Source organism: Barbus barbus (genome assembly GCF_936440315.1).
Source record: "Barbus barbus genome assembly, chromosome: 26".
In the NCBI taxonomy this organism is placed as follows: Eukaryota; Metazoa; Chordata; class Actinopteri; order Cypriniformes; family Cyprinidae; genus Barbus; species Barbus barbus.
This window is the reverse complement of record NC_136754.1, coordinates 1-107,500: the sequence shown is the minus strand read 5'-3', so window position 1 is coordinate 107,500 and position 107,500 is coordinate 1. Positions and strand designations below refer to the sequence as shown.

At 35.8% G+C, this 107,500-nt stretch overlaps 9 protein-coding genes across 11 annotated transcripts in view; 1 reads left to right on the top strand and 8 right to left on the bottom strand.

The window, feature by feature from the left end:
- LOC306846638 (uncharacterized protein) overlaps positions 1 to 4,927 on the bottom strand; it is a 20,732-nt gene extending 15,805 nt beyond the window's left edge. The window contains exons 1-4 of the mRNA XM_079380141.1: positions 4,802 to 4,927; positions 2,160 to 2,478; positions 1,130 to 1,232; positions 303 to 447 (exon numbers count right to left, since the gene is read on the bottom strand). Coding sequence (XP_079236267.1) covers positions 303 to 447; positions 1,130 to 1,232; positions 2,160 to 2,247 — 336 coding nt within the window. The 5' untranslated portion in view covers positions 2,248 to 2,478; positions 4,802 to 4,927. The remainder of the gene's footprint in view (positions 1 to 302; positions 448 to 1,129; positions 1,233 to 2,159; positions 2,479 to 4,801) is intronic.
- Positions 4,928 to 6,174: 1,247 nt separating this feature from the next.
- LOC306845848 (uncharacterized protein) lies at positions 6,175 to 13,126 on the top strand. The gene is made up of 4 exons (XM_079378833.1): positions 6,175 to 6,535; positions 7,312 to 7,415; positions 10,169 to 10,247; positions 11,402 to 13,126. The coding sequence occupies exons 1-4, from the start codon at positions 6,337 to 6,339 to the stop codon at positions 12,136 to 12,138; spliced, it is 1,119 nt and encodes a 372-aa protein (XP_079234959.1). The 5' UTR covers positions 6,175 to 6,336; the 3' UTR covers positions 12,139 to 13,126.
- Positions 13,127 to 17,513: 4,387 nt separating this feature from the next.
- LOC306845847 (nectin-4-like) lies at positions 17,514 to 48,728 on the bottom strand. Its single transcript, XM_079378832.1, has 11 exons — positions 48,417 to 48,728; positions 39,441 to 39,635; positions 33,794 to 33,961; positions 31,424 to 31,702; positions 30,388 to 30,502; positions 26,671 to 26,822; positions 24,004 to 24,184; positions 23,850 to 23,925; positions 22,718 to 22,780; positions 22,444 to 22,629; positions 17,514 to 19,426 (listed from the first exon to the last, which is right to left on the bottom strand). Exons 1-11 carry the CDS (start codon positions 48,463 to 48,465, stop codon positions 19,127 to 19,129), a joined length of 1,764 nt encoding a protein of 587 aa, XP_079234958.1. The 5' UTR covers positions 48,466 to 48,728; the 3' UTR covers positions 17,514 to 19,126.
- Positions 48,729 to 49,995: 1,267 nt separating this feature from the next.
- Positions 49,996 to 53,574, bottom strand: LOC306845702 (high affinity immunoglobulin epsilon receptor subunit gamma-like). Of its 2 annotated transcripts, none has more exons than XM_079378648.1 (5): positions 53,281 to 53,574; positions 52,495 to 52,583; positions 51,789 to 51,821; positions 50,352 to 50,375; positions 49,996 to 50,274 (listed from the first exon to the last, which is right to left on the bottom strand). In XM_079378648.1, exons 1-5 carry the CDS (start codon positions 53,330 to 53,332, stop codon positions 50,206 to 50,208), a joined length of 267 nt encoding a protein of 88 aa, XP_079234774.1. In that variant the 5' UTR covers positions 53,333 to 53,574; the 3' UTR covers positions 49,996 to 50,205. The 2 variants fall into 2 exon arrangements, with proteins under 2 accessions (XP_079234774.1, XP_079234775.1); XM_079378649.1 differs by having other exon boundaries at positions 50,352 to 50,372; positions 53,281 to 53,446.
- Positions 53,575 to 58,214: 4,640 nt separating this feature from the next.
- LOC306846560 (nicastrin-like) lies at positions 58,215 to 73,903 on the bottom strand. The gene is made up of 17 exons (XM_079380019.1): positions 73,786 to 73,903; positions 70,611 to 70,712; positions 70,410 to 70,533; positions 69,969 to 70,087; positions 68,718 to 68,863; positions 68,486 to 68,636; positions 67,197 to 67,309; positions 66,936 to 67,088; positions 66,478 to 66,582; positions 64,959 to 65,036; positions 64,487 to 64,656; positions 62,437 to 62,539; positions 62,246 to 62,344; positions 61,639 to 61,741; positions 61,280 to 61,449; positions 59,920 to 60,129; positions 58,215 to 58,974 (listed from the first exon to the last, which is right to left on the bottom strand). Exons 1-17 carry the CDS (start codon positions 73,844 to 73,846, stop codon positions 58,852 to 58,854), a joined length of 2,130 nt encoding a protein of 709 aa, XP_079236145.1. The 5' UTR covers positions 73,847 to 73,903; the 3' UTR covers positions 58,215 to 58,851.
- A 961-nt stretch (positions 73,904 to 74,864) lies between these two features.
- LOC306845590 (GTPase IMAP family member 4-like) lies at positions 74,865 to 77,205 on the bottom strand. The gene is made up of 2 exons (XM_079378470.1): positions 77,130 to 77,205; positions 74,865 to 76,694 (listed from the first exon to the last, which is right to left on the bottom strand). The coding sequence occupies exons 1-2, from the start codon at positions 77,140 to 77,142 to the stop codon at positions 75,346 to 75,348; spliced, it is 1,362 nt and encodes a 453-aa protein (XP_079234596.1). The 5' UTR covers positions 77,143 to 77,205; the 3' UTR covers positions 74,865 to 75,345.
- Positions 77,206 to 79,410: 2,205 nt separating this feature from the next.
- On the bottom strand, positions 79,411 to 85,622 carry LOC306845547 (GTPase IMAP family member 4-like). Its single transcript, XM_079378418.1, has 2 exons — positions 85,536 to 85,622; positions 79,411 to 82,387 (listed from the first exon to the last, which is right to left on the bottom strand). The coding sequence occupies exons 1-2, from the start codon at positions 85,546 to 85,548 to the stop codon at positions 80,994 to 80,996; spliced, it is 1,407 nt and encodes a 468-aa protein (XP_079234544.1). The 5' UTR covers positions 85,549 to 85,622; the 3' UTR covers positions 79,411 to 80,993.
- Positions 85,623 to 87,798: 2,176 nt separating this feature from the next.
- LOC306845753 (GTPase IMAP family member 7-like) lies at positions 87,799 to 90,131 on the bottom strand (the record flags this gene model as incomplete). Its single annotated transcript, XM_079378732.1, has 2 exons — positions 90,095 to 90,131; positions 87,799 to 89,006 (listed from the first exon to the last, which is right to left on the bottom strand). The coding sequence occupies exons 1-2, from the start codon at positions 90,105 to 90,107 to the stop codon at positions 87,799 to 87,801; spliced, it is 1,221 nt and encodes a 406-aa protein (XP_079234858.1). The 5' UTR covers positions 90,108 to 90,131.
- Positions 90,132 to 95,255: 5,124 nt separating this feature from the next.
- On the bottom strand, positions 95,256 to 104,422 carry LOC306846555 (purine nucleoside phosphorylase-like). Of its 2 annotated transcripts, none has more exons than XM_079380012.1 (6): positions 104,222 to 104,353; positions 102,067 to 102,236; positions 101,896 to 101,999; positions 100,415 to 100,590; positions 98,816 to 99,006; positions 95,256 to 95,616 (listed from the first exon to the last, which is right to left on the bottom strand). In XM_079380012.1, exons 1-6 carry the CDS (start codon positions 104,242 to 104,244, stop codon positions 95,390 to 95,392), a joined length of 891 nt encoding a protein of 296 aa, XP_079236138.1. In that variant the 5' UTR covers positions 104,245 to 104,353; the 3' UTR covers positions 95,256 to 95,389. The 2 variants fall into 2 exon arrangements, with proteins under 2 accessions (XP_079236138.1, XP_079236139.1); XM_079380013.1 differs by lacking the exon at positions 95,256 to 95,616 and adding an exon at positions 97,408 to 98,444 and having other exon boundaries at positions 104,222 to 104,422.
- Between the last annotated feature and the right edge of the window lie 3,078 nt (positions 104,423 to 107,500).

The window sequence follows — 107,500 nt, the reverse complement described above, 5'->3', positions numbered from 1 at the left end:
CATTTGCATTTATGATTATATGTGATGCTTTTTAAGTCACTTTGGATGAAAGCGTTCACCAAATGAATAAATGCAAATGTAAATTTGGTCAAAATATTGTGCAATGCCTCACATGCCATCAGATATATATTGCATATCTGATATATCAATACAGGCATTACATATTTTGTGTGCATCTCATTTGATATCATTAAGTATTGCCATTATATTTGAAAAAAAAGCATGTTGTTGATCAACATCTACTTTATTGATTTGCAGACATTTGATGCACTGATGAGCAGAGAGAGAGAGAGGCGACTCACGGCGAAGCGGTCGTACAGCTCGTATGTGAGCAGAGGGTTGGGCAGCTCTCTGAAATAAGCCTTACACACAGAGCTGACGCAGTGAATGTCCTGCAGATACAAGTCCTTATACAGGTCCGGAGAGCCTTCAGAGTCGAACTCGCTCCTGCACACACACAGTCAGTTCTCCTCAAGTGACATCCTCTATTTATCACATACGTATTACATGTGATGTAAACAAACCAATAATAAATTATGAGCATGCACACACACAATAATACAGAAAATATGAATATATATATATATAATATATAAAAACACGATATATATACAGTATATAGCATGTACAGTGTGCACATTATTATTTTTCCTCTTTCCCCAGTGCAATATTTGAAATAGCATACTATAATAATATTTTTAGTTTTATTCATATTTTTAATTACTTATTTTTCCATTTTCTGTTTTAATTTTAAAGTTTTAGTAATTTTGTTGTGTGCTTTAGTGATTATTAGTTTTTAATGTCTATGTATCGTTTTTATACATTTTTATTTCAGTTTCACTTTTAGTCATTTTAGTACTTCAAGTTAAATTAAATGAAAATGAGAAATGCTGCCTTGAAGTAAAATAAGGACAAAAAAATAAAATAATAAGCAAATATCTGCTTATAAGCTTTCCTGTCGCTCAAATAGTAGAGCATGGCGCTAGCAACGCCAAGGTCATGGGTTCGATTCCCAGGGAAAGCAAGAGCTGATCAAATGTAGAAACTGTAACTTGAATTGTAAGTCGCTTTGGATAAAAGCGTCTGCTAAATGTAAATATTATGGTTTTAGTCCTAATCAATAACACACCGTAGCTTCTGTGTGTTGGAGGACACTCCAGACAGTCTGTAGATGCCGTCGACGATCCCATGCGTCTCGATGAACTCACTACAGCTGCGTAACACTTGAGGAACTGAGAGAGAGAGAAAGAGTTCGATACGGACCAGATCGAATGCAGAAGACACATTCAACACATTCAGACAGCACTGCAAAACAATGATGTTCCTAGTAGTTTTGTCTTAAACATTCTTGAATCAAGATGCATTTACTTGACACGGAAAATTTTAAGTCTTTTTAAAAAAAAAAAAAAAAAAAAAAGGATCAAAACTAAGAAAATTTTGATCCTTTTTTTTTTTTTTTATGTTTATCATTTAATTTATTTCCAGTAACACATTTTTTATGGTTATAGACTGTAAAAAAAATAAGTTGAGCAAACTTAAAAGTTTAAGGCAACCAGCTTCAGCAGATTTTTGAGTTTTCTCAACTTATTTTTTAGCAGATTTTTGAGTTTTCTCAACTTGTTGTTTTAAGTTTAGGTTTAGGTTCTTAACAAAAAGTTGAGAAAACTCAAAAATCTGCTGAAGCTGGTTGCCTTAAACTTTTAAGTTTGCTCAACTTTCTTTTTTTCTTTCTTTTTTACAGTGTAGTTTTAGTTTTAATTAATTACATCAAAAATATTTTAATTATTATAGATTTTATGTATGCGTCTCCATAATAATAAAAAATAATTAAAATAGTAATAAACAATAATTTAAAAATATATATATATTTTAAGAAAACTCTTATAAAACTATTTTCTTACCCCACTGGCAGATATTTTTTCTTGGTTTAATCCTTTTTTTTTTTTTTTTTAGATTTATCATTTATTTTATTTCAGTTTTTATGGCTATAAAACAAATTTGATCCTTTTTTTTTTTTTTTAGACAACAAGACTTAAAATCTTAATCCATTTTACCTGTCAAGTAAATGCATCTTGGTTCAAGAATGATTAGATATTTGTACTAGAAAACAAGACACAAATACTAAGAAGATCATGTTTGCAGCGTGAGAATAAACTCACTCTCCTGTCCGGTGGAGCTGAGGTGCTCCAGCAGATCACATCCAAACACTTTGTCCCGACTGCCTCCTTTTCTCCGGCCTCTCCTCATCTTGCTTTGCCTTCACCTTCTCTCTAACATCCAGGTGTGTGTGTGTGTGTGTGTGTGTGAGAGCTGATCTAATGAGTGTCTGTGTGAATCACTGAAGCTACACCTCACATGACGGCTGCTCTTGATTATATGAGTTTAATCCTGATTCTCATCCAGGAGCGTCTCATCAACTACATCGTGCATCGCTGCCGGATGGAACGGATGCTTCATATACAGAGATATGAAATATATCTGTATAAAAACAGAAAGAGAGAATACATAAGTCACAATATTGAGAATAACAACAATTCTGTGCTCATTCTTGAAAATAAAAAAGGTGGTCGAACAGTTTTTGAGTTGCTTTATGGTTCTTTGTAGATTAATACATTTCTATAATGTCTAATTAGAGATTCTTGTTGGTGTTTTTAATCAAATTCTCACAAGATTATACAGTATGTTTATTCAAGAGTTCATTTTAAAGCTCTATACTGTCTATACAACGACTGATTTACTGAAAAAATTAAACTTCCTCAGTATTTTTGTCTTTATTTTTCAGTACAACTATCTGAACATTAATAAATCAAGACACATTTATTTGAGAAGCAAAATTACATTTATGCTTAAAACAAGAACAATTTTCAGCCAATGCAGTGAGAATAAACGCCTTAATTCAAAAGATACTTGTTTGTTTCAAGCATAAAGTCTCTTACAGTCATTTTTATAACATTTTCAGAAAGTATCTTATATACATTTATAGACTGAAAGAAATTGGTGAAACAGTTTTCACTCAGAAATTGCAAGTAAATTTCACAAATAATTACAAAGAAATTGCAATACACTGAATTAAACATGAAATAATGTAGTAGAAAGACTGACATTGTATTTTCTTGCAAAACATACTCAAAAATCATTGTTTTATTTATAACTTTGAGAAATCTTTTTTACAGTGTCAAATATATATACTGTAAAAACATTTTATTAATAATAATTTGTATTATAATATATATATATATATACATATATATAATATATATGTAATACATCTTATATGAACATACCAACTTATTAAAAATATAAAAAGGGGAATAAATTCACTTTAAGATGTAAATTAAAATAGTAAATATTCTGACACAGAGGAGTAAGTTTTCCACCTTTCTGCTTTTCTCAGTATTTCAGACTTTCTCACTGAATTGCATCGAGAAGAAAGACATAAAATAAAGTAGAAATAAATAAAGCAAACATTTCTTCCATTTACATGTGTGCATATAATATTTACCCACCATATTCACAAGCTCAGAAAACCAAGGCTTCAAAATATTCCTAAAAAGCATTTTAACTCTTAAAACTAAGGAATGATTTGACTAATATTCACAACATCCACAGAAAATATAGCGGTAGAACATAACTTCTTGTCATTTTGTGCCACATGTAAATGGACTCGATTTAAAATCAACACTGCAAAAAAAATGATCTTCTTACTTAGTATTTGTGTCTTGTTTTCTAGAACAAACATCTAAGCATTCTTGAATCAAGATGCATTTACTTGAGTACTTTTAAGTCTTGTTTTCTAAAAAAAAAAAAAGATCAAAATTGTGTTAGTTTTTGCTTAAAACAAGCAAAAATATCTGCTTATGGGGTAAGAAAAATAATCTAGTTTATCCTTTAAATTAAGATTAATTTTCTTACCCAATTATCAGACGTTTTTGCTCGTTTTAAGCAAAAACTAACACAATTTTGATCTTTTTTTTTTTTTAAGAAAACAAGACTTAAAGTACTCATCAAGTAAATGCATCTTGATTCAAGAATGATTTTTATACTAGAAATCAAGACATAAATACTAAACAAGAAAATCATTTTTTGCAGTGAATATGTATATGTAATTACTTAACCGAGACATTAAACTCCATTAAGTCGCCCGAATTATGAAACTGCATAAAGCTCTGGGTTCACAACCACAGGAAACACAAAAAAGCACAGCAGAAATGCAAGAAGGAAACGCAAAAACAGGACAACATCTAAACAGAGCGCAAATAAGACAAACCGTGTGGACCCGAGTAATGCATGTAAGGCTTGGTTTGCTGAAGCGTGCCATACGGTCTGTTAAAGCACAGCAGAGCTTCACATCTCCATCACAGCTCAGTGCCAGCGCTGGGTTGGGTCGCGTGCCAATCTCACAGCGTTTCCTCTTCTTACTTTCTGAGTTTTGCACCAGTTGAAGGCCACACCCTCACGCTTTCTACACGCTCTTCATATCTTTCCAGAAGAAACCAAGAAGATCATTTCAAATCCTGCTACGGTTTTAATGCCTCCAACACATTTTGAAGGTTTTGCATCATGTTCGTCTGTGTTTCTCCGCGAGCTTGTTCCTCTCTGGTGCTCTTGCGGAAATGACTGATCAGATCTGAAGGCCACGAGTGCTTTACGCTCACATCATCAAATAAACCCAGGTCTTTTTCCCCTTATGAGCCGATAACATCCTATGAGGGTACGGTCTGGCATCTTTAAAAACCGAACCTGAATGAAGAATTGAGACGAGAGACACAGAAAAGAATAGAGAAGAGCCTCCAGTCCTTACCTTTCTCTCTGCACCGGCACAAGCTTCAGTGTAAAGTGTCTGTGACGCAAGAAACCACTAAACTTCCCTCAGTGACTTCCTGAGTCTTTTAGTTTCTGTCTTGATTCTCCATTTCTAATATACGCCTTTATCTCTACCTCTGCCTGGTGTTTGCCTTCATCCATCTGCTTTATATAGGAAACATCAGGCCAGTATGCCATGCTATTCTTATGGCCTAAATATGGGAAAGATAGATGGACATTAGGACAAAAAAACATAGAAATTAAGAGAATCACATGCAATTAGTCATAAAGGCTAATCATCTTCTTAATGCATAAGCTACAGCAGAACACTTACCTTGGTATTTTATGATACTTAAAAAGAACAGCATTGTCCTAACATGGTAAATGTCCAAGAAAACATGGTATTTCCATTGCTTCATGTTGTAAAATCAAAACAAAAATGGGTATTTCTATGGTACCATGTCAAAAAAACAATAGTACTTTCATATATACACCTATACTATGGTATTGCATGATTACCATATTCACTTACCATGGTATTTTCATGGTATTCCAGGGTACTTCAAAGAACAGCATTATTATAACATGGTAAATGTTCAAGCAAACAGTGCACCATGTTGAAAAACAAAACAAAAATGAGTATTTATATGATACAATGTCCAAAAAACAACAACAACAGTACTTTCAAATATGCATATGATTACCATATCCATAAACCATGGTATTTATCTGATACAAAGAATATCAAAGAATTCAAAGGTAGTGCAATGGTGAATACATCCAAATGTTGAAATAAAAACATGGTATTTCACAAAAACGTGATAGCACCAGGTTAGTCTGAAAACGTACTTTTGTGTGTTTTTGCAAATATGCATTCCACTGTGCAAAATAATTTCAATGTCAAGGTTTTGTAAGATCATCTCTCATGTGCTGCTGACAGAATACTGTTCTTATACAGCTTAGATATAGCCTACAACATACCTCACATGAGAACTTTTATGTTCAATAAAAAAGTGTGTAGCAAGCCACTGATAGACACATTATTTTTGGTTATTAATCTAGTAGTATATTTACGGTATCTCCTCTTTTCTGGTGTGTACCACCAGGAGGCGCTGTGTGGATCCTCCATTGAGACACATTCAGATCTGAGGACGGTTTTACACAAGATATTTGTACACTAGAACGTATAAATACATGTTATATGTTAAAGTCAAAGACTGGAATAAAATAATAATAATAATAATAAATATATATATAATGACAACACTGATAGTTTACAAACTAATATACATTGAAATAAAAATGTGCAATTGAAAAAATAAAAAGCGTAAGAATCCAGAAATGTATGCAGCTAAGCCCCGCCCACTCTGCCATCGTCATGTCATTGCCGCTGTCATTCTATCAGCTTATCCGGTTTCTTTGATGTAATTTGGGCATTTTAAACCGCTGGACGTGGCGATCTAGTTCATTAGGGTGTATTTTCGAAATCGGACATTGTTTACTTGATAGAGCCAGTGATTTTGATCAGAGATCATGTACCGCTCGTTCCAGGCGCAGCTCGTGTCCGTCATGGACATCGTGGCCGAAGCGGCGGAAGCGGAAATCAAGCGGCGCGTGGAGGAGAGCTGCGCGGTCATCAGACTGGAGCTGAGCCGCAGCCGGAAGGACATCGATGCTCTCAAGAGGAAATGCTTGCTGATGGACAGCGAGCTGAGGAGGGTCAGGAGGAGAGGTCAGAGGTCATAGACACAGAAATACTATAGGACTACAGTATTCATGTACCATGGTATTTACAAAAGTACTGCAAAGAATAGCATCCTACTATTATCAAGGTACCATAGGAACATAACTAGGACATATTATACATGACCCTGGAGCACAAAACCAGTCATAAGACTCAGTTTTTTAATTATGCATCATCTGAAAGCTGAATAAATAATCTCTCCATTGATGTATGGTTTGTTATGATAGGACAATATTTGTCTGAGATACAACTATTAGAAAATCTGGAATCTGAGGGAGCAAAAAAATCATAATATTGAGAAAATCTCCTTTAAAGTTGTTCAAATGAAGTTCTTAGCAATGCATATTACTAATCAAAAATGAAGTTTTGATATATTTACGGTAGGAAATGTACTAAATATCTTCATGGAACATGATCTTAATATCCTAATGATTTTTGTCATAAAAGAGAAATGTATAATTTTGATCCATACAATGTATTGTTGGCTATTGCTACAAATATACCTGTGTTACTCATGACTGCTTTTGTGCTCCAGGGACACATATATAGTAAAAAAAAATAAAATAATAATATTACATTAATAATACAAAATAAATATCACAGCAACAGGATTTCATGTTTATCAGATTTGGACATTTTATCATAATTTGTAACCACTATTGAAGAATTCTAATGCAGATATATTTACAGATTTACATTTTTTAAAAGAAACCGGTCCCAGTAGGATTATGAATTGAATAAAGAGGACAGCAGATGTGTTTCAGTGTTTCAGTGTGGAGCATCAGAACGCTTTCCTACACCGCTCCAGAGACAGAGAGAGATCAGAGATCAAGACCAGGATCCAGATCAGACCCCCAGCATCCAGCAGGTGATGAACACAGACTCATATTACACCATCATCACAACATGATATTACACCATCATCACAACATGATATTACACCATCATCACATGATATTACACCATCATCATCACAACATGATATTACACCATCATCACAACATGATATTACACCGTCATCACATGATATTACACCATCATCACATGATATTACACCATCACCACAACATGATATTACACCATCATCACATGATATTACACCATCATCACAACATGATATTACACCATCATCACAACATGATATTACACCATCATCATCATCACAACATGATATTACACCATCATCACATGATATTACACCATCACCACAACATGATATTACACCATCATCACAACATGATATTACACCGTTACCACAACATGATATTACACCGTCATCACAACATGATATTACACCATCATCACATGATATTACACCATCATCACAACATGATATTACACCATCATCACAACATGATATTACACCATCATCACAACATGATATTACACCATCATCACAACATGATATTACACCATCATCACAACATGATATTACACCATCATCACAACATGATATTACACCGTTACCACAACATGATATTACACCGTCATCACAACATGATATTACACCATCATCACATGATATTACACCATCACCACAACATGATATTACACCATCACCACAACATGATATTACACCATCATCACATGATATTACACCGTCACCACAACATGATATTACACCGTCATCACATGATATTACACCATCACCACAACATGATATTAAACCATCACAACATGATATTACACCGTCATCACAACATGATGTTACACCGTCATCACAACATGATGTTACACCGTCATCACAACATGATATTACACCGTCATCACAACATGATGTTACACCGTCATCACAACATGATGTTACACCGTCATCACAACATGATGTTACACCGTCATCACAACATGATGTTACACCGTCATCACAACATGATATTACACCGTCATCACAACATGATATTACACCATCATCACGGCATGATATTACACCGTCATCACAACATATTACACCATCATCACAACATGATATTACACCATCATCACATGATATTACACCGTCATCACAACATGATATTACACCGTCATCACAACATGATATTACACCGTCATCACAACATGATATTACACCATCATCACATGATATTACACCGTCATCACAACATGATATTACACCGTCATCACATGATATTACACCGTCATCACAACATGATATTACACCGTCATCACAACATGATATTACACCGTCATCACAACATGATATTACACCGTCACCACAACATGATATTACACCGTCATCACAACATGATATTACACCATCATCACATGATATTACACCATCATCACATGATATTACACCATCACCACAACATGATATTACACCGTCATCACGGCATGATATTACACCGTCACCACAACATGATATTACACCGTCATCACAACATGATATTACACCTTCATCACAACATGATATTACACCGTCATCACAACATGATATTACACCGTCATCACAACATGATATTACACCATCATCACATGATATTACACCGTCATCACAACATGATATTACACCGTCATCACAACATGATATTACACCATCATCACATGATATTACACCGTCATCACAACATGATATTACACCGTCATCACAACATGATATTACACCATCACCACAACATGATATTACACCGTCATCACAACATGATATTACACCATCATCACATGATATTACACCGTCATCACATGATATTACACCATCATCACAACATGATATTACACCATCATCACAACATGATATTACACCATCATCACAACATGATATTACACCATCATCACAACATGATATTACACCGTTACCACAACATGATATTACACCATCATCACAACATGATATTACACCATCATCACAACATGATATTACACCGTTACCACAACATGATATTACACCATCACCACAACATGATATTACACCATCATCACAACATGATATTACACCGTCATCATCACAACATGGATTTTTTATTCTAAAATAATCATTTCCAGGCTTGAATTATCTATTGATCCACATTTAAATCCAGTACACCTGAGAAGTTAAGAAAACCTTTTAAGTTTTTTTAAATAAGGTTTTTAAAAATATTATTCTAGTTATTTATTATTAAATATTATTTATTGTAGACAGTTAAAAATCTATTAAAAATAATATTTATTAGTTTAATGATTTTGTGTATAAAGAATAAATAATTATAAAAGGAGTTTTAAAAATCCTCGTTATTATAAATGATTGAGAATTTTGTGGAAATTCAATATGTGTATTAATGAGATACTAATGAGATCAATATTTAGAATTAGTTTTTATGCATATATTTAAATTTTACTTTTAGTAATTTTGTTTATTTTTTTAAATGCGCCTATGGTTTTATTTTAATACGTAAAATAGAAAATGAGAAATTTTCCTTTGCAAGTACCTGAAGTAAAAAAAAAAAAAAAAAAGTTAAAGTAATATTTATATTTTATTTCAGTTAACGTTTAAGTTACAAGTTTTTTTTATAGTTTTAGTTAACCATAATAACCCTGGTGTGGGAGCTGTGTATTCTGTCATTGATAAACCTCAACAGACATTACTTTTCAGATGGTTTAATTAATCTGAACGGATTGAAGCACTGATGTCTGTTGGTGTGTTTGTAGTCTGTCTGTTCGCTGGAGGAGAGAATCGGTGCTCCGGTGATCAAACAAGAGTGTCAGGAATCCAGCAGTGCTGCAGGAGGTACAATCAAAACATAAACTACACTTCAGATGACTATGAATATGATGGAACCCACACAGAGATACACTCAAACAGATACACTTAAGTGTATTCAAAGAAAGACACTTTCATGACTATGTTCCTTAACATATTTAAGTAGACTTTTAAAAAGTTTACATTGTCATTTAGCAGACGCTTTTATTCAAAGTGCCTTACAAATGATGACAATAGAAGCAATTAAAACCAACAAAAGAGCAATAATATGCAAGTGCTATAACAAGTCTCAGCTAGCTTAATGCAGTACACGTAGCAAGGTTATTTTTTTTTTGTTAATTATAATTATAATTTATTTTTGTTAATTAAACTAAATAAAAGAAAACAGATAGGAAAAGAATAGAGAAAGCTAGTGTCAGTACATTCAGCAGTATATTTTAACCATATTTCAAAGACAATACAATTATGAAATTACACATGAACTTATGTCTTACTTAAGTGGGTCAGTCAAAAGACCTAAGTTTAAACTGTAATTTTATTTTCAGTTGCAATTAAAATGCAGTTAAGTGACAATAGAATTAATTATGAAATTACATATAAAAATTAATGTAAGTGCCATTTAAGTGGGTAAATTAAAAACACTCTTAAGTTCAACTCATTGCATTTAATGTACATTTAAATTATAATGCATTTTATTTAATTGTAATTAACATGCAATTATGTATTAGGTGGAAAGTATATTATTTCCATAATAAGTACTCTTTAAAATTATGGTAAAGTGACATTAAAGTATATATTAGTTTGTCATAAGTGCTTGTCAGTACATTCAGCTGTATATTTTAACCATATTTCAAAGACAATAGAATTGTGAAATGACATATAAAGATGAACTTAAGTGGGTCAGTCATAAGACCTAAGTTTAAACTGTAATTTTATTTTTTATTAAAATGCAGTTAAGTGTACGAGTTAAGTGACAATAGAATTAATTATGAAATTACATATAAAGATGAACTGAAGTCCCACTTAAGTGGGTAAATAAAAAAACACTTAAGTTCAACTAATTGCATTTAATGTACATTCAAACCATAATGCATTTTTAATTTTTTATTTAACATGCAGTTAAGTATATTATTTTTTATTAGTGCTCTTTTTAAAGTCCGTCTTTCTGCTTTAACACACAGGGAATCGTCCCTTCGATCCCGAGCAGCAGAATATCCAGCAGATCCAAGCTCAGAAGAACACGGAGAACCAAAAACCACCGTTAGGACCTTTAGAGATCCAAAACTCACATTTCACTCATTCACAGACGCCTGCGGAGCGAGAGAAACACGATGAAGAGCGTCCGAGCGATTTGGGACTCCAGGTTAAAGCTGAGAAGGACGATGAGGAGCCGAGAGTTCACCTGAGGTTTGCTCAGCTGTGGACGACGTTCCCTGAAACCACCGCTGAAAACACAGACCGGACGATTCCAACGTCACAAAACACGGCCGTCTTCAGCTCAGAAGCGTCCAGAAATAATCTGCATCCTGTAGAGACACAAATGGAGCTTTATGAGCCGGAGCAGATCAATGCAAACGATCAAATGATGAGTGCTGTAGGTGCCGGATACAGCCAGGATGAAGTGGACAGAGTTGCAGCGTTTGGTCAGAAGCGCTTCTGCTGCTCGTTCTGCGAGAAGAGCTTCAGTCGGTTCGGTCAGCTCAAGGAGCATCTGCGCAGTCACACGGGCGAGAAGCCCTTCGCCTGCGCTCAGTGCGGCCGCAGCTTCACCAAACAGTGCAATCTGATCCGGCACGCCGTGGTGCACAGCGGAGAGAAGCCACACCAGTGCGGTCAGTGCGGGAAACGCTTCACACAGCGCTCCAGTCTCAAATCACACCAGAGGACGCACTCGAGTGCATGGGATCATCACAGCTGACGGTTGCAAACACCTCTGCTGATTCACTCCAAAACACAGAGGATGAAATTAACCCCTTAAGTGTCACCCACCACCCCATTTTTGAGCATAGACGTGAAAGTGCACTATCCAAATTTAAATTATAATTCATGAACGCTTTGGAATACAGACCTAAGGATGGGCTCAATTCTTAATTCTTTCCCCGCCAGTGTTTTTGAAAAAAGTTGCCAGCCACTGCCAGCATTTTTGCTGATTTTCACTAAAATTTCATGGCCTTCAGAATATTTTGTTGTATGAATATCTGAACATGCATCAAAATAAAGAACAAACCCTTTACTTAAAAAAAAAAATTAAAATCTGTTTTATTCTAGCTTCAAGCGTTCTTTTTTTTATCAACACTTGAATGGAGGTAGGTTATATAAAAAAAAATAAACTGAGCAAAAAGCTGAGAAAATCGCATTTTTATCAAATACTACATCTGGATCATATTCAATATGAAGATCAAAGCAAAGATGCAGTCTTCCATCAGTATCCCACAGTTTGCACAGGCCTACACTTTCTGGATCAACATTTCACTCTGTAACATTAGGCAGTTTTCATTTATATGCTGTTTATTGTTGGTGATCGCATTATTTTTCATATGCATATGCTTACATATGAGATCGCTCATTTCTGCATCTTCCTCGCCTGTGTTTTTGATCGGCACGCCAAATTCCTTCAAAATTCTGTGTTGGCGGGGAAAGAGTATTAAAATATTAAAGTATCAAAAAAAAATTACATTTACTGTAAAGAAAATGCACTGTACCAATTTTTTTTTGTCAAATAAATATTTTTACAAAATATTTTTTAATCCAAAATTGCTATAAAATTAAAGCCTGGTCTCTAAATAAGTTATGTTCCAAATTTGAAGTTGATATAAAAACAATTGAGGTTCCTGTGAGATTTTATTTAAGGCGTTATACCACAAACAGCCATCAAAACTCCATTGAATTCTTTTAATGCATTTTTCTGTCACAAATGTCTAAATTTCTCTGTCAATATTACTTCTATCAACCACCCCCCCCCCCAAAATATGGAATCTTGAGACGATATGTATTTTGTCACGATTATAAAAAATTGATTCTAAAAGACCATAATACATTTTGTAATATGACACTTGACTCCACCCACTAAGCAGAGGAGGTTGCCATGGTAAGGCAATGTCCAATTAAAAAATTATATAATTAGATATATAATTTATGATGATTACTAAAATATGTGATAGAGAAAAAAGACACACACACACACAAAAAGAACGCCGTTGGGTGACACTTAAGGGGTTAAAAACTTGTAATATCATAAATGACTGTTGCAATACTTAAATGTACTTTTTACACTTTCAAATTGTATTTTCATATTTTATTTTAAGATCGTATCGGATGACGTGTTTTTGTGCAATTTGTAAATCTATGATTTGTCTGCATGATTGAATAAAACAAATGCTAAGAAATGATTAAACCGTAAAGGCCCGTTCACACCAAGAACGATAACTATAACGATAACGATATTAGTGTCCATACCAGCAATTCTCCAGCTCGTTATAGCAGGATGGATTCTGATTGGCTGTCAATGTTTGTATCGTTCATCAGCTGGAAAAAATCATTCTGAAAGTGATTCCAACGATATTGTTTCTCTGTGCCTTTATCGTTATAATTGTGGTGTGCTATTCTTTAATATTCAGAATGATTTTTAGAACTATATCTTCATCGTTATCGTCCTTGGTGTGAACGGGCCTTTACGGTTTGGTAATTATCTAGTAATTTTTCAAATAGATTTAACATTTTTCCACTTTTATTTTTGAATTAATATTGTTTCTGGGAACATACTGCCATGCATTCAACCTTCAACATTATTTAAATAAAATAATTGATTGTGATTGAAAGTTATTATACATTTATTCATCTATTGTAAATGATAATGTATTATACATTTGTAAATATTATAATTTATAAATAATTAGATTTGCTGATTCACTCTAAAACAGAGAGGATTGTTCACACTTTGCAATTTTTAGATGTGCTTTTTACACTTTCAAATTGTATTTTCATATTTTATTTTAAGATTGTATCAGATGACATGGTTTTTGTGTAATTAGTTAATTTATGAGTTGTTTGCATGATTGAATAAAGCAAATGATGAGAAATGGCTGAACTGTTACGGTTTGTTCTTCTCTATGCTATTTTAATTTTAAAAATAATTTAACGTTTTAACATTTAACATGAAAATAACTGACAATTTTAAATAGCTTTTTAAGATAAAAACTTTTTTCTTTTTTTCAAAACTTTGTTTTGCCAAACAACAAATAAATAACCTATAAAGTCATATCAGAATTGTTGAGAAACACAGCGTTGTTTAGTTTCTGACCGAATCGAGTGAATCAATGATTCAAAGATCCATTCATAAAGAGCCGTTTACTGAATTCCTGAATGAATCAGCCGTTTGAACGAATCGAGTGAATCAGTACCTTACAGTATAGAACTCAACACTGATCACTGTCATTTTCTAAATCTTCATCACTTGAATTAAGATTATAATCATTTAATTTTAAAGCACACAGCCATCACAAAATCAGTCTTTGTGATTCTGAGGTTAAATGCAGATTTAAATTCACAGCAAGATACAGTTTAACATATGATACTGTTTTTGAAATCAAATCAAATAGGAAATAAATCAGTTTTTGAATAAGCATGTGTCCTAAACTCCTGAAACATTGGTGTTTCATATTTTAGAGCAGTCACAGCCATTTATGAAAGAAATCAATTAAATCTGTATGTGTGTGTGTGTGTATGTGTGAAAAAATTCAGATGTAATCCCCTTTGTAATCATTAACATTTGAATTTAATTACACATTTTTTCTCAGGAACTGATTACAGTTTTTTTATTATTTTAAAATAATGTTTTAGTGGCATTCCGACTTAATTCAGCATTTCAAATATATTTAAAATATATATTTATAATTAAAGATTTCATTATAATAAAATCAAATATTAAAATAAAAAATAATCAAAATACTGCAAGGCACTTGAAACTGTAAATTTTTACAAATAATTTAAAAATAATTAACATTTTAAAATAGTTTTTTACAAAAATATATATAAATACCTTTTTCCCCATTTTTAAGCCTATAGTGGCACTTCTAGAGTATAATAATAATTTGAAAATATTTTAAAATAAAATAAAAGTAATCTAAACACTTTCAAATACTTCAAAGAATATCATGGTGTTACATTTTCAAAAAAATCACAGTAAATTCTGAGGTTCTTTGCAGTTAATGCTGTAAGGAGATTTCAGTGTTTTCTGGTTTATCTGCAGGGCGTCTCGTTCAGAAACCTGCTTCTCAGCTTCATCACGATAGGAATCTAGACTGCAACCAGACCAACACTGAACCAGAGCATCCTTCCTGTGGAGAAACACACACACAGATCATCTGCACAGACAGAGAGGACACGCAGCTCGCCGAAGACCTCGACGCACCTCACAGCGAGGAAGACTTCGGTGGACTGCTGGAGGTGGAGATGAAGCAGAGCTTTCCGTCTGAAATGAAAACGATCGATATCGGCTGAGTAATGTGCTATCGGTGCATCTCCAGTGAAAACATACCGCCACGCCACTGAAAAGAGACCGCTGTGCCTTTCATTGACTGTTTCTGTATTTTCATTCACATGAGCTTTTATTAAATCTCTTCACAGATCAATCATCTTTCTTTCTTTGAGTAAACACTTACAGAAAACACATCTAGTTCAGATCTGGATGTTAACACTAGTTAGTTGAGTAAAAAACACCTACTAGTCACCAATAGCACATTTACACAAACTCTGAGTAGTAACATTTACAAATAGTGCAATACTGTATAAAAAAAAAAGAAATTAAAAAAGTGGTAAATAAGTCAATATAAATCGGTCCAAAATGTCACTGGAAAAAGTTCAGTAGTTTTCTAGGTGGATTGTGGAGAAGTAACCTGTTAATCTGTGTATCAGCCACACTGGAGATCCATATTAATGTGTCTTTAATGCACAATAACTGCAGTGACTGGTTAAAAATAACAATAAATGCTTTTGTAAAAGGAAAAATGTTATATAGCCAAAACTGATGTCAAACAGAAATATTTTATATTGTATTTTTATATAAATACAGTATATAAACATTTTTATACCAGATACTCTATTTGTCAAAAGTGTGGAATAAGTGTGATGTTTTTAACATTTTTAACGATCTTCTGCTCACCAAGGCAGTTTTAATACAGTTAAAAATAGTGAAATATTATTACAATTAAAAATAGCTGTTTTCCCTGTGAATATATTGTAAAACGTCATTTATTTCTGTGATCAAAACTGAACATTAATAATAATCAGAAATGTTTCTTGAGCAGCAAATCAGCATATTAGAATGATTTCTGAAGGATGATGCTGAAAATTTAGCTTTGATCACAGAAATTAATAAAAAAAATTAACAGATATATAACAGCGATTGTAATAATATTTCACATTTTGACTGTTTTTGATCAAATAAATGCAGAGACTTTCAAAAATATTCAAATTTCTTATTCTAAACTGTTCACTGATAATATAAACATCTCTTGGAGGAGAATATTTCGTATTATGACAGATTAATATGGAATCAACCGGTTTATGGACTTTAAATGGAAATGAAAAATGAAAGTGTGATACTTGTTTGTAGCCGTCACATTGATTATACAATATAATACAAGAAAGTATCATAGAAGTATCATTAGGTTTTTGTTGAGTTGGCACTGTGAGTTCTGCAGAGGTAGACCAAGTCTAAACCAGGAACAAATCAGACCAGCAAGACTTGGTTCAGTAGAAACACGTGTATAAACGTCTGGAGTCTATCATACTGTACGGCTCCTCGACTGTCTGTCTGTCTGAATCTCCCTGAAGCGTCTCGTGAGATCCAGTGATGGAGAATCACTCCTGAGCGATTCCTCGTTCCATCATCACATCCGCTTATAGACCAGAGTTTGTGCTGATTGTCTGCTTTAATAAGGAACAGTTCAAACTAAAAAAATACTCAAATTAACTAATTTACTCAACCTTCATGTCATTCCAAACCCGTATGAGTTTCATTCAGCCATTAAAAACACAAAAGGAGAAAATCTGAGGAAGGTTTATATAGTATTGTCTATATAATACTTCTCATTCGTTAACATTAGTAACTAACAGTGAACAACACTTATTGATCTTAATGTTAATTTAAACATTTACTAATGCTTTTTTAAAATCACACGTTCTATTGGTTAACATTAGTTAGAGCACTATAAACTAACCTGCATCACTGAGATACTATCATATGTGTGTTATTTTGAATTAGATTTGATTTTAATATTTCGTTTTCATTTTAGTTAAAGTTTTAGTAATTTGTCATTTCATTAGTAACTTTTCATTTTTTAAATATATTTATATAGGTTTTTGTTTCAGTTTCAGTTCTTTTAGTACTTCAATTTAAACTAAATAAAAGTAAACTAAAGTTTAATTTCATTAATTTAATTTGTGCTCCAGGGTCACATATAGTGTTTATAAATTCTATTTAATTTTTAGAATTATTTTAGTACTTAAACTAAATGAAAATGAGAAATGCTGAATTTGCAACTATTTGAAATAAAAACAAAAATATATATATTTCATTTATCATTACTTGAAATAAGTTTAAGTAATACTTTTTATGGTTTTAATTAACAATAACACTGAGCAATATTTTATTGAACATTAATAAAGGTTCCTAAATGCTTTAAAAATATGCATATTATTCATTGTTAGTTCATGTTAACTAATGCATTAACTAACGTTAACAAAGGAAATTGCATTGCACAGTATCCTCAAATCTTCTCCACGCGTCGAGATGCAGTGATTGTGATGCATGTGCAAAGATTTGAGCGAAAGATAATCAGTGAACAACAACTTAAATGGATTTAGTCTTGTCTATTATTAGGGTTGGGTATCGAAAATCAATTCCAGAATCAGATACTTGTAAAATTAAAACTTCAATTCCACCTATCAATCCCTGTGTGCTGTTTTTTTTTAGCTGGCAAAAAGGGGCTGTTAAAAATGTATTTGTCTTTGAATCATTCATTCAAGAGATTCATTCAAACACCGATTCATTCAGTAATGAAACGAGTCAATCTTGAGTGAGTCATTGAATCATTCCACTCAGAAATTCCATCAGATTTTGTTTAGTTGTTTAATCTTTTTGGTTACACTTTAATTTGATAGTTCACTTTAGATATTCTACTAACAGCAAGTAACTTTGCAACTCCATGTCTACTAACTCTCAGAGTAGACCGTTAGAGTAGGTTTAGGGTTCGTAGAATAAGTTGACACATACTTGCAAAGTTTCTCATACTCGTTATGTTGTGGACTCATCAAAATAAAGTGTTAGCAGATATTAAGCAGACAGTCTACTAATACTCTAATGACTGCTAGTTGACATGCAGTTGCAAAGTTACTTGCTGTTAGTAGGATGTCTAAAGTGGACTATCAAATTAAAGTGTTAATATTAACCTATTTTTTTTCTTCAGAATTGTGAAAGAACTACAACCTCCATAAAAATAAATTGTGAAAGAATCATGCAGCTCTATTTTGCACACAAACAGCTCTTAATAGTCCAGTTTTTATGCAGCCGGCTGATTCTTATTCATGCTATTCAGCAGCAATTAAATGTTTTGAGGCACAGAATAAACATATCTAAATGTAGACCCTGAAATCAAAAAGAATTGGAATCAATAATCGGAATTGATCAAATTCAAAACCCTATCTATTATTCACACAGAAGATTTGTGATATAATCCACGAGTGATATGCATGACTGTTTTGAGCATGGATGTTTTACAAAACACAATCACGCAGGTTTGACATGAGAGTTTGAGTAAATAATCGTTTTTGTGTGAACTGTCCCTTTAAGAGTTTACAGATGATGAACTATGCCGCATGCATTGATGATCATGACGGTGTGTTGATCATATGACCTGATCTCGTGAGTGAATAATGATGGCGTTGGGGTTTGCTTTCGGCGTCAGTCCGCCGTTGCTGCACTGGAAGTAGTTGGAAGTGGCCTCGGCCAGGTGATAGGAGTTCACCGCACAGCTTTCTTCCTCTCCTTCGGGAACTCGCTCTCGCTGTAGGTCTTTCTCACGCTCCGCTCGGTGAATCTCTCGGCGAGAGCCGTGCTTCCATCCGTCACCGATCACATCTGCAGTCGGACCCGAGCTCACGGACGGAGGAGGAGGAGAACTCTGATCCCGGTGAAGCCCTGAATCCTGCAAGAGAAACAACAACATCCCAGATTTACTTGCAGGAAAAAAGATCACCTCGGGCTCGGGCTGTATGATAACAATTAAATAGTTGCAGTTTATTCACTGCTGAGGTCAAAACAATCAAGAATATGGCTTCTCTAAAAAAGTAACTAATTACATCTTCAACAGTATACCGTACAAATTATTTTCTCCAAAGAGTATTTAATTACTTGTTACTTTCTAAATCCTATATCAACCTCGACAAATGAATGATGCGAGGATAGACATGAAACGCTGCTTTTAATTCTTTCAAGTAACTGCATCAATTATTCTGCTCACACTTTAGATTAGGGTCCAATTCTCACTATTAACTATGACTTTTGCCTCAATATACTCCTAATTACTGCTTCTTAATACTTAGTAAAGTAGTTGTTAAGTTTGAGAATAGGGTAGGATTAAGGATTTAGAATAAGGTCTTGCAGAATAAGACATTATTATGTGCTTTTTAAGTAATAATAAACAGCCTAGCCAAGTTAATAGTGAGTATTGAACGCTAAAGCATTACCAATATATTTATTAACTCACCAAAGTATTAAAAAAGTGAGAAGGGCTCATAAAAAGCATGTATTTTAAGGTTAGACTTAGACTAGAATTTTGATGTTATTATTATATTGTATATAAATGTTCTGCAGTCTATACACAGTATTAAGTTCAATTACATTAGTAACTAATTAAATTACAGAAAAAAAGAGTAATCCCTTACTTTACTTTTTCAAGGGAAAAGTAATTAAATTACAAATTATTTAATTAGTAATTAGTTACACCCAACACTGACCGTAATGATGAACTATATTATAATATACTTTTCTTGATCAGTAAATCAGTATATTATTATGATTTCTGAGGATCATGTGACACTGAAGACTGGAGTAATGCTGAAAATACAGCTTTGATCTGTTGAAGAAAATTCATTTTATGTTGATTTTCATATTCTTATGGGAACGTGTGGTGCAAAAACCTTTTTTGCTATGGCTGTGTGGGAAGAAATGGGTCTGGGGCCTTTAGCCTAAGATGTATGGATGACAGGGGGGTCCATAAGGGAATATTGGGCGGGAGATCCAGACCATTGGAGCCGGGGGAGATGAATGTTCGTGACCTGAAAGGTTATTTGGGCCCTAAATCTAAAGGGAATAGGTTTTTACTGCATGATATTGTGGAATGTTATTGGTTTTCTCACCAAGTATGGAAAAGTACAGCTGCGAGCTTGTAACCTTAATAGAGTGTGGATATAAGGTGGAGATGCACACCCTCCCATTTTAATCACACTCTGCAGCGACCTGTGGGTGTCTGTATGACTGTTGACCTTCTTTGCAAAGAATAAAACCTTTAAAAGACTAAGAGTGAGTTTTTCTTGAACAAGTGTGTACACCAGATCTTTTTGACGTACCACTTGAAAACTGCGAAAATGTCCTCTTTGTGGATGGCTCAGCTTTCAAAGATCCACACACAGGCCAGAATAACGTTGGTTATGCAGTAACAACTGAATATGAAGTCGTGGCGTCTGGCTCATTGCCAGCAAGTTACTCCGCACAAGCAGCAGAGCTTGTGGCGTTAACAGAAGCGTGTAAACTAACGGCAGGAAAATGCGTCACTATTTATACCGATTCATGTTATTCATTCGGTGTTACGCATGATTTTGGAGCATTGTGGAAACACAGAAAATTTTTAAAGTCAGATGGGCGCCCAATAATGAATGCTCCTCTGGTGGCAGCTTTGCTAAAGGCCATTCTGCTGCCAGACAAAATAGCCATTTGTAAATGTGCTGCATTGTGTGAGCATGACATGCACTCACATGAGAATGGCCGTAAAAGAGCCTGAACGAACAAACAGTGTACAGTTTGAATGGTTGGCAAATATGTGGGGAGGATGGGGATACTGGTTGTTTAACACTGTATTACCAATTGTGGCGACAGGATTGTTGCTGTTGTTATGTTAACCATGCATTTTTCAGTTCATATTCAGCTCAATACAGAGACTGGTGAAGACTAGCGTGTCACATCAGATGATTAAAATGATAGTTTATTCTGATATGCTTGAAATTAGGGTCTATCCCCACACAAAAAGCCTTAGCATGTTCTCTAACTTCTTTCAAGGATTTAAGAGAATTATCATTTATACGAAAATCAGAGATGAAGAGTATAAATGTGACGTAATAGCTGAAATTTGCTTTATTGTTATTTTGAGTGCATTACATATAAACAGAGTAGTTTTGGGAGTTCATTTTTAGTCCATCTCCTATCCTGAAAAGTGGGTCTTGCAGAGACACTCACGGTTCATTCACTGCTGATGTCAATACAAGACACTTCAAGAATATCATAATGATGCAGCTTTAAACCTAGTAAGCTGCTGTATCCTATTTGACACGCAAAAGGCCTCTAAAAGATCTTTTTGCTGTTAAACCGGTTTCACATACAATCTACTCCATGCCTTCTGTCATCTGATTGATTGAGTGTTTTAGCAAGTAAAAAGGCCTTTCAGTATCATCAGAATATTAGAATTTCGTCACCTTTTGGTCATAAATATCAGCATCTGCACTAAATTGGACATCTTTGCTCAGTTTGGATCTTTGAATAAAATTGAGCAGTATTTTCCTCCATATTCTTACTATATATTTTTGTATTGTCACATTATTTTCATGACAATTAAGAACATTTTCCCTCCAAAACTTGTAATCCTCCTATACCGTGATAACAAATATTTTTTACAAATAAAATCAGCATATATATGGTAATGATAATATATTATGTCAGGCTTTACAGGGTTAATTTGTCCATTAGGTTTCCTAAAGATCATCATTAGACTAGTTTTATGATCCTTCCTTGTCATGTGAATCTTAAGTATGAAAGTGTTGGCTTGAAATTCAGTGAATCAATTCAAACCTGATTCCATTGATTCAAATCAGTTCAAACTGTGATTTGACTGAATGCTGCATGCATTAATGTGATGAATGGATTCATGTTGATGTTCACGCACACACTCACCAGTGACATATTGCTGGATTTGATGTAGGACTCGACTCTCCATCTACGCTCATTTTTCTCCTCGATTAGTCTCATCTTTTTACAGGTTCGCTCCGGCCGGTACGCCGTGTAGATGGCGGGACGTCCCAGACTGTCGTACTCTCCATCTCCATGTCTGCCTTTCACGTCGCTCAGCATTGAACGATCCTACAGAGAGATGAAGATGTGTTTATTCTGGTGACGGTATCTCTCTCACACACACACACACACACTCGCAAGTGTGAATTAAACTCACCTCCATGGATAAAACACTGCCCTTCATCACACCGTCCACCTGAGACAGTGAATTCTCCTCCGGCTGTAAACCACACACACGAGACACAGTATGATGCATCACATTACCTCAAAAAGTATAAGCAGGAATTCAGCTCTATTCCAAGTAAATTACAACTCAATTTAGATTCATTCTTCAGTTTGTAACAACAAAAATCATGTTTACAGAACCACATTTACAATGAAACCAGAACACAGGTGGACAGCATTTAAAATTGAACCATCACACATTTTATAGTTTAATGAAAAATCTTGTGAAAACAAACCTGGGTCACATTTCACCGTAAAAAAAAAAATATATATATTTGTTTTTTTGCATCACCACATTATTTTCATGACAATTATGAACATTTTTCCTCCACAGTTTCATTACCTTACTTTAAGTGTTTTATTATTATTCTCAAAGATGATTCATCAAAATCAAAATACTGTAGTACAAATATTTTTACATATAAAATCAGCATAAACTAAAGGCAGGATAATAAACACTATTATTTGCATTATGGTAATAAGAACATACAGACATTTCTTAATTATGACAACAATGTCAAAGTAAAAAAGTAACCCATATTTCTCTTTATGCACACAACAGTACGCCTATTTTTATTTGCATTGTGACTGACATTATTTATTACAATTAAGAACAACCTTACTTTTGATTTTTGTTGTTATTTGTTATTATTCCCAAAGACGATTCTCATCAAAAATAAAATGTAATACAAATATTTTTTTATTAAATGAGCATATATTAAAAAGGCAAGAGAATAAACACGAATATAGAGTAAGTTTTCTTAATTATCACGAAAACTGTGCACAAAAATATAAATGCTTTTTATGCAGAATATAATTTCTTATTCCTTCCTTTTGATTTTGTGGTGACATTTTACATCTCAAACAACATCATAATTCGTGCACTTGGTCAAAAATTCCTGATTTGTCGCATTAAAGACTCCAGCACATCTGCCCTAAAGACAAACATGATTTTTGTTGTTTTTTCACAAACTGACAGTCAAGTCTAAACTATAGTCTGAGCCACAGATGTTGTTACAGTCTATAATAGTATTTTATCATGAATATTCATTGCAATGTCGTACCGCTGTCCTGGGATCACCGTTGATGGAGTTGAGTCTCCTCATGGACACCTGTCGTGACAGACTGATCATCTCCTCCCTGAGACACAAACACATTCAGCTTCAATTGAGATATTTTCTCTAAATATATTTCCAAGGTCAAAGGTCACAGACTCACATTCTGGTGCTGAGCGCTCGTTTAAGCTTCCTGTTCTTGCGTCTAAGGTGACAGTTAACGAAAATGATGGCAATGACAATGACGACGACCAAAACCCCGACGACAGACGCTCCTATTATGATGAGGAGAGTCTCTGATAGGCTTCCCAGAGCATGAGCGAATCCAGGAGTATGTTCTAAAACTAAACAACAACAAAAAAATAAAACTAGAATTATGAATGTTCAGATTTCAGTTCAGGAAATGTATGCAAATTAGTGCATAATCAATTAGATTGCCCACCGCATTCAAGCAGGCTCAGGTAACCCCACTGCTCAAAAAAACCTACATTAAACACTTCACTTACACATAGTTACAGACCTGTCTCTCTCCATCCATTCATAGCGAAAACACTCGAACGAGTTGTTTTTAACCAGCTATCCTCATTTCTTTTACTGAACAACAAACTGGATGCTAAACAGTCAGGTTTCAGGAGTGGCCATTCAACTGAGTCTGCGCTACTCTCAGTCACTGAAGCCCTGCGAATTGCAAAAGCTGATTCCAAATCATCAGTCCTCATTCTGCTGGATCTCTCTGCTGCTTTTGACACTGTCAATCATCAGATTCTCCTGTCTACCCTCTCATCACTGGGCATCACTGGGATTCCACTTCGCTGGTTTGAATCCTATCTCACCGGTAGGTCTTTCAGGGTGGCCTGGGGAGGGGAGGTATCCAAACCACATCAACTGGTCACTGGAGTTCCTCAGGGATCGGTTCTTGGACCCTTCCTCTTCTCCACATACACTACATCACTGGGTCCCATCATACATGCACATGGCTTCTCCTACCATTACTATGCTGATGACACACAGCTCTATCTCTCTTTTCAAACAGATGACCCAACAGTAGCTGCACGCATCTCAGGCTGCCTGGCGGACATCTCGGCATGGATGAAAGAACATCACCCACAGCTCAATCTGGCAAAGACGGAGCTTCTCGTCTTCCCTGCTACTCCAGCTCTACAGCATGATTTCACCATCCAGCTAGGTTCATCCCCATCAAGTTTGGTCAGAAATCTTGGTGTAATCTTTGATGACTAGCTGACTTTTAAAGACCACATTGCAAAAACTGCTCGATCTTGCAGGTTTGCACTGCACAACACCAGAAAGACCAGGCCCTGCGTAATGGAGCCTGCTGCACAACTTCTTGTCCAGGCCCTTGTCATTTCTAGGCTGGACTACTGCAATGCTTTTCTAGCTAGACTTCCATCATGCACAATCAAACCTTTACAAATGATTAAGAACGCAGCAGCACAACTGGTCTTCAACGAACCCAAAAGGGCCCGTCACACCTCTGCTAAATGAATAAATGTTAAATGTACCTTTAATTTAATTTAATTTATTAAAATTATTAAAAATGAAAATTAAATAAAAAATTTAAAATGTAAATAAATTAAACTTAAGTGACAAATATATAGAAAATAGAAATAAAATAGAAATTCTATTATAAAATAGAAATAAGCCTATTTTTTGGATTAAATTGTTTTTTTTTTGCATGTGAAATTATTTTCATGGCAATTAAGAATATTTTCCCTCCATTTAAAAAAAATATATAATTCTCATTATTGTCAAAGATGATTACCATTAGATTCTCATCAAAATAAAAAATATTGTAAGATAATTAATTTAATATTAAATCAGCATAAATTAAATAGCAAATAAACAGTAACTAATATACAAACACTTTACATTAACAATAATATATAAACATTATTTTTTTTGCATTATGATATTAATAATGCAAGGAGGTTTTCTGCATTATTATGAAAATAACGCCACAGTGCAACAATGCTTTTTATGTGGAATATAATTAAAATAAAATAAAAATACAATTAAAAATTAAATAAACTATATTGAATCACCACATGGAGGCAGTAGAATCACAAAAGTAGACAAACATTGACTAAATAATGGAAAGTTTTTCCATTGAAAGGCGGTGGTGTTTCAATTAGTTTCTGAGTCACTGTCGGCTGTGATTAAGATCTAAATTTACACAATTGTGCAAATCATTATGAGGAAGTCAGAGAAACATGGGTCGTATGGTAACAACCAACAGAAAAACATCCAGAGCAGACAACGAGACGGGCCACAAACACAAGAACAGAAATGTTTCCAGAATCAAACTTCCTCGGCTATTTAAAGCACATTTTCTGCTGACGCCAACAAAGCTGATGTTGGGACTGCTATTTTTACTTACATTTCCAATGTTCGCTTTAAGATTAAAATCGTGTACTATAGAAACATAAGAGTATTCAGTGATGCTAATAATAATCTGTATAATTTACCAATATTCAACCCTGGCACAGTCAGCAAAAAATAATATTTTTTGTAATTATTTAAAAATATATACATTTTAATTACTACATTTCTTTATAAAAATAATATTTAATTGTCTTTTTTCCCTGTATAAAATAAAAAACAAAACTCTCAAACAGGGTTTTACCAGAATGAGTCAGAACAGTATAGAAATAAATGAGAGAATTCATTCTGTAATGATCATTAACATGATGACGCTCCCATAGAAGGACATCTTTAAGAGAAGTTTGTGGGAAAACCCATACGGTTGAGTTCATCGGTCAGTGTGATGACCGGGTCTTGTGTCATTCATTTCTTCAGTAGATTAAACACCTACTTCTGATCTCCACTTTAAACTCGGCTTTAGCGATTCCCACGCTGTTTGCTGTCTGGCAGATGTACACGCCTTCATCCGTCACGTTCAGAGGCCTAACAAACACCAGTCTGTCCTCCTTAACCAACACTCCCGCCGGCAGACGGCCGTCCTTCCTGAACACACACAGACAAACGCCAGTGGATATAATTATCTGTACTGTTCATTAATAGAGTTCAGCTCAGGGTTGGGCATCCTTTCAATTTTATCAATTCAAATTCCGATTCAGCTTATTGAATCCAATTCCCAGTTTTGATTCCAGTGTGGTTTAAAAAAGAAGAAGAAATGAAGTCAAACATTTAGATATCAAAAATGTTTATTCTAATTGCTGCTGAATACCATGAACAAAAATCAGCTTTCTGCATAAAAAAAGGACTCGATTAAGAGCTGTTTGTGCACAAAAGAGAGCTGCATGATTCTGGATCAATTGAGACTTTATTATTATTTTTTTTTTTTTTATCTAGGTGGTAGTTCTCTTACAATTCTGAAGAGAAAATATTAGACATCTAAACAAAATCTCATGCAATTTATGAGTGGAATGATTTCATTACTGGATGAATCAGTGTTTTGGAATGAATCTCTTGAATGAATGATTCAAAGACAAATACATTTTTAACAGCCCCTTTTCGCCACCTAAAAAAAAAAAGTGAATAGGTGGAACTGAAATTTTAATTTTACAACAAGTATCCGATTCTGGAATTGGAGTTGATTTCCGATTCCCAACCCTAGTTCAGCAGATGATTTTTAAAGCTAAAAAAGGCAGCAAGACACGTTCTTTGGAGTGGAAACTATTAGATATGTTAGAAACCCTTTACAGGTTGATTTCTTAAATGAATCTAGCAATTAAAAATTAATATATAATATAAAAACAACTGTTTTCTGTGTGAATATGTTATAATGTAATTTATTGCTGTGATCAAAGCTGTATTTTCAGCATCATTACTCGTCTTTTTTGCAGTGCAGTGGTTTCCACAAAACTATATTGTGCAGCACAACTGTGTTCAACATTGATAATAATCAGAAATGTTTGTTGATCAGTAAATCAGTATATTATTATGATTTCTGAAGATCATGTGACACTGAAGACTGGAGTAATGATGCTGAAAATACAGCTGCAGATCACAGAAATAAATTACAGTTTAACACATATTCACATAGAAAACAGCTGTTTTAAATAGTAAAAATATTTCACATTTTACTGTATTTTTGATCAAATAAACGCAGCCTTGGTGAGTAGAAGGGACTTCTTTTAACAAAGAAAATCACTGAAAATTCAGCATTGCATTTAAGAAATAAATTACATTTTTATTATATTTATTATATTTTATATTATATTTACATAGAAAAAAAGTTATTTAAAAAAAACAAAACAAAAAAAAAAGTTATTTTTATCAAATAAAAGCAGCTTTAGTGAGCAGAAGAGACATTAACCATTAAAATTTTGAAACACCTTTCAGAAAACAAGATGCATATTATGCATATTATTTTGGATCTACATCTATGATTTAAAAATGTTCATATATTTGAACTGGGAAACCAAACAAACACACAGCAAGAAAATCACTTTTTGAAAAACTGCATTTGCAATCCACATGCTTCAGATTAAATGTGCACGATGGCTGTTTTCCCCTCTTCCTCCTTCAGTATCTGTGTTTAATCTGCTGCAGGTGACTGTAACCCCCAGACAGGTGTGAATCAGGACACACCCCGATACCGACTGACCCACACACACACACACACACACACACACACAGCGCATTCCTTGAGCCGATACCCCACATCATCACACGGCTGCAGCGACGCCAAACACCACATTAAACGCATCTCAGGTTTCGGACCTTTGCTGTAATTATCATCCGAGTATCATGTGACTCCTGCAGCCTGTTACCAGTTCATTCTCCAGCACTACCGGAATGAAAGCATCTTTTCAGCAACCGTATGCATGCAAATATGACCGACACACCATGCAACCTTAATAAAGCACCAACACGCATGATCTGAGGACTCGTTCATGTCTGGAGAAGCATGCATGACGACGCACACTGGATGCATTAAACGCTGTTAATTGCAGTTGATGCGCTGCATCTTTAATCCAGTGCAAAGCCTGTGTTTCTGTGCCGGTTAAAACAATCATTACAGGACAGGAGGGTTATTTAGGGCTTAGCGTGTGTCTCGATACACCCCACCCTCATCATTTAGCATCCTGCTCTTTTTTTTCTCTCTTCACTATCCCGTGCATGAAAAGCACCCTTTTTGGCTCTTTGCTCTCAGGTTGCAACGCGACACTGAAGCTTTTATTTTATCCTGAAAGGAGCATGTGAATATGCATCGCTGCAATTCAGAGGCCTTTGTAATCGTGTGTTAAAAAGAACGAAAGGAAGAGGAAAATAAAGAGAAAAAGGAAGAGGGAGTGGAAAACTAGTGTTTTTGTAGGGATTTTGCGATGTTGATAAATCAGTTCGACGCTCATGCAAATAAAGCGTGCTGAGTTTAAATAACTGTGGTGGGTGAACTGACAGACAGCAGCGTAATCGACTAATAAACAGGCCTGTGGTTTACAGTCACGCCAACAGACTAATGAATACGACAAACATGAGAGTATTTGCCAAAATCACAATCTCTGATCTGACTGGCTGTGTTCATCTCCAGGAGTCAGTTAGGGCTGAGTAATACGGAGCTAAATATATTATGCTAAACACTAAAAAAATAAATACTAAATTACACAAAAAATTGTATAAAATAAAAAATAAAATAATAAAATAATAAATAGAAAATACTAAAATAAACACTAATACTAAAATAGTCAAACAAATACATATTAAAACAATCACTAAGTACTAATATTAAAAACAGTAAATATTAATACTAAAATAGTAAAATCATAAAACAGTAAAAATAAATACTGAATACTAAAATAAATAATAGTAAAAATAAATATTAAAATAAATACTAAATACTAAGAGTAAAAATAGTTAAATGGTAAAAGAAATACAACATACAAAAATAAATATGAATACTAAAATAGTAACAAATATAAAATACTAATGCTAAAAATAGCAAACTAGTAGAAGTCAATACTAAACACTAAAATAAATAGTAATACTGAAATAGGAAAGAAAAACTAAATAATAAACTTTCTCTACATGGACACAAAGATTAACTTGATTTAATTATTTTCATTTATATGCACTAAATTAACAATGCATAATATAATCAGCAATATTTATGGAAATTAATGGCCAAATAAAAGGCACATTATAATCATTGTAATTGTATTCACAAAGCTGCTTAATTTTATACTGCCAGCAAAATCACAAGAATATTGTGAATGCCCAATATAATCACCAGCTCACCTGCATTGAACTAGACTGATGCAATGAGTGCTGATGAAGAACTAGATAGTTTGTTGCACTAAATGGTATTCAGACATTTAGTAAAAAGATTTTTGACTGTGATCAGAATTTCTGTCCATCCAAAAAAAAAAAGTTCTACGTGCCAATCTATTGTGGTTTAGTCTATCTCATATGCTTCACTTCCCCTAAAACAACAGGCAAAAACAAAGCTAACTGAGGTTAGTCACTTCACACATCAGTCAGACTGACTCTTCCTGTGGAAGGGGGCGGTGTTTGGTCAGAATAAACTGCAGATCCTCCCCAGTCTGGCTCTGTGAAACTGTGTTACCTGCTCCATGTGACGTTTTGCGGCAGCGGGTTTCCTTTAACCACACATCTGAGCTCGGATCCGGAGTGTCCGATACTCCAGGAGCCAGAATCAACAATCACTGCATCAGGAGGAACTGAAGCACAAACACAGGGTCACATCAGGGACATTATTATAAATAACGAAAACTATACAAATGAACATTAACTCAAATATAAAAATATTACCTTAAAAAAAAAAATATTTTCATTCAGCTAGTTCCCAAGGAAACATTTATCATTTAGTTTATCTAATAATTTACTTGATCTAATAAAATAAACAAAAACAAACAAAAAAGACTACAGACAAAAAATATATTAAAAAATAAACTAATAATTTTTTTTAAACAATTAAAACCTTTAAATAAAAAAATTTAAAAATAGAAACTAATTCAAATTATTAATTAAAACTATTTAATAGTATTTTGTTGATACTGAAATAACACTTTATCATTATTACTTTGAAATAAAATAATGAACATTAATTGACAAAATAAAATATTTTTAAAAAATGTAACATTATTTTAATTCAGCTAGATCCCAAGAAAACATTTCTCGCTTTCATTTAGTTTAACTTGATGTACTAAAATAACTAAAACTGAAATAAAAAATAAAAGCTATATAGACATATGAAAAAACTAATAAAACAAACAAAAAAAATACTAAAATTAACAAAAATTACAATTAAAACAATAATGCAAACTATTAATAAAATCTATAACAGTATTTCAATGAAACAAAAATAACAGTATCAGGGTTATTATCATTAACTAAAACCATTAAAAAATGCATTACTTAAAATAAATTGAACATTAAAGTAAAATTAATTAATTTAAAAAAATGGAATACAAATGAGAAAAATTAACTTTAACCCTAAATATTAACCAACTACAATATCTCTAAGAAAAAAGCAGCATGAACATTCTGCAAAATGTTTCTTTTTGTGTTCTGCTGTATTCTTTTTGTGTTAAGTCACACGGCTTCTTTATTTTTGGGTGATGTATTTAAGGATAACTCACAGTGCACCACGAGCTCGTTGCTGATTCTGTGCGGGCCGTCCAGAGCCGGATGCCACACCAGACAGTCTAGCTGCCGTGTGTTCATGCTGCGCAGCGGATGCAGAGAAAACCGCGAGGTTACAACTCCATCCTCTCCAGTCCGGTTCTGCGACTGCCCGGGAAGGTCCGTGTCCCAGGACAAACGCGGCGGAGGGTGTCCAACCGCACGACAGAGAGCAGCGGCGCGGAACGACTGGCCTTCCTCCAGAATCACCGGCTCCAGAGAGGAGATCGGCAAAACTAATGAAGGAGAAACACAGAGCAAGCTCTATATTAAAGCACATTAACACTCCAAACTGTGGCATTTTAGAACACAGAACAGTACTACAGTACTTTAAGGTGGAATATATACACAATAACAGGCCAAATAACGTACTATTTTAGTATCTTTGAGATACTAAAAAATATTTGTTCTTTTTAGTATCTTTTAGATACTATTATAGCTTATAGAGACAGATGAAGTACTGTATTAAAGCATATTAACACTGCAAACTGTGGCATTTTAGAACACTGAATAGAACTACAGTACTTTAAAGTGAAATATATAACACAATAACATAAGAACAGGCCAAATAAAGTGTTATTTTAATATCTTATATATACTATTATAGTTTTTGTTAATTTTTAATTTTAGTTAAAGTTTGTTTTATATACTTTTATATACATATATAAAAATAAATATACAAATATAATATATATATATATATATATATATATATATATATAAGCAAAATACATAGCTCCTATATTTTACAACATATAACTTTATATTTTAAGGCAAGACACTACAGTCAAATAGGGTAAAAGTTATAACTAATAGATATCAGAATACTCCCCCAGTTGATTAATGACAGTACATTATGACAAATGTTTTTATTACAAGTTTCCTGAAATATTATGTTTAAATATGCAAATGGAGAATGTCTAATTTAATATGCACTAATTTTCATACATTTTCCTGAATACTGGATAAAGCCAGGATCAAAATCTTTGTTTGATTTTGTTGACAGAGATGAAGGTTTTTACAGAGGGGATTTTGGATTTCTCCATTTATTAACCCATAAATCAGAAAATACTGTCAATAGACAGAAATTTTTTTTTTTACACTATGTTTATAAGAATAAAATGTTATAAAAATCAGTGTGAATGATATACAAACAAACCCCTCAGTAAAAACCTTCGGAATATAGATGGGAATAAAACTGTAAGTTTTGGTGTTTGTAAGTGCTGCTGAAGTGGAGAAAAAACTCACAACCTTTAAAAATATGCGTTTTCTCTATGTTTTTAGGTATAATGTGTTATAAAAATCAGTGTGAATGATATACAAACAAACCCCTCAGTAAAAACCTTCAGAACATAGAGAGGAATAAAACTGTAAGTTTTGTTGTATATAAGTGCTTCTGAAGTGGAGAAAAAACTTTTAAATATATAGATTGTAATGAATATTAAAAGATGCACATAGATGAAGTGCAATGAAATAAACACTTAAATTGGTATTTAAAATAATTTCCTTAATAATAATAAGTTATGGAAACAAAATAGACAAAAAACTCTAAATTTGGCAGTGCATGAAAATAATAATGATTTAGCCAGTGTAAAACATGGCCAGTACTCATACAGTACATATATACAATATATTGCCAAAAGTATTGGGTCACCCCCTTCTAATGAACAGGTTTGACTACTTTAGTAATTTCCATGAAAACAAATCTTAATGTTTAAGCATATAATGATATTCTAGGGAATTGTGTGTTTTTAATTTTATAGCAACAGTTTGGACAGGAGCCTTTTCTAGTCTAACATGACAGTGTCTCTGTGTATAAGGCAAGGTTCAAAAAGAAATGATTGATTGAGTCAGTGTGGAAGAACTTGACTGGTCTTGATCCCAGCTGAACACCTCTGGTGTGACTTTAAATGCAGACCTTGAGCCAAAAACTCATCACCAAACACCAATGACTTGTATTTGGGTACAGTCATTTTAGACACTTTCAAAACTGTTGCAACAGAGATGGAAATAGAGTTTAAAATATAAAATTCACAGCATGATGGTAATGGTATCTGTAACTTAAAAATTACCCAATGGTAAGGTATATTATAGTTAATCTGTTAGTAGTTTTTACTGTAAAAATATTTTTACTTCCTGAAATTCTACAACACAGAGCTATTACAAAAGCAAAGTTATTTTTAAACTGGTAAGTTTAGCAGAAATCCAAAAACGTGTTGATTTTGTATGGTACAGCAGATTAACAGTTTAACAGATCTTCCTTTTGCAAACAGAAGTGAAATGAAGCTTGAGAAAATCAATTGACATGTGAAAAGAGGGAATCTTACTCCAGACAGTCAGACTGATGTCTCTCTCGAAGTTTCCGGAGGGAAAGATGGAGATGTGGCAGGTGTATGTGGCCTGATCGGTCTTCTTTGTGTTCAGAATTAACAGCGTGGAGTCAACGGTCGGGTCGGAGCTCTCGAACTGAACACGATTCAGAAAATCAGGAGACACTGAAATAAAACAACGGAAGAAGAACATTACTTTCAATCAGAGGCAAAGTCTCAGGAGACTAAAAAAAAAACACCACAAAATAGACAAATAGTTGTTTAAATAGTTTATAGTCAACTCCTGGTCCTTCTTTGAATCCTATCTTCTTTGACATCCTATCTGGAAATCAAAGGCAAACAGCAGTATTTGTGACTGGGTAAATGTCAATGTAATGTGACTCCACTGAAACCAAATCGATTGTCTTGAGATCTTATCTTTTCATCATAATTCTTGTATTTTATCATACAGACTGAGAATCACCAGAAGATGCCGAAAGAGCTTTTGCTGCTTAATCAAAAACTGCAGGTTTAATCCAAATTATAGGTGATTTTTTTTGTGTTTACATTAGTGCTGTCAAATGATTAATCGCATCCAAAATAACAGTTTGTGTTTAGATAATATGCATTTATACTGTGTATATTTATTATTTATATATAAGTACACACACATACAGTAAATATTTTGAACATATTTACATGTATATATATTCTAATATTGGAGAGGGTGGAGAGGGGAAGGGGTGTAGAGAGGAGGAGGGGTGTAGAGAGGAGAATGGGGTGGAGAGAGGAACGAGTGTAGAGAGGGGTAGGGGTGTAGAGAGGGGAAGGGGTGTAGAGAGGGGTAGGGGTGTAGAGAGGGGAAGGAGTGTAGAGAGGGGAAGGAGTGTAGAGAGGGGAAGGAGTGTAGAGAAGGGTAGGGGTGTAGAGAGGGGAAGGAGTGTAGAGAAGGGTAGGGGTGTAGAGAGGGGAAGGAGTGTAGAGAGGGGTAGGGGTGTAGAGAGGGGAAGGAGTGTAGAGAAGGGTAGGGGTGTAGAGAGGAGAATGGGGTGGAGAGAGGAACGAGTGTAAAGAGGGGTAGGGGTGTAGAGAGGGGAAGGAGTGTAGAGAGGGGTAGGGGTGTAGAGAGGGGAAGGAGTGTAGAGAGGGGAAGGAGTGTAGAGAAGGGTAGGAGTGTAGAGAGGGGAAGGAGTGTAGAGAGGGGTAGGGGTGTAGAGAGGGGAAGGAGTGTAGAGAAGGGTAGGCGTGTAGAGAGGAGAATGGGGTGGAGAGAGGAGAATGGGGTGGAGAGAGGAACGAGTGTAGAGAGGGGTAGGGGTGTAGAGAGGGGTAGGGGTGTAGAGAGGGGAAGGAGTGTAGAGAGGGGTAGGGGTGTAGAGAGGGGAAGGAGTGTAGAGAAGGGTAGGGGTGTAGAGAGGAGAATGGGGTGGAGAGAGGAACGAGTGTAGAGAGGGGTAGGGGTGTAGAGAGGGGAACGAGTGTAGAGAGGGGTAGGGGTGTAGAGAGGGGAAGGAGTGTAGAGAGGGGTGGGGTGTAGAGAGGGGAACGAGTGTAGAGAGGGGTAGGGGTGTAGAGAAGGGTAGGGGTGTAGAGAGGGGAAGGAGTGTAGAGAGGGGTAGGGGTGTAGAGAGGGGAAGGAGTGTAGAGAAGGGTAGGGGTGTAGAGAGGGGAAGGAGTGTAGAGAAGGGTAGGGGTGTAGAGAGGAGAATGGGGTGGAGAGAGGAACGAGTGTAGAGAGGGGTAGGGGTGTAGAGAGGAGAACGAGTGTAGAGAGGGGTAGGGGTGTAGAGAGGGGAAGGAGTGTAGAGAAGGGTAGGGGTGTAGAGAGGGGAAGGAGTGTAGAGAAGGGTAGGGGTGTAGAGAGGAGAATGGGGTGGAGAGAGGGGTAGGGGTGTAGAGAGGGGAAGGAGTGTAGAGAAGGGTAGGGGTGTAGAGAGGGGAAGGAGTGTAGAGAAGGGTAGGGGTGTAGAGAGGAGAATGGGGTGGAGAGAGGAACGAGTGTAGAGAGGGGTAGGGGTGTAGAGAGGGGAACGAGTGTAGAGAGGGGTAGGGGTGTAGAGAGGGGAAGGAGTGTAGAGAAGGGTAGGGGTGTAGAGAGGGGAAGGAGTGTAGAGAAGGGTAGGGGTGTAGAGAGGAGAATGGGGTGGAGAGAGGAACGAGTGTAGAGAGGGGTAGGGGTGTAGAGAGGGGAACGAGTGTAGAGAGGGGTAGGGGTGTAGAGAGGAGAATGGGGTGGAGAGAGGAACGAGTGTAGAGAGGGGTAGGGGTGTAGAGAGGGGAACGAGTGTAGAGAGGGGTAGGGGTGTAGAGAGGGGAAGGAGTGTAGAGAAGGGTAGGGGTGTAGAGAGGGGAAGGAGTGTAGAGAGGGGTAGGGGTGTAGAGAGGGGAAGGAGTGTAGAGAAGGGTAGGGGTGTAGAGAGGGGAAGGAGTGTAGAGAAGGGTAGGGGTGTAGAGAGGGGAAGGAGTGTAGAGAGGGGTAGGGGTGTAGAGAGGGGAAGGAGTGTAGAGAAGGGTAGGGGTGTAGAGAGGGGAAGGAGTGTAGAGAAGGGTAGGGGTGTAGAGAGGAGAATGGGGTGGAGAGAGGAACGAGTGTAGAGAGGGGTAGGTGTGTAGAGAGGGGAACGAGTGTAGAGAGGGGTAGGGGTGTAGAGAAGGGTAGGGGTGTAGAGAGGGGAAGGGGTGTAGAGAGGGGAAGGGGTGTAGAGAGGGGAACGAGTGTAGAGAGGGGTAGGGGTGTAGAGAGGGGAAGGGGTGTAGAGAGGGGAAAGGGCGGTAGTTCAATGCAGAGTGCAAATTCTGAGTATGGGTCACAATATTTGGCCACACGTCACTTCACCACCCATTGACTTCGGTGCGAAGTCTGGTCTCAAGTTGAGCCACCTTTGAAGACAAGAAGTTTGTTTGCCATTAACAATGAGTGGCAAACGCATGAATCTATAATTAAACTGGGGAGTTTGTCACCCCTTGTGTACTTAAATCACAATCACACAGTCACATTGGTTCACAGTAAAAAGGGTTCACAGTCACATGGCTTCAGTTTCACAGGTTCACAGTTGCAAAGGTTCACAGTTGCGTACGCTTCATGTTCGTTTTGCCCAATTGGTAGAGTGGTTTGTTAGCAATGCAATGGTCATGGGTTTGATTCCAGAAAACAAACTTGGATATGCTCTAAACTGATTTGAGTACAAACATCTGCCAAATGCAGAAATGTTAAAGGATTATTTGTAAATTGGTTTATTGTTATCACTATGGGTCAAGCAACAAAAGCTGCAGTAGTGACATTGTTGTATTTAAGCTACTTATAGGAGTCACAGAAGCCTTAGACAGGCTTGGCCCCGCATCACTGCTTGCAGTTATATTTTGAATTGTTTTTAGCTTTATTTTTTTTAGTTTTTCATTTAAATGTTAAGTTTTTAAATTTTGTTGTATGCATTTGTCATTTTAATTTAATTTCTTTGTTTTAAAAATGTGTATAGGTAGTATTTATAAAGTTTTAGTTTTGGATCTGTTTTTAGTGGTTTTAATACTACAATTGATTGCTTCTGTTGTCCTCATTTGTAAGTCACTTTGGATAAAAGCGTCTGCTAAACGACTAAATAAAAAAAGAATTAAATTAATATTTTATATTAAATATAAATATAATGAACATATAAACATATTTTTCTTAAATATACACATGCATGTGTTTGTATTTATATATACACATAATAAATATACACATTTTACACACATAACATAAACAATTTATTTTGGATGCGATTAAATCATGATTAATCGTTTGACCGCACTAGTTTACATTTTATTTCAGTCAGTTTTTTTCCTAATTTTCATTTAGTTTAACTACATGTATTAAATTAACTGAAACTAAATTGAATTAAAAAAATATATAGACATTTAAAAAGAAAACAAAAACTAATAAATTACAAAAAAACAACTAAATTATTACAACTGAAACGAAAAACAATATATATATAAAAAATAAAAATTCATAAACAAATCTTTAAAAACATTTTATTTCAGCTTATTTTGTTTTTCATTTACATTGTTTAACTTGATAACTAAAATAAAGTTGTTAAACTATATAAACTTTTTTTTAAAAACTAATAAAAATGACAAACAAAACACTACAAAATTACTAAAACTAATTAAAATGAAAAAGAAAAGAATATAAAAAGCATTAGTCTCTATGGTCTACTATGATAGTATCTCAAATAATACTAAAATAACACCATTTCAAACCAAGTATGAACTGATCATTTCTTTTGCTCATTTCCATTCCATGGCAGCCACAGCTCAAGCTTTACAGTGAAAACATTTTCAATTTGGGTCTGTTCTTCACACGAAAGATCACATGACTTCAGAAGACATGGAATATAAGTTATATCAGCTACTGTTATGATATTTTATGCTGCTTTTTGTTGCAACCCCAGTCCTTATTCACTGCCATTGTATGCAAAACAGCAGCATGAGCTCTTTTGTGTTTCACAGTAGAAAGAAAGAAAGTCATACAGGTTTGAGCTGATATGAGAGTGAGTAAATAATGACAGAATATTTAAAATCAATATTTTGTCGTGAATTAAAGCAATGCACTTCAACACAGGTGGCAGATATGAGTTGGTTCAGATAAAAGAGCCAATGAACACAATGCACCATTGAAAATATCTGTCATGACAAACGTCTCTAGGTGACAGACGCCCGTCAGAACACAATGCATGCAAGACTGTTTCCATTTAACAAATCTGCTGGGGGGAAAATAATGCTTGTGTCTGTTTGTGCTTCTCTGAGAGGAAGGAGATTTAATGACAAGAGGCGGATGAATCATCAAAACACATCAGTGTTATTGAGATACTATTATAGTTATTAAAATTCAACTATTTAACTTTATTTTGTAATAGTTCTTTAAAATGATTTTTTATTTAATAATTTTTTATTTTTTATTTTTTATTTAATTTAATTTTTTTGATTTTTTAATTTCATATTTGATAAGTTAAATAACTAACGTTTATTTAACTTCAATTGCTATTCTATAGTATCACTGATGTACTATTATAGATTTTATTTTGAATTCGAGAAATGTTGTAGCTAAAATAATATAAGTTTGTTATTGTCTATTTAAATTTTTTTCTAAAGTGTATTTATTATATTTTATTTATAAATTTAATTGATTTAATTTCAAGTAACAAATATGATCTGCTTTATTTTATTTTATATTCAAGAAAATATTATAGTGTTTTTATATTTTGATATGATCGATTTTAGTTAAAGTTTTAGTCATTTTGTTGTGTGTTTCTGTCATTTTCATTAGTTTTTTAATAAGTTTATGAAGTTTGTATTTTTTTAATTGAAATGTTACTTTTAGTACCAATTTAACAGTTTTTATACATTTTATTTTATTTCAGTTAACATTTATTTTATTCCAAGCAACAAAAATGGTTTTAGTTTTTGTTTAGTGAGCTATAATAACTCTGGAACACATGTCCAGGTCTCACACACAACATATTTCAGCCCAAAATCATGAGAACAGAAAATGAAGCCTGTTTTGTGGATCATTAAGATTTTTTGCATTGTGAAATCTGAGCCAGACATGTTTCTAACAGGTTTTGTGAGATTCACTCAACTAGTTTGTGTTTATAAATGGTGCAAACACACACACACACACACACACCTGTAGGTCCTTCAGTAAAGTGTCCAATGATAATCTGTTCTCGTTCTCCTCCTGGTTTCTGTCTGGACCAGGTCACTTGCACCACTTTTTCATCGGCCTCCACCTTAAAGCGGCAGGGCAGCCGGGTCTGCGTGCCGGAGAACGAGCGCAGGGCCAGGGACGGAGACGGCTCGATGAACTCACTGTGAACACAGACTGAGACATAAAGAGACAGTGTGAACATCTGCAAATAGCACTGAATGGATTTACTATTAAAGACGAGGTGAGGGCCGAGGACAGTTAATAATAAACCCATCATGATCCATCGCTCCTGCCCTACAAACATGTCACAGACACACAAGGACAATCCCATGCAGCACAACGAGAGGGTTACAGATTTGTGACCAGCCCAAAAATAAAATCAATGCTACATGCAAATAATAAAATACATCCTATATCGTTTGTTGCTGACATGCAAGGATGTATATATACACTAATACAAGCTTGCAACTGCTCTTGGTCATTATGCATTCACAAAATCATAAATCTGCAGTCTATATGCCAGGCAATCATTGTGCATGTGGTTGGGTTTGATTTTAAAGTAATAAGCAATAAACCGGAAAAAAAAAACTGGTCAAAACTGGTGTGTGTAATGCTGCAGTGTAATTGCAATTAACAGATTAATTGGGGGAAAAGAATTGTGTAAAAATATTTTTAAATGCAGTTGAAATTATTTGTAAAAGTAATGACTTGTAAATCTTCTCACTGTGCATTGCTATTCTTGTTGTGGTGAAGTTTTGCAGTATTGCAACCAGTGTTGGGTGTTACGCGTTACTGTAATTAAATTACTTATCCACTGAAAAACTAAAGTAAGGGATTACTGTTCATTTTTAGGTAATTTAATTACAGTAACTTGTAAAGTACTTGCGTTACATACAGTAAAACATTTAAACGGGGAAGTCGTGGCCTAATGGTTAGAGAGTCGGACTCGTAATCCAAAGGTTGCGGGTTTGAGTCTCGGGCCGGCAGGGATTGTAGGTGGAGGGAGTGAATGTACAGCATGTACACATGCATGCGTGTGTGTGTGCGTGTGTACACGTTAAAAGGATGGGTTAAATGCAGAGCACAAATTCCGAGTATAGGTCACCATACTTGGCCGTATGTCACTTCACTAAACAGTTCTAAAATAAGTATTGAATTTGAAATCTAAATTTACCTCTACAGATAAAATTGAATGCATTGAATTAACCCTCTGTGCACAGACTAAAATCAATCAAATCTAAAAAGGGTCTACTTTTATTTGTGTACACTGACAATAACAAAACACTGTGCTTTTCTAAAATAAACAAAACAAAGGGTGCGATTTCTGCCGTCTAGGTCTTCAACTTTCTACACATCAGAAACTCAGAGAATACTTGACACAAAGACATGAGAAATGTGTCTATAGAAAGCTTGAATTGTCTACTTTTAAATTAACGAATTCAAATCGAAGATTAATATTATCTGAATAATATTATTATTAATCTGTATGAAACTAAAGCGAGGTACAGTCTTTCCCGTATCTGAGCTCATTATATGCAGTCACCTGCGCGCAAATACCCTCACCTAGATACAGAAAAAGACACAAAAAAAAAAGATTCATCTAGTTTTCATCGTTTTTGAAAGAAGGCCTGCTATGAGGAATTTACCTCAGAAGAACAGTGCGATCTGACACCGCTTTATTCAACAGAGAAGTTTCTGTAATTTATTCTTACCTACATTAGTTAACATGTTATTTTTTACATAAACCTTTACAGATGTTACTAGTTGGGCTTTTCCTGAACATCTTGTCAAACTGAAATGTATTGTTTAACCTTTAAGATTTTTGTTATTCAGATATTTTGCTGTGTATTTCTATTTGTTAACCAAAGGAGGTTACATTTTTTATAAAAATGTTTAAGAATTACAGTTGTTGATGATGTTTAGTATCTTTATTGCTTTTAACGCTACATAACAAAAAGGAACAAAAACACAAATTTTCAACATAGATGCTCTTATACATTCATATGCAACAGTCAACAGATTACAAAAAAAACTACCTATACCTACATATACACAAGTACCCATATAAACACAAATACATATACACAAAAATAAAAATAATAACTATACAATAAAATCAAATAAAGGCCTCCTATTACAAAACATTTCCAACATATCTTCTATTATCTCTTCAGGTTTATCCCCATTGTTTTCTTTTCTAAAAACGCCATAAAAGGATTCCAGGCATCTTCAAAAATCTTACATCTGCCTTTAATAATATATGTTATTTTCTCCAGTGACATATTCATCGCCATTTCCTTAAGCCACATCTCTATACTTGGTGCCTCCAACTTTTTCCAATGAAGAAAATAAGTCGTTTAGCTTGTAAAATGCACATATCGATAAATATATATACTCTTCTTCTCAATTTTGGATTACTAGAATAGAGATGTAATATTAAAATTTTTGGTTCAAGAGGGATAATGACATTGATTATTTTATCTATAATACTCCATATTCTAAAATTTCAGGATCTCTTCAAACTCCTATACACAATGAAAGAAAGTATTTAGTAATAATGGAGTTATATAAACTCGCATTAGCCAGTTATATTGTAGTAATTTCAATCTTGTGTTAACAGTTTGTGTCTGAGCATTTCTACAGACCTCTCTCCAATCATTCAATGACATTTCCTCATTGAGGTCTTTCCTCCATATTTCTAATTGAGTTTGTAGACTCCTGAGATCCTTCTACAAACATGTTATATAGAAGGGAAAACCAGCCCTTTATTATAACAGTTTTTGGTGACTTCCTTTTCCAAACTGGTTAAAGGCGGTAAAGTTGTATACTTCTGGAATGACATAATAAAACTCCTTATTTGCAAATACCTATAAAAATGGTTTCTAGGCATGTCGAATTTAGTAATCAATTCTTGACATACGCGTGCATAGCAGCCATTGTGCTTGGCTCTCCAGTTGTTTTAGTGTTTTTGTTAGTTTTTCCTGTTCTTTGTTTGTCTAACACGATCAGTTTCTCGTGAGCACAGCTTTACAGAATCTCGCGGATCTGATCACAGACACAGAACAACAACACCCGGTCTCTGTTTTAATCATTCTCGGGGACTTTAATAAAGCAAATCTCTCCCGCGAACTGCCAAAATACAGACAGCATGTTACATGTCCCACCAGAGACAGTAATATACTGGATCACTGTTACACCACAATAAAGGACTCATATCACTCTGTCCCACGAGCAGCTTTAGGACTCTCTGATCACTGTTTGGTTCATCTTATTCCAACCTACAGGCAGAAACGTGTTAACTTGTGTAAATCTGTTAAACCTGTATTAAGGACTGTAAAGAGATGGACTGAGCCAGACAGAGCGGATTTTACAAGCCTGTCTCGACCTTAGTTTTTGAAGCTGCTGATGAACTCACAGAGACTGTAACATCTTATATCAGTTTCTGTGAGGATATGTGCATTCCTACCAGGACTCATCTAACTTATAACAACAATAAACCATGGTTCACTGCAAAACTCAGACAGCTCTGTCAGGCCAAAGAAGATGCTTACAGGAATGGGGACAGAGTCTTGTATAAACAGGCCAAATACACACTGGAAAAGGAGATCAGAGTGGCAAAGAGAAATTATTCTGATAAGTTAAGGATCCAATTCTCTTCCAGTGACACGGCTTCAGTGTGGAAAGGTCTGAAAGACATCACCAATTACAAGTCACCATCCCCCAGCACTGTGGAGAATCAACAACTGGTAGACGATCTTAATGAGTTCTATTGCAGGTTTGAAAAAACACCATTCACACCTCCAGCAACCCCCCTCTCTTCCACACCTGAACTGCAGATAAGAGAATATGACGTGCGCCAGGTCTTCAGAAATAACAAGAGAAGGAAGGCACCAGGCCCAGACAGCGTGACACCAGCTTGTCTGAAATCCTGTGCTGACCAGCTGGCCACCATCTTCACACAGATCTTCAACAGATCACTGGAGCTGTGTGAAGTCCCCTCATGCTTCAAACGTTCCACCATCATCCCCGTCCCAAAGAAACCCAAAATAACTGGACTTAATGACTACAGACCTGTGGCGCTAACATCTGTGGCCATGAAGTCACTTGAAAAACTGGTTTTGGCTCATCTGAAAGACATCACTGGACCCCCTGCAGTTTGCCTACAGAGCAAACAGGTCTGTGGATGATGCAGTCAACATGGGATTACACACTGCAACACCTGGACAGACCAGGGACTTATGTGAGGATCCTGTTTGTGGACTTCAGCTCGGCCTTTAACACTATCATTCCAGACCTCCTCCTGCCCAAACTAACTCTGCTCTCCGTCCCCACCTCCATGTCTCAGTGGATCACCAGCTTCCTGACAGACAGACAGCAGCTAGTAAGGCTGGGAAAATTCTCATCCAGCACTCGTACCATCAGCACTGGAGCTCCTCAGGGCTGCGTTCTCTCCCCACTGCTCTTCTCCCTCTACACCAACGACTGCACATCTAAAGACCCCTCTGTCAAGCTCCTGAAGTTTGCAGACGACACCACACTGATCGGCCTCATCCAGGACGGTGACGAGTCTGCTTACAGACAGGAGGTTAAGGAGCTGGCTGTCTGGTGCAGTCTTAACAACCTGGAGCTTAACACACTCAAAACTGTGGAGATGATTGTGGACTTCAGGAGAAACCCCCCTGCTCTCCCCCCACTCACCATCATGAACAGCACTGTGACTGCAGTGGAGTCATTCAGATTCCTGGACACCACCATCTCTCAGGACCTGAAGTGAGACATTCACATTGACTCTATTGTGAAAAAGGCCCAGCAGAGATTGTACTTTCTTCGCCAGCTGAGGAAGTTCAACCTGCCACAGGAGCTGCTGAAACAGTTCTACTCCGCCATCATTGAATCCGTCCTCTGCACTTCAATAACTGTCTGGTTCAGCTCAGCTACCAAATCTGACCTCAGAAGACTACGGAGGGTAGTCCGGACTGCTGAGCGAATCATTGGTACAACCCTCCCCACTCTCCAAGAACTGTACTTATCCAGAGTGAGCAAAAGGACTGGTAAAATCACTCTGGACCCCTCACATCCAGCACACTCCCTCTTTGAACTGTTACCGTCTGGTCGATGTTACAGAGCTCTGAGCACCAGAACGACCAGACACAGGAACAGTTTCTTCCCTCAGGCAATCCATCTCATGAACACTTGAACTCTTAACAATAAACATGAAACACACAACACTATCATACTTTTTATTTATTTTTTACACACATACTTATTACATTTCAAATTTGCACCTAACATACCTGTACATACTGAATTGTCTATTTTGTATATATATATATTTTTTTTTTTTGTGTTTGTGCTATTTGGCACATTGTCCATTTTTGTGTATTTGTACATTATTTTATTTTAATTTTCTTTACTATCTGTGTCCTGTCCTGTTGCTGTCATTCTGTCACACTCTGGAGCTACTACCACTAAAACAAATTCCTCATGTGTGCAAACATACCTGGCAATAAAGCTCATTCTGATTCTGATTCTGAAAGGACGTTAGTCTATCTTCCAAATACAAATCCTTTATATTTCTAATACCTCTCTCTGCCCATAATTTTATAGTATTACAGTTGTTTTAAAGCTAAAATGCTAAACTATTCTATGTTTGACTCAAATTGAAAGAACAAAGAGTTTAATTTCTATTAAGGTTTATGGGGATTTTAAGATGTAGCCTAATTAGCGATTTGGGTAACACTTTAGAATACTGTTTCTTACTTACTGCATAACTAATAAGGAATTACTGAAGAACTAACAGGTAATGATTCATTAAGACTTAGCGCACTACTGTTAACTACTAAGGAAGATGTGTTAACTAATCAGTATGTAATACAATTTTATGATTGTGTTAAGTAACAGTTAGCTAAACAATAACTAATGTATTCTGTCACACCTCCTGAAGAACTACTATTAATTATCTACTAGTTAAGGTTCAATAAAAATAACTATGAAATAACTACTAATGAACAATTATACGCAAATAGTCACTATAATAATCAGGTTGTGGCCCACAAATCAAGTACTTGAGCAAAAGTACAGATACTCAATAAAATATTACTCCAGTAAAATTATAAGTAGGCCTATTAATTTTTAAAATTACTTGAGTAAAAGGACACTATAGTACCAACTTTTTTACAGTCCACTACTACTATTATTAGCCTATAATGGAAATGAAATATGCATTTTGTTTGCTGCACACCCAAAAGGACTCATTACTATAATTGTACATAACGAGGGGTGAGAACCAGAAGGGCGGAAGTGCACAAAGTCAGATCAACCTATGGTAAGTTTTTATTTTGGCCCTCCTGTAAAGTTAGTGAAATGTCACTTAAGCCTTTCTGGTTCTCACCCCTTATGTTTTTGCCTGTATGGTAAATAATTTCCTTGTTCTGTAGGAAATCTGCTTCGGAAAAGAACCGCAACTCAACCGTCTTGCCATAACTATCCAACTTACTACAGATACAGTACACTCTGTAAAATGGTAGTTTGTTAATTAATCAATTAATTAATTTATTTATTTTCTGAAACACTGGGATGAAGCTGTTGGGTCATATTTGTTTTTTAGTCTTAGGTAGTTTTTGTGTTGTGTTAATGCCTAGTTAACGGCAGTTTCCCTGAGCCCAGCTCCCGTATAAGTAATTAATTCCTTTATTAATTACTAAAGGTTTCACTATATTTTCACTTTAGAATAGGCCTACTCTTGCAGGTTCAAAATAAGTCCTGCATAATTATTTGATAATTATTTATTAATTACTAATGGGCTCCCTATGTTTTCACTTTAGCGTACTGTTTCAGGTTCTAAGTAATTCTTGCGGAATTATCTAATAATCCTTTATTAATTACTAATGGGTTACCTGTATTTTCACTCTCCCTCAGTCCTTGCCTTACATACAGAAATTAAATTAATAGTAATATGGTATATGCTGAGGAGGCACACATACAGCACTGTATATAAAATATAAAAACTAAGGTAAGTTATCGCATGGCACTGGAGAGGTGGTGGGGTTCCTTTCGGAAGCTGATTTCTTACAAAACAAACTCAAAACAATTCACTATATAGGCAAAACCAAAATGTATTGCATTTATTAATATTGCATTTTCATACTGCTACTACTGCTAATAACATTTATATGAAAGGGTCACAACTCAATGTAATTGTGTATGACTGTTCATTAGTAGTTACTTCATAATTATTTTTATTGAACCTTAACTAGTAGATAATTAATAGTAGTTCTTCAGGAGGTGTGACAGAATACATTAGTTATTGTTTAGCTAACTGTTACTTAACACAATCATAAAATTGTATTACATACTGATTAGTTAACACATCTTCCTTAGTAGTTAACAGTAGTGCGCTAAGTGTTAATGAATCATTACCTGTTAGTTCTTCAGTAATTCCTTATTAGTTATGCAGTAAGTAAGAAACAGTATTCTAAAGTGTTACCGCGATTTGAATAATTAAGTTAATTACTGAGTAACTAAGTTACTTTTCAGACAGAGTAATTAAGTAATTTAAATACAATGTTGATGATGTAATTAGTAATTAATTACTTTTTGAAAGTAACTTACCCAACACTGATTGATATTTTATGATAAACAAGAGCGCTCTTTTTATAATCACTAAAAATCTGTCACTCTCTTCAGTTCATCACAATCTCACAAAGTTCCATTAAAATCAGTGAATCTCTAATTTACATTGTGTATACAGCTTGTTTGTAACAATGAAGGGATTCGCAAGAACATCATAAAGAATCTGGCATTTAGCATTGAAAAAATAAATTAACAAAATTGAATGCAGTGGCCAATCAGAGGTGTTCCAGAAATCAAAAGATATGTCTGTGATTGGCTACAATACTCAAAAACACATTGTAAATAGAAACTTTTGACGCTTTCTAAAGTGTGAACACATATTCACTTGAGAGTTTGCCAAATGAATCAATCTATCTATCTATCTATCTATCTATCTATCTATCTATCTATCTATCTATCTATCTATCTATCTATCTATCTATCTATCTATCTATCTATCTGACAGGGCTCTCACACAAATGACACTGTTCTCAGGCTCTCGCATTGATTATAAAAGAACTCGGATGATTTGATGAGAAATATTGAGTTAATATCTCTGACTTCAGATGGAAAACTTTATCTTAGCACCGTTTGAGACACTCTTGGGGTCTTTTTATACTCAGGTTTAGAGTTTGGGTTTAAGTTTAAGAACATTTCGTCTCATTGTGTATGATTGTGAACTCTTTTGGGCCTCCATGTCCAATGTAAAACCATCCTAAGAGAAACCCAGATGAGAAACTCTGGACCAGACACCTGTCTTTCAAAGTCAACAAAATGAGACAGAAAGCAGAAGACAGTGAGGCATAGTGAGAGAATGTCGTCTTGCAGTTCTGGTTATTATTTGTTCTCGTCTCAGCCGACAGAAAGACTGAACACAAACACACTGACACGCCACACACTTAAAATAACAATACATACTTCACACACACACACACACACACACACACACACACTCACACTCTCACACACACACACACCCACACTTATTTCCTCAATGTCAGTCATAAATTAGTGAGTAATGGTTTTTGAAGCTGGTTGAACTTTCATTACAGTAGAAAATGTTCTCAAAGAATGTCACTGTACCACATAGCCATCACACACCCACACAAACACACAAAATCTGACTTGTGTTCAAATAATACACTATTTTTATTCACAATTTACTTCAATAGATTACTCAAATGAGACTAAAAATCTACAAACCTGCCTAAAAGGCAGCATGAAACACACAATAAAAAGTACATATTATGCACAACACAAAAAGACCAAATGAGTTGAGAAAGAAAGGACTAAACTAAAAGTATCATGATTTACAAACTAACCATTCTTTACTGTTTTTCTTACCCATCAGTCTGAAGACGACCACACTGATGCAGGTCAGCACTTTCGTCATGTTGCTGGTTTATTCTTTATATTTCTCTGTTATTCCTCAACACATATCCTCATCTTCTCACCCGTTTCTTCTGTTAATCCATCTTATTATTCTTAAAATCCACAGTTTGCCAACATTTGAACGAATAAAGAAAGTATGCCAAGTAAAATTGCAGTTCTGTCACGAAGCATGAGCCGAATGTCTACGGATCGATACCGAGGCTGAAAAAAATCATGATTAAACTCTGTTTGAGGTCAGTTCACGCGCTTCAAACTCACTCAGGTGAGCTTTCACACACCTGCGGGTTCACGTAGGCTCCGCCCACCACTTCCGCGCGCGCGCGCCCTCTCTCAGATAAACACTCACTGACCTTTGATTTAAGTAGTGAACTATAAACCTCATCTTATTATATCAACAAAAAAAAAAAAAAAAAAAAAAAAAAAAAAAAAGAAGAAAAAAAAAAGGCTGTGGTGGATTTCTAGAAATGTATAAAAAGCTAAACTCTTCTGAAGGCATGGCGAGGTGTGAAGTTTGAAAGTGGAATTAGTTTTGTTGGATGTTGTGATGTAGATATGAACAGGACAAACCGGTTCAGATGCTAATTCCTGCCATTTCTTGAGAACAACCGAACAAGAATTCAAAAAATATCAAAACTCAGATGATACTGCATTACCGTAAAACATGTATTTATTTATTTTAGTTTTAGTATTGATATTATCTGGACAATTTTAAATGATATGTATATGCATGTTAATTTATGTGCATTTATGCAGTAGTTTTTGTTGTAATTTGATTGGTCACGTGGGGAATTGCTTGATACCGCGCTGGGATTTTCATTCTGACCGCAGCGAGTTCATTATTGAATTATTTCCCAGGAAACGATCGGTTAAACTTGTTTTATAGCGTCATCTGCTGGTTAACACATGAGAAATAAATAACTGAATATATATGAATGAGTTGCAGTTATTTACCGGCTGATTCTCTTCAGAGAGCGTTCTGATAGAACGTCCGGTTCAAAAATTGTTACAAACTCGGGAACATTCCATTCGATCATTTCCCAAACATTATGAGAATGTTACTTTTGAACGTTCTGAAACTAATAGTGACATTTAAAACATGTTTGATGAACATCCAACTCAAACGTTTTAGAACCATATGTTGTTTTTGTGCTTGAGAATGTTATTAAAGACTATTTAACGTTGAATGAATGTTTTATTAACGTTACTGGAAGAACGGTTGTTTATAACTTTGAAAAAAAGAAGGTCACCAGAAGTTCTGAGCACATTCCTTGATCACTAGGTTGCAGTTGAGTTGAGTTTATATATCTAGTACTTTATATTTTTATAATGCTGTTTTCCTTTGGTGTTGCTCACTTGGGTTTGTTTTGAGTAAATACTTTATATCTACATTACTCATTTAGCAGCTGATTAACTGAAATAATATGATAAAAATACCAGCATTACTGCTGTTTTTGTACAGCTAAAAATAACGGGAAGCGAATGACGCCGGAAGCTGCTCAAATAGCTAACATTGAAACACACTATTAATCTGTCCAAGTTAAAAATAATCATTTTATTATACTGAAATGAAGAGCCTTACACATGTATTTGATACATTAATTATGACGTTTGTCTCAAAGACACAAGCAAACAACGACAATAAAGCATGATCACCAAAACTTGGCTAGTTTGCTTATAAACAAAGCAAAAATACAGTTTTTAGGGCATGAACACTGAATGAGCTGCACAGTCAGAGAGGTTCTCAGGCCAGAGGCTTTTTCTTTCCGGGATGAAGTGTGTCGTAGGTGTCCGCATCTTGCCGTCCCAGACCCTGAAGAAGCACAGACACATGAAACCACTGCAACAGTCACTCACTCATCACAATAAAGCAGAATAACAACACAATACCTGATAAATGTCTCCCTCTTGCTTCTGAAAAACACAAGAGGACAGTGAATGAGAGAAGTGCTGTTTCTCAGAAGACTCTTGCTCAAGACATTAGTCAAAACCAATTCCGCTTTCTGTTCCTCTTTACGCTCTCGTCTGCATCTTTAATGCCCTCGTTCTGTTTCTTAAGTCAACTATGAGGACATTTTCAGAGATGATAAGAATAATATGAAAAAGAGGTATTAGACCTCAACAGAGCACGTTTATCTGACAGACCAAAACGTGTGTTTGTGGGTTGTGTTTATTTCTGAGGGCCTCATAAATATAGTGAACGTTTTCAAATATATTTGTGCTCTTATGTGTGTCTGTGTTTAATTATCTATACTTTAAGGATAAAATGATCACTAGAAAGTGAGCTCAATCTGACAGCACCTCTCTTCTGGACATTGGCGTTTCAGTAAAGTTAAAGTTTTATATTAAATACAATATACATTCTTATTTAGTTCATGTGAGGCCAGCTATGTTCTGGTAATGTTCTCTCAAAGTTATATGAATAAACATTCTCTAGTAATGTTCATTTAGAGTTATCTGGTCTTTAATGTTCTCAAAATGTTATTTAGACAGCATTTATGGAATGTTTTGCCCTGAAACATTTTAGTTGAACGTTCATCTAACGTTTTTTGAATGTTACTTGTTTCAGAACATTTGAAAAAAAATTCAAAAGTAACGTTCAAAAGTTCCATAATGTTTGTGAAATTATCAAATGGAATGTTCCTTTAATGTTCATATAACAAAGAAAACTGTTTTAAAACTGAACATTCAGAGAAGTAGTGTTTTCAAAGCCAAAAGGTTTTTAGAGCATATTCCAGTTAGCGTGTGTGTAGTAAATTTTTACCCAATCAGGAACTAAATCTGACAAAACCTGTTTTTGAAAACATCCTCATTTGCAAGAGCGGAATTAAATGAAATAAAGGTTTTTTTGGTAGCACTTTATTTGAAGCCTTCATGTTTAATACATTATAGTGTAGCCAATGTAATGCATTGTCTTTTCAGAAATAATTGTAACTAAAGTTAAAATGCATTATAATATTTGAAAGTGTGTCGTGTGTTTTAATGCATTACACTAAAGGTATTGCGTAGAAAAGTATTACAATGTATTATAACTGTGGTTACAGTTACTAATGAGATCATATAGTGCATCACAAGACATAATAAATGCATTAAAACTATAATATATAAAAGACTATAAGTGTTACTGAAAACTGTGTAAATACTGAATGTTTTGGTAAACTAGCTGTATGTAAAAATACTAGAACTCTATGGAATGTCCCTATTTAGATAAACTAAGTAAATGTGTGCGCGTGTTTTTAATAGCTCTCTGTGGTCAGCTGAAGAACGAGAAACAGAAATGTGACAATAGAATGAGCAGAAACAAACCACGGCGTTGAGTGAACTCACCTCTGACAAAGCTTTATCTTTAGACGATCGTATCTGACAGCAAACAAAAGGGCAACATTACTTTCATGATCAGAGAAATTCAGTTCAACATCACAAACATATTCCATTCATAACTCTAAATCTAAACGTACAGTGTTACACACTTGAGGTATTTTTGATTTATGGAAACAAAGTCTTGCGATTTTAACAAACTTAAAATAAGCAGGTGAATGTGTTCATGAAAACATGAACTGAATGTTGATGCTTGAAGAAGACAGACATTTTATATTTTTTTATTTCTTGTTATATATAGTTTTTTTTATTTTTCAAAATAAAAATTAACTTTGCCATTAATGGGGACCTCAGTCATTTAGTAGACGTTCATAATTAAAGAAAAGTCTGTAAAAATAATGAATATTGCTTTAAATTATTTATACTCCGAGGAACTACAAAATGCAAGGAAATCATGTTTGTTTTTTATGGGTGCTTCCATTTAAAGGGTTAATTCAAGTGTGAATTTTCTTGTTAAAACATGTTAAAGAAAATGTAGTTTTATTTTCTGTAAATCACATTTATTTATAAGTCAATAGATGATTGTATTAATAAATAGATTTAGAATTATCTTGCCAGTAAACAAATATTTTCTCAAAAAATGTGTGGAAAATGGCACTAAATGTCTTTATCATACGGTATATAAAGATGTGAGGTTATAGAAATGAAGTTTCACCTTTAATCTGCAGTAAAGGACGGTCAACACAATGCCGTAAACAATCAGAATCCCATCCAGAATATAACACACTTCATTCTGCTGCGCAGCTGAGAAACAAGATATTACACACAACAGCTTCAACAAAAAAAAGCATCATCCTAATACAAGTAAATAAATAAATAATTATTGTATATGTATTTATTAGAATTCAATAACCATGTTTAATGTTAAATATTAAATGCAATACATTATAATGTTTAAATATTCAAAACAATTATAAATGTTTAGATGTAATATATAATACATATATATATGTAATAGATTATACATTATTATAAATTATAACATTTAAATGTATTAAAAATGATAACTGTTTAACTGTTTAAAGCAATGCATTATAATGTTTAAATATTTAAAACAGCTATAAATATGTTTAAATGTTTAAAGCAATACATTATATTATGTAAATATTTTAAATAATTATAAATGTTTGAATGTTTACAGCATACAGGTTTTATACACCAAAAAGGGATCCAGTTTTAAATTATTCATTTTCAAAAAATAAAATTCACTCTCAGTAATTAGTAATATAACTAAAATTCATTTGAAAATCAAATTCACAAATTCTTCAAATTTGATTCTAAATTACAGTGTATTTGTTTAATGCAGAACAGGAAGAGACGGTTTAATTTGACCTTTTCTAAACCAACTTTGAAACTTTTCCGCTGAAGCGTCACAGGCGTATCGGTCAGGATTTCTCGAGTGATTGTGTGTTGGATGAGGTTTGATTTGATCTGATCTTACCGACTCGTCCAGCGTTGAGCAGGAGAATCAGACAGACGTCCAGCGACTGCATCTTTCCTCTGAAATGACAAACAGAGGAAGAGTCGAGCAGAGATGTGAAGAGGAAGAGTGAACCGTGGTAGTGATAAAAGAGTCATTTAACAGGAAACTGTGGGCTCAGACAAAGTGTCCGAAACACACACACACACACACATGCAATTTCACACCAGCGTCCTTTTTTTTTCTTTTTTTTACTTCTCATGCACACACAACACTGAAAGCAGAGCACAAGTCCTTCCTGTTTTTCAGAGAAGTGAGGAGCATTTCACACAAAAGACTGGAAAAGAGCTGCTGAGTTCAGCTGCCATCAGATGACGTCTAGTGTTTCCAAACAGATCACGTCAGAGAGTGATTTTCCTCCTCAGGATTTCTTAAATCAGCTAGAAGAACTGATCAAAATGAATTCAGTTTTAACTGAGAAAAATACCTGTCAGTATAATTTAAAGGGAAAACTAGATAATTGTTCTCACCCCATTGGCTGATATTTTTTCTCAATTTAATTTCTTCAGTTGTTGCTATGAGGTTGCTAGGATTTGGGTGGTTGTCAGGGAGTTGCTATAAGGTTGCTAGGATCTGTGTGGTTGTCAGGGAGTTACTAGGAGGTTACTAAAGTATTGTGGGTGGTTGCTAAGAGGTTGCTAGGGTGTTCTGGGTGGTTGTCATGGTGTTGCTATGGTGTTCTGGGTGGTTGCCATGAGATTTCTAGGATGCTTGTGATTGTTAGGGAGTTAATATGAGTTTGCCAATGTGTTCTGTGTGGTTGCTATGAGATTGAACAATCTGGATGGTTGTCAGAGAGTAGATATGAGGTTGCTAAAGTGTTCTGGATGGTTTCTATGAGGTTGCTAGCTTTTGGGTGGTTGTCAGGGAGTTGCTATGAGGTTGCTAGGGTGTTCTGGGTTGTTGCTATTAGGTTGCTAGGATGTGGATGGTTGTCAGGGAATTGCTATTGGGCTGCTAGGGTATTCTGTGTGGTTGCTATGAGGTTGCTAGGATGTGGGTGGTCAACAGGGAGTTGCTATGGGGCTGCTACGGTATTCTGGATGGTTGCTAAGAGGTTGCTAGGGTGTTCTGGGTGGTTGTCATGGTGTTGCTATGGTGTTCTGGGGGGTTGCCATGAGATTTCTAGGATGCTTGTGATTGTTAGGGAGTTAATATGAGTTTGCCAGTGTGTTCTGTGTGGTTGCTATGAGATTGAACAATCTGGATGGTTGTCAGAGAGTAGATATGAGGTTGCTAAAGTGTTCTGGATGGTTTCTATGAGGTTGCTAGCTTTTGGGTGGTTGTCAGGGAGTTGCTATGAGGTTGCTAGGGTGTTCTGGGTTGTTGCTATTAGGTTGCTAGGATGTGGATGGTTGTCAGGGAATTGCTATTGGGCTGCTAGGGTATTCTGTGTGGTTGCTATGAGGTTGCTAGGATGTGGGTGGTCAACAGGGAGTTGCTATGGGGCTGATAGGGTGTTCTGGGTGGTTGATAGGATGTGGGTGGTTGTCTAGGAGTTGCTATGATGTTCTGGGTGGTTGCTATGAGGTTGCTAGGGTGTTCTGGGTGGTTGTTATGAGGTTGCTAGAATGTGGGTGGTTGTCAGGGAGTTGATATGAAGTTTCTAGGATGTTCTGGGTGGTTGCTAGAATGTGGGTGGTTGTCAGGGAGTTGCTATGAGATTGCTAGGATGTTCTGGGTGGTTGCTATGAGATTGCTAGGATGTTCTGGGTGGTTGCTATGAGGTTGCTAGGATGTGGGTGGTTGTCGGGGAGTTGATATGAGGTTGATAGGATGTTCTGGGTGGTTGCTATGATGTGGGTAGTTGTCAGGGAATTTCTGAGATTGCTAGGGTTTCTGGGTCATTGCTATGAGGTTGTTGGGGTGTGGGTGGCTGTCAGGGTGTTGCTATGGGGTTGCTAGGGTGTTCAATTCAATCCTCAGGTCTCTGTGATGTTCTGCTCATGTTTTGCTCATTTCATCAGCTCTCTGGTGAAAATCATGATCATCTGATCACGGAGTAAATTAACACCAATAATTACCCACAATTCAAGGATTTACAGTATCTCACAGATATTGATAAATAAATCACAAACATAGGATTATTAACATCTCTGTTGTGAAAACAGAGCAGGCAGGCTAATGTGAAGTAGTCTTGTGTAATTCAGGTTTAAGGCAGATCCACGCTGCCCTCTGCTGGTAATGTTTATATATGACACCTCATGAAATCAACATGAAATCAAAATTGTTTGGGAGGTGGGTACCCAAAAACTGTACTCAAGTAAAAGTAAAAGTACTTCTTGAAATATTTACTCATAGTAAATATTATGAGTGAATAATATGAGTGAATAGTTACTTGAGTAAAAGTAAAAAAGTATCGGATAAAAAAAAACTACTCAAGTTAGTTACTAGGTACTTTGGATCATATACTAAATATCTACTGTATAGTCTATCTTTATTTAGATATATAGAGAAATGTATGTTGTGTCTGTCTGTCTATCTATCTATATACACACACACACACACACACAAACATTGTCGTTCAAAAGATTTGTAAGTTTTTTTTTCTTTTTTAATGTAATTTATTTCAGTGATGCAAATCAGAATTTTCATCAGCCTTTACTCCAGTCTTCAGTGTCACATAATCCTTCAGAAATCATTCCAATATGTTCATTTATTATCGATGCTGCTCTTTTTTAGCTGTCTATTCATCAAAGAATCCTGAACAAAATGTCACAGGTTCCAAAAAATATTAAACAGCAAAACTGTTTCCAACAGTTAATAATAAATCAATATATTAGAATGATTTCTGAAGGATCATATGACCCTGAAAACTGGAGTAACAGCTGGTGAAATTTCTGATTTGCATCACTGAAGTAAATTATATTTCAAAGTATATCCAAATCAGGTGAACGGTGTAGGAATTACAACAGTTTGCATATGTGCCTCCCACTTGTTAAGGGACCAAAAGTAATGGGACAGAATAATAATCATAAATCAAACTTTCACTTTTTAATACTTGGTTGCAAATCCTTTGCAGTCAATTACAGCCTGAAGTCTGGAACGCATAGACCTCACCAGACGCTGGGTTTCATCCCTGGTGATGCTCTGCCAGGCCTCTACTGCAACCGTCTTCAGTTCCTGCTTGTTCTTGAGGCATTTTCCCTTCAGTTTTGTCTTCAGCAAGTGAAATGCATGCTCAATCGGATCCAGGTCAGGTGATTGACTTGGCCATTGTATAACAGTCCACTTCTTTCCCTTCAAAAACTCTTTGTTTGCTTTTGCAGTATGCTTTGGGCCATTGTCCATCTGCACTGTGAAGCGCCGTCCAGTGAGTTCTGAAGCATTTGGCTGAATATGAGCAGATAATATTGCCCGAAACACTTCAGAATTCATCCTGCTGCTTTTGTCAGCAGTCACATCATCAATAAATACAAGAGAACCAGTTCCACTGGCAGCCATACATGCCCACGCCATGACACTACCACCACCATGCTTCACTGATGAGGTGGTATGCTTAGGATCATGAGCAGTTCCTTTCCTTCTCCATACTCTTCTCTTCCCATCACTCTGGTACAAGTTGATCTTGGTCTCATCTGTCCATAGGATGTTGTTCCAGAACTGTGAAGGCTTTTTTAGATGTCGTTTGGCAAACTCTAATCTGGCCTTCCTGTTTTTGAGGCTCACCAATGGTTTACATCTTGTGGTGAACCCTCTGTATTCACTCTGGTGAAGTCTTCTCTTGATTGTTGACTTTGACACACATACACCTACCTCCTGGAGAGTGTTCTTGATCTGGCCAACTGTTGTGAAGGGTGTTTTCTTCACCAGGGAAAGAATTCTTCGGTCATCCACCACAGTTGTTTTCCGTGGTCTTCCGGGTCTTTTGGTGTTGCTGAGCTCACCGGTGCGTTCCTTCTTTTTAAGAATGTTCCAAACAGTTGTTTTGGCCACGCCTAATGTTTTTGCTATCTCTCTGAAGGGTTTGTTTTGTCTTTTCAGCCTAATGATGGCTTGCTTCACTGATAGTGACAGCTCTTTGGATCTCATCTTGACAGTTGACAGCAACAGATTCCAAATGCAAATAGCACACTTGAAATGAACTCTGGACCTTTTATCTGCTCATTGTAATTGGGATAATGAGGGAATAACACACACCTGGCCATGGAACAGCTGAGAAGCCAATTGTCCCATTACTTTTGGTCCCTTAACAAGTGGGAGGCACATATGCAAACTGTTGTAATTCCTACACCGTTCACCTGATTTGGATGTAAATACCCTCAAATTAAAGCTGACAGTCTGCAGTTAAAGCACATCTTGTTGGTTTCATTTGAAATCCATTGTGGTGGTGTATAGAGCCAAAAATGTTAGAATTGTGTCGATGTCCCAATATTTATGGACCTGACTGTATGTCTGTATATAATTCAGTAAAGAGCATTTAGAAAAGATTTTTCCACAAAACAGTAATGAAGTTACTTTTAGAATATTGATATTATTTCCATAATATTTATATTTTAAAAGCTCATATTATATATATATATATATATATTACATTTATTTGTATATAATAGGTGAATTCAGGTAAATTGGGACACTTTTTGCCATTGAAATGACAGAGAAAGTTTAACCTGAATTCATCCAAAGTACTTAAATATTAAAATAACTATTTAATATAAAAATATTAATATTTTAAAAATACATTATAGTAAAATCTTTCTATTTTAATATTTTCTATAATATAATTGAAACGTAAATATTTGTGACGAGGGCATTTTTCATGACCGCTTTACCTGAATGCTGCATTTCTTTTCAGAATCTTTTTGATTGGTCTTTAAATTAGGGAGCATAATGTGAAATTTCAATAATAATAATAGTAATAACTTCATACTTTAAGCAGATAAAGCAAAAAGAAACTCTGGAAAAGAAAGTCATGTTTATTCATGTTCTCAAGGCATCAGTTTCTCAGAAAATAATGACATCATTAATCAATCAGCTTTCATTCAACTGGAGTTAACAAACGAACAGTTAATTTGGTTGTTTAAAGCTCCACGGCTTCAGTGGAAACATGATGAGCGATTCATTGAGGACGGTCTGTGTCTGGAGGTTATTTCGACTCGTCCTGCTCAGTTACGACTGTTCGGATACTTTTACATTCCCAAATAAAAAGATTCATATCAAGATGAAGTTTAACTGAACTCAGCAAGCTATTGCACATTCTCACTGCATTTATAATCACACACACACACACACACACACACACACACACACTTATTCTCATCTTTAAACACTTAAAATCAGCTTTTAGTTTTGTGCCCGTCAATGTCATGATCACAAAAAAACATCTGGAATTATAAAAAAAAGATGACAAAAAAATATGAACACCTTTCCAGGAGAGTCCAGACCAGTTTAGACCAGCCCAGCTAAAACCAGTGCGGCAAAACCAACAATAATCCCATTAAGTTTGAATAAATTACTGGTGAAGGAAGTGTGTTTGTGTGCTGAAGGGAAATGAATGAATGAGCGGCTGGAGATTCTGGACTCTGGTTTTGTTCAGTAGGTCGTTGTGGGCGTTTCACGGGCGGAGCTAAACAGAAGCTCCGCCTTCGAGCTGACGAAGTACGTCACCAATAGAGACAGCAGCAGCACGGCCACGCCCACTCCCAGTGTTAACATCTACCAGAAACAAACGGAGAGAGGAAATAGAAATAAATCACAAAACATAGGCTGCATTTCAGCTCAAAATCAGAGGAGGAAAAAAATAAGAATAAAGAATATAACTTTGTATTTATGACATTATATGCATGACATTTAATCGTAAATTCTACTGTATGCAGGAGGAAAAATAAAATATATTTGCATAAAGATAATCATCTATATAATGTATTTCTAGATTTACTGTACTGAGAATACTTTTTTTAGTAGACAATCAGGTCACATTTCACTTTTAAAAAAGGATTAAAAAAATAGGAAAATATATTTTTCATGAAGAAAATAATGCGTATTTTAGGTTAATTATGATTTTGTGCATTATGACATTATTTACATGAAATTAAACACATTTAAATCTAGCTTCTCCAATAGTGTAATGCTAAATATTTGCATTGTCATACTATGGATATTTTTATTAAAATCAGCATAAATCAAACAGCTAATAAATATGCTAATGCAGTACATAATGTATTTTAATTATGATGTGAAATATGACAGACATGCATTTAATAGATTTCCGGCAGTTCACCTCATTATAGATGTTAACCTTAATTATAAGTGAACAAATTAAATCTGATATCCGTTACGTTTAAGTTTTTAGTATCATTAAAATACTATTATAGTTATTAATACTTTGAATTAGTTTATATTTTTTAAGTTCATTTTTGAACATTTTGTCATCATTATTATTAGTATTAATTTAAAATGTCTATATAATTTTTTATTCATTTTAATTTTAGTTATTTTAGTACATCAAGATAAACAAAATGGGAATGAAAAATATTGCTTTGGCAACTAGCTGATTTTTTTTTATTTTTTTCCATTTGATTTGATTTCAGTTGAAGTTTATTTTATTTCAAGTAATGGAAATGTGTTTTTTTTTTTTGTTAACTCTAATAGCTGCATTACCTCCAGTTCTCTGCTGGCCACCAGAAAGATGCGCGCTCGGATGCTCTTCCAGCGAGACTCGGTCCATGTGGAGTAGTTTCGAGAGCCGTACTCCAGAAGCTCGAAGGCAGGAGAGACGGCTTTGGAGAGACGCACAGACGCTCGGACGCAGAACGGCTCTCCGGTGCTGTTGACCGATGCCGGACCCGACACCCAGAAATACGCAAATAACTGAGAGAGAACAGACACAGAGCATGAGAGCAGGGCATTCTGGGAAACAGACACAGAGCATGAGAGCAGGGCATTCTGGGAAACAGACACAGAGCATGAGAGCAGGGCATTCTGGGAAACACAAGTGAATTAAGTCATTAATATAACAGTTGTATGAAAAAAAACACTTTATCCTTGTTCATTTGTCCACCTTATTATATGTTTATATCAATCATTACCCGCATGCATATATGCACATAAAACCAAAAATAATGAATTAATATAAAAATAAACAATTAAATAAAATAAACAATGAATTTAAAAATAATTGCATTTTTAAAAATTACTTTATCATTTTCATTTGTCCACCACCTTATTATTAGTATATCCTACATTACATGTACACATATACAACTAAAAAATATTAATTAATATAAAAATAAAGAAAGAAAATATATTATTTTAATAATTGTATTTTTATAAATGACTAATTTTTCATTTGTCTACTACTTTATTATACATATATTTAATTATATACTATATATATATATATATATACACACATACATACACATATGCACAGAACCCCCAAAATTAATTAATATGAAAATAAATAAAAAGTAAAATTTTTCATTTGTCCATCTCCTTATATGCATATCCAACTTTACTAGTATACATGCATACAAAACCAAAAATTATTAATAAAACAATATATATTTAATTTAAAATTGATTGAAATAAAAAGTAATTAATATTAAAATAAATAATAATATAAAATGAATAAATAAAAATTGGTCCACCACCTTGGACGAAAACATTTACAGGGCTTGTCACAGTGCATTCTGGGATTGCTTGGTCTATGTAGGACACTGCCTTAATTAACATTTTGGTGTGGTGAAAAACCTAACGACTATCATTAAACCTGGTTTCATAATTCTCAACATCACTACAAAAAGTTAGTTGATGAATTATACCGTCTCCAAATATAAACTTTCCCATAGTTCAGCTCTAAAACTGTAAAGCTGCTTTGAAATAATCAGAGGTCCTTCTTTTCTGATGACACTAACTGAACATTTTTAAGACATTAAGTAACTAAGCTCAAAATATGCATATATACTCGTGATCGCTTGATTTCCTGTAGAGTTAGTCAGTGAGAGGAAGGTTTGCTCACGTCTTTGTTCTCGGTGCTGAGCTCGCTGGGGTTCTGGCACTGGCTCTCTGTGAGGTTGGTGACGGTTCCCGTCAGATTAGCCAGGATGTACTGAACGAAGCGTGTGACGCTGTGGACCGGGCCATGGGTGCGAGGACCGAGTCCGATGTAGAACTGAGGAGGACCAGAGCCTGCAGACGACAGGAGATGCAAAACCACTTCTATCTGTGTCTGTTCCTCATGCAAATCTATCATGTGACATATCAAGTCTAGAAATATAGTGCATGAGTCATGTGGTCTATGATGATTTATTTTCATATTTGGATGAGTGACATATGCGTTTATGTGTGAGAATGGAGTATAAACACAGACGGTCTCACTTAAAATGCTGTTGGCTCCTTTCTTAGTGACTTCAGGAGGCAGCAGCGACCGAAACCAGCTGTTATTCTTCTGAATTAGAAAACCGTACAGCAACTGAGCGACCTGAGAGAGACCGACAGAAAGAAATAGTCATATATAAAACACCATTCATATTAATGCATTTTATTTACATTTGAATTCATGTATTTAAATAAATAAATAATTATTAGTAAAAATTATCTATATCTATCTATCTATACACACACACACACACACAATATATATATATATATATATATATATATATGCGCAGTCGCATGCAAAAGTTTGTGAACCCCTTACAGAAAATGTGAATATTTTAACAAAGAGGGATCATGAAAATTGCATGTTATTTTTTATTTAGTACTGTCCTGAATAAACTATTTCACATAACATATGTTTACATATACTCCACAAGACAAAATAATAACTGAATTTATAAAAATGACCCCATTCAATCTGAATCTTAATACTATGTGTCATTTCCTGGATGATCCACGATTGATTTTTGAGAGAGATTTGGTTCAGCTGAACAGAATGAGTCACGTGTGATCATGTGACTGTGTGTGTGTTGGTCATGTGACTCACGATCTTGGGGTCGGCAGTGATGTTGCTCAGGTTCTTCTCCTCTCCTCCTGCCTGTAAGTAAAGTGAGCGAGCGACGAGAGTGGCCACTTCTGCCAGAGACTGAGTGAGAGCGGATGGAGAAACACAGAGAGAAGAGCTCAGATGAGTTCAAAAGCACTGACACTGATTCACTCACAGCAAACGTTACACACCTTGGCCGCGTCCGTCTCGTACACCAGCTGCTCGTCTGGACTCAGGTCGGGCGGATACGAGACGTTCAGGTTCTCTGCGTCGTCGTACATGCTCTCGTAGTGTCTGTTTCAAACACAGATGACAAAACACATGGAAAATGTGGCTTCAGACGCTTGATACACATGACAAGAGCCTCTCTGAACAGAAAGGCTTTCCACAACGACTGAGAGTTGATATCAGGAATCACAATCATGTTAAAAAATACCTGTTTGTGTTCATGATATAAAACCTTTGACAGATGTGTCCATGGACTTAAAAATCAATATCAGAGACAAAAAATAAATAATTAAGGAGCCACTGGCTACTATAAGGAACACAATTAGGAGCCACATTTTTTAGGTGCAACAGAATAAATGTGTTTTATTTCTTTTTTTTTAACACTTTAACATTTTAATATAGCACACATTTATATTTTTTTCCCTTCTAGCCGACTGATGAGCTTTTGAACACCGAATGTATTGTTACGAGGTATTGTTTACAAGCCTTACACGTTTTCTGCAGTTTGAAACACTGAATGAGGCATTTCATGTAAGTTGTACTGTAGTCTTTTCTTATATAACACAGCTTTGATGTCCATTCATGTTTATTTTGTACTACAGTAGTAAAGAGATATGATTGGATCACGTGCCGCTTGAACTGAAGCACTAAAGCGATCGCTCCTGCTATTTATCGTTTGAATTTTATGAATATTAAAGCTGATACTTTGTTTATTAAAAGGTAACAAAGCTTATTGTAATTATTATAAAACAAGCAGGAAAAAAAGGCATTACACGCACATTTTTAAGTCATAACAGGTACATTTTTATAGCCGTCAGTGATGACCTCAGCAAAAATATCACTCGCAAATTAATATTTTTGGTCGCATATTTTAGGCGCAGTCTGGAGCCGTGGAATTAATAAACTACAATATGTCAACATATATGGAAAAATCATTTAAATCACCGTTTGGTCCTTAGTAGTTCATTTTAAATAGTTGTAGTACTAATCCTACTAATGATTAAATATTCCATGTATGTTTTTATTCATTCTTTATTTGATTTTATTTTACTTGACTTTTTGTTATTATTTCCAGATTAGCAAGGAAAGAAAGGAAGAAAAATTAGGAAGAAAAGCAATTATTTCTAAATCACCTTTTTGTCTTCAGTAGTTCATTTTAAATAGTCTTGTGACAAATTAACTTTCATAAATAAAAATATTCTGTTTATTCAAGTTAAATTATATTTATTCAAGTTTAATAAAATAAAATATCAGCAGAAGATGCTATTTTCATGGCACATTAAATTAAAATATATTAAATTAATCACAATAGCAATAATAGCGGTACTTCAATAAATAATGACAATTATATACAATAATTTAATGATGCTTTCCTTACAACAGTATAGAAATTAGAGCAAATGTTTCATAATTAAATATATAGTTATTTAAAAAAAAAAAATCCCAGGAAAAAACAGTTGCCTTATATCATTTAAAGCAAGTTTTTCCAATAAAGTATGCTTTAAAGTCAATGAGTCATCATATTAACTCATCAAATTAATTTAACCAACTTCAACTTCATTTTTTAACTTAAACAAGACTAAGCTACATTTTTCTTAAACCAGTTTAAGTTGAAATAACTTGAATAAACAGCCGGTTTGATTATACTTAAAAATGTAAGACAGCAACTGAACTTGAGTTTTAAGTTGAACTAGGTGGAACTTTTCTACAGTGCATGTATAATAATTAAACAATAATAAACAAAATACAATAGAAATGGTTTTAGATGCTCAGCACATCACACCACAGGACATCAACTAAAGTATTTTATACACTATTTCAGATTTACTAACACCTAAAAATAACGACAGGAAATGACGTGACGGATCAGAATAAGTCTTAATTATCATTAATATAGTTCCTGAAGATCATGCAAAGATCTTAACTTCATCTAGAGAGATCAGTCATGATCCGATTAATTATGATTAGCCTCAGAATGTTAAAAATCAAAGTCAGAGATGAATTGAGAGAGACCTGTTGTTGAACGATGCCTGATGGTCTGCCAGCACGAGGCCGGGGATCGATCTGGCTCGCAGGAACCGCTGGAGAGACGAGGGCGGCAGCGGCTGAGTGACCGACGGCTGATCCAAAGAGACATTCAGACCAGCAGCAACAGACTCCATTCCTTCAATCATAGTCAACACCTGAGAGAGAGAGAGAGGGCGAGAGAGATAGTGCATGAGAGGAGAGAGAGAGAGAGAGAGAGGGCAAGAGAGATAGCGCATGAGAGGAGAGAGAGAGAGAGGGCGAGAGAGATAGTGCATGAGAGGAGAGAGAGAGAGAGAGAGTGAGGGTAAGCGAGATAATGGATGAGAGGAGAGAGAGAGAGAGAGTGAGGGTGAGCGAGATAATGGATGAGAGGAGAGAGAGAGAGAGAGTGAGGGTGAGCGAGATAATGGATGAGAGGAGAGAGAGAGGTTCCTCTCCTAGTCTCCTCCTCACTCACCTCTGCTTTCAAGCTGTCGTTCTTGAGGGATATGGGGTCAGAGTGCATCCAGAGGCTCCGCCCCCTGCGCAGGCCGACCTATGAACACACAGGAAACCTGTTACTGACATCCAGCATTTTAAACGCTGCATTTGTCAAATCACTCATAAATATAATCTCTATTCATGTGGCTTTTTTGTTTTTTGGAAAACTAATGATAATGATATTCCAAATGCCCAGTCAAATCAAATGTGTCATTATTTGGCATTCAATTCTTCATGATATAATAATAATAATAATAACAATAAAAAACAACAATAGCAATAATAATAAATAATAACCATAATAAAAACATAATTATACAATATTAGTAATAATAATAAATAATAATAACCATAATTTTGCATGTTTGATTAATTAAACTTCTGTATAGCACTTTGGTCAACCTATGGTTGTTTTTAAATGTGCTATATAAATAAACAAAAATATATAAATAAATAACCATAATAAAACCATAATAAATAATAATATAAATTATATGGTTAGTGTTATTATAATCAACATAATAACAATAAAAGTAAATACTAATAATAATAATAGAATATAAACAAATTGACACAACAACAGCAGTAATAAAGTTACTATTATTAATACTAGGGGTGACCCCGAACAGTCGATAGCAGGAGCCCGATTCGACAGCTGAATATTCACAGGTGTTATGATCATGCTGTTTGGGCTGTATGGAGGTGCTCAATGTCTGATTTCACACAGAACTACCGGTTTTCTCCCAATAAGTTAATATACAGCCTATTAAGATAATGTTGTAAATAAGAAAAGAAAGAAACTTAATAAATATTTTTAACGTGCATTAATAAATCCAACCACCCCTATAGATTAAAATTTCACTTAATCCAACATCTTGGCGGCAAGGATTTAAATCTGAAAGATATTTTCGATCAGGTAGGGTATAAGTGATTTCAAAATATTTCAGCTGGTTTATATATATATATATATATTTATCTCGTATAAGATGCATTTGAGTTGCGCTGCAGTAAAGCGCTTCATTGCTTCACTCAAATGCAGAACATTAATACTGTCATATACATAACCTTATAATGAGAGCACGGTTGTAAAAAATGCTGTGAATTCTTAGGGTTTCGCTGACGTTTAATGCTATCTTTTAATCAAAACATAAAATATTATTTTTGTATCTGCGAGGAGTCCGTTACACATTTTCCCTGTGTTGACGTCAGTAATTATGACTGTCCAGTGTCTGACTTGATTCTTGGTAATGTATTTTGGCCCCGCCCCCAAACATATGATTCAACTATCAGTCGACTATCGGCAAGATTCGACTATAAGAACCTTAGTCGGGGACACCCCTAATTAAATCTAATATTATAAGAAACTAATAATAATAAAAATCAATGATCAAATTAGTTATTTGACATTCAGTGACATGCTTTATAAATTATATAATACTAATATTTGAATATAAAAATAAATATTATAATAAAAGAATTTAAATAAATGTTCATACCTGCCCAATTTCCAGCATGGAGTGCACATTGTTCAAGTCAATAACAAAATCGTTTTTTTCCATGTCATACACCATTTTTGAGCTGCCAATGTAGTCAAAGGCTTCCTACGAGAGAGAAAGAGAGCTTGTAGAAATATATAAAACTGTAATAATATACATGAACAGATGCCTACTGCATACTTCTACTCATATAGCATTTCCTCTGCAGTGATAATACTAGTGTACTGCATACTGCACAGTATATACTGTATAATGTGCACTACTTTCATTACTACATACAGCGATAACCAAACAGGTCACATGACCTCATTATGTTACATCTGTAACAGCGAGTGGTTACAAATGTTACCTGCATAATTTTAAATCCAATTTTGTATAAAATGCCCTCATTTCTGGCAGTCTGATTCAATAATGATTCATGAAAAACGTAAATGATGATGTGGGCGTCACACACTGACCCCTTGGAAGAAGGTGAAGAAGATATTGCGAGGGGGCGGAGCCTCTTGAGTGACAGGAGAGAGGGCTTGAATGGCGGCCAATAGGGTGATGATTCCAGACACGGTTCCTTCGGCCGCCGGAGCCTGTTCCCAGAAAAACGACCTGCCGTCGAGCTGAGACACAAAGAACAGTGCTCAGTTTATAGCTGGAAATCAACAGCGGACTGGAAAACCAGCTCAAATGTTAATATGTAATAAACATATCTTGAGTGTATTCCTCACCCGGGTCGCTGCGATGACGACGCTCTCGTTGGCTGCGTGGCCCTTGGCGCTGCTGTTGAGGGGTCGAGTGGATGTCCAGACGTTAAAATCACTCAACGGGTCACACAGGACTTCTGACAGGAGGCAGAGACACGGATAAAGACAGGTGAAGTAAATATCATTCAGCAGCGTCACAAAAACTATGCCTGAACTACATGTAGGTATTTATTCATATACTGCTATAATGTAGTGTTAATTTAGTCAGTTATTTTCAATTTTAGTCTTAGTCCCGTGTTAAATGTCCTTGTTAGTTTTTATCATATTTAGTCAACCTTATCCTATTCAAGATTTTTTTTTTTTATTTGTCACATACACAATTATACAGGGTATAACCAGCAGTGAAATGTAGGTAAATTGTCTCAACATGTGCAGTATTAATTTTGGTCTTGGTCATACTCAAATGTACATTTTAGTTATCATGTGTGACCCTGGAGCACAAAACCAGTCATAAGGGTAAATTTTTCAAAATTGAGATTTATGCATCATCTGAGGCTGAATAAATAATCTCTCCATTGATGTATGGTTTGTTATGATCGGACAATATTTGTCTGAGATACAACTATTTGAAAATCTGGAATCTGAGGGAGCAAAAAAATCTAAATATTGAGAAAATCTCCTTTAAAGTTGTTCAAATGAAGTTCTTAGCAATGCATATTACTAATCAGAAATGAAGTTTTGATATATTTACAGGAGGAAATTTACTAAATATCTTCATGGAACATGATCTTAATATCCTAATGATTTTTGGCATAAAAGAGAAATGTATAATTGTGATCCATACAATGTATTGTTGTCTATTGCTACAAATATACCTGTGTTACTGATGACTGCTTTTGTGCTGCAGGGACACATATTTAGTCAACCTTGTTCTGTTTTTATTTAGTCGAGTTTAAGTCAATGAAATGTATGATCATTGTAGTCAGGTTTTCGTCATGCTGTATAATGGTTTAATTATTTTTGCTCAAAATTATAATCGTAATTATAATCATTACCCCATGACCCCACTTTTCAAAACACTTATAAATAACATAGAATGGAGTGTATTGAAAATCTGAAATAGCAGAAAGTTTCCTGTGAGGGCTAAGTTTAGGTGTAGGGTTGGTGTAGGGCAATAGCACATACAGATTGTACAGTATAAAAATCATTACGCCTATGGGATGTCCCCACTTTTCACAAAAACAAACGTGTGCGTGTGTGTGTGTGTGTGTGCGTGTGTGTGTGTGTGTGTGTGTGTGTGTGTGTGTGTGTACCTGGGTTGATGCTGAAGCGGTTCTGCAGGTCGGTGCGTCTCATGCAGGTCACGGTGTCGGTCACAGCATGCATGTGTGAGAAGATCTGCATGGCACACAGCGGATACTGAGGAGCGCTTCCGTTCACACGCAGGTTATGATCCTCGTAACACTGCAAACACACACACACACACACACACGTCATACAGCGCTGTGATGAACACACACACACCTAAGAGAGGGAGACACACACCTTACGGATGACCTGAGTCTGATTCTCGTCTTTCAGAGCAAACACAGGGAAAGCGAAGTCTTCATAGGACAGTCCGTTCCCGAGAGGATTCCACACGGTCATGTTACAGTTCGCCAGATCAGAGCCGTAACTCTCAGAATACACACCTGAAACACAATCATACACACCGAGCTTCACACACATGTGGGAAAGTGTTGGAACTGGTCACCATTGCTTTAGTTTTTCATCACCTTCTCTACACAAGTTCATCATAAAACACAGCAAAAAATTATTTTCTCATTTTGAATAAACTGTAATGCTTAAAACAAGAAAAATATACTTATCTCAAAAGTAAAACAACTATTGTTTTTGTCTTATATTTTTTCTCATTTTATGCACAAATCTCAATTCATTGTGATTCAAAAAGACTTGTGAGTGTGCTTCTAAAGTAGGCTAAACCTTGATTTAAGAATGTTTAGATATTTGTACTGGGGGAAAAAAACACTTTTTGGAGTGTAAAATAATATGCAGTGTGACAAATTAATTTTTACTAATTATAAAGTATGAAGAAAAATGTAAATCCACATGTGAATGTATTCGACTATTTTGTTTTGAACAATCCACACAAATGAGTAAATCTTTAACATATTTTAGGCTTAATGCTGTAAATCTCTTTCTGTAAAGTGAATCACACTGAAACTGAATAAATCCTCATGGAAACAGTTACACATTTACTTCCTGTTTTGATCCTGAACGCCAACATTTTCAGGGATCCTTATGTGATTAAAAAATTTATTAAAAATTGAATTTCTTTATGTTTATAAACTTATTAGTGACGAAATGGTAAAAAATTTATTCTACAGATTTATGGAAATATGTAAATGAGTGAATTGACTTTTATTGACTTGAATAGAATTTTCTAAGATCCTAAAACTATTTGAATAGATAATTTGATTTTTTCAAAATATTGATTTATAAAATATTTTAAAGGTTTTTTTTGCTGTTCAAAGTACAAAACTACAAGAAATTGCTTTCAAATCTATTGTGTCCGTAGATTAAAAGTAGTAAATAAAATAATTGTAATAAAAAACAAATCAATAATAAAAAAAAATGAAAATATAAAAAAAGTTAACTGGTATTTTTGTTTAAGGAAACTTCTGTAAAGATAATAATCAAGTAAATGCTTTGTTAAATTTCATCTGAATGTCACACTGACAAAAGATAAAGGACTAACAACCCATTCAACCTGTAATGTATATATATCCCACACACCTGTGTTCTGGTTGGGGCAGGTCGTGTGGGGAGAGAAATTTTCATCAAGGCCTGTTTTTGAGATGATCACAGCGACTCCAGACACTCTGGACGAGTTCTTCATCCTCATCATGACCGACCTGCAGGAGAAACACATCAGATCAGACACACAGAGACAGACACACACTCTCTCTCTCTCTCTCACACACACACACACACACACACACTCACACTCTCTCTCACACACACTCACACTCTCTCTCACACACACACACACACACACACACACACACTCACACTCTCTCTCACACACACACACACACACACACACACACACACACACACACACTCACACTCTCTCTCACACACACACACACACACACACACTCTCTCTCTCACACACACACACACACACACACACACACACACACACACACACACACGCACACACACACACAGCACCTGTTGAAGAAGGCCGTCTCCATGATCACCATGTACGGAGGATGTGGTCCTGAGCTGAGAATCCAGTCCAGGTCTGCTTCTGTCTCCAGCACATGCAGGACTCCTGTGTCTCCTGATATAGAGGCTGAGAGACAAATAAAGCAATGAAGCCGTACAGTACAGCGATCCTAACACAGAGTCTGAACGAACTGCTGGACTCACACTGGCAGCCGATCTGATGAGTGGCGTTCAGCAGTCGGACACACGGAACCGTTTCATTGAGCTCCACATAGATCTTCTGTTCCACTGAGCTGGAGCACACGCCTGCAGCAGCAGAGACACACATCACACGCTTCAGACCGTCACATGACATGCTACACTCATCTCTTTATAACCGACCATGACTACAGCATTATTACTTACAATGTACACTATATACTATATATACATATATATACAGTGCCCTCCAGAAGTATTGGAACAGTGAGGCCAATTCCTTTATTTTTGCTGTAGACTGAAAACATTTGGGTTTGACATCAAAAGATGAATATGAGATGAGAGATTAACATTTCAGCTTTTATTTACAGGTATTTTCATCTGGATCTGATACACAACTTAGAAGATAGCACCTTTTGTTTGAACCCACCCATTTCTCATGTTACCAAAAGTATTGGAACATGTGGCTGACAGGTGTGTTTTGTTGCCCTGGTGTGTCCTATTAGTTGATTATTCATACAATAAATAGCACTGAATGTCTGCTCAGTTTCAGATCCGTGCAGACTGCATTTATAGTTAGTTAGACGTGTAATCAACATGAAAACCAGAGAGGTGTCTATGGTTGAAAAACGAGCAATTGTGAAGCTGAGAGAAGATGAAAAATCAATCAAACCATTGCACAAACACTGGCAACAGCAAGTACAGCCATTTGGAATCTCGTGAGGAAGAAAGAAACACACCTCAAACGGGTAGATCAAGAAAAACATCTGCAGTGAACACAGGTGTACATTATAGTACACATTACACAAGTAATGTAATGGCTTGGGCTTTCATCGCTTCTTCTGGGACAGGCTCATTAATCTTCATTAATGATGTAACACATGATGGCAGCAGCAAAATTAACTCAGAAGTCTACAGAAATATTTTGTCTGACAATTTACAGAAAGATGCAACCAAACTGATTGGGAGATCCTTCATCATGCAGCAAGATAATGACCCAAAACATAGTGCCAAAACAACACAGGAGTTCATCAGGGGCAAGAAGTGGAAGGTTTTAGACTGGCCAAGTCCATCTCCAGACTTAAACCCTGTAGAGGATGCATTTTACCTGCTACAGAGACTGAAGGGAGTAACCCCCAAAACTGAAAGAGGCTGCGGTGAAAGCCTGGAAAAGCATCACAAAAGAAGAATGCAAAAGTGTGGTGATGTCAATGGGTCACAGGCTTGATGCAGTTATTGAAAGCAAAGGATTTGCAACTAAATATTAAGTCTTTTTCACTTGAATATGTTAATTCTATCGGTTCCAATACTTTTGGTAACATGAGAAATGGGTGGGTTCAAACAAAAGGTGCTATCTTCTAAGTTGTGTATCAGATCCAGATGAAAACACCTGTAAATAAAAGCTGAAATGTTAATCTCTCATCTCATATTCATCTTTTGATGTCAAACCCAAATGTTTTCAGTCTACAGCAAAAATAAAGGAATTGTGTGTGTATTACATATATTACACATACAGCAATTGGCCTTACTGTTCCAATACTTTTGGAGGGCACTGTATATACACATACAATTTCACAAATTAAGAAAGTCAATGTCAAATGCTCAATACATTTTAGTGTGAAAAAGATCAGTGAGCAGCTGGTCTTTTATTGTGGCCAGCCTAAGGCACACCTGTGCAATAATCATGCTGTCTAATCAGCATCTTGATATGCCACACCTGTGAGGTGGATGGATTATCTCGGCAAAGAAGTGCTCACTAACACAGATTTAGACAGATTTGTGAACAATATTTGAGAGAAATAGGCCTTTTGCTTACATAGAAAAAGTCTTAGATCTTTGAGTTCAGCTCATGAAAAATGAGGGCAAAAACAAAATTGTTGCGTTTATAATTTTGTTCAGTGTATAATATATACACACACACACACACACACAGACATACACACTCACACCACACACACACACACACACACATGTTGGTTTTTGTGGTTTATGGGGACTCTCCATAGGCGTAATGGTTTTTATACTGAACAAACTGTGTGTGCTATTGCCCTACACCAACCCTACACCTAAACTTAGCCTCACAGGAGACTTTGTGCATTTTTAGATTTTCAAAAAAACACCATTTAGTATGTTTTTTAAGCCTTTTGAATTACGGGGACATAGGCAGTGTCCTCATAAACCACCTTCATATTGTAATACCTCTGTCATACCCATGTCATTATACACATTTGTGTCCTCATAAACCACATAAACATGCACACACACACACACACACACACACACAAACATACACACACTCACACTCACACACAATCTCTCTCTCACACACACACACACACACACACATATATATATATATATATCTGCTCACTGATCTTTTTTGCACTAAAATGTATTGAGCATTTCACTGACGTTCTTAAATTGTAAAAAATATTTAGAATAATTCATATTATTATTAGGATTTGTAACAAAAAAAACAAAAAATATCTTTAAAAAAAAACTAAAATTAAAGATTTAATTCAATAAATCAAAATAAAATTAAAAAATACAAAATAAATCTAAATAAAATAGCATTTTAAAATTTACAATCCATTGTTCTCACTAACATTTATGAAAAATGCCTTTAAAAAGTAAGATACAATATCAGTCCTTATCTTTCAAAGACTGATTTACCTCAAGTCACATTAAACAAATACAATTTCTCTTTTTTCCAAATAATTGTTCCATAATACACACATATTAAAGATGATAAAATCATGTTTCTGTGTTTATTAGGTATTTAATCTGTATAATGACGATCAGTGACTGTAACACCGCTGTAAGGTTACTTTGATATAATTCATGATCACAATCTGTTATTATGGTATTTATATGTTACTCAGAGTAAAGAATGTTAGTGTTTACTGTGGTAATAAAACAAGGTATTACCAGGGTAAGTTACTTCTCGTAACTTCTTTGTTAGTGCTGTGTAAATGATTAGACTCAGTCACTAATTTTACAAGAGATTGAGATCATATTACTATTACTATCATGTAAAATAAATATGAATGAATTATTAATATATATTTACATTTAAAGAGGAATATATTTTTATTCCAGGCCTGAGCGAGTGAACAATATTCATCATCTCATGACCGAACAAACACACAATTAATCATTAAACAGTCATGTTTATACTCACATGTGTAAAATAAAGCGGTGATCAGAAGTTTAATGCAGTTTATTGATATTAAATCTTCCATCTTCCTCCTCCACAGATCAGCAGTATGAAGCTGCAGCAGCTTGTTTTCTTCCGGTTCCGGATCTCTCTTGTTCGGCGCGTGAGGCGAGACTCGCTCCTGCCGCTCCACAGCGACACCCGCCGGCGACACCGCTTCATTACGTGCGTGTGTGTGTGTGTGTGTGTGTGTGTGTGATATATATATATACATATATATATATGTGTGTGTGTGTGTGTGATATATATATATATATATATATATATATGTGTGTGTGTGTGTGATTGATATATATATATATATATATATATATATGTGTGTGTGTGTGTGATTGATATATATATATATATATATATATATGTGTGTGTGTGTGATATATATATATATATATATATATATATATATGTGTGTGTGTGTGTGATTGATATATATATATATATATATATATATATATATATATGTGTGTGTGTGTGATATATATATATATATGTGTGTGTGTGTGTGTGTGATTGATATATATATCTATATATATATATGTGTGTGTGTGTGTGTGTGTGTGTGTGTGATATATATATATATATATATATATACTTTTTTTCATATTTTCTATTTTTACTATTTTATGTTTTGTTTTTTGTAAGACTCTAAAAGTATTTTTTTATTTTATTTCCAGCTACCAATAGATATGTACTAACTGTTTTGTGAATATTCCCATTAAGTTATGAAAATGTTATTTCTGAATAATCTCGGAACATTCAAAATATCCAGCTTTTTAAATGCTTTAAAAACATTCTTTTTGTTGATTAAATTAATGTTAAGGGAACATTATTTTTTCATTTTACAAACATTATGGAAATGTTACTTTTGAACATGGAAAAAAGTAGTTACATTTAAAAAATGTTTAAATAAGAAGAATGTTCCATGAGTGATGTAACTTTGAATGAACATTCTATTAACTTCACTGGAAGAATGCTTGCTCATTTCCAGAACGTTCAGTTAGCTGGGTAACCTTTTAAGATGAACTGAGGTTTATAAAGCGGGATGCATTTCGGAAAATGAACGTTTATGATCACATATGTGACCCTGGAGCACAGAAGCAGTCATGAGTAACACAGGTATATTTGTAGCAATAGCCAACAATACATTGTATGGATCAAAATTATACATTTCTCTTTTATGCCAAAAATCATTAGGATATTAAGATCATGTTCCATGAAGATATTTAGTAAATCTCCTACTGTAAATATATCAAAACTTCATTGTTGATTAGTAATATGCATTGCTAAGAACTTCATTTGAACAACTTTAAAGGAGATTTTCTCAATATTTAGATTTTTTTTGCTCCCTCAGATTCCAGATTTTCTAATAGTTGTATCTCAGACAAATATTGTCCTATCATAACAAACCATACATCAATGGAAAGATTATTATTCAGCTTTTCACCGGGGTTACATTTCTTCTAAAGCTTGTGAACTGATGTTGATTTTCAGTCATGAACGATCACTGGATGGTGCAGCGGGTCATCATTGCCAACCTGCAGCTCTGGCGACTCCAGCGGCCGCCCAAACGAAACCTCCGCCTTGTGAAGCTCCCAGGCCTAACAAGTTGGCCAAAAACCCTGCTGACATTCCGGCTTCCACCACTGGAGCTGCAGGGAACAGAAACGCTAAGAGTGTGGGAGCTCCCAGGCCGAGCAAATAGATGGTCAGCATAAACAGCTTTGTTTTGTCGTCATTTAGAGAAACCTCATTGTCCTGTCCTGCTTCACTCAGTCTCCTCCGTTCCTCTTCTTGGATCCAGATCTCCAGCTCCTTCAATTTTTTCTCTTCTTTTTCTCTTCTCTCCGTCTCTTTCTTCATCTCTCTTCTCAGGTTCTCCTGCTCCTTGCTCAAAGATGCTCTGAACCATTGCAAATGATGCTCGTCCTTCTTTATCTCCACCTGGATCTGAGAGATCTGGACTTGTATGAATTGTCTTCTTTGTTCAGTTTTTTCCCTCTCTTGATTAATGGCAGCAGTGAACTTTGCCCTACTAAGATCAGCCATTTTTCTGACCTCCTCCTTTATTTTCCTCGTTCTTTCAGCTGTTTCAGCTTGCACTCTCTCTTCTATTATCTTCTGGGCTTCCTGCATTGCCTGTGTAACTTCATTAGTGAAATGACAATTATTATTCACAGCCAGCAGTTTATCCACTTCCTGCAGGAGTCGACTCACTTGTTCTCGGTTTGTAGGGTTTGTGTTGTCAAAGGCAATGAAACGCCTCCCAAATCTCTTCACAAGGTCTTGGATTTTTCGATTTTGTCTCGAAACGAACCTTTCAATGGATTCTCCTCCAAGTCTGTCGGCGTGTGAGAAGATCAGGATGCTGTGATGAGCGATATCTTCATGAAACATCTCCAGAATCATTTGTACGGTGCGTTGCTGCTCCTCTGTATATCGTTCTATCGGTATGACGAGTAGAAACACATGAGGACCAGGAGAACACAAGGCCAGGCAATTAATTACTTCTTGTTTTACTTGTTTTTCTGTTAAATCTGTGTCAAAAAACCCAGGTGTGTCTACAAGAACAAGCTCTCGTCCCTCCACCGTTGCACATTCTCTCCTGCACTCTTTAGTGACTGAACTCATGTTCAATTCAGCATCAAATCGATCTTCTCCCAGGATTGTGTTTCCCGTTGCACTTTTCCCCGCACCGGTTTTTCCCAGCAGAACCAGTCTCAGTTCATTCAGAGCTGGATTTACTCCGAGCGGATCGCTGCCAGGTGAACCTTGTCTACTCGGACTTTGAGTTTGAGAGGGTGAACAAACACTTTTGGTGGCTCTGTTTCCCTCATTTGAGCTTCTGTTGGACATCTGCCCGTGGTGACTTGCTCCTAAATGTTTGGTGTTGAGAAAAACAACATTGATAATCATTTATTCCAATTATATTCTACAATCGTATAGATTTTAGGTTTCTCTGGTCGTCCCATATACCACTCAGTGACTTTGAGAGCGTGAAAATAATACGCTCACTTGAGAAAACTAACACTGTAAACCTTATTTATGCATAACTACTGAGACCCAGACCGAGCCACAAAAGTGGTCCAGATGATCTGTTGTGCTCAGACTGACTGATGTTGGAGACATTTATTTAGTTTACTGGGTAATATGCACATATTTAACATACAATATCCATAACCAATACATCAAACAGATGTCGAATTATGACTAAATGCAAGAATAACGTAAACAGCATCTGTTTAAATAAATACAATCGTCTAAATGATACTTTAATGATTAAATACATGTAATAGACATAGTTACAGTACCTTGGTTGGACATGTCGTGTAGTTTGGTTTCTCAGTTCGGTATCAAACGGCTCGCTGTGAGTTTGTGACGGGTTTGTAACGATCTGGGACTGTTTTATTGTGAGAGGCAGGACTTGGACAGAAATGAAACTGGACACTATCTTAAATGATGATGCAACAGACGAGTGTTGTGTTACTGCAAACATCAGGAAAGACAGACCCTCAATCCAGTCTTTTCCAGTTTCTAGGGAGATGTTCACACAGCGCATTTTGATTCTGCGAATCAGCACATCATTACCAGTAAAAGACTCCACAGAGAAAGGCCATACGTCCGCATATATAAAGGATTGTGTGGATCCTGTGTCTCAAAAGATTTTTACAGTTTTAAAGTCAGAATCAGGAGATAGAGAGACTGCGGCTTCAAACAATGGTTGATAACTTTCCTCCAACTTTATGCGGCTAGGGCTACATTCTTGAGTTTCCATGTCTTATAATCTGCAATCAAGAGATTCGGATCAAGACAAAAAAAACTTGTCTACCACCATCCGAAGGCTTACGAGTGATTTTGGGCAATGTTGCCTTTCCACGTTCACAAGTGGAGATTTGACAAATGTGTTGAACAAGTAAACATTTCTGGGCATCAGCACAAACTCATCTGCCAAAATCTGACAACAAATTGACTTTTTGTTCATTTAAGTGCACAATGATATTTGCTGGAATACAGTTTTTGAATTCCTCTGGCAAGATTAGATCCTGTAAATCTTCCACCCTTACGAAAAAGAAGTTTATTCGAGTGTGCTAGTAGTATACTTCTTTTAAACTAAAAATAGGAAAGTATACTTTGTCTACTTTTTATGTACTTCTCAGAAATATGGTTAAAATGACATTTAAGTATATTTGACTTCTACTTGGAAAAAGTCTAAATATATTTGAGCTATACTTGTGCTCCTAGAATCTGTGTTTTGATTGTTATACGGTAGGAGGTGCTCGTACACATCTTCTGTACAGAATTTCCAAAAAAACACAAGTGAAGAAGAAACCGAAACAACAGATGCTTCCACAGGTAATCTAACACCATCATCAGACATAAAACAGACTCAAAACTGTGTAACTTTATGAATAAAATGTCAACCAATGAGGAAGTAATAATGACTGTCAAGCTTTGGGGTGTTGATCGACTCCATCTACATCATTCTGAGTCCAATTCATAGTCTTTTTCAGCTTTTTGTTCAAAATGTTATTTATTTTTTATGAAACTTATTTAGGAAACAAAATAATACCTAAATAGGGACATAGTAGTATACTTAATGTATGATGTAAAGTTCATTTAAAGGAAACATACGAGTACACTTGTGGTATATAACTACTAAAGTAGTAGTTTACTGAGACTATACTTCAAAGTGTACTAAAAATGCTACTACAAGTATTTAATTAGTAAACTATCAGGATACCTATAAGTTCACTTTTAGTATAGTTGCAGTACAAGCTAAAAACTTTGATGTAAACTAGTTGTGTTTTTAATACTGTTATACTTAAAGTGTACTTTTATATAAAGTGGGCCAATTTAGTCCCAAGGAGTATTGAAATAGTACACTTACAAGTACACTGATATGTGTATACTTACTACATAAAGTATACTTACAAATATACTTGACCTTTACTGAAGTGTAAAATAAACGTGAAGGATACTACTTTTTGATAAGTGCAGGGTTGAAACTTTGCTAGAAAAACACAATTTTTAAAAAATAACTCAACATAAGTTTGTTCGACTGTTTTCGAATGACTACGGAACTCACAAATCCAACAGTGTTATACCACAAAACATAGCAATGGAAAATCATCATCCACATCATCCTGTGACATTAAACACCTTGAAATGGAGACATTCATCTTTGAAAAGTAAAACACAACACAGATGCATCGTTGCTCTCTTGAAGCAACACACACACACACACACACACACACACACACTCACACACGCACTCACACGTACACACACACACACACACACACACACACACACACACACTCACACACGCACTCACACGTACACACACACACACACACACACACTCGCACGCACGCACGCACACACACTCACTCACTCACACGCACGCACGCACGCACGCACGCACACACACTCACTCACACACACACACACACGTACACACACACACACACTCGTCTCGCACACACGCACGCACGCACACACTCACTCACTCACTCTCACACACACACACACACACACACACACACTCACACAGGTTGCTACAAAGAATCCTTCAGGAGACTTGGAAAATTTAATTTACTTGAAAATTTATACCAGATTTATCCCAGACCTCATAAACCAACATTTCATTCCTCTATATTCCTGTATATGACTGGAGTGACAATAAACTTCAATCAGAATGTGCAACACAGCAAGATTCAGACTGAATTTAACCATTCTGACAGAAATATACAAACTTTTAGAAAAATAATAATTTATGATAATTTAATTATTAGGATTTTATATCACCCCCTTAGATAAAATATTAGTCAGCATCTTTCAAAGATTTACCAAAGTGACATTAAGCAAACACAATTTCTCATTTTGTCAATTTATTTTTTTCCCCCCCATAATACACACATATTAAAGATTATGTAGGCCTACATACATAAAACAAGGTATTACCATGGTACTTTTTTGTAACTTCTTTGTTAGTGCTGTGTAAACAATTAGACTCGCTCAGCCACTTATTCCACATTCTGTCACTATAATTATGATGAAAATGTTTGTGTGAATATTAATTAATAATGCACAGTTCCATTTATTGAGAAATATATTTTTATTCCAGGCCTGAGCGAGTGAACAATATTCATCATCTTGTGACCGAACAAACACACAATTAATCATTAATCATGAAACGGGTAAAATAAGAGGTTATTCTTTGAAATTATGCTTTGGATACCAGAATCGGAATGCAAATCATTTTTATCGAATGCTGTTGCCAAAGACGCCATTTGAAGCTAAAATGCAGATGTTTATACAGACAGACTATGGCTGAAAACTGCAAAGATTACTCTACTTTTAAAGCATGAATGTGACCCTGGAGCACAAAACCAGTCATAAGGGTCAATTTTGTGAAATTGAGATTCATATATGATCTGAAGCTGAATAAATAATCTTTCCATTGATGTATGGTTTGTTATGATAGGACAATATTTGTCTGAGATACAACTATTTGAAATCTGAGGGAGCAAAAAAATCTAAATATTGAGAAAATCACCTTTAAAGTTGTTCAAATGAAGTTCTTAGCAATGCATATTACTAATCAAAAATTATGTTTTAATATATTTACAGTAAGAAACTTACAAAATATCTTCATGGAACATGATCTTAATATCCTAATGATTTTTGTCATAAAAGAGAAATGTATAATTTTGATCCATACAATGTATTGTTGTCTATTGCTACAAATATACCTGTGTTACTGATGACTGCTTTTGTGCTGCAGGGTCACATATTTGATTTAAACAATAGGTCTACATAATATTCACATATGCAGTTCATAGGGGACGTATTGTAATAGCTCTACAGTTACAGCATGAAATATATTTAAACCTATTACTATTAAAAAAAAAATCATCTCGCAAATGCAAGTTTATATCTCCTAGTTTGGACTTTATAACTCGATTTAACTCAGCAATAGTGAGTTTGGCAATTCTGAGGAAAAAAATCCAGAAGTCAATGATATAAACTCATGATTCTGAGCCGAGGGGAAAAGAGAGAATGATGAGTTGTTTTTCCTTATCAGACTCCTGCTTGAAAACTGTCATTTTCTGCCAAACATTGGTCTATTCACTTATTCTCTATATATATCTTGATTTTCAGTTGTGAACGGGTCACTGGATGGAGCAGCGGGTCAGGACTGCAACTTTGGCGACTCCCCAAACCAAACTCCATCCTTCTGCAGCTAAAAGTTTGGACAAAATCCCCGCCGCCAATCCGACTTCCACCGCTGGAGCTGCAGGGAACAGGAACATTAAGAGAGGAGGTGCAAATGACACCCCAATCCCCAGCATAAACATGGTCAGCATAATCACTATTTTATTATAATCTGGAGAAAGTAGATTCGTCTGTTCTGCTTCGCTCAGTCTCCTCTGCTCCTCTTCTTGGATCCAGATGTCCAGGTCATTCTGTTCTCTCTCTTCTGTTTCCTTTCTCTCTCTCTCCTCCTCCATCCCTCTTTCCTCCAGTCGTTCCTTGTTCTCCAGCTCCTTCAGCAGAGACGCTGTGAACCGTCTCAATCTTTCTGGAATCGGTCGCATGTTCTGCTCTTCCTTCTTTATATCCGTCTCAATCCGATCAATCCTGCTTTGAATGCGTTTCCTTTTTCGTTCAGTTTCCTGCCTCTCTTCAGTCATGTCAGAAATAAACGCACGCCAACGAGCATCAGACATTTTTCTGACCTCCTCCTTTATTTTCCTCGTTCTTTCAGCTGTTTCTGCTTGCATTCTCTCTTCTATGATCCTCTGGGCTTCCTGCATTGCCTGTGTAACTTCATTAGTGAAGCAACGATTCTCATTCACAGCCAGCAGTTTATCCACTTCCTGCAGGAGTCGACTCACTTGTTCTGGGTTTGTAGGGTTTGTGTTGTCAAAGGCAATGAAACGCCTCCCAAATCTCTCCACGAGGTCTTGAACTTTTGGATTTTGTCTTGAAACAAACCTTTCAATGGATTCTCCTCCAAGTCTGTCGGCGTGTGAGAAGATCAGGATGCTGTGATGAGCGATATCTTCATGAAACATCTCCAGAATCATTTGTACGGTGCGTTGCTGCTCCTCTGTATATCGTTCTATCGGTATGACGAGTAGAAACACATGAGGACCAGGAGAACACAAGGCCAGGCAATGAATTACTTCTTGTTTTACTTGTTTTTCTGTTAAATCAGTGTCAAAAAACCCAGGTGTGTCTACAAGAACAAGCTCTCGTCCCTCCACCGTTGCACATTCTCTCCTGCACTCTTTAGTGACTGAACTCATGCTCAATTCAGCATCAAATCGATCTTCTCCCAGGATTGTGTTTCCTGTTGCACTTTTCCCCGCACCGGTTTTTCCCAGCAGAACCAGTCTCAGTTCATTCAGAGCTGGATTTACTCCGAGCGGATCGCTGCCAGGTGAACCTTGTGAAATCATGTTGGGAGGAATTTGAGTTTGAGAGGGTGAACAAACACTTTGCTTTGGTCTGTTTCCCTCATTTGAGCTTCTGTTGGACATCTGCCTGTGGTGACTTGCTCCTGAGGAAAAAATGTTTGTTGTTGAGAAAAATAACATTGATAATCATTTATTACAGTTATATTCTACAATTGTGTAGATTTTTAGGTTTCTCTGCTCATCCCAGACACCGTCCATTAACTGATAATGAAAATAATACCCTCACTTGAGAAAACTAACACTGTAAACCTTATTTATGCATAACTACTGAGACCCAGACCGAGCCACAACAGTGGTCCAGATGATCTGTTGTGCTCAGACTGACTGATGTTGGAGACATTTATTTAGTTTACTGGGTAAGATGCATTGCATAAAAATAGCTAAAAAAAATTTCAGTGAAACAAAAGTTAAATGTGTTCAGAAAAGTTATCATAGTTTTAGTGACAATGACATGAATTATAAAGAAGCATGAAAAATATCCAGAGTTTTCATGTTATTACATTTTTAACCAGAATGAAATCAAATGCCCCCCAGTCTGACAAAGCAATTTGCTTTAAACATTTACAGCAAAATCAGAGTACAGGCAGTTTTAGCTTAAAATAAAAAAAGAACATAATCAATAATTATGAATTAAAAAATTATAAAAGTCCATTTGAAAAAAAAAAAAAGTTAAATATAAAGTCCAAATATTTTTATTCAACCAACTATAGAATTCATTTGATGGAAAAACAAAGGATTTGATGTTCAGAACAGAATAACTACAGTAATTGCCCTTTGCCCCCTGGGGGGGGGGGGGGGGGGTGGTTTACCCCACACACTATGTTTGAGAAAAACACTTAGGCCTATCTACAGGCCCTACTGTTCTCATATCATCTATAACTGTGATGTTCTACAAAACAACAAGCTTTAAAACCCTTTCTTGCTGCTTATAATGAGATCATTTACTGTGAAATCTGTTTTCTCTCCGGTACATCACCAGTGTGAGCTTCATGGTGAAAACTTCTACATCACTCTCCTCAACCTAGTCCATAGTTACAATAACAATTGATCTTGACTTTATCTTGTGGTTATGTTGGCAAAACAGTAGTTGGTTGTTTTACCCCAGAGCTTTTTACAATCAAAAACAATGTTAGATTTGGACAAAATGCAAGAATAACGTAAACTGCATCTGTTAAATGCAATCGTCTAAATAACTAAATAAATGATACTTTACTGATTAAATACACGTAGGGGAGAGTGGGGTGATTTGTGCCAGGGGGGAAGTAGTTCCACCCCTTGTTTCTGGAAAACCATAGAAGAAATTGGTCATGTGACCACATAATTTTGAAAAGCCATCCATTTTACTCATCCTCCAAAGAAGAGAGACACATGGCATGAGATGTAAGCACATTTTAGCTAAAAAAAACTGTGTTTTTCCTTTCAAAGTAAAATTTCTATGATCAAGGCTTTTTGGTTGTAGTGTCTGAACAATTATAGACAAGTTTGAAAACATTTCACACATGTTTTAGTGCTTTAGCAGGCTACACAATGAGTCTATACAGTCAGCATGATGTTAGCTCTTAACTGCTGGATCATGCTAGTTTTTCAAACTTGTGGGTCTGGGGTGATTTGTGCCAAAGGGCCTGTAGCACAACTCACCCCCACTTATGACTAATTTCAATATATTATTAATTTGTAATTGTACATTGTACTCTTACATTTTAGCACTTAAACTATGTGACATTCTTAATTTTAGACCAAAACCCATCTTGCCACGACACTTATAATCGGAAGACAGACAGGGCTTCAACTCGAAAAAAATAGGAGAAGTAACAAAGACAGGGTATAAGAAAACAGGACTTGCCAACCAAATCTTCAAAGAAAACATGGAGACAGAGCTGGCAGACCATGTAAAGGCACTAACAGCAATGTTTCACGGCATAAATGAGCTGGCTTTTAAGTGTGCACAAAGAAATGGCATTGATATCCCTGCCAGCTGGATCAGAGAGAAAAAAGCGGGTTAGGTTAAGTGTGCATTTATTAAGGAAAAGTTATAGGGAATATTGCTAATTATTTTCCCAGGATCTGTCTGCTGGTGACTTTGTCATTGTGAGCTTTGCTGGTAAAACCAAATCCTATAACTATGTTGGATTGGTGGAGAAGGTTGAGGGTGCAGACATCAGAGCAAAGTTTCTAAGGCAAAGTTGTAAGAAGTCTGTGGATGGAAAGCCCATCTTTACATTTAAAGAAAATGATGAAGGAGTCATCCCTAGAGCTGATGTGCTCAAGAAACTACCCACACCCCAAAAACGTGGTGGTACAGCCAGAAGGGAGCAGAAGTTTATATTCCCCTGCAGCACTGACAAGTGGGATGTTAAGTAGTAGGCCAGATCCAGACCACCTACATACCCACAAGCGATAATCTGGAGAAGTGAGGAGATGGGCATGCCTCATCAGTGTTTGACTTACTTGCCATTTGTTTAATTTAGCTAACACTGATTTCATTTTTCATGTTATTAAAGAGAAGTTTTATTCAGTTTTTAAGTGGCCTAAGTCACAATAGGATGTTTAGAAATTAGCCTAGTCACTTTATTCTTATATGTTACATAATGACAGACAGCGTTCTATTTATGTCAACCGGGTGTGTCTCACTCCAACTGGAAAGTGAAGCTGCGGGCTCTTTGATCACCCCCTGGTGGCTGGCTGCAGTACAGGTCATAAACCCCGCCCTCGACTTGAGTCATAACAAAAAAATTTCACTTCCAATACAATTTTCCAAAATATGATTTTGGTCATTTAAGGTAGTTGTTATCACGCTGATATATATATACAAAATATGACTTATTCCAACAGTTGAATAGGGTGACAATATCTAAATAAACCTTAAATTAGTAATTTTGTATTGAATTTGCCTTGCTTTCATATAGCATTACAGTTCATAACATTAAAATGTTCTGTTTTACTTCAGAAATCACTGGCACAATTTACCCCAACGTATTCTCCCCAAAGGCACAACTTACCCCGCACCAGGGCCAAGTTGTCCTACAAGACCACTTTTTCCCCAAAAGCTATATTTCTGAAACAATTTATTTCAGATCAAAAGTTATTGTTCTCAGGGATGCACCACATCCTGAAATATTATGTACATTCTTAAGTTGAAGGCATTACTGTCATGACCTCACTTTAAAGCCACTTTGAGTAAAAACTGGCACAACTCACCCCACTTTCCCCTAATAGGCTTAGTTACAGTACCTTGGTTGTACATGTCGTGTAGTTTGGTTTCTCAGCTCGGTATGAAGCAGCTCGCTGTGAGTTTGTGTCGGGTTTATAATGATGTTGGACTGGTTTTGTGAGAGGCAAGACTTCAGCAGAAACGAAACTGGACACATCCTCAAAGATGATGCAACAGATGAGACTGGTTCTTACTGAGTGTATACCATGAAAAATAAATGCATTTGTATTTATTTACAGACATGCTGCATTAAGATATGCACACAGTGGTTTATTTATAACTTTAATTAAGCATTTTTCACTTCGAGTCTAGTCTAGATGAATCCACTAGAGGCACACAGAGAGCCTGTTTCAGAAATGAACTGAAATCACAGATCATTTCCATTCAATAGTGATTAATACATATGGTAGCATGTGCAAAATGGGCAGGCCTTTTACATGCATTTCTTTCTTTATCATTTACACATTCACTTATGCTGCAATAAAACTCAAAACTAAAGTCACATAAAAACAAAACAAAACAGGGTTTACTTATGAAGTATATCACCACTGTCCAAAAATCATAAAACAAATGATTATATCAGGAAGGTATGGGAAAAGTGCAGTAGTACAATATCAAACCAAGAAAACTGTTAGTACAACAACATCATTTTTATTGTATTTAAGGAGATCATAGCAGATCAACTATTAAACACAAAGCTTGAAGTGCAATTTCAAATTTCAGATCAATAAAATAAAAGCTTTTTTCTTTTTTGCAAACTGACATTTATCTATTGTTCACTGTTTGTTACTGAGTTTATTTATGCAGTCTTTTATTTTGAGATTTGTTGCACAGATTCATTATATGTAAAGTGAAACATTTCAAAAGTTTTTTTGTTTTAATTTTGATGATTAGAGCTTACAGCTGATGAAAGTCAGAAATCAGTATCTCAAAATATTAGAATATTTACATTTGAGTTTCAATTAATGACCATCCCTACAGTATAAATTCAGGGTATCTCTTGTTCTTTGAAACCACAATAATGGAGAAGACTGCTGACTTGGCAATGATCCAGAAGACGAACATTGACGTCCTCCACAAAGAGAGTAAGACACAGAGGGTCATTACTGAAAGCTGTGGCTGTTTACAGAGTGCTGTATCAAAGCATATTAAATGCAAAGTTGACTGGAAGGAAGACTTTGGGTAGGAAAAGGTGCACAAGCAACAGGGATGACCGCAAGCTTGAGAATACTGTCAAGCAAAGCTGATTCAAACACTTGTGAGAGCTTCACAAGGAGTGGACTGAAGCTGGAGTCAGTGCATCAAGAGTCTCCACGCTCAGACGTCTTCAGGAAAAGGGCTACCAAGCCACTTCTGAACCAGAGACAACATCAGAAGCATCTTACCTGGGCTGTGGAGAAAAAGAACTGGACTGTTGCTCAGTGTTGCCGCCCTTCACCAGGCTCCCGACGGGAGTGGGTGTGTGAGAGAGGAGGGGCGCTGAAACAGCCAGGGCTGGCGGCGTGTGATGAGGCGCACCTGAACCGAATAGAGCCTCATCACCGCCGCATTTAAATGCCGAGTGCGCCTCTCCTCGAGAAGCTGGCCTCTTCCCCGTGCAAGCACGCTGGTGTCGTGGGTCCAGGAGGGGAGCGTTGAGGGATCGAGTGCCGCTGAAGACATGAGCTGCCAGACCCGTGGTCCGGACGAGTACCGCACCTGCATGCGAGACAGCTGACGGGCCAGGATGGCGGGCCGTATAACCCCTGGAAGTGCTGAGGGCCAAAGGAGGACGAAGCCGCCGTCCCTCGTGCCCCGGTCCCGAGTGGGGAGCGCGTGCGGCCGCCGGACTCCTCCTTTTACCTGGACCCTTCCTTTCAGAACACTGCCCTCCTTCACAAACCCTGCAGCACGACGAGGACACCAGATCCCCTGTTTATTTTAGACACTTTATTTTTTATTATTTCTGTTTAATAAAAGCCTCTCTGAGGCCTGACACCACAGCCACTGTGTCTGTCGTTTGCTCTTCCCGCCACTATATATATATATAATTATTTTTTTCAGTTAATGTTTATTTCTTGACCTTTTTTTTATATAAGAACTTTTAACTATAATAACCCTGCAAACTCTTGATCCACACATGAAAAACCTAAACTAGATGCTTAAAAATTGACAATTATTTTGGATTTGTATTTTTAAAATGCATTGCACCTGAAAACACTTTGTTCTTCACTGTGTTGACCAGCAGATCATCATTGCCAACAGATGCAGATTGCATTTCAAAACTCCAAAATCCTAACAAGTTTACCAAAAACTTTGCTTACAATCCGGCTGCTGAGACGAGAACAGATATGCTATGATCAGTCCTATCATAACCCCCAGAGAAAAGAACATGACCCTAATCATGATTTTTTTATTGAAATATGAAGGAAGTAGATTGTTCTGCCCTTCTTCACTCAGTCTCCTTTGCTCCTCCTCTTGAACCCAGATTTTCAGGCTCTTCTTTTCTTTCTCTTCTCTTTCTTTTCTTTCCGCCTCCTCTTCGATCGCTCTTTTCTTTACTTTTCTCATGTTCTCCAGCTCCTTCTGCAGAGAAGCTCTGAACCGTCTCAGTCTTGCTGGAATTAGCTGCACATTCTGCTTTTCCTTCTCTATATCTTTCTGAATCTGATAAATCCTGCCTTGTATACATTTCTTTTTTCTCTCGGTTTCTTGTCTCTCTTCATTCATGGATGCAGTGAACACACGCCAGTGAACATCAGACATTTTCCTGACCTTCTTCTTGATATCAGCTTTTCTTTTCTCTTCTATTATCCTCTTGGCAACTTCATTAGTGAAGTGACGATTATTATTCCTGACCAGCAGCTCGTCCACTTCCTGCAGGAGTCGACTCACTTGTTCTGGGTTTGTAGGGTTTGTGTTGTCAAAGGCAATGAAACGCCTCCCAAATCTCTCCACGAGCTCTTGAACTTTTTCATTTTGTTCTGAAACGAACGTTTCAATGGATTCTCCTCTAAGTCTGTCGGCGTGTGAGAAGATCAGGATGCTGTGATTGCTGATGTCCTCATTAAACATCTCCAGAATCATTTCTACGATACTTTGCTGCTCCTCTGTATATCGTTCTATCGGTATGACGAGTAGAAACGCATGAGGACCAGGAGAACAGAAGGTCAGGCAATGAATTGCTTCTTGTCGCAGTTCTTCAATTGTTAAGTCCGTGTCAGCAATCACAGGTGTGTCTACAAGAACAAGCTCTCGTCCCTCCACCGTTGCACATTCTCTCCTGCACTCTTTAGTGACTGAACTCATGCTCAATTCAGCATCAAATCGATCTTCTCCCAGGATTGTGTTTCCCGTAGCACTTTTCCCCGCACCGGTTCTTCCCAGCAGAACCAGTCTCAGTTCATCTGGTACTGGATTTGCTGAAAACGAATCTCTCCGAGAAGGACCAGATGTAGAGCTTTGAGCTGGTCTCTTTCTCGCATTTGAGTTTCTGCTCTGAACATTAGCTCCTGAGGAAAAAGTGATCATGTCAAATCAAAGTATCAAGCAAATTACACTGATAACAGCGCTGTTTCTGATGATTTGCAAAAAAGTCCTAATATTAGCTCATTTGATGATGCTGAGTTTACAAATATCGCTAAAAGCTTCCATTACGTACATTATTTTCACAAAACAACAAAATTAGAGTTTTAATGACAAAAATGAGTATTCAAAAATCATCATTTAATTTACAGTCTCCAAAAGAGTGGAAATCAAGATCTGGCATAAAGTAATTGTCAGGTGCTGTTTGGTTCTAGGTTTCCCTGCATCTTGTTAACTTGGATTCTGTTTGTCATCTTAGTATCTTGAGTAGTTGCACCTGTGGTTGTTCATCTAGTTATTATCCTGTGTGTTTATAGCCCTGTGTTTGCTTTCACTTTTGTCCAGTATTGTCTGTGTAAAGGTGATTTCTTTTGTACTGTGCACCTGCGTGTTTTATTTCATTTAGTTAAAGGTTGACTGCTGCAAATAGTTCCTCTTCTCTCAACTGAAAAGCTGCAATCTGGATCAGACTAAGACAGGACTCATGTGCTCATTGTGGTGCTTTTGTGTTGATTAATGGAGAATATAAGACTAATTCACCATACAAATGGTTGTAAAAGCAAAAATGCAACGAAATGCATCATATTTTATGAGAAAGTGTGACATAAAAGAGAATCAGCAGCCCAAAGTTCATTTAAAAACTGTTGATTTTCATTCAGCAAATATGATATGTATATAATATATGATATGTATATTCAGCACTTATATGTATATAAAACACTATATTCTTGCACTTCTGGTTAGATGCTAACTGCATTTCATTAGCTCTGTACTTGTACTCTGCATAAATGACAATAAAGTTGAATCTAATCTAATCTAATCTAATGATGAAGTTTGATTAAATCATTATTCAGATTATATCCTACAATTGTGATTTATATAGATCAATACATTTACAGCGTAAAATAATCTATAATGAAAACATGCTCCATATCAAGGCTTGCCCAAATAAACAAATATAACACACCTGTTTAAATTAATATAATCATCTAATAAATAAATGATGCTTGATTACCTTCGTTGGACATGTTTTGTGTTGGGTTTCTCAGTGCGTGTGGTTGTTGTGTTTCTAGTGTTGTTGGACTGGTTTATGATGGGCAGGACTTACAGAAACGGAAATCAGCTCAAATTGTATTATTTACTTTCCACCATGTAAAGAATGAGGTTTGTCTATAGTGTCTGTATAGTTAAATGATTAAGTTATGTGTTTGTGTGTTTAGAGGCCTGTTGTGGTGTTCATCCACTTTGTTATGCCTTTTCTAGAATGTAATGTTTTCTTTAAAATAGAAAGGACACTTCCTGGTATGACATTTTTATAATGAAGGATATTTTACTCTTGAAATATGAAGGCAAACATCTAATTCTCTAGAATAACGTGCACCGGTGAATCGTTCAGAATAGACATGTGTCAGAAAATCTTTGCATGAGGATTTTAATTTTGAAAAAGTGTAACACTGATGGTAATACCACTGTACTTTGGTGTAGGCTATTTTACTGAATGAGCATCCAAGGTACTTTAAATAATGTAACAATGTTACCATGGTATATGTACATGAAACAAGGTATGTCATATAATAAATAACAATTAAATATACAACATATACTGTGACGAGTCGGCTGCCTCCCCCCTGTCCATCATCACCACCCCGTCCCGTATTCGCCGCCCTTCACCAGGCTCCCGACGGGAGTGGGTGTGTGAGAGAGGAGGGGCGCTGAAACAGCCAGGGCTGGCGGCGTGTGATGAGGCGCACCTGATGTGAATAGAGCCTCATCACCGCCGCCGTTAAATGCCGAACGCGCCTCTCCTCGGGAGACCGGTCTCTCCCCCGTGCATGCACGCTGGTGTCCTCGTGGGTCCAGGAAGGGTGCGTCGAGCAGGACTGCCGCACCCGTTTGGCGGCTGACGGGCCAGGATGCCGGGCCGCCGAATCCCCCAGAAGCGCCGGGAATCCAGGAGATGGAAGGAGCCGCGCAAGAGACGCCGCCACCGCCACTAGCTCCCGGCCCCGAGAGGGGAGCGCGTGCGGCCACCGAACTCCGCCCCTTCCCTGGAATCTTCCCTGACGAACACTACCCTCCTTCACTAGCCCCGCGGCACAACGAGGACACCAGATTCCCCGTTTATTTGGACACTTTTCCCCTTGGACACTTTATTTTCCCTGTTTATTGTTTAATAAAAAACCTCTCCGAGGCTTGACGCCACGCCCACTGTGTCTGTCGTTGGCTCCTCCCGCCACAATACCTTATATTACATTGCACAATAAAGCCTAGTGATTCTATACACATTCTACTGATATGCCTTCCATTAATTTAGATGAACATTTTAGTGAATATATGTGCTAAATGTACTAACACAGGGGAAAAATGTAGAAAAACCAAGTAAACAAACCACAAAACTACTACATTATCATTTTAAAGTATATGCAATCAAAAGGAAATGACTAAAAGTGCATTGTGACAGAAGCTCTTTTGGATGTCTCGAGCACAGTTTAACAGTAAAGTCAAGCTTTCTTAACGGTTTTGAGGATTCTCTCTAGTCTGCTCTGTCCTCTGAAATTAAAAAATAGTTTTTATGAGTGAAATCCAAGAGCTCTGTTGAGTGTCTGATTTAGACTGTTCTGGTCTCTTCTCTTCTGAGCAAAGAACAAAGACTAAGAGTGCGAGTGCAAATCCAACCACTAAAATGATGACTAAAAAGACAATTCTTTTATTGTCATCTGAAGAATGCTGATTGTTCTGTCCAGATTTTCTTTCTTTTTTCTTTTCATTCTCTCTCTCTCTCTCCTCCTCCGTCTTTTCTCCAGTCTCCTCATGTTCTCCAGCTCCGTCTGCAGAGACGCTCTGATCCGTCTCAGTCTTGCTGAGATCGGCTGCACATTCTGCTCTTCTTTCATCATTTCCGTCTCAATCTGATCAATCCTCTCCTGAATGTGTTTCCTTCTTCGTTCAGTTTCTTGCCTCTCTTCATTCATGTCATAAATAAACGCACACAAATTTTTCTGACTTCCTCCTTTATTTTCCTCGTTCTTTCAGGAAATACAGCTAGCATTCTCTCTTCCATCCTCTGGGCTTCCTGCATTGTCTGTGTAACTTCATTAGTGAAGTGATGATTATTATTCCTGTCCAGTTTATCCACTTCCTGCAGGAGTTGACTCAATTGCTCTGGGTTTGTAGGGTTTGTGTTGTCAAAGGCCACAAAACGCCTCCCAAATCTTTCCATGAGGTCTTCAACTTTTTCACTTTGTCCTGAAATAAACTCTTCAATGGATTCTCCTCTAAGTCTGTCGGCGTGTGAGAAGATCAGGATGCTGTGATGAGCGATATCTTCATGAAACATCTCCAGAATCATTTCCACGGTGTGTTGCTGCTCCTCTGTATATCGTTCTATCGGTATAACTAAGAGAAACGCATGAGGACCAGGAGAACACAAGGCCAGGCAACGAATTACTTCTTGTTTTAATTGTTCTTCTGTTAAGTCAGTGTCAAAAAACCCAGGTGTGTCTACAAGAACAAGCTCTCGTCCCTCCACCGTTGCACATTCTCTCCTGCACTCTTTAGTGACTGAACTCATGCTCAATTCAGCATCAAATCGATCTTCTCCCAGGATTGTGTTTCCCGTAGCACTTTTCCCCGCACCGGTTCTTCCCAGCAGAACCAGTCGCAGTTCATCTGGTACTGGATTTGCTGAAAACGAATCTCTCCGAGAAGGACCAGATGTAGAGCTTTGAGCTGGTCTCTTTCTCGCATTTGAGTTTCTGCTCTGAACATTAGCTCCTGAGGAAAAAGTGATCATGTCAAATCAAAGTATCAACGCTGTATTTGCTTAAGTGTTCGATCTGAGTCAATAAAATCAGGTGTGTCTACAAGAACAAGCATTCGTCCTTCCACTGTTTCACATTTTCATTTGCATTGTGACTGAATTCATGCTCAGTTTATCCTCAAAGCATCTGTTTCCCAGGATTGTGTTTCCCGTTGCACTTTTCCCCGCACCGGTTTTTCCCAGCAGAACCAGTCTCAGTTCATTCAGATCTGGAGAGGGTGAACGAACAGCTTGAGCAGGTCTTTTATTACTCTCATTGCTCTCATTGGAGTTTCTGTTTGTTCTGTTTGACTTTTGCCTCAATGCATCTGATAACAAAGTGAGCTTACAATCATTATTCAATGTATTTCTGCAGTGTTGAGATGGTTACTTTGGAACTGTAATAGATTACAGATTACAAGTTACACTATGTACAACGTAATAAGTAGTGTAACTGTTTCAATTACTTTATTAAAGTAATGCGACTGATTACATTTGATTACTCTTTGATACTTTTCTAAATTTCTAACAAATGTTAAACATTTTCAAACATAGTATTTGAAATCCTTCATCACTTGAATTAAGACTATGATTTAATTTTAAAGCACAGCCACCACAAAATCTGACTTTAGCACCTCTTTTTACTTTTGAGATTGTTCTGAGATTAAATGCAGATTTACATTTATAACAAGAAATATAGCTATGATTCTGTTTTTGAAATCAAATCTTTGCATAGTTACGACAGGAAACACTGACATCTAATGCCTTGGAAAAAACAATCTTAAGATACATTTATATACATACATATAATTACTAAATACAGGAAGAATGTAATAATGTTTAAATTGTTCTCCATCGTTTATTCTAATGAATAAATGCACTTAAATGAGTAAATGATGCTTGATTACCTTCGTTGGACATGTTTTGGTGTTGTGCGTGTGGTTGTTGTGTTTCTAGTGTTGTTGGACTGGTTTATGATGGACAGGATTTACAGAAACATAACTCAGCTCAAATATTGATTCGTTCATCAGACCTGCGCTGCTCGCAAAATGATGTTCAATGGCTGTATAAAATGCATTTATTTTCATTTCTAAACATGCTTAATGTAAGATAGTTTATTAATAAATTGAATTAGGCCTACGTGTTTTTTCCTTTGAGGCCATTAGAGGGACACAGAGAGCCTGTTTCACAAATGAACTGATGTCACTGATTATTTGCATACAGGCCTGATTATTTACTTATTCCATCTATCATATGCAAAATGTGCAGAAATATATGCATTTATTTGTTTACAGCTCCACTGTATTTTAATGTCTGCAATAAAAACAAAAACTAAAGTCACATAAAAACAAAACATCATTGAATGGCAGAAAAAAGTTATGAGAAAGTTATGTCTGTTCAAAAGGAAGAAGGACATTTATGGACAAGAATCAGTATGTGATGTCATGGAAATCATTTGTAAAGAGAGTTTGAGGAAACTGGAAATGTTTGGATGGGAAACAGAGACACCATTATCCACAAAGCATAAAACTGATTGAGATGTCAAACAGTAACAAACTGTTTTATTGCATTGAAGCAGATCACACAGAAACATCTATAAAACACAAAGCTTGAAGTGCAATTTCAACTTTCAGGTCAATAAAATAAATGGTTTTGGGAAAGTGCTGGTTAGTCAGTAAAACAGCGATTCGGATCTTAAAACTGACACATAAAACACTCCATCATTTAGTGCAGTTTAAACAACTTCAAAAACCTTTTAGTTTAAGCTCTTTTACATAAATAGGTCACATAAATACAGTAATCTTTACGTTCAGTACCTCAGTGAAATCCGTAACATTCTTCTTAAAAAAAAAAAAAATATATATATATATATATATTCAAAAACAAAACAAAAATCCGGATTTTCTTCATGACAACATGTTTTATGTATTATTTCTAGTGCTGTCAAATGATTAATCGCATGCAAAATAAAAGTTTTTGTTTACATAATATATTTATGTGTACTGTGTATATTTATTATATATATATAAATACACACACATACAGTATATATTTTGAAAATACTTACATGTATATATTTATATTATATTTTATATAAATATATTTAATATATATAAACGTAACATATTTTTCTTAAATATAGAGGACATGCATGTGTACACAATACACACTCAAAACCTTTTATTTTGGATGCGATTAATCACAATTAATCTTTTGACAGCACTAATTATTTCCCACTTGTTTAACTTAAGTTTTAAATTAATCATGGTTAAGACGTTTGAACACAATAAATAAATATTAAAACAGTGATAACATAACTTTGGCATGAGCAGCAGTCAATGGCTGTTTTCTGAAATCTCTCATTCATTATTCAGGTTTGTTTGATGGGAAGATGTTGCCTAAAACAATTTATCCCAGGAATGTAAACATAGTAAAGGAAATCTATGACTAGCATTGATGCTGTTAGCGAGCGTCTGGCGGTCTGCGTGCGTGTGGATGGATGGTCTGCGGTCAGTGTTTTAGTGTTTGCTTGTTTGGCAGCTCCATGCGGGAGACCATGGTGGAGACGAGTTTCTCCATCTGCTGCGCTCTCAGCTCGCCCGTCTGCAGAACCTCCTCGTGATTGGCTTTCTTCTCGCTGTCGTAGTCCATCACCGCCTGATTGGTGATCAGAGACAGAGCCACGACCCTCATCCCGCTGTGACGCGCCACGATCACCTCGTGAACCGTGCTCATGCCTCAAAACACACACACACACACACACACACACACACACACACACACACACACACACACACACACACACACACACACACACACACACACAGATCGTATAAATACACTCACTTACATAGTCACTTACTTACTCATAGTGACCTGCTCCTCCTTCACTGTCACTCAAAGACATGATCTGGCTTCAAAATAAGCTGAGTGAGTGAAGTATGGTATGGTATTCAGCCAAGTATGGTGACCCATACTTGGAATTCGTGCTCTGCATTTAACCCATCCAACGTGCACACACACAGCAGTGAACACACACACACAGCAGTGAACACACACACACAGTGAACACACACACCGTGAACATACACCCGGAGCAGTGGGCAGCCATTTATGCTGCAGCGCCCGGGGAGCAGTTGGGGGTTTGGTGCCTTGCTCAAGGGCAGTAGCTGGATGCCATGAGGACTTTTTAAGTTTCTGTAGCCTATGTATATGATATGACGATAGTTTTACTCAAATGCTCATGAAGTAACTCTCAGAGCAGTTCTGGGGATGATGTTCATGTATTTATGTCGTCATTTAGTGAGACGGCAGATGATGAAAACACCGCGAGCATCGCGCACTTCAGTGTGTGTGTAGTAAACAAAACTGTGCGTCTGTGCCATCCACAGTACAGAGACATGCAGAACATGCAGGATTCATATTTAAATAGTGTTTTTGCGGCTTAAAATGTACAGATACTAGTCCATAGCACAAGTGGATTTAAGTGTACTGACTTACATTTGATTAATTCATCCAAACTTTAACAAATTCTGTGACATTCCGCATTATACAGTAAATTCCATTTATATGATTGGATTCCGCGATTCCATCCATGTTTTCCCCATTTTGGAAACCATAAATAGATAATATTGAGGAGTTTTGCAACTTCAGTGTAGTGGATTGTGATTTATTGTAGTGTTGTCAAAAATATGGATATTTCGATAAATATCGATACTGAAATATCTGAACGGTACCAATATTAATTTCCCGAAGTATGGATACACCGATACTAGCCGAGCTGTCTCTTTCACTTCTCTCCAAAGGCGCGTGGACAAGCACCACACGTGACCGCACTCGTCTCCTTCGCTCTGGTTAAATAGCAAAAGTGAAGTGAATAGAAAGATGACTGCTCTGGTTGTTAAAGAACACAGCAGGAGCGCTATCTGTAGGGATCTATGATCTCCGCGATGCAGAGAACGCCACGGAATCCAGTCATAAACACGGAATTTACAGTTTAACGCGGAATGTCACGGAATTTGTCAATGTTTGGATGAATTAATCAAAAGTAGGTCATTACACTTAAATCAAATCGCGATATGGACTAGTATCTGTAAATATTAAGCTGCAAAAGTGGATTTAAATATGAATCCTGCATGTTCTGCGCGTCTCTGTGTGAATGTGCTGCACGTGCGGTTGTGTTTACTAATGTGGCGCTCGCGGTGATTTCTGCGTCTGCCGTCTCAATGAGGACATAAATACATCAACAATATCTCCAGAACTGATCTGAAAGGCACTTTACCAGCATTTTACCATTTAATTTGAGTAAAACTAGCGTCATATCATACACACACAGAACTTTAGAAGTATTCACGGCAACCCGTCAAAATAAAAGTTCAGTTTAACTATTAAAGACCGTGTGCCAGAAATAGGCTATATTACTATTATTTAGTAGAATGTACATAATGCTACTACTTACTACTACTGTTCATTTTTTTAAAGAAATAATCACAAAATATTTTAATTTTAATAGTAAATCCCCTTCATTTGCCAAAAATGTAAATGTTTAATTTTCATTAATTCAAATATAAATGAATTAAAATTGTTTTATGCCTTCATCTGATATCCAGTCAAATTTAAATACACAACACAGAATTTCTGAGGGGGAAAACACATTTCATAAGGCTACTGTAAGAATAAATAAAAAAATTGTAAGCATTCAAATAGCCTAATAGACATGCTAAAACACAGAATTTGGTAACAATAAAACATAAGGTTCAAACATTTCATACGGCCCTAAACGTGTCATTTTTGTTACACTTTTATTAAATTAAATGTTAAATTGTATAGTTTTCATGATTTTAATGAATTAGACATGCTTTTAGATTAATAGCATTTAATTTGACCATTAAAAAAAAAGAGTCCAGAAAAATTAAAACGGAAAAAAACCGAATCCAGAAAAATTAAAATGGAAAAAACTGAATGTAGAAAAAAATAAAATGGAATTTGGGGAAAAATAAAACTGATTTCATAGGGCCCTATATCTGGAAATATTTTGGTTATGAAGCAAATGAGAATATCAACAAATAGAACTTTAGATTTTAATTAGTACATGTATTAGTAAACATTAGTTTCAATTAACATTTAACTAAGATTAATAAAAGATTAATAAATAAATCAACAAATGTAGTACCTGAAGACATTTTTTTGTTCATGTAAAATATACCGCATGTTCTGGACTTGTTACATTTATCTTTAAATTAAAAATATTACCCCCTTAATATTGTGGCAGTTTTTTTCTCCGTGGTATCGAAAATGGTATCGAGTATCGATATTTTTCAAGGTATCGTATCGAAGTTAGAAATTCCAGTATCGTGACAACACTAATTTATTGCAACTTAAGCAACGTCTGCTGCTGCCTTTGAGACAGAACTGATGAGTGATGAAGTAGCACCAGTTAGCAAGCTTTCGGTGTGAGAGTGCCTTTAGTCTTCCATGTTCATTGGTTGGACTCGTGACTCCCAACAAATCAGATGCGCGGTGGGCGGAGACTGCTCTAGGCCACAGAGTGGTGAGTTCCGACAGGCTGCATCAGAGCCAAATAGCGCGTTTCAAAATTAAATTATTTTATCGGCAAATCAGTTTTGAAAATGATCATTATAAAAATTCTTAATATCGGCACCGATAATCGGTCGACCCCCACAGCAAAGGAGCTGACAGGGTTTAACCTCTAAACATACTTCTGCACAATTTTATTCATTTCAGGCTGTTTTTGGCACTGAATAAACATACATGCACTTCATGCTCCAGGAGAGCACGCCAAAAAAAAGTAGTGTTTTTTTTTTTGTTATAATTTTAATGAAGAAGAAAAACACTCTCTGTTTCTCTAGAATAATGTGCACTGATGAATCAGTGAGAATAGATCAGAATCACATGTTAAGAATGTTTTTAACTCACCCACGGCGTCAGCTCCAAGGAAGCGCAGCATTTTGCATTCGGCGACGGTCTCGAAGGACGGGCCGGCCAACACACTGTACACACCTTCCTGCATAAACCCAGAGTAATCCAGCTCCGCTGCGACCGCATGAGCCAGCTCCTGCAGACCGCGGTCATATGCATCCGACATACACGGAAAACGCTCGCCAAACCTGAGCAGAACCCACATTCACACCATCATACACCATCATACACCATCATACAGCATCATACACCATCATACACCATCATACACCATCATACACCATCATACAGCATCATACAGCATCATACACCATCATACAGCATCATACACCATCATACACCATCATACACCATCATACACCATCATACACCATCATACACCATCATACAGCATCATACACCATCATACACCATCATACACAATCATACACCATCATACACCATCATACACCATCATACACCATCATACACCATCACACACCATCACACAGCATCATACACCATCATACACCATCATACACAATCATACACCATCATACACCATCATACACCATCACACACCATCATACACCATCATACACCATCATACAGGTGGAACTACAGCTGATGATTTCTCTCAATCACTCACTTTTTATACATTCATTATTTATATATACATTTTAATTCTAGTTTAGGTTTCACTAATTTTGTCTAATATATATATATATATTTCAATTAGTTTTATTTCAGTTTCAGTTTTAAATTTTATTTCAGTTTTCATTTATGTTAAGTTCTAGTCTTTCATCTAATATTTATATTTTATTATTAGCTTTTTTTCAATTACTAGTTTTAGTTAACAAATATTAATCTACATGTTTTAGTAATGTTGTCGTGCTTTTTTGTAATTTAAAAAAAAAGATTCTATACAGCTTTAATTAATTTTTATTTCAGTTTTAATTTTAGAAATTTTATGCTTTCATCATTTCATTATTTTTTAAACACTCTATATAGCTTTAATTCAATTTTATTTCTGTTTTCATTTCAGTAATTTTGTACCTTATGTGCTTTTGTAAATGTATTACTTTAATTATTCTATATACCGTAGCTTTAATTATTCTTTATTTCAGTTTTAATTTTAATAATTTTGTACCTTTTGTCAATTATTCATTTTTAAAAAAAAGATTTTCTATATAGCTTTAATTATTTTATTTTTCAGTTTTGATTTTAATGATTTTGTTATATGCTTTTTTGACATTTTATTATATTTTATATATTCTATATAAGCTTAATTTTAGTAATTTTGCTATGTAATTTAGTCTTTTTTATTATTATTTTTAATATATATATTTCTATATAGCTTTAATTCATTTTATCTCTGTTTTAGTCATTTTAGTACTTCAACAAATTATTTGAGTTTGTTGCCAGGATAATATTTAGTTCAGTTTTTAAGTTTAGGTCTTTCATCTAATATTTACATTTTATTTCAGCTTCATTTCAATGACCGGTACTGTCTTTAGTTAGCAATAACAGCACTGCTCCTAATCAAACATGCACGGCTGGCGTGTCTCAGAACTGAACCTCATCATCATCAGATGAACGGCAGCAGCAGAGTCTCACCTCTCGTCGTTGGCTCCCACTAGCGGGTTGTTTCCAGCAAATCCAGGAATATTGATGTGGTCTTTGATGACCATGATGTCTCCCACGGTGAAGTCCGGGTTGAGTCCGCCGGCGGCGTTGGTCAGGATGACCGTCTCCACTCCCATCAGCTTAAACACACGGATCGGCATGGTGGTCTGCCCAAACCAGATCAGCACAACATCATCAGGATCACACGCCAGAGTCACATCTCATCTCAAAACCAACAGAAATATGTCATGCACAAACTAACATCTGTAGGATATTTAGGAGTTTTTGCACTCTGACATTATTCTCAGAGGAGCAGAACTAGAGACATGATTGTGTAACTCTGAGAACATTTCACACGTGTAAAGTTTACTTTGTATTAATAAAGAGACTGTAAAAACGTCACTGATATTTACATTCAGCAAACATTAATAATACAGGAGCAGCGGCTGTTTGAGGACTGCAGGAACAACAGTTCCTCCTCAGATGATCTCACGTTCTGTCAAAGTCATGAACAAACGCTCTTCCAGGAAATATTTGTTTAAAGCACTAAGATCTTGAATAATATTTTCAAACATTAGCATTTATACATCGTTCATGGAAGGTTTTTCTGTAAATGTTTCAGTTGGATGTTCATCTAACATTTAAACGTTATTACTTTTTCGGAATGTTTAAAGAATGTTAGAAAGTAACATTCCTATAATGTTTTCAAAATGATACGATGTAACATTCCATTTATGTTTTCTATAACTCTTGCATCAAGGCTATTATAACTAACTAAAACTAAATCTAAAACCATAAAAAAGTTTTGTAACTTAAAATAAAAAAACTAACTGAAATAAAATGAAACATGAAAATCATAAACTTATTTCATTTCAGCTAGTTGCCATGGCAATATTTCTAGTTTAGATGTAGTTTAACGTTCAAAAATTAAACTGAAATAAAAATTACTGAAAATGTTATAGACATATTTAAAAGAAAAATAATAAAACTAAAATTTAAAAATAAGTAAAATATAAAAAACAAACATATTTTAATTCAGCTAGTTGCCAAGGCAACATTTCTCATTTTCTTTTAGTTTAACGATGTTCTAAAATAACTAAAACTGAAACAAAAATAAATGAAAACTATATACACATATTTCTTTAAACTCAAACAGAAATTATTAATTTAAATAAATAAATAAAATAAATATAAATAACTAATAAAAACAAAAAAATTACTAAATTACTAAAACATTAACTAAAATTTAAATGAAAATGTAAAAAACTAATTCAAAATATTAATAAAATCTATATGTCAATGATGCTTAAAAAAAACATGCATAGCCAAGAAAAAACATTTTAAAGAACTAGATGTTTCAGATGAACAATCAGATTTATTATTTTCATAACTCAATGGGCACATCAGCAGAACGTTACCACACATTTAGTTAGCTGGGTCTATTTGAGACGAACTGTTAGTGTGTTGTTCACCTTCTGAATGGGGTATCCCTCATACAGATGAAACCTGCCCTGCATGCAAACACACGGCGTTCCTTTGAGCGTGCCGAACACCAGTCTTCCAGCGTGACCGTGAACTACAGAAAACAGGGTTAGGATTCAGTCTGGAGACGATCACAGCATCAGAACACAGTCTGAACTCACCGGTGCTCTGAGGGAAGTTAGGGATGTCGCTGTACTTGATGACCAGCTGATCTTTCAGCATCTCTGCCAGTCCTCCGAGACCGGAGCCGCACACGATCCCCAGCAGGGGACGCACTGGACCCTGAGCCAGCAGCCAATCAGCTGTGGCCTTACACTCCTCATAACTGCACCTGGAGGAGAGCAGAGAGAGAGTTTTCATTTAATATCATTCAGTATCATTAGAAGCAAAATGTGTCAAATAATTCTTCTGAATCAGGGTTGTTATAATTCATTAAAACAAATAACACTAAAAAAAAACATTTCTGTTACTTGAAATAAAATAAATATTAGCCTAACTGAAATAAAATATTTAAAAAAACTTGTTTTATTTCAACTAGTTGCCAAATCAAAATTTTTCATTTGCATTTAGTTTAAATAAAATAATTTAAAAATGAAATAAAAAATTATGATGGCATATTTAAAAAAATAAAAATAACAGGATTTATTTTTTTTTTTTTCATTTTCTATCATTAGGTTTACTTGAGAAGCAAAATGTGTAAAATAATAAGCCTTCTGGATCAGGGTTTTATAATTAACTAAACCTAAAGACATAAAAAACTAGTTGCCAAAGCAAACATTTCTCATTGTCATTTAGTTTAACTAAAATAACTAAAATTACTACATAAAAAAAACTTTAACTAAAATAAAAAAACAGGAAAATATTAAAAATAATAATAATCAATATATATATAATTATAATGGCATCACATTGTTACTAAATACAATTGTTCTGGATAAAGTTGAGAATATTTTTTAACCCACTGACAATTTCTTTAGCTTAAGCTTCACTAAATAATGTTGTACGCTGAAACACAAATAGCAATGTTTTTACATCAACCTATGATGGCCTTATACGGCTCAATGTTTGACTAAGAAAAGTATGCCTTTGTATGATTGAAGGCGTCTCAGTGAAGCTGGAGAGATTGTGTTGGAGTCATTCTGTCTGCCTTCTTTCCCATGTAATGTTTTCATAACAACAAACCATGTGTCCAGACTTCATCATCTGAGCTCAGTGTGATGAAATAAGAACAATGTGGACAGCAAAATAATGCAGGATTATTCTGATCATGCACACGAGCCCTCTGAGCAGGAAACTCACTGAAACTCCACCGATCAGTCAGATCTGACACTGAATCAGACTCTGATATGACTCACTTCCCAGATACTGATTACTGGTTCTCACAACGTGTTTGAGAACGTTAAAAACCCCTAAAAGAACATTGCTAGAACATCATCTGATCCCCGAGAAACCAAAAGGCAGCCAGATATTAAAGCTCCGTGTTTGTAAGTTCCCAGCTATTTCTAGAAACATGTTGCTTTAGCAATTATTTCTGAATATTCTCATAAAGTTCACAAAGTTTTGTTTTGTTACAGGAATGATATCGGAACATTCCATTGTATCATTTTCCAAACATTCTGAGAAAGTTACTTTTGAAAGTAGTTACATTTTAAAAAAAAAATAAAAAAAACTTGTTTAAAGGTTCCAGGAGAAAAACATTCCACGAACTACGTATAAAAAGTTTTGAGAGCATTATTAATAAATAGCGTTGAACAAACGTTCTATTATCGTTGTCGGAACGTTCTTCGTCAGCTGATTATCACGACTTCTCTGTTGTTCGTGAAAAATGAATGTAATCGCTTATTGCCAGTATAATAAATATGTAGTTAATAATGAATATTTGAAGAGCAGTTACATATTAGCAAACAAAATGAATAAGATATTGTGAATATAGGCTACTTCTCGCATCATCAGATGATCGCAGTGATTCGTGCTTCTCAACATTTATTACTTCACTTTTCATCACTCTAGATATTATATCAGGTATTATATCTAACGGTCTTCTCTGTTAACATGCTTATATGAGCTGTTCATGTGAAACATCATCGTAATGTGGCACATGGATGAAACAGGAATTATAAACCGGTTTAACAGGTTCCATCACTATCTATTCGTTATGACTGCGCAGGAAGATCATCTAAAGATCTTATTTTATGAATTCTGATGTAACATCTATATTGACGATGACGCAGTAGACCACATGCGCGCGCTACACATAATGTGTCACTTAAAATAGGAAGCTCGTGAAGCTCCTTTAGTGAAGTGTTTTAAACTCACCCTGTAGCTGAATCAGGAAACATCTCGACAGGTCTCTGTAAATGAACAATAGAATTAAAGTCGCGCGAGGTTCGGTCCCAGGTTTCCCCTGTGTGTCTGTAGTGTCCCGCTTAAACTCGTTTCTCCGGCTCTGTGTGAGAGTGTGTGTGTGTGTGTGTGTAAGCTCAGGCGCTTCCTCCTCCATCCGGGACGCTCGCTCTCATTGGCTGCGCGGCTGTGCTCTGTGACGTCACTCGCCGCGCCTCTGACAAACGGAAAAAATGTAACAGATTCATAACGCGATTGTTACATTATTATCCCCTAGATGTACATTATTCTGGACAAGTTTTTGTGACAGTAGGCTATTCACTGGAAGAACACGTGGTTACTCCTTAAAAATGTGCATTTCTAATAAGATAAGAGAGGCGCATTTTAAGATTTTGCCCAATGTTTATCCAACGAACTTCCAAATCTCTCTAATTTATGTGTATTCTGCAAAACTGAGGAAGAACATTTACTTCATTTATTTTATCATTGCAATCAGGTTAAATCTCTTTTTGAGAACTTAAGTTGTTATTTATCTTCTTTTATAAAATGTGATAGAAAATTTTCATTGAAAGATATATTTCTGTATTTTTCTGGCAGTGACCATGCTCTTGATCCTGTTGTTATTTGTGTGTGTGTGTGTGTGTGTGTGTGTGTGTGAGTGTGAGTGAGTGTGTGTGTGTGTGTGTGTGTTGCACAAAAACACATTTCTCAAGATGTTACCTATTGATGTCTTTCTTGCTGAGATTTAGCTTATTGTTAAATCTGTTAACCTCATTGAGAACAATAAGAATAACAAGTTTCTTAAGGCGTATGACAATATTGTTCTTACTGATTGAGATGTCATTGTCTTTGTTCTTCCTCCCTTTCCTTTCTTTATGTTATTGTATTTCAATGCAGTGTTGTTTCTTGTTGTTCTTTTTTTTTCTTGCAATAAAAAAAGGAATAGTTTGAAATGTGAAAAGTGCTTCTGTTTAATCATTTATTTACATTTTTGAACAAATTTTAGATGAATAAATGCAGTTTGCTAATAGAAAACCCTGAAGTTGGGCTGTAGGCCTATCAGAGACTCAACCTATAAAGACTTTTTGTGAGCTCTATACCATATTGTACCCTAATTCTTATTTTTATATTGTTGCAAAATTATTTATTTATTTATTTTTGTTGTCGCTTTTCTCTTGTTGTTTTATTTTTGTATGATTTTGTATAATTGTATAATTTTAAATGTTTGCATTTGAACCAACATGCATGTTTTATATTAATATTCATATAAACAATAATTAATAAAAAAAATTGAATTGTGCAAAAATATGTTTAGAGGTTGAAGTACTGAAACACAAATAAAGCTAAATAAATGTATTTATTTATCTGAGACTTGGATATTACATGCTTTTCTTAATATATGGAAGAGAATACAAAAGAAAACATATTTTTAAGCATTGAGCATTTAATGTATTTAAAACAGGCAAAAATAATACTATAACACTTTAGAAAAAATGTAAGTAATATTTCTAGGAAATGCCCAAAAAAATAAGCATTTCAGTTTTTAATATAAAATGTTCTAAAAACTTGGATATTGGATATTATTACATGAGTTTTTAATATATGGAATAAACTTAACTCACCTATTTTATGAATATATGTATACAAAAGAAAAAAAAAATATTATATTGGACTTTGAGCATTAAATATAGACAGTGGCTATTTGCACTAGGTGAACATAGCAGTACTTTTTAATGATATGTTATTTACACTAAGTGCAAATAGCTATAGATTCTATTTACACTATGGTAAAATAGCAAGATTCTGCTATTAATACTACTTATTGTAAACAGAGACAATTATCTGAGCCTCAGTATTGTAGTACTTTATAAAACAGTACGCAATAACAATGTGTTGAGTGTAAATTATAATTTTAACCCAAATTATGAAATGAATGCCATCTTATTGGAACAATAAAGCCCTCCCTACACCTACACTAACCCTACCCGATACTTTCTTTCAACTTTTAGATTATTTCATTCATTGTTTTTGAAAATAAATGCCTTTCTGATGTGATATGAGATTTGAAAAGGGAGAGAAAATATTTCGGCAAAATGTTGCTTTGAACCCGGGTCATCGCGTCAAAAAGCACATGCTTTACCATCTCCACCACTGGAACTGATGTTTAACACGCATCCTTTTTCAGTGTTGACTGTCCCAATCACATCTTGCTGGGAGGAGTTCGTGTAAATAGCCTCTGCCAACAAGGCGGGCTGTTTGCACTTAGAGTAAATAGACACTCCGTTAAGGATATTTAAAACATACAAAAATAAATAGAGTCAATGTGGATATCCCACTTCAGGTCCTGAGAGATGGTGGTGCCCAGGAATCTGAATGACTCCACTGCAGTCACAGTGCTGTTCATGATGGTGAGTGGGGGGGAGAGCAGGGGGGTTTCTCCTGAAGTCCACAATCATCTCCACAGTTTTGAGTGTGTTAAGCTCCAGGTTGTTAAGACTGCACCAGACAGCCAGCTCCTTAACCTCCTGTCTGTAAGCAGACTCGTCACCGTCCTGGATGAGGCCGATCAGTGTGGTGTCGTCTGCAAACTTCAGGAGCTTGACAGAGGGGTCTTTAGATGTGCAGTACGTTGGTGTAGAGGAGAAGAGCAGTGGGGAGAGAACGCAGCCCTGAGGAGCTCCAGTGCTGATGGTACGAGTGCCGGATGAGAATTTTCCCAGCCTTACTAGCTGCTGTCTGTCTGTCAGGAAGCTGGTGATCCACTGAGACATGGAGGTGGGGACGGAGAGCTGAGTTAGTGTATTCTGAAGGGTTTCTGGGATGATGGTGTTGAAAGCGGAGCTGAAGTCCACAAACAGGATCCTCACATAAGTCCCTGGTCTGTCTAGGTGTTGCAGTATGTAGTGCAGTCCCGTGTTGACTGCATCATCCACAGACCTGTTTGCTCTGTAGGCAAACTGCAGGGGGTTCCAGTGATGTCCTTCAGATGAGCCAAAACCAGTTTTTTCAAATTGACTTCTTGACCACAGATGTTAGGGCCACAGGTCTGTAGTCATTAAGTCCAGTAATTTTGGGTTTCTTTGGGACGGGGATGATGGTGGAGCGTTTGAAGCATGAGGGGACTTCACACAGCTCCAGTGATCTGTTGAAGATCTGTGTGAAGATGGGGGCCAGCTGGTCAGCACAGATTTTTTAGGCAGGGCCTGGTGCTTTCCTTCTTTTGTTATTTCTGAAGACCTGGCGCATGTCATC

Bases quoted from the DNA above. Each gene is read 5' to 3' on its own strand.
- LOC306846555 (XM_079380012.1), bottom strand. From the start codon at position 104,244: ATGTTTCCTGATTCAGCTACAGG. The intron at 102,000-102,066 runs GTGAGTTCAGAC...TGTTTTCTGTAG, and splicing joins TAACTTCCCTCAGAGCACCG to TTCACGGTCACGCTGGAAGA. The intron at 95,617-98,815 runs GTGAGTTAAAAA...GTGTGTTTTGAG, and splicing joins CCTTGGAGCTGACGCCGTGG to GCATGAGCACGGTTCACGAG.
- LOC306845702 (XM_079378648.1), bottom strand. From the start codon at position 53,332: ATGCAGTCGCTGGACGTCTGTCTGATTCTCCTGCTCAACGCTGGACGA. The intron at 50,376-51,788 runs GTGAGTTCACTC...TGTGTTTTTCAG, and splicing joins AAGATAAAGCTTTGTCAGAG to AAGCAAGAGGGAGACATTTA. The intron at 50,275-50,351 runs GTATTGTGTTGT...GTGCTTCTTCAG, and splicing joins AAGAGGGAGACATTTATCAG to GGTCTGGGACGGCAAGATGC.
- LOC306845848 (XM_079378833.1), top strand. From the start codon at position 6,337: ATGTACCGCTCGTTCCAGGCGCAGCTCGTGTCCGTCATGGACATCGTG. The intron at 6,536-7,311 runs GTCAGAGGTCAT...GATGTGTTTCAG, and splicing joins GAGGAGGGTCAGGAGGAGAG to TGTTTCAGTGTGGAGCATCA. The intron at 10,248-11,401 runs GTACAATCAAAA...TTTAACACACAG, and splicing joins ATCCAGCAGTGCTGCAGGAG to GGAATCGTCCCTTCGATCCC.
- LOC306846560 (XM_079380019.1), bottom strand. From the start codon at position 73,846: ATGGAAGATTTAATATCAATAAACTGCATTAAACTTCTGATCACCGCT. The intron at 70,713-73,785 runs GTGAGTATAAAC...CTGCTGCTGCAG, and splicing joins CACCGCTTTATTTTACACAT to GCGTGTGCTCCAGCTCAGTG. The intron at 61,450-61,638 runs GTGAGACCGTCT...TGTCGTCTGCAG, and splicing joins AGGAGCCAACAGCATTTTAA to GCTCTGGTCCTCCTCAGTTC.
- LOC306845847 (XM_079378832.1), bottom strand. From the start codon at position 48,465: ATGACGAAAGTGCTGACCTGCATCAGTGTGGTCGTCTTCAGACTGATG. The intron at 31,703-33,793 runs GTAAGATTCCCT...CTCCTTCATTAG, and splicing joins CATCAGTCTGACTGTCTGGA to TTTTGCCGATCTCCTCTCTG. The intron at 19,427-22,443 runs GTGAGTGTGTGC...TTTCTCTTGCAG, and splicing joins AATCCAGCAATATGTCACTG to GATTCAGGGCTTCACCGGGA.